The sequence below is a fragment of the Plasmodium yoelii genome, assembly GCF_900002385.2.
Source record: "Plasmodium yoelii strain 17X genome assembly, chromosome: 9".
NCBI lineage: Eukaryota > Apicomplexa > Aconoidasida > Haemosporida > Plasmodiidae > Plasmodium > Plasmodium yoelii.
Genome location: NC_036181.2, coordinates 1,149 through 107,029, shown reverse-complemented (window position 1 = coordinate 107,029; position 105,881 = coordinate 1,149). Strand labels below are relative to the sequence as shown.

At 20.8% G+C, this 105,881-nt stretch overlaps 27 protein-coding genes and 2 pseudogenes across 27 annotated transcripts, besides 2 other annotated features; 23 read left to right on the top strand and 6 right to left on the bottom strand.

Annotated features, from left to right (window-relative positions):
* Nucleotides 1-1,945: 1,945 nt before the first annotated feature.
* Nucleotides 1,946-3,099, top strand: PY17X_0900093 (uncharacterized protein; the record flags this gene model as incomplete). The annotated part of the gene is made up of 3 exons (XM_725335.1): nucleotides 1,946-1,960; nucleotides 2,098-2,925; nucleotides 3,013-3,099. The coding sequence occupies 3 exons, from the start codon at nucleotides 1,946-1,948 to the stop codon at nucleotides 3,097-3,099; spliced, it is 930 nt and encodes a 309-aa protein (XP_730428.1).
* Nucleotides 3,100-5,417: 2,318 nt separating this feature from the next.
* Nucleotides 5,418-6,522, top strand: PY17X_0900091 (PIR protein; the record flags this gene model as incomplete). The annotated part of the gene is made up of 3 exons (XM_034637531.1): nucleotides 5,418-5,432; nucleotides 5,572-6,333; nucleotides 6,424-6,522. The coding sequence occupies 3 exons, from the start codon at nucleotides 5,418-5,420 to the stop codon at nucleotides 6,520-6,522; spliced, it is 876 nt and encodes a 291-aa protein (XP_034493485.1).
* A 2,220-nt stretch (nucleotides 6,523-8,742) lies between these two features.
* On the top strand, nucleotides 8,743-9,809 carry PY17X_0900089 (PIR protein; the record flags this gene model as incomplete). Its single annotated transcript, XM_022956571.2, has 3 exons — nucleotides 8,743-8,757; nucleotides 8,886-9,632; nucleotides 9,723-9,809. 3 exons carry the CDS (start codon nucleotides 8,743-8,745, stop codon nucleotides 9,807-9,809), a joined length of 849 nt encoding a protein of 282 aa, XP_022811006.2.
* Nucleotides 9,810-12,464: 2,655 nt separating this feature from the next.
* On the top strand, nucleotides 12,465-13,558 carry PY17X_0900085 (PIR protein; the record flags this gene model as incomplete). Its single annotated transcript, XM_022955313.1, has 3 exons — nucleotides 12,465-12,479; nucleotides 12,588-13,367; nucleotides 13,472-13,558. The coding sequence occupies 3 exons, from the start codon at nucleotides 12,465-12,467 to the stop codon at nucleotides 13,556-13,558; spliced, it is 882 nt and encodes a 293-aa protein (XP_022810748.1).
* A 2,400-nt stretch (nucleotides 13,559-15,958) lies between these two features.
* On the top strand, nucleotides 15,959-17,086 carry PY17X_0900083 (PIR protein; the record flags this gene model as incomplete). The annotated part of the gene is made up of 3 exons (XM_022955304.1): nucleotides 15,959-15,973; nucleotides 16,111-16,923; nucleotides 17,009-17,086. 3 exons carry the CDS (start codon nucleotides 15,959-15,961, stop codon nucleotides 17,084-17,086), a joined length of 906 nt encoding a protein of 301 aa, XP_022810747.1.
* Nucleotides 17,087-19,244: 2,158 nt separating this feature from the next.
* PY17X_0900079 (PIR protein) lies at nucleotides 19,245-20,384 on the top strand (the record flags this gene model as incomplete). Its single annotated transcript, XM_022956835.1, has 3 exons — nucleotides 19,245-19,259; nucleotides 19,396-20,217; nucleotides 20,322-20,384. 3 exons carry the CDS (start codon nucleotides 19,245-19,247, stop codon nucleotides 20,382-20,384), a joined length of 900 nt encoding a protein of 299 aa, XP_022811033.1.
* A 2,408-nt stretch (nucleotides 20,385-22,792) lies between these two features.
* On the top strand, nucleotides 22,793-23,942 carry PY17X_0900075 (PIR protein; the record flags this gene model as incomplete). The annotated part of the gene is made up of 3 exons (XM_022956829.1): nucleotides 22,793-22,807; nucleotides 22,929-23,789; nucleotides 23,877-23,942. 3 exons carry the CDS (start codon nucleotides 22,793-22,795, stop codon nucleotides 23,940-23,942), a joined length of 942 nt encoding a protein of 313 aa, XP_022811032.1.
* A 2,390-nt stretch (nucleotides 23,943-26,332) lies between these two features.
* Nucleotides 26,333-27,468, top strand: PY17X_0900071 (PIR protein; the record flags this gene model as incomplete). Its single annotated transcript, XM_022956822.1, has 3 exons — nucleotides 26,333-26,350; nucleotides 26,476-27,312; nucleotides 27,403-27,468. The coding sequence occupies 3 exons, from the start codon at nucleotides 26,333-26,335 to the stop codon at nucleotides 27,466-27,468; spliced, it is 921 nt and encodes a 306-aa protein (XP_022811031.1).
* A 2,527-nt stretch (nucleotides 27,469-29,995) lies between these two features.
* Nucleotides 29,996-31,082, top strand: PY17X_0900067 (PIR protein; the record flags this gene model as incomplete). Its single annotated transcript, XM_022956819.1, has 3 exons — nucleotides 29,996-30,010; nucleotides 30,119-30,886; nucleotides 30,975-31,082. 3 exons carry the CDS (start codon nucleotides 29,996-29,998, stop codon nucleotides 31,080-31,082), a joined length of 891 nt encoding a protein of 296 aa, XP_022811030.1.
* A 2,783-nt stretch (nucleotides 31,083-33,865) lies between these two features.
* On the top strand, nucleotides 33,866-34,971 carry PY17X_0900065 (PIR protein; the record flags this gene model as incomplete). The annotated part of the gene is made up of 3 exons (XM_022956812.1): nucleotides 33,866-33,880; nucleotides 33,989-34,801; nucleotides 34,885-34,971. The coding sequence occupies 3 exons, from the start codon at nucleotides 33,866-33,868 to the stop codon at nucleotides 34,969-34,971; spliced, it is 915 nt and encodes a 304-aa protein (XP_022811029.1).
* A 2,350-nt stretch (nucleotides 34,972-37,321) lies between these two features.
* On the top strand, nucleotides 37,322-38,360 carry PY17X_0900063 (uncharacterized protein; the record flags this gene model as incomplete). Its single annotated transcript, XM_724901.2, has 3 exons — nucleotides 37,322-37,339; nucleotides 37,465-38,184; nucleotides 38,274-38,360. The coding sequence occupies 3 exons, from the start codon at nucleotides 37,322-37,324 to the stop codon at nucleotides 38,358-38,360; spliced, it is 825 nt and encodes a 274-aa protein (XP_729994.2).
* Nucleotides 38,361-40,754: 2,394 nt separating this feature from the next.
* On the top strand, nucleotides 40,755-41,780 carry PY17X_0900059 (PIR protein; the record flags this gene model as incomplete). The annotated part of the gene is made up of 3 exons (XM_022956799.1): nucleotides 40,755-40,769; nucleotides 40,890-41,627; nucleotides 41,715-41,780. 3 exons carry the CDS (start codon nucleotides 40,755-40,757, stop codon nucleotides 41,778-41,780), a joined length of 819 nt encoding a protein of 272 aa, XP_022811028.1.
* A 2,306-nt stretch (nucleotides 41,781-44,086) lies between these two features.
* PY17X_0900055 (PIR protein) lies at nucleotides 44,087-45,152 on the top strand (the record flags this gene model as incomplete). The annotated part of the gene is made up of 3 exons (XM_022956793.2): nucleotides 44,087-44,101; nucleotides 44,238-44,975; nucleotides 45,066-45,152. The coding sequence occupies 3 exons, from the start codon at nucleotides 44,087-44,089 to the stop codon at nucleotides 45,150-45,152; spliced, it is 840 nt and encodes a 279-aa protein (XP_022811027.2).
* Nucleotides 45,153-47,758: 2,606 nt separating this feature from the next.
* On the top strand, nucleotides 47,759-48,885 carry PY17X_0900051 (PIR protein; the record flags this gene model as incomplete). Its single annotated transcript, XM_034637530.1, has 3 exons — nucleotides 47,759-47,773; nucleotides 47,882-48,694; nucleotides 48,799-48,885. 3 exons carry the CDS (start codon nucleotides 47,759-47,761, stop codon nucleotides 48,883-48,885), a joined length of 915 nt encoding a protein of 304 aa, XP_034493484.1.
* Nucleotides 48,886-51,186: 2,301 nt separating this feature from the next.
* PY17X_0900047 (uncharacterized protein) lies at nucleotides 51,187-52,357 on the top strand (the record flags this gene model as incomplete). The annotated part of the gene is made up of 3 exons (XM_725698.1): nucleotides 51,187-51,201; nucleotides 51,339-52,181; nucleotides 52,271-52,357. The coding sequence occupies 3 exons, from the start codon at nucleotides 51,187-51,189 to the stop codon at nucleotides 52,355-52,357; spliced, it is 945 nt and encodes a 314-aa protein (XP_730791.1).
* Nucleotides 52,358-53,367: 1,010 nt separating this feature from the next.
* PY17X_0900045 (fam-a protein) lies at nucleotides 53,368-54,839 on the bottom strand (the record flags this gene model as incomplete). The annotated part of the gene is made up of 6 exons (XM_034637528.1): nucleotides 53,368-53,391; nucleotides 53,537-53,770; nucleotides 53,851-53,960; nucleotides 54,124-54,193; nucleotides 54,290-54,536; nucleotides 54,661-54,839. 6 exons carry the CDS (start codon nucleotides 54,837-54,839, stop codon nucleotides 53,368-53,370), a joined length of 864 nt encoding a protein of 287 aa, XP_034493483.1.
* A 3,136-nt stretch (nucleotides 54,840-57,975) lies between these two features.
* On the top strand, nucleotides 57,976-59,025 carry PY17X_0900043 (PIR protein; the record flags this gene model as incomplete). Its single annotated transcript, XM_022955572.1, has 3 exons — nucleotides 57,976-57,990; nucleotides 58,110-58,850; nucleotides 58,936-59,025. The coding sequence occupies 3 exons, from the start codon at nucleotides 57,976-57,978 to the stop codon at nucleotides 59,023-59,025; spliced, it is 846 nt and encodes a 281-aa protein (XP_022810879.1).
* Nucleotides 59,026-61,398: 2,373 nt separating this feature from the next.
* On the top strand, nucleotides 61,399-62,594 carry PY17X_0900039 (uncharacterized protein; the record flags this gene model as incomplete). The annotated part of the gene is made up of 3 exons (XM_723002.3): nucleotides 61,399-61,413; nucleotides 61,525-62,418; nucleotides 62,508-62,594. 3 exons carry the CDS (start codon nucleotides 61,399-61,401, stop codon nucleotides 62,592-62,594), a joined length of 996 nt encoding a protein of 331 aa, XP_728095.3.
* Nucleotides 62,595-63,623: 1,029 nt separating this feature from the next.
* On the bottom strand, nucleotides 63,624-65,066 carry PY17X_0900035 (fam-a protein; the record flags this gene model as incomplete). The annotated part of the gene is made up of 6 exons (XM_034637527.1): nucleotides 63,624-63,719; nucleotides 63,852-64,070; nucleotides 64,154-64,263; nucleotides 64,408-64,477; nucleotides 64,567-64,789; nucleotides 64,936-65,066. 6 exons carry the CDS (start codon nucleotides 65,064-65,066, stop codon nucleotides 63,624-63,626), a joined length of 849 nt encoding a protein of 282 aa, XP_034493482.1.
* Nucleotides 65,067-66,003: 937 nt separating this feature from the next.
* PY17X_0900031 (fam-a protein) lies at nucleotides 66,004-67,462 on the bottom strand (the record flags this gene model as incomplete). Its single annotated transcript, XM_034637526.1, has 6 exons — nucleotides 66,004-66,027; nucleotides 66,174-66,407; nucleotides 66,492-66,601; nucleotides 66,723-66,792; nucleotides 66,889-67,135; nucleotides 67,260-67,462. The coding sequence occupies 6 exons, from the start codon at nucleotides 67,460-67,462 to the stop codon at nucleotides 66,004-66,006; spliced, it is 888 nt and encodes a 295-aa protein (XP_034493481.1).
* A 3,039-nt stretch (nucleotides 67,463-70,501) lies between these two features.
* PY17X_0900027 (PIR protein) lies at nucleotides 70,502-71,620 on the top strand (the record flags this gene model as incomplete). The annotated part of the gene is made up of 3 exons (XM_022955594.1): nucleotides 70,502-70,516; nucleotides 70,648-71,439; nucleotides 71,528-71,620. 3 exons carry the CDS (start codon nucleotides 70,502-70,504, stop codon nucleotides 71,618-71,620), a joined length of 900 nt encoding a protein of 299 aa, XP_022810882.1.
* Nucleotides 71,621-74,908: 3,288 nt separating this feature from the next.
* On the top strand, nucleotides 74,909-76,755 carry PY17X_0900025 (PIR protein; the record flags this gene model as incomplete). The annotated part of the gene is made up of 3 exons (XM_022955602.2): nucleotides 74,909-74,923; nucleotides 75,045-76,199; nucleotides 76,288-76,755. 3 exons carry the CDS (start codon nucleotides 74,909-74,911, stop codon nucleotides 76,753-76,755), a joined length of 1,638 nt encoding a protein of 545 aa, XP_022810883.2.
* A 492-nt stretch (nucleotides 76,756-77,247) lies between these two features.
* Nucleotides 77,248-78,698, bottom strand: PY17X_0900023 (fam-a protein; the record flags this gene model as incomplete). Its single annotated transcript, XM_022955164.1, has 6 exons — nucleotides 77,248-77,289; nucleotides 77,447-77,677; nucleotides 77,758-77,861; nucleotides 78,031-78,100; nucleotides 78,190-78,427; nucleotides 78,568-78,698. The coding sequence occupies 6 exons, from the start codon at nucleotides 78,696-78,698 to the stop codon at nucleotides 77,248-77,250; spliced, it is 816 nt and encodes a 271-aa protein (XP_022810729.1).
* Nucleotides 78,699-81,645: 2,947 nt separating this feature from the next.
* On the top strand, nucleotides 81,646-84,522 carry PY17X_0900019 (PIR protein; the record flags this gene model as incomplete). Its single annotated transcript, XM_022955053.1, has 3 exons — nucleotides 81,646-81,663; nucleotides 81,803-84,298; nucleotides 84,409-84,522. The coding sequence occupies 3 exons, from the start codon at nucleotides 81,646-81,648 to the stop codon at nucleotides 84,520-84,522; spliced, it is 2,628 nt and encodes an 875-aa protein (XP_022810839.1).
* A 2,518-nt stretch (nucleotides 84,523-87,040) lies between these two features.
* PY17X_0900015 lies at nucleotides 87,041-87,948 on the top strand (annotated as a pseudogene).
* Nucleotides 87,041-87,948: a sequence feature (PIR protein, pseudogene;~YIR protein, pseudogene).
* Nucleotides 87,949-90,473: 2,525 nt separating this feature from the next.
* PY17X_0900011 (uncharacterized protein) lies at nucleotides 90,474-92,429 on the top strand (the record flags this gene model as incomplete). Its single annotated transcript, XM_721582.3, has 3 exons — nucleotides 90,474-90,488; nucleotides 90,596-91,837; nucleotides 91,926-92,429. The coding sequence occupies 3 exons, from the start codon at nucleotides 90,474-90,476 to the stop codon at nucleotides 92,427-92,429; spliced, it is 1,761 nt and encodes a 586-aa protein (XP_726675.3).
* A 5,050-nt stretch (nucleotides 92,430-97,479) lies between these two features.
* PY17X_0900007 (fam-b protein) lies at nucleotides 97,480-98,398 on the top strand (the record flags this gene model as incomplete). The annotated part of the gene is made up of 2 exons (XM_034637525.1): nucleotides 97,480-97,548; nucleotides 97,712-98,398. The coding sequence occupies 2 exons, from the start codon at nucleotides 97,480-97,482 to the stop codon at nucleotides 98,396-98,398; spliced, it is 756 nt and encodes a 251-aa protein (XP_034493480.1).
* A 1,167-nt stretch (nucleotides 98,399-99,565) lies between these two features.
* PY17X_0900005 lies at nucleotides 99,566-101,064 on the bottom strand (annotated as a pseudogene).
* Nucleotides 99,566-101,064: a sequence feature (fam-a protein, pseudogene).
* Nucleotides 101,065-102,493: 1,429 nt separating this feature from the next.
* PY17X_0900003 (fam-a protein) lies at nucleotides 102,494-103,749 on the bottom strand (the record flags this gene model as incomplete). The annotated part of the gene is made up of 5 exons (XM_034637524.1): nucleotides 102,494-102,775; nucleotides 102,856-102,965; nucleotides 103,086-103,155; nucleotides 103,246-103,492; nucleotides 103,613-103,749. 5 exons carry the CDS (start codon nucleotides 103,747-103,749, stop codon nucleotides 102,494-102,496), a joined length of 846 nt encoding a protein of 281 aa, XP_034493479.1.
* Between the last annotated feature and the right edge of the window lie 2,132 nt (nucleotides 103,750-105,881).

The window sequence follows — 105,881 nt, the reverse complement described above, 5'->3', positions numbered from 1 at the left end:
AGTATTAATAGAAGTTGCTTTATACGGTTTAATTTATTTATCATAAAAGTATAATAATAGATTAATCACTATTTATTTTTAATTTTATATTTTGAGGCATAAATAAGTTATATTTTAAAATAATTAAAATAAAATATTAGTATATAATAAATTTTAATGTTATAGTTTATTCTGATAATTATAAATAATATGATAGATTGAATAGAGTTATTATTCTAATATATATAATATATAATATTGTATCAATGACTAAAACCTGAAATATGTTAAAATTGGGGAATATATACAATTATATATTAACGAGAAATATATAGAAAAAGTATGTAATAATTAATTTAATCTGAATTGATAAGATTTTTATTAGGTTATTATATACATACAAATTCACAAATATATAAATTGAATATAATGTTTTTACGAGATGGTATATTTGTTCTAAAATAGTTGATTTAAAAACTATGAAGCAAGGAAATATTATACATTGATTTAAATTATTTTTATTAAAAGCATTAATTATTACGTTGTACTATATTGTGATATAACAGCAACAATAATAATAGTAATAACAATAGATAAACGTATTAAATACGAACAAATATATTATGTTAATTTGATACACTATATGGATATAAATTCATTATACATATTCTTAAACACTTGATAATATTATAATATACGTATAAAATATCATATGAACTATTATAACATTTATTTAAGTATGCATTAATGCGATAATATAGAATTAACACTATCAAGCAAAATAATATTAATAATTCTATAGTTTACTTAAAAATATTTTTTTTCATCATAAAACTAAATATAGTTTATTATAAAATATAAAAGCAAACTGTATATTTAGAAAATAATTATAAGTTATTTCTAATGAATAATTTTAATATATATACATAATTTAAAGCTTTAATGTCAAAGAAATACAGACATAATTAATTATATAGAATAGGCAAATCTTATATGGCTATATAATTGTCTTAAAAAAGCATACTTCCCTTATCTCTCCTATCTAAAATGCAAATATACCAACCTAATTATACTTTAAAATTTACATCAATAGTTATTTATATGTTAATAATTAATATCTACTAAGTATTATTTTAAAAACAATATGCATAAAAAGTCTTATTTAACCTTATAAATACGGGACCAGTGCTAATTGTCGTTTTAAACCGTGAGAAAGATGTGCAAAATATATTATAAAATTATCTAATAAGGTATATTTCTAAATTTAATTATATAGGAATAAAACTAAAGTTATTGAAAATGTTAAATATAATTGGAATTGATATATATTAAATAAAAATAATATTAAAATTATGTATATGCAATTAAAAAAGGGAACAATGCAACTTAATTCGAAAATAATATAATTTTAGAAAAAACAGTATTATATATTATAAGAAAAAATTACATAAAAATTTAATATATTTAAAAAAATTATTATTTATATACTTTTAAGGATTATAGCAATAATAGAACTTTTTATTTTTTAGTTATATACAGTATTTAAGTTTTAGAAGGGCAATCATTAAAACAGAAAATATAAATATATTCCTTTTTTATTTTCAAACATACTTTAAATTATTTATAAAAGTATATCCATTTTTATAATAAAGTTATACCATATGTTAGTAAGAATAAAATTTTTTGCATAAAATGCATCATATCTATATTTAATCAAAACTGTATTAAGCATCCCTCTTTTTAAGGTAATTTAGCTAATTGTCATAAAATAAGTATAATATGATTTTAGTAATACTAATGTATTATTATTTTATATTAATTTAGTTATTTAAAAACATATAATATATTTAACTACAGACAGTTGTTGTATATATGGTTAAAGTATTTGCGTCACATGGTGGGGCGAGTCTATATTAAACAGAATGATTATACTCAATTTAGAAATCAAAAATAAGATTCCATTATAATGAATAAGCAAGTGGTATATACATTTGTTAATAATAATAATTTCCTTTACATGTTTTGATATTGTATTATATTTAAATATCATTAAACTTTATTTTAATAAAATGTTCAATAATATACATTTCTAATAACTGTTTTTAAATGTTTTCTTAGTGTGAAAGTTTTCTGAGTGTATGGGATGCTTTCCCCGATAAATTGACCAAAACTAATGAATATCATGAATTTAATTATGGCAATTTTTTAAATAGTTATTGTTTTAACAATGAATGTAAAGGTGATCTCGAAAAAATTAATGCTGGATGTTTATTTTTGCTTAATAAATTCTTTGGGAGTTCTGGGCTTTCGAATAAGGCAAAAAATAATATAAATTTTGTTGATTACATTATGACATGGTTAATTTATATGTTAAGCCTAAAGAGCAATCCAGATAAAAACAGTCTAAAACATTTTTATACTACGTTTATAAAAAGTGATTTCAAGTATATAAGTACTGTAGACCATGTTAAAGGTTGTAGTAATTTTAAGGATATTATAGAAAATAGACATACTTTAACGAATGATGATATGGATAATAAGATTATATCTGAATTATATAATGCATTTAAATTATTATGTGAAATGTATACTGATTTTGATGAAAACACGTCAAATTGCAAAAAATGTTCGGAAAATGCCATAAAGTTTGCTGAAAAATATAATGAACTTAATGGAGATTCTAATAATACTAATGGTAGTTCATATAATAAAATATTATCTACTTTATCAACTGATTATGATAATTTTAAAATTTATTGTAGTAAAAAAGGTGGTACATGTAATAATTTCCCATCCCTTTCACCTATAAAAACAAAAGAAAATGATGCACTAAGTTCTGGACTATTTTCTGAAGATGCATCATCAAGTTCGTCAATAGGAAACAAATTGTTTACAGTTTTATCGATATTTGGTGCAATAGCATTTCTTTTAGGAATTTCTTATAAGGTAAATAATAAAGAAATTAAAAATTATTTTCATTATATGTATGCAAACGTTAACAAAAAAATAATGCGTTTATCTTTTTTATATTAGTATTCGTTATTTGGATTTCGGAAACGATTTCAAAAACAAAAATTAAGAGAAAAGCTAAAAAATATAAAGAAGAGAATAAATCATTAATATAAGATTCGACGAATAATGATTATTCCAGGAATAGTAATAATTATTGATATATTTTAAGAAACTGTCTATTGGGGAGTAATTTTTTTCCAATTTTTGCATAATTTTATATAGTTTTTATGTTAAGGGTCAGGGTTGTGTTTATGGAACCCATATTCGGGTTAGGGCTAAGTATTATATTGCATTCAACTTTTTATAATTTGAACACTAATTAAATACATGTACCATTTCCGTATGTTTAATCACAAGATGAAGTTCAAAAATCAAAATGTGCAAACAAAAGGAGAATAATCTAATATGAAAGGGGCCAATACCATATTTCTCATAAAGTATAATATATACAATTATGTGTTCATGCCGATTTAATATGATTAAAATAAAATGTCTATATTGCATATATTAATATAGATATTGATTATATATGAATTCATATTATATATATCATAATTACATATTATATAAGCCTTGATAACCCAGAGCTATATTGAATTATGCATATCATAATATGTTGCTTTATTTTATGAAAATTTTATTTAGTAGAACTTATGATTTGTATCATGTTTATTTTAATGTAAATCATGTTATCCAACTGAACTGTAATAATAGATATTCATAAAATATCGATCGAGAATCGAGAATACAACATTATCTATAAAAGGCATTTTATGCATCTAACATTTTTAATAATCAATAAAAATATGCATATTAATAAAAAATTAAACTATATATATATGTATACTATCCTTTAAAATAACAATTATGCATAGTATCATTTTATCCTAATGTTTTAAATTCAAATAATAGATATATTAATATATACATTAATTTATTTACTATAAAGGTATAACATTAGATTAATTTATATTAATTTTTAAGCTTTATAGTTTTTAAGTATAAATATATTACATTTAAAATTGTTAAAAAATAAAATATAAGTATATTAATAAAATATAATGTTATAGTTTGTACTAATAATTATAAATAATTAGATAGATAGAATAACGTTATTATTATACCCCTATAAATATAATATAATAAATTACTCTACTAGTAACTAATATTGAAATATTGTTTTTTTGTGAAAAATTAATATAATTAAACATTAATATTATCGAAAAGAAAAATAATAATGCATTATAAAGGTATCAATGTTATATATTTTGTTAAAGATCCAATTTGGGATTTGTAGTTTTATATTCTAAAAATATGGATTAATGGAGAAAGGGTTAAATACTTAATTAATATTAAATATCATTTTATTATTCAATATTAACGCGTATTATATTGTTATTGTTTTTTGTAGAATTAATAAAATATAGAATTTTTAATAAATTATTTGAATATATATACATTGATAACTATAACAATAAAATATATGAGATAAAAATGAACTATGTAAAACATTTAGCAAATATTAATTTAAATTTATATATTAAAATAGCAATATATCTTATCTCTCTTCTCTTAAAGGTAATATAACACCCTAATTAAACATAGTTTTCTATTATACTTTAAAATTTCCATCAATATTTATTTATATGTTAATATCTAATAAGTATTATTTTAAAAACAATCTACATTCAGAGATTTATTTAAGGTTATAAATACGGATTCAGTGCTAATTGTCGTTTTAAACCGTGGAAAATATGCGTAAAATATATTGTAAAATTACTCAATAAGGTATATTTATAAATTGAAGTATATAGAAATGAAAATATAGTTATCGGAATCATTAAAATGGATTATGAATTTATCTATATTCATTAAAAGCAATATAAATGTATATAATTTGCATAGAAAATAGAAAAATGGAACTTTGTAAATGTTATAATTTTAGAAAAAACTATATTATAAGAAACAATTATATAAATATATATTTATATACTTTTAAAAATTATACTAATAATAGATTTATTAAAGCATGAGAAAAAAAATTGTATTTTTCTATATTGAGACACAAATATAAGAGGGAATATTTTAAATTCATTACTAAACTACTTAAATTTTTATAATAAAATTATAATGGATGTTACTAATAATCATAAATTTAAGCATAAATTATATTATACATCTGACCAAAATGTATTAAATGTCTCCAATTTAAGGCAGATTATTAGTTATCAAAAACAGGAATAGACCGTTTCTTTAGTAATAATATTATTCTATATTAATTTAATTATTGGAAAACTTATAATATATTTAACTACAGACCGTTGTTATATATAGGGCTAAAGTATTTGCGTCGTATATTTGGTGCAGTTTATATAAAATAGCATGATTCTACTCAATTTATAAATCAAAAATAAAATTCCATTATAATGAATAAAGAAGTGGTACATACATTTTTTAATATTAATAATAATTATTATCTTTACATTTTTTGATATTGTATTATATATATCATTAAACTTTATTTTAATAAAATTTTCAATAATACACATTTTTATTAATTGTTTTTAAATGATTTCTTAGTGTGAAAAGTTCAAGACTGTAACGACGAATTTAGAATATGATTCGAATACTAAAAATTATAAATTTAAAGATAATACAGATTTCAAAGAGTACTGTACTGATGACAATTGTGATAATGATCTCGATAATATTAGTGCTGGATGTTTATTTTTGTTTAATGAAATCTTTGGGAATTCTACCTCGTTTAGTTTTATTGCAAAAGGAAACACCAATATTGTTGAATACATTATGATATGGTTAAGTTATATGTTAAACTTTAAGAAAATTGAAGAAAATGACACTATAAAGAATTTTTATGAAGCATATATAAATAGTGATAATAGGTATATTACGGATATAAATAATGTTAGTGGCTATAAGAACTATAAGGATCTTATAGATAAAAAAGAAGATTTGATGAGTATTTATGTTAAAGATATGTCTAAATTTTATTATGTATTTACATTATTATGTATGATGTATGTTGAATTTGATGAAGAAAGGCCAAATTGCTATAAATTTTCGGAAATAGCTAATGATTTTGCTAAAAAATATGATGAACTTAATGAAAATTATAATAATGGTAAAGATAGTCCCTATAATAAATTATTATCTACATTATCAAATGATTATAATAATTTTAAAAATAAATGTAATGATCCTGAATTTAGCAACTTTCCATCACTTCCAACATATTCACGAAGATTAGTAATAAAAAACACACTTATTTCAATTGGATTTATATTTATTGCCGTATCAATTTTCTTGGGAATTGGATATAAGGTAAATAATAAGTCAATTAAACAATATGTTCAGCACTGGTTAATTTGTGAATATAAATAAATTATACATTTTTTTAAATTTTTATATTAGTATTCGTTATTTGGATTTCGGAAACGATTTCAAAAGCAATGTTTAAGAGAAAGAATAAAAAATATAAAGAAGAAACTGATCATTAATAAATTATTCTGAATATGAAGATTGATGTATTTTAAGAAACTGTCTATTTGGAAATAATTTTTGTATAATTTTTATATAGTTTTTATGTTGTGGAGCCCATATTGGGGTTAGGGCTAAGTATTATATCTCATTTAATTTTTTATAATTTAAACACTAATTAAATATATGTATCATCCCGTATGTTTAATTTCGAGATGAAATTAAAAATATGTACTCCCAAAGGAGCATTACCATTAATATGAAAAAGGCTACATCACATTTGTTCATAAGTTATAATATATATAATTAAGTGTTAATATATATTTAATATGATTAAAATAAATTGTCTATATTGTATATATTAATTCATATTATGATATATCATAATTGCCTATATAAAAGTTAATATGTGGTTATATTGAATTATGCATATCATAATATGTTTCTTTATTTAATGAAAATTTTATTTAGTAAAACGTATTATTTGTGACATATTGATTTTAATTTAAATAATATTATCCAATTGAACTGTATAATAATTTTATATATTAGAGTATAATTATAATTCGATTAATTTGGAACAATTACCTACAATACAATATACCTTCATATTAATGATTATATTTTTAATGTTAATTAATCACATTACTAATGTATAATAGATAATCATAAAATATAGATTCATAAATATCGATCGAGAATCGACAATATAACATAGTCTATAAATTATTGTTATGCTTCTAACATTTTTTGAAGTTGTAATTGTATTAATAGAAGTTGCTTCATACGCTTTAATTTATTTATAATAAAGATTTAATAATAGATTATCACTATTAATTTTTAAATTTTGAGGTATAAATATATTATATTTTAAAATAGTTAAAAAATAAAACATAAGTATATAATAAAGTTTAATATTATAGATATGATGCATTATTATATGCCTATACATATAATCTAGAAATTACCAATAGTTAATATTAAAATATTGTTTTATTGTGAAACCTTCATATAATTAAATATTAATTTTATCGAAAAGACATAATAATACATTATATTTGTTAATGATTCAATTTGGAATTTGTAGTTTTATATTCTAAAAGTATGGATTAATGAAGAAAGGGTTAAATACTTAATTAATATTAAATATCATTTTATTATTCCATATTATATTATCATAGTTTTTTGTAGAATTAATAAAATATAGAATTATTAATAAATTATTTGAATGTATATACATTGATAACTATAGCAGTAGAATATGTAGGATAAAAATGAACTATGTAAAACATTTAGCAAATATTTATTTAAATTAATATATTAAAATAGCAATATATCTTATCTCTCTCCTCTTAAAGGTAATATAACAACCTAATTAAACATAGTTTTCTATTATACTTTAAAATATTATTAATATATATTTATATGTTAATATTTGCTAAGTATTATTTTAAAAACAATTTACATATAAAAACTTATTTAAGCTTATAAATACGGATTCAGTGCAAATTGTTTTAAAGAATGGGAAAAATGGCAAACTATATTATAAAATTATCCAATAAGGTATATTGGAATAAAACTAAAGTTATTGAGCACATTAAAATGAATTTTGAATTTATCTACATTCATTAAAAACAATATAAATTTATTTAATTTGCATAGAAAATGTAATATGTAACTTAATTCGAAAATACTATAGTTTTAATAAAACATGGTATATAGTATTAGAAACAAGTGTATAATTATTTAATATGTTTTAAGAAATGACTATTTATATATTTTAAGGATTATAGTAATAATTTAATTTTTTATTTTTTAGATTTATACAGTATTTAAATTTTTGAAGGACATTCATTAAAACATAAAATATAAATATATTTCTTTTCTATGTTCAAACATACTTTAAATTCATTATAAATGTATATTCATTTTTATAATATAGTTATACAAAATGTTAGTAAGAATGCATTTCTTGTATAAAATGCATCATATATATATTTAATCAAAAGTGTATTAAACAACCCTCTATTTAAGGTAATTTAGCTAATTATCATAAAAAATAATGTAACTTTTCGTTAGTGATAATATTATTATATTATTCTATATTAATTTAATTATTGAAAAACTTATAGTATATTTAACTACAGACAGTTATATATAGGGTTAAAGTATTTGCGTCTCATATTTGGTGCATCGTATATAAAATAGCATGATTCTACTCAATTTACAAATCAAAAATAAAATTCCATCACAATGAATAAAGAAACGGTATATGCATTTTTTAATAATTCCCTTTACTTTTTTATATTGTATTACATATAAATATCATTAAACTTTATTTTAATAAAACTTTTAATAATTCGCGTTTTATTAATTGTTTTTAACTGCTTTCTTAGTGTAAAACGTTCGCTCCTTTAAGGAACGTGATTTCCAATTCGGACAAGGGTGTAACCTATCAATTTACAACTGATGAAGATTACAAAAATTACTGTACTAATGAAAATTGTGATAATGATACTGATAAAATGAATGCTAGATGTTTACATATTTTTGATGCATTCTTTAAGGATAAGTCTACGTTTGAAAATGATGCAAAAGGAAACATCTATATTGTTCAATACATTTTGATATGGTTAAGTTATGTGTTAAGCCTGATCGAAAGTAATGAAGCTGGCAATAGAACGAGTTTTTATAATAAATATATAAATGGTGATGAGAAGTACAATAAGAATATAGATGATGTTACTGCTTATAAAAATTATAAGGATCTTATAGATAAAAATAATTATATTTTAAGTATGGATATGAGCATTATATCTAAATTTTATGATGCATTTATATTATTATGTGACATTTGTATTGGGGTTGATGAAGATAGGTCAAATTGCGATAATTATTTAGAAAAAGCTAAAGAATTTGCTAAAAAATATGATGAGCTTAATGAAGATTATAATAATGGTAAAGGCAGTCCCTATAATCAATTATTATCTACATTATCAAATGATTATAATAATTTAAAAAATGTATGTAATGATTTTCCATCACTTCCAACATATTCACGAAGATTAGTAATAAAAAACACACTAATTTCAATTGGATTTATATTTGTTGCCGTATCAATTTTCTTGGGAATTGCATATAAGGTAAATAACAAGTCAATTAAACAATATATTCAGCACTGATTAATTTGTGAATATAAATAAATTATACATTTTTAAAAATTTTTATATTAGTATTCATTATTTGGATTTCGGAAACGATTTCAAAAACAAAAATTAAGAGAAAAAATAAAAAATATAATGAAGAAAATGATTCATTAATATATGATTCGAAGATTAATAATGATTAATACATGTTAAGAAACTGTCTATTGGGAAATAAATAATTTTTGCATAATTTTTATATAGTTTTATGTTGTGGATCCCATATACGGGTTAGGGCTAAGTATTATATTACATTTAATTTTTTATAATTTGAACACTAATTAAATATATGACCATTCACATATGTTTAATCACGAGATGAAGTTTAAATATGCAACCAAAAAAAGGAGTACTGCCATCAATATGAAAAGAGTCACATAACATTTTTTCATAAATTATAATATATATAATTTAGTGTTCATATCGATTTAATATGATTAAAAAAAATGTCTATATTGCATATATTAATTCATATTATGATATATGATAATTATTTATTATATAAGACTTGTTAACCCAGAGATATATTGAATTATGCATGTCATAATATATTTCTGTATTTGATGAAACATTTTATTTAGTAAACTTATTATTTGTATCATATTTGTTTTAATTTAAATCTGATTTTGATAACCGAACTGTAATAATAGATATTCATAAAATATCGATCGAGTATCGACAATACAGCGTTATATATAAAAAGCATTTTATGCATCTAACATTTTTAATAATCATTAAAAATATGCATATTAATAAAAAATACATTATAGATATATGTATACTATCCTTTTAATTGTCGATTATATATTTTATAATTTTATGCTAAAGTTTTAAATTCAAATAATAGAGATAGTTCTATATACATTAATTTATTTACTATAAATGTATAATATTAGATTAATCACTATTTATTTTAAGCTTTATAATTTTGAAGTATATATAAATTAGAAATATATTATATTATTAGCTAATTAAAAATATATAATTATATTAATAGTATTTAATATCATATTTTGTTATAATAATTATAAATAATATGATAGATAGAATAGCGTTATTATTATATATCTATGCATATAATTTAATAAAATGCTCTACTAATAACTAATAATGAAATATTATTTTATTGTGAAACTTCATATAATTAAATACTAATATTAATTTTATCGAAAAAGCAAATACTAATTAATTTAATTTGAACTAATATTATTTTTATTAGGTTATCATATATAAATTAATAAATATGTATTATAAATATATCGTTTTACGAGGTAGTATATATGTTATAAAATGTTATACTTTAAACAATGAATCACGGACATATCATACATTGATTTAAAGTATTTATATTAAGGGCATTAATTATTCCGTTGTACTATACAGTGATCTAGCAGTAACAATAATAATAGTAATAACAATAAATAAAGTATTAAATACGAAAAATATATTATGTTAATTTGATAGATTACATGGATATAAATTCATTATATATATTATTAAAGGTATGATAAAATTAAAATTGTATGCACAAAACATCAAATTAATTATTATAACATTCATTTAAATATGCTTTAATTCGATAATATTAGAATTAACACTGTCAAGCAAAATAATATTAATAATTCCATAGTTTACTTAAAAATATAGTTTATTATAAATACAAAAGCAAACCATATATTTAGAAAATTAATAATTATAAGTTATTTTTAATGAATAATTTTAATATATACATACATGGGTTGAAAGATTTAATGGTATAAAATATAAAACATAATTAAACTATGCATAATAAGTAAATCTTATATGGTTACACCCGTGTCTTAAAAAATCATACTTCCCTTATCTCTCCTCTCAAAGTGCAATATACCAACATAATACACATAATTTTCTATTATACTTAAAAATGTTCATCAGTACGTATTTATGTGTTACATATTTAATATTTACTAAGTATTATTTTAAAAACAATATGCATTAAAATAGTTATATAAGCTTATAAATACGTGTCAGTGCTAATTCTCGTTTTAAACCGTGGGAAAGATGTGCAAAATATATTATAAAATTACTCAATAAGGTATATTTATAAATTGGAATATGTAGGAATAAAAATAAAGTTATTGAAAATGTTAAAATATAATTGGAATGTATATATATTAATTAAAACTAATATTAAAATTATGTAATTTGCATAGAAAATGGAGCATTAAACTTAATTTGTAAATGTTATAATTTTAATAAAATATTGGTATATATTATAAGAAACAAGTATATAAATATTTAATATATTTTAAAAAATTACTATTTATATACTTTTAAGGATTATAGTAATAATAAATTTCTTAACAGTTTCGATTTTTTCAGTATATTAGTTTTGGGGTACCATTTATTAAAACAAAAGAAATGACGTTTATTTTCTATATTAAAGCAAATGTATAAGAATATATATTTTAAACCCATTACAATGTTACTTTAATTTTTATAATAATGCTCATATAAGTGTTATTAAGGATAACAATTCATGCAGAATTGTATTATCTATACATATGGTAAAAAATGTATTAAACAATCCTAATTTATGGGAATTTAAGTTCCATAAAAGTATATATTGTTCTATATTATCTTTAAATTGAAATTAAGAATAATAAAAATATTTTTATTTACAGATAATTGCTATATATAGGGTTAAATAATTGTATTACCTATTTTAGTATATATATATATATATAATATGATACCCTTTAACCTAGAGATTATAAATTACATTCCATCATAATGAATAATACTCTAGTATGTACACTTTTTGATATTATAGTTCCTATAAACTTCATTAAGTTTTATTTTAATAACATTTTCTTAATACATATTTTTATCAATTTTTTTTAAATGTTTTTTTAGTGTGGAAAATTAGATCTTTTGAGGAAGCATTTACCCGATGAATTAAATGGAAAAGCAAATGTTGAACTAACAAAAATTAGTGATTTCAAAAATTACTGCCCTAAAGAAAACTGCAATTCTGAACTTGAAAAGATTACGATTGGATTTTTATGGTTACTTGGACAATATTTTACTATATCCCACGATAAAAGTTATGATAAAAATAATACTAATGCATTTTTTCTATATATTATTTCATGGCTTAGTAATCAATTAAATCAAAGCACAACGCATAGTACCACCAAAATAAACGATTTTTATACTAATCATGTAAAAAATAATAATAAATATGAAAAATTTATAAATGATTCCAGTAAATTTACAGAACTTAATGAAGTCTTAAATACAAAAAATGATTTGTTGAATACTAATATTGAAGATCTGTCTAAATTTTATGATGCATCCAAATTAATATGTAATATGTATGGTAATATTGAAACGAATTCAAATGACAAACTGTCAGATAATGCGAATGATTTTGTTAAAAAATATCAAGAACTTAATGGACATTATAATAATGCTGATGGCAATTCATATAAACAAATATTGTCTGCTTTATCAACTGATTATGCTAATATAAAAGATAAATGTAAAAATACTAAATCCCTTCCAGAGATAACATCAAACATTTCTGCACTAAGATCTGGAGATACATCATCAAGTTCGTCGATAGGAAGCAAGTTCTTTACAGTTTTATCGATATTTGGTGCAATAGCATTTTTTTTAGGAATTTCTTATAAGGTAAATAATAATGAGTTAAAAAATATAGCGTTTAAAAATATTATTTTCATTATATATATCCAAACGTTAACAAAAAAATAATATGTTTACCATTTTTATATTAGTATTCACTATTTGGATTTCGGAAACGATTTCAAAAACAAAAATTAAGAGAAAAGGTAAAAAATATAAAGAAGAGAATGAATCATTAGCATATGATTCGAAGAGAGTGGCAATTTAGGAATAATAATAATGATTAACATATTTTAAGAAACTGTCTATTGGGGAATAATTTTTGCATAATTTTTATATAGTTTTTATGTTGTGGACCCCACATTCGGGTTAGGGCTAAATATTATATCTTTATTTAATTTTTTATAATTTGAACACTAATTTAATATATGTATAATTCCGTATATTTAATCACATGATTAAATTCAAAAGTAAAATATGCCCCCCAAAAGGAACATATACATTAATATGAAATGTGTCACATAATATTTTTTCATATATTATAATACAATAAATTGAGTGTTCATGTCAATTTAATATGATTAAAATAAAATGTCTATATTGTATATATTAATATAGATATTGATTATATATGAATTCATATTATGCTATATCATAATTGTCTATTATATAAAATTTGTTAATCAGGGGCTATATTGAATTATGTATAAAATAAAATGTTTATTTGGTTATGAAACATTTTATTTAGTAAAACTTATAACTTTTGTCATATTTATTTTGATTTAAATCATGTTATCCAACTGAACTGTAATAATATAGATTCATAAAATATCGATATAGAATCGATAATACAGCGTTATCTATAAAAGGCATTTTATGCATCTAACATTTTTAATGATCAATAAAAATATCCATATTAATAATAAATTAAATTATAGATAGATGTATACTATCCTTTTAATTTTCGATCATATATAGTTTCATTTATCCTAGAGTTTAAAATTCAAATTATAGAAATAGTTATATATATTTTAATTTATTTACCATAAAGGTATAATATTAGATTAATCACTATTCATTTTTAAGCTTTATAGTTTTGAGGCATAAATAAATTACATTTCAAAAGATTTAAAAAATAAAATATAAGTATATTAATAAAATATAATGTTATAGTTTGTTATAATAATTGTAAATAATTTGATAGATATAATGTCATTATTATTATATACCTATACATATAAACTAATAACTAATATTGAAATATTGTTTTATTGTGAAACCTTCATATAATTAAATATTAATATTATCGAAAAGACAAATAATACTATATTATAAAGGTATCAATGTTATATATTTTGTTAAAGATCCAATTTGGAATTTTAAATTTTATATTTTAAAAAACTGTATAAATAAAGAAAAGGTTAAAAACTCAATTAACGTCAAAAGTCTTTTTATTATTTCATATTAACACGTATTATATTATCATTGTTTAATAAATAATCTTTAATTACAAATAGCATTGTTTTATCATAAAATTAATATAATATAGATCTTTTAATAAACTATTTGAATGTATATACATTGATAACTATAACAATAAAATATATAAGATAAAATTAACTATACAGAACATATAGCGAATATTTATCTAAATTTATATATTAAAAGAGCAAATATATCTATCTCTCTCCTCTCAAAGTGCAATATACCAACCTAATACATATAGTTTTCTATTATACTTTAAAATGTTCATCAATATTTATTTATATGCTAATATTTAATATTTACTAAGTATGATTTTTAAAACAATCTATATTCAAAGACTTATTTAAGCTTATAAATAGCATAAGTACGGATTCAGTACTAATTTGTATTTTAAACTATGGAAATGATACGCGGAATATATTCTATAATTATCTAATACGGAATATTTATAAATTGAAGTATATAGAAATAAAAATAATGTTATAAGACTCATTAAAATAAATTACTAATTTATTTATATTAAATAAAAAAAATATAAATTATGTAATTTGCAAAGAAAGTGGAGCATGTAATTTAATTTGAAAATAATATAATTTTAGAAAAAACTATATTATATATTATAAGAAACAGGTATATATAAATTTAATATATTTTAAAAAGCGACTATTTATATACTTTTAAGGATTATAGTAATAATAAGATTTTGCATTTTTTAGATTTATACTGTATTTAAGTTTTAGAATTGAAATCATTAAAATAGAAGATATAAATATATTCCTGTTCTACGTTCAAACATACTTTAAATTCATTATAAAAGTATATTCATTTTTATAATAAAGTTATACCAAATGTTAGTAAGAATAGGATTTTTTGTATAAAATCCATCATATCTATATTTAATCAAAAATGTATTAAGCAACCCTCTATTTAAGGTAATTTAAATAATTGTCACAAAAAGAAATAAAACGTTCCTTTAGTAATAATATTATTTTATTATTCTATATTAATTTAATTATTGAAAAACATATAATATACTTAACTACAGGCAATTTTTATATATAGGGTTAAAGTATTTGCGTCACATATTGGGGACAGTGTATATAAAGCAGGATTATTTTACTCAATTTACAAATCAAAAATATAATTCCATTATAATGAATAAGCAAATTGTATATGCATTTTTTAATAATAATAATTTCCTTTACATGTTTTGATATTGTATTATATTTAAATATCATTAAACTTTATTTTAATAAAATGTTCAATAATATACATTTCTAATAATTGTTTTAAAATGTTTTCTTAGTGTGAAAAGTTCGAGAATGTATGGGATAAATTTCCTGATGAATTGAATAATGGAGAATATGAATTTAAAGATAATAATTTCTTAGATAGTTATTGTAATGGTAATAAATGTGAAGGTAATCTCGATAAAATTAATGCTGTATTTTTTTATTTGATTAATCATTTCTTTGGGTCTTCTGGTTTGTTTAATAATAATGTAAAAAATAATATCAATGTTGTTGAATACATTATCATATGGTTAAGTCATATGTTAAACCTAAAGGATAAAAATGGAAACATTCTAACAACTTTTTATAATGTATATATTAATAATCAAGAAAAGTATAAAAATCCTATAAATGGTGTTGATGGTTGTAGTAATTATAATGAACTTATATATAAAAAAAATGAATTGATGAAAATTACTAATGATAAATTGGCTAAATTTTATGCCCCATTTAAATTATTATGTAACATGTATAATAAATTTAATGATAGCACGTCAGATTGCACAAAATGTTTGAATGATGCTAACGAATTTGCTAAAAAATATAAAGAACTTAATGATGATTCTAGTATTACTAATGATAGTTCCTATAATAAACTATTGTGTACTTTATCAAATGATTATGATAATTTTAAAAAGAAATGCAAAGACATTTCATCCTTTCCAGCGATAGACAAACCAAATATTACTCCAAAATGTCCTGAACAAAATTTAAGTTCTGCAGTAATTTCTGAAGATGTGGCATCAAGTTCGTCGATAGCAAACAAATTATTTACAGTTTTATCGATATTTGGTGCAATAGCATTTTTTTTAGGAATTTCTTATAAGGTAATAATAAGTAATTAAAAAAAAAATTATTATATATATTCAAACATTAACAAACAATCATACGCTTCTTAACATTTTATATTAGTATTCGTTATTTGGATTTCGTAAACGATTTCAAAAACAAAAATTAAGAGAAAAAATAAAAAAAATAAAGAAGAAATGAATCATTAATATGTAATTCGAAGAGTAGTGATAATCCCAGGAATAGTAATAATAGTTGATATATTTTAAGAAATTGTCTATTTGGAAATAAGTAATTTTTATAATAATTTTTGCATAATTTTTATATAGTTATTATGTTGTGGGACCCATATATGGTTTAGAGTTACATATTATATTGTAATTTAACTTTTTATAACTTGAACAGTAATTAAATATATGTACCATCCCGTATGTTTAATCAAGAGATGATGCTCAAATATGCATACCAAAATGTGGATAAGCTAATATGAATTGGGTTGTATAACATTTTTTCATAAGTTATAATATATATAATTAAATGATCATATCGATTTAATATAGTTAAATTAAAATAACTATATTACATATATTAATATAGATATTGACTATATATGAATTCATATTATATATATCATAATTGCCTATTATATAAGTCTTGATAGCCCATAGCTATATTGAATTACACATAACATCATATGTTTCTTTATTTCATGGAATATTTTATTTAGTAAAACTTATTATTTATATCATATTTATTTTAATTTAAATCATGTTATACAACTGAACTGTAATAATAAATGTTCATAAAATATCGATTTATAAATACCGATCGAGAATCGACAATGTAACATAGTCTATAAAAGATTGTTATGCTTCTAACATTTTTTGAAGTGTATATAAATTGGAAATATATTATTAGTTAATTGAAAAAATATAAGTATATTAATAAATTTTCATATCATATTTAAAATAGTTAAAAAATAAAATATAAGTATATAATAAAATTTAATGTTATAGTTTGTTATAATGCTTATAAACAATCTAGTACATAAAATTAATGTTATTATTATATCCCTATAAATATAATCTATAAAATACTCTGCTAATAACTAATATTTAAATAATATTTTATTGTGAAACCTTCATATAATTAAACATTAATATTATCGAAAAGATAAATAATAATACATTAAAAGGTATCAATATTATATATTTTGTTAAAAATTAAATTTGGGATTTGTAATTTTATATTCTAAAAAGTTGAATAAATAGAGAAAATGGTAAATGATCAATTAATGTTAAATGTCTTTTTATTATTCCGTATTAGCATATATTATATTATCGATGTTCTACCATAGAATTCATAAAATATAAAATTTTTAATAAATTATTTTAATGTATATCCATTGATAACAATAACAATAAAATATATAAGATAAAAATGAACAGTGCAGAACATTTATCGAATATTCAACTTAATTTAAATAATAAAAGAGCAAGGATATCTTATCTCTCTCCTCTTAAAGTGAAATATAATAACTTAATTAAACATAGTTTTCTATTATACTTTAAAATGTACATCAATAGTTATTTATATGTTAATATTTAGTATTTATTTAGTATTATTTTAAAAACAATCTACATATAAAAACGTATTTAAACTTACAAATAGCTTAATAAATACTGGTTCTGTGCTAATTGTTTTAAACCGTGAAAATTATGCGTAAAATATATTGTAAAATTACTCTATGGTATATTTATAAATTGAAGTATGTAGAAATCAAAATATAGTTATCGTAATCATTAAAAACAATATAAATTTATATAATTTCCATAGAAAATGGAACAATGTAACTTTGTAAATGTTATAATTTAAATAAAATATTGGTATATATTATAAGAAACAAGTATATAAATATATATTTATATACTTTTAAAAATTATACTAATAATAGATTTATTAAAGCATGAGAGAAAAAAATTGTATTTTTCTATATTGAGACACAAATATAAGAGGGAGTATTTTAAATTCATTACTAAACTACTTAAAATTTTATAATAAAATTATAATGGATGTTATTAATAATCATAAATTATATTATACATCTGACCAAAATGTATTAAATATCTCCAATTTAAGGCAGCTTAGTAGTTATCAAAAAAAGGAATAGACCGTTTCTTTAGTAATAATATTATTTTATTGTTCTTTATTAATTTAATCATTAAAAAAATTATAATATATTTAACTACATACAGTTGTTATATATAGGGTTAAAGTATTAGCGTCAGATATTTGGTGTAGTGTATATAACACATATGATTTTGCTCAATTTACAAATCAAAAATAAAATTCTATCACTATGGATAAGGACGTGGTATATGCATTTTTTAATAATAATGTTTTCCTTTACATTTTTTGATATTGTATTATATATAAATATCATTATACTTTATTTTATAAGAGCTTCATTAACGTATATTTTTATTATACTTTTTTAAATATTTTCTTAGTGTAGAAGCTTCAATAATGTATGGACGAATTTTCCCGATAAATTGATTGATGAAAAGTATCAATTTACAAATGATGAACATTTTAAAAAGTATTGTAATAACGGAAAATGTACTAGTTATATCGATAAAATTAATGCTGGATTTTTATATATGCTTGATGAATTCTTTAAGAATTCTTCTGTGTTTGAGTCTGTTGCAAAAAAGAACATCAATATTGTTGAATACATTATGATATGGTTAAGTTATATGTTTAACCTAAAGAAAGATAACAGCATTAGCACTCTAGATATGTTTTATAGTAATTATATAGATAATACTACGTATAAAAATTCTATAGACGATGTTGGTGCTTATAATAGTTATGATGATCTTATAAATAAAAAAAAATATTTTATGGAATTGAAAATTAAAGATATATCTAAATTTTATGATGCATTTAAATTATTATGTGAAATGTATACTGGATTTGATACAGACAACTCAAATTGCACAATATGTTCGGAAAAAGCTAGTCAATTTGTTGAAAAATATGAAAAACTTTACAATGATTATAATAGCAATGAAGAAAGTTCATATAAAGAAATATTGTGTACTTTATCAACCGATTATGATAATTTAAAAAAGAAATGTAATGATGTTAATTGTTCCAATTATTCGTCATTTCCAACGATAGGAAAAGAAAAAATTCCTGAAAAATGTTCTAAACAAATTTCTGGACATATTTCTAAAGTTACATCATCAAGTTCGTCGATAGCAAGCAAATTAATTCCAGTTTTATCGATAATAGTTGCAGTAGCAATTTTTTTAGGAATTTCTTATAAGGTAAATAATAAGGAATTAAAAAATATAATATTTATATATTTATTTTCATTATATATATGCAAACGTTAACAAAAAAAATAATTCGTTTACCGTTTTTATATTAGTATTCGCTATGTGGATTTCGGAAACGAGCTCAAAAACATTTGAGAGAAAAGCTAAAAAAATAAAGAAGAAAATGGATCATTCATATATGATTCGAAGATTAATAATGATTAATACATGTTAAGAAGCTGTCTATTGGGAAATAATTTTTGCATAATTTTTATATAGTTTTTATGGTGTGGAACCCATGTTGGGGGTAGGACTAAGTATTATATCTTTATTTAATTTTTTATAATTTGAACACTAATTAAATAAATATACTATATCCGTACGTTTAATATCGAGATGAAATCCAAATATGCGCCCCCAAGGGGTACTTCCATTAATATGAAAAGAACCAAATCATATTTTTTCATAAATTATAATACATATAATTGAGTCTTCATACCGATTTTATATGATTAAAATAAAATGTTTATATTGCATATATTAATTCATATTATGACATATAATAATTATTTATTATATAAGATTTGTTAACCCCAAGTTATATTGAATTATGCATATCATAATATATTTCTTTATTTGATGAAACATTTTATTTAGCAGAACTTATTATTTGTATCATTTGTTTTAATTTAAATCGTATTTTGATAACCAAATAGTATAATAATATTATATATCATAGTATAAATTATGATTAGATTCATTTTGAATATCCCTCTACATTATAATATACCTTCATATTAATATATGTTTTTAAGATTAATTAAACATATTACCAATATATAATTAGTAGTCATAAGATATCGATCGAGAATCGAGAATACAACGTTATCTATAAAAGGCATTTTATGCATCTAACATTTTTAATAATCAATAAAAATATGAATATTAATAAAAAAATAAATTATAGATATATGTATACTATCCTTTTAATTTTTGATTATATATAGTATCATTTTATGCTAAAGTTTTAAATTCAAATAATAGAAATAGTTTATATATTTTAATTTAGTTCCCATATTGGTATAAAATTAGATTAATCGCTATTCATTTTTAAATTTTATATTTTGAGGTATACATATATTACATTTAAAATAGTTAAAAAATAAAATATAAGTATATTAATAAAATTTCATATCATATTTTGTACTAATAATTATAAATAATTAGATAGATAGAATAACGTTATTATTATAACCCCATAAATATAATATAATATAATAAATTACTCTACTAGTAACTAATATTGAAATATTGTTTTTTTGTGGAAAATTATATAATTAAACATTAATATTATCGAAAATACACATACTAATACATTATAAAGGTATCAATGTTATATATTTGTTAAAGCTTCAATTTAGGATTTGTAGTTTTATATTATAAAAATTTGCACCAATGGAGAAAGGGTTAAAGACTCAATTCATGTTAAATAACATTTTATTATTGCATATTAACGCATATTATATTATCATTATTTTACCATAGAATTAATAAAATATAGAATTTTTAATAAATTATTTAATTGTATATACATTGATAAATATAACAATAAAATATATAAGATAATAATGAACAGTGCAAAACATTTAGCAAATATTTATTTAAATTTATATATTAAAATAGCAATATATCTTATTTCTCTCCTCTTAAAGGTAATATAACAACCTAATTAAACATCGTTTTCTATTATACTTTAAAATTTGCATCAATACTTATTTATTTGTTAATATTTACTAAGCATTATTTTAAAAATAATATGCATTCAAAGACTTATTTAAGCTTATAAGTACGGGTTCAGTGCTAAATGTTCTTTTAAAGAATGGAAAAGATGGGAAAATATATTATAAAATTACCCAATAAAGAATATTTATAAATTAGAATATGTAGGAATAAAAATAAAGTTATTGAAAATGTTAAAATATAATTAGAATGTATATATATTAATTAAAAGTAATATTAAAATTATGTAATTTGGATAGAAAATGAAGGATATAACTTAATTTGAAAATACTATAATTAAAAAAAAACTATATTATATATTATAAGAAACAAGTATATAAATATTTAATATATTTTAAAAAGTTATTATTTATATGGTTTTAAGGATTATAATAATAATAAAACTTTTTTATTTTTAAATTTATACAGTATTTAAGTTTTAGGGCGTTGTTTACGTTCTATATTAAAGCATATGTATAAGTATATATTTTTTAAATTCATTATAAAAGCATATTAATTTTTATAATAAAGTTATACCAAATGTTAGTAAGAATAGTATTTTTTGTATAAAATGTATTAAGCAACCCTCTATTTAAGGTAATTTAGCTAAATGTCATAAAATAAGTATAATATGATTTTAGTAATACTACTATATTATTATTTTATATGAAATTAAAATTAAGAATATATATAACGAAAGATAATTGGTATGTAAAGAGCTTAAGTAAATATAACATATATTATGCAATATATATAAATAGCATCATCCTACATAACCTCCAAATTAGAACGGAATTTCATTATAATGTCTATTAAGCTGGTATATATTCTTTTTCTTACATTATTTGGATGTTGCATTAACTATAAATTATATTAATTTTCATTTTAGTAACATTTATATTAATACATTCTTTTTTTTAATTCGTAAAATATATTCGTAGTGTGATGTAATTGACTTGATGGATCGTGGTCTTGTCCTCGATCAAAATTCTAAAAATTATACGTTTATTGGAAGTTTAACCGAAATGCATTGTCCTGATAATAATTGTGGTAATGATGATAACAAAAAAATTAGTTCTGCCTTTATAGCATTCCTAAATTACTTTAATAATACTGGTATTGATGAGAATTTAGAGAGTGATAAAATTGCTGAATCCGCTATTTTATGGTTAGGTCACAAACTGAATCAAAAAGCAGAAAATGGAACCACCACATTAAAGGATTTTTATAATAATCATATAGAAACAAATAGTCATTATAATAAGAAAATAACTACTAATAGTAGTAATAAGATTAATAAGGATGTTATAGAAAAAAAAATAAAATCGATGAATATTGGTATTAAAGATATATCTAATTTTTATGATACATTTAAATCATTATGTAATATGGATAGTGAACTTGATCCAAAAAAAAAACCCCAATGCAATAAATGTTTAAAAAATGCTGGAGAATTTTATGAAAAATATGAAAAACTTAAAAATGCTTTAGATATTAATAAAGGAAGTTCTTATTTACAACTATTGTCTAGTTTATCAAATGATTATAACAAATTTAAAGAGAAATATAAAAAGGATGTATGTAATGATATCGAATCCTTTGAATCTTGTTTACGAAGTTCATCGACAAAAAGTCCAGTGACAAATTGTCCAATGACAAATTGTCCAGCGACAGAATGTCCAGCGACAGAATGTCCAACGACAGAATGTCCAGTGAAAGAATGTCCAGTGACAAAAAGTACACTAATTACAATTGTAATTATATTTGTTGCATCATCAATTTTATTGGGAGTTTCTTATAAGGTAAATAATAAGGAATTAAAAAAAAATATTATATATATGCAAACGTTAACAAAAAAATCGTACATTTTTTTTAATTTTTTATATTAGTATTCGTTATTTGGATTTCGTAAACGATCTCAAAAACAGCATTTAAGAGAAAAGCTAAAAAAATAAAGAAGAAACTGATCATTAATATATTATTCGAATATTAATAATGATTAATATATGTTAAGAATCTGTCTATTTCGAAGTAATTTTTTATAATAGTTTTTATATTTTTTTTATGTTGTGGAACCCATATTCGGGTTAGGATTAAGTATTATATTGTATTAATTTTTTATAATTTTAACACTAATTAAATATATGTACCATCCCGTATGTTTAATCACGAGATGGAGTTCAAAAGTCCAAATATGCAACCAAAAAAGGATCACAACACTTTTTCATAAATTATAATATATATAATTTAGTGTTCATGCCTATTTAATATGATTAAAAGATGTCTATATTGTATATATTAATTCATATTATGATATGTCATAATTGCCTATTATATAAAACTTGTTAATCAGGGTGTATGCTAAATTGTGCGTAACACAATATAAAATATGTTTACTTGTTTTATGAAAACTTTATTTAGTAAAATTTATAACTTGGATCATATTTGTTTTAAATTAATTATATTATGCCAACTGAACTGTAATAATAACATTATATATGAGGCTGGATATTAATTATAAAATGACTCATTTGGAAAAATTGTCTACAATATAATATACCTCCAGGTTAATATGTATATGATTGATATTAATTAAATATTATACTAATATATAATTGGTAATCATAAAATATAGATATATAAGATATTGATCAGAATTCGACAATACAACATTATCTATAAAAGGGATTTTATGCATCTAACATTTTTAATAATACAATAAAAATATACATATTAATAAAAAATTACATTATAGATATATGAATACTATCCTTTTAATTTTCGATTATATATAGTTTCATTTATGCTAAAGTTTTAAATTCAAATTATAGAAATAGTTCTCTATACATTGATTTATTTCGCATAAAGGTATAACCTTAGATTAATCACTATTAATTTTTAAGCTTTATAGTTTTGAAGTATAAACGTATTACATTTAAAATTTTTAAAAAATAAAATGTAAGTATATTAATAAAATTGAATGTTATAATTTGTTCTAACAATTATAAATAATATGGTATATAAAATTAACGTTATCATTATATGCCTATAAATATAATATAATAAAATACCAATAATTAATATTGAAATATTATTTTATTGTGAAACCTTCATATAATTAAACATTAATATTATCGAAAAGACACATAATAATACATTATAAAGGCATAATTTTTATATATTTGTTAAAGATCCAATTTGGGATTTATAATTTTATATTATAAAATATGGATTAATGAAGGAATGGTTAAATACTTAATTAATATTAAATATCATTTTATTATTCCATATTATATTATCATTGTTTTACCATAGAACTAATAAAATATCGAATTTTTAATAAATTATTTGATTGTATATACATTGATAACTATACCAGTAGAATATATAAGATAAAAATGAATAATGTATAAAATTTAACGAATATTTATCAATTATATTTATTAAAAAAAAAATATATCTTATCTCTCTCCTCTTAAAGGGCAATATAACAACCTAATTAAACATAGTTTTCTATTATACTTTAAAATTTACATAATAGTTATTTATATGTTAATATTTAATTTCTACTAAGTATGATTTTAAAAACAATATGAACTTAAAGACTTATTTAAGCTTATAAATGGGGGTTCAGTGCTAATTGTTGTTTTAAAGAACGGAAAATATAACAAAATATATTATTAATTACCCAATAAGGTATATTTATAAATTGAAGTATATAGGAATACAAATAAGGTTATTTAATGCATTAAAATTATTTTTTAATTTATCTATATTAATTATAAATAATATAAACTTATGTAATTTGTGTAGAGATGTAAGCAACATAACTTATTTTGAAAATACTATAATTTTAATAAAAAGGGGCATACAATATTAGAAACAATTCTATAAGTATTTAATATATTTTAAAAAATGTACTAATAATAGATTTATTAATTTGTATACATTTACAGGTTCAAAGGAATAAATATATTTATTAAAGCATGAGAAACAAATTTATATTTCTCTATATTGAGACATAAGTATAAGGGAGTGTATTTTAAACTAATTACAAAATCCCTTAAGTTTTTATAATGGATATTATTAATAATTATTAATTTGTTCATAAATTATATTATACATATGACCAAAATAAATATTTCCATAAATTATATATAAACTTATTATGATGTTACTATTGTATTATTACTTTACATTAGTTTTATATTAATACTAAAAACAAAATGCGATTAACTACATATAATTTTTATATAAAGAATCCAAAAGTGCGTCCCCTATTCTTATGTAATATATGAAATTAATATGATGTACTTAATTTATAGTTCAAAATTAAAATTCCAATATGCTAAGTGATAGAGTGGTACATACAATTTCTTGAATAAAAATATTTGTTATTACACATTTTTGATATCGTTTTATCTATAAATTAATAATACGTTCATTTTAATAGACATTTATATTTGATTTTTTTAAATTGTTTCTTAGTGTGGAGAATTTGAAAGTATATGGAGGTTTTTTTCCGATGATTTAACTGAATCTAGAGAATATGATTTTAAGTCGTCAATGCTTAAGAATTACTGCCCTAAACCTGGAAACTGCAATAACGATATCGATAAGATTAATGCTGGGTGTTTATGGTTATTTAATAAATTTTATGGGAATAATAGTAATTTTTCGATTTATGCTAATGGAAATATGAATATTGTTGTATACTTTATGACTTGGTTAAGCTATAAGTTAAATCAAAAACCACAAAGTGGAGTCAACAAGTTTAACGACTTTTATAGTAAACATATGAAAAATGTCAAGGAGTATACGAATAATATAAATGATGTTACGGGGTATACAAGTTATATTGATCTTATAAATAAAAAAGAAAATTTGATGGATATTGATATTGAGCTTATGTCTAAATTTTATGATTTATTTAAAAATTTGTGTAAAATGTATAATGATTTTTCAAAGAAGAGCAATAATAGCAAAAAGTATATAGAATATGCCAATAAATTTGCTGATGAATATAAAAAACTTTTTAATGATAATGATAATAATATTAAAGGAAGTTCATATGATCAAATATTGACTACATTATCAAATGATTATAATTATTTTAAAAATTATTGTAACAAAATTAACGACGATTGTAGCGATATTCCACCTCTTCCAGAGATAAAAACAACACAAGATTATGTACAAGATTCTGGACAAACTCCTGTCCAAAATTCTGAAGCTACATCACCAAGTTCGCCGATAACAAACAAATTAATTCCAGTTTTATCGATAATTGTTGCAATACCAATATTCTTGGGAATTTTTTATAAGGTAAATAATAAGGAATTTATAAATAATTTACGCGATTACTTATATGCGATTATCAAAAAATATATGACATGTTTACCATTTTTATATTAGTATTCGTTATTCGGATTTCGGAAACGATCTCAAAAACAATATTTAAGAGAAAAAATCAAAAAATAGAGAAAAGGGATCATTAATTTATGACTCTGAAAATAGCGATCAATATACTTTAATATATTTTTATATTTGGAAATAACAAATTTATATCAAAAATTTTTCACAATTTTTATATAGTTTTTATGTTGTGAATTAGAGGTGATGTTATGTTTATGGAACCCATAATCGGGTTAGGGTTTAGTATATTGTATTTAATTTTGTATAATTTTATAATATTTATTGGTCTGTAAATGTTGATCGAATATATTTACCATTTCCGTATGGTTAATCTCGAGCTGAAGTCTAAACGTGCAACTAAAAAAGGGGTGTGACCATTAACATGAAAAGGATCACATAACCTTTTTTCATAAGTTATAATATAAATAATTGAGTGCTCATATCGATTTAATATTATTAAAAAAAATGTCTATATTGCATATATTAATATAGATATTTGATATATCATAATTCCTATTATATAAAATTTGTTAATATGTGGTTACATAGAATTATACATGACACAATATGTTTCTTTATTTGACTAAAATTTTATTTAGTGAAACTTATAATTTGTATCATATTTGTTTTAAATTAAATTATATTACGCCAACATAACTTTAATAATAACATTATATATGAAGTTGGGTATGAATTATAATAAAATTCATTTTGATTATTCATCTACATTATAATATATCTTCAGGTTAATTGGAATACTTTTATTGTTAATTAAACATATTACCAATATATAATAGGTAATCAAAATATAGATTCATAAAATGTCGATCGAGGTTCAACAACACAACGATATCTATAAAAGATGTTTTATGCATCTAACATTTTTAGTAATACAATAAAAATATACATATTAATAAAAAATTGCATTATAGATATAGGCATACTATCCTTTTAACTTTCAATTATATATAGTATCATTTTATGTTAAAGTTTTAATTAATATTGATAGAAATAGTTATATATACATTAATTTATTTACTATAAAGGTATAATATTAGATTAATCGCTATTCATTTTTAAATTTTATATTTTGAGGTATATAAAAATTGGAAATACATATTTAAAGTAGTTAAAAGACAAAATATAAGTATATTAATAAAATTTAATGTTATATTTTGTTCTAATAGTTATAAATAATATGACAAAATAATGTTATTATTATATGCCTATACATATAAAATAATAAAATACTATACCAATAATTAATATTAAAATATTATTTTATTGTGGAAACTTCATATAATTAAATATTAATTTTATCGAAAAGACACATAACAATACATTATAAAGGTATCAATGTTATATATATGTTAAAGATTTAATTTGGGATATGTAGTTATATATTTTAAAAAACTGGATAAATAGAGAAAATGATCAAGACTCAATTCATGTTAAATGGTATTTTATTATTCATATTAGTGTTTATTGAATAATCATTTTATAATCCAAAACAACATTACTGTATCATAGAATTAATAAAATATAGAATTTTTAATAAATTATTTGAATGATATACATTAACTATAACAGTAGAATATATAAGATAAAGTTATGTATAATATTTAGCAAATGTTTATATAAATATATATATTAAAGGCAATATATCTTATCTCTCTCCTATTAAAGGGTAATATATAAACCTAATACATATAGTTTTCTATTATACTTAAAAATTTCATCAATAATTATTTATGTGTTAATATTTAATATTTATTAAGTATGATTTTAAAAACAATCTACACCAAAAGATTTATTTAAGCTTATAAATACAGGCTCAGTGTTAATTGTCGTTTTAAACCTTGGAAATTATGCGTAAAATATATTATAAAATTATCCAATAAGGTATATTGGAATAAAAATAAAGTTATTTAACGCATTAAAATTATTTTTTAATTTATCTACATTCATTAAAAACAATATAAATTTATGTATTTTGCATAGAAAATGGAACAATACAACTTTGTAAATATTATAATTTTAGAAAAGAGTATATTATATATTATTAGAAACAAGTATATAGTATTTAATATATTTTTTAAAAAGACTATTTATATGCTTTTAAGGATTATAGTAATAATATAATTTATATTTTTTAAATTTATACAGTATTTAAATTTTAGAAGGGTAATCATTAAAAAATAGGATATAAATATATTCCTTTTCTATGTTCAAACATACTTTAAATTCATTATAAATGTATATTCATTTTTATAACATAGTTATACAAGATGTTAGTAAGAATGTATTTCTTATATAAAATGCATCACATATATATTTAATCAAAAGTGTATTAAACAACCCTCTATTTAAGGTAATTTAGCTAATTATCATAAAAAGGAATAAAACGTTTCTTTAGTGATAATATTATTATATTATTCTATATTAATTTAATTATTGAAAAATTTATAATATATTTAACTACAGACAGCTGTTATATATAGGGTTAAAGTATTTGCGTCACATATTTGGTATATCGTATATAAAATAGCATGATTCTACTCCATTCACAAATATAAAATGAAATTTCATCACAATGGATAAGGACGTGGTATATGCATTTTTGATATTGTATTACATATAAATATCATTAAACTTTATTTTAATAAATTTTTCAATAATATACGTTTTTATTAATTGTTTTTAAATGTTTTCTTAGTGTAAAAGGTTCAAGAATGTAAGGGAATGGGTTCCCGATCAATTGTCCAGCAACGGAGAGTATCAAATTAAACATGGTGAAGATTTCCAAAAGTATTGTACTAATGAATGTAATAGCTCTCTCGATAAAATTAGTGCTGGGTGTTTATATTTGCTTAATGAATTTTTTCGTGATTCTTCTACGTTTGAGTTGGTTGCAAAAGAAAACTTCTATATTGTTGAATACATTTTGATATGGTTAAGTTATATGTTAAACCTTATCAAAACTCAAGAAAACGTCAGTAAAGAGCATTTTTATAATACATATATAATGAATGGTAGTAAGTATACTACTAATATAAAATATATTGATGGTTATAATGATTATAAGGATCTTATAGATACAAATGAATATTTTTTAAATATGGATATGAGCATTATATCTAAATTATATGATGCATTTAATATATTATGTGATATATATAATGAGCTTGATACAAATGGCTCAAATTGCGAGAAATGTTCCCAAAAAGCTAATAAATTTGTTGAAACATATAAAAAAATTATCATAGATCATAACATTACTGACGGTAACTCCTATTTGCATGTAGTTTTTACTTTATTCATATATTATGATAATTTAAAAAAAAAATGTAAAGATTTCTCATCCATTCCAAATATAGAAAATATAATTTCTGAAGCTACATCAAGTTCGTCGATAGCAAGCAAATTAATTCCAATTTTATCGATATTAGTTGCAATAGCAATTTTTTTAGGAATTTCTTATAAGGTAAATAATAAGGAATTAAAAAAAAAAATTATTATATATATGCAAACATTAACAAAGAAAACGTATGCTTCTTAACATTTTATATTAGTATTCGTTATTTGGATTTCGGAAACGATTTCAAAAACAAAAATTAAGAGAAAAGCTAAAAAATATAAAGAAGAAAATGAATCGTTCATATATGATTCAAAGAGAGTGACTATTTCAGGAATAGTAATAATGATTTATATATTTTAAGAAACTGTCTATTTGGAAGTAATTTTTATCATAATTTTTATGTTGTGGGTCAGGGTTATGTATTATATTGCATTTAATTTTTTATAACTTGAACACTAATTAAATATATATACCATCCCGTATGTTTAATCACAAGATAAAGTTCGAAAGCCCAATTATGCAAACAAAAAGGGGCATAAGCTAACATGTAATAAATTGCGTAGCATATTTTATAAGTTATAATATATATAATTGAGTGTTCATGCCAATTTAATATGATTAAAATAAAATGTCTATATTACATATATTAATATAGATATTGATTATATATGAATTCATATTATATATATCATAATTGCCTATTAAATAAGCCTTGATAACCCAAAGCTATATTGAATTATGTGTACATAATATGTTTCTTTATTTTATGAAAATTTTATTTAGCAAAACTTATTATTTGTACCATATTTATTTTGATTCAAATCGTATTTTTATAAACGAACAGTATAATAATTTTATATATCGGAGTATAATTATAATTTGATTCATTTGGAACGGTTTCCTATATTATAATATACCTTCAGGTTAATGGGTATATTTATATTGTTAATTAAACATTTACCAATATATAATAGGTAGCCATAAAATATAGATGTATAAAATACCGATCGAGGTTCGACAACACAACGATATCTATAAAAAATTTTTTATGTATCTAACATTTTTAGTAATACAATAAAAATATACATATTAATAACTACATTATAGATATAGACATAATATTCTTTTAACTTTCGATTATATATAGTTTCATTTTATGCTAAAGCTTTAAATTCAAATTATAGAAATAGTTCTGTATACATTAATTTATTTACTATAAAGGTATAATATTATATTAATCACTATTAATTTTTAAACTTTATAGTTTTGAGGCACAAATAAATTATTTTTTAAATAGTTAAAAGAAAAAATATAAATATATTAATAAAATTTAATATTATATTTTATTCTAATAATTATAAATAATATCATAGATATAATTCGTTATTATTATATACTTATACATATAAACTAGTAAAATGCTATACCAATAAATAATACTGAAATATGTTAAATTTAGGAAGCATATACAATTATATATTAATGAAAAGTATATATAAAAAGTATGTAATAATTAATTTGAATTAATAGTATTTTTATTAGGTTATTATATATATACAAATTCACAAATATATAATTAAATATATTGCTATTACGAAGTAATATGTTCTAGAATGCTTGATTTAAAAACGATGAAACAAGGAATAATACTAATTGAATTAAAGTATCCCTCTTGAGTGAATTAATTATTTCGTTGTACTATACAGTGATATAGCAGTAACAATAATAATAGTAATAACAATAGATAAAGTATTAAATACGAACAAATCATTAAATTCATTTGATTTGAATACGTTGATATATATTAATTATACATATTATTAAAGGTATTATAAAATTAAAATTGTATGCACAAAACATCAAATGAAATAATACAATTCTAACAGTATTTTGTTAATGTGCTAATATTAGAATTAACAATACCAAGAAAAATAATATTAATAATTTTATAGTTTTTCATAATAAAACTAAATATAGTTTATTATAAAATATAAAAGCAAACTATACATTTAGAAAAGTAATAATTCTAAGTTATTTTTAATGTATACATGAACTGAAAGTTTAATGTTAAAGAAATACAAGACATAATTAGTTATACAGAATAGGTAAATCTTATATGGCTACATAATTGTCTTAAAAAAACATACTTCCCTTATCTCTCCTATCTAAAATGCAAATATACCAACCTAATTACACATATTTTTTTATTATACGTTAAAATTTGCATCAATAGTTATTTATATGTTAATAATTAATATCTACTAAGTATTATTTTAAAAACAATATACATTTAAAGACTTATTTAAGCTTATAAATACGGGACCAGTGCTAATTGTCGTTTTAAACCGTGAGAAAGATGTGCAAAATATATTATAAAATTATCTAATAAGGTATATTTCTAAATTTAATTATATAGGAATAAAAATAAAGTTATTGAAAACGTTAAATATAATTGGAATTGATATATATTAAATAAAAATAATATTAAAATTATGTATATGCAATTAAAAAAGGGAACAATGCAACTTATTTTGCAAATGTTATAATTTTATAAAAATAAAAACTATATAATATTAGAAACAATTATATAAGTATTTAATATATCTTTAAAAATCACTATTTATATACTTTTAAGGATTATAATAATAATATAATTTTTTATTTTTTAAATTTATACAGTATTTAAGTTTTAGAATTGAAATCATTAAAATATAAAATATAAATAGATACCTTTTCTATGTTCAAACATACTTTAAATTATTTATAAAAGTATATCTATTCTTATAATAAAGATATACCATATTTTATTAATAATAGTCATTTTTTGTATAAAATTCATTATATATATATTTAACTAAAATGTATTAAGCAACCCTCTATTTAAGGTAATTTAGCTAATTATGATAAATAGATATAGAACGTTTCTTTACTAATAATATTATTTTATTGTGTATAATAATTTAATTATTAAAAATTTATAATATATTTAATTACAGGCAGTTGTTATATATAGGGTTAAAGTATTTGCGTCACATACTGGGGGCAGTGTATATAAAACAGCATGATTTTATTAAATTTAAAAACCAAAAATAAGATTCCATTATAATGAATAAGAATTTGGTATATGCATTCTTGATATTGTATTATATTTAAATATCATTAAACATTATTTTAACAAAATTTTCAATAATACACGTTTTTATCAATTGTTTTTAAATGTTTTCTTAGTGTGAAAAGTTTATGAGTATATGGGAGTTTTTTCCCGATAAATTGACCGATGATAAACAGTATGATTTTAAAAAAGATAATTTCTTAGATAGTTATTGTGGTAGTTATAGTTGTGATGGTGATATCGAAAAAATTAATGCCGGATTTTTTTATTTGTTTAATCAATTCTTTGGGAGTTCTGAGTCATCGTATTATGCGCAAAATAATATAAATATTGTTGATTACATTATGCTATGGGTAAGTTATATGTTAAATCTAAAGGAAACAGAATTTAACAACGGTTTAAAATATTTTTATACTACAAATATAAATACTGGTAAGTATAAAAATTCTATAGCCAATTTTACAGAGCATAAAAGTTATAAGGATCTTATAGATCAAAGAAATTATTTTATGGGTATGGATAGAAATATTATATCTGATTTTTATGAAGCATTTAAATTATTATGTGAAATGTATACTATTGATGAAAGAAACTTACATTCCACAAAATGTTCAGAAAATGCTAATAAATTTGTTAGTAAATATAAAGAAATGAATAAAAATTCTAATATTACTAGTAATAGTTCCTGTAAACAACTATTGTCTACTTTATTAGATGATTATAATAAATTTAAAAATTATTGTAATAGTAAAGGTGGTAATTGTAAAAACTATCCAGAGCTTCCAACGATAGAAGAAATACAAGCTTCTGCACAAAAAACTGTACAAATTTCTGAAGATACATCATCAAGTTCGTCGATAACAACCAGATTATTTACAGTTTTATCGATATTTGGTGCAATAGCATTTTTTTTAGGAATTTCTTATAAGGTAAATAATAAGGAATTTAAAAATTATTTTCATTATATATATGCAAACATTAACAAATTATACGTTTTTTAAAATTTTATTAGTATTCGCTATTTGGATTTCGGAAACGATTTCAAAAACAAAAATTAAGAGAAAAAATAAAAAATATAAAGAAGAGAATGAATCAATAATATATGATTCGAAGAGAGTGACTATTTTAGGAATAATAATAATGATTTACATATTTTAAGAAACTGTCTATTTGGAAGTAATTTTTGGTCACAATTTTTGCATAATTTGTATATAGTTTTTATGTTGTGGGTCAGGGTTGAGATTATATTTGTAAGACCCACATTTGGGTTAGGGCTAAATATTATATTGTATAATTTTGTACAATTTAAACACTAATTAATTATATATATCATCCCGTATATTTAATCACTAGATGAAGTTAAAAATTTGTAACCTCAAAGGAGCATTGTCATTAATATGAAAAGGGCCATATCACATTTTTTCATTAGTTATAATATATATAATTGAGTGTTCATGCCGATTTAATATGATTAAAATAAAATGTCTATATTGCATATATTAATTCATATTATGCTATATCACAATTGGCTATTATATAAGTCTTGATAACCCAAAGCTATATTGAATTATCCACATCATAATATACAATGCATTCTTTTGTTTGATGAAACATTTTATTTAGTAAAACTTATAACTTGTATCATATTTATTTTTATTTAAACCGTGTTATCCAACTGAAATGTAATAATAGATGTTCATAAAATATCGATCGAGAATCGACAACACAACGATATCTATAAAAGGCATTTTATGCATCTAACATTTTTAATAATCAATAAAAATATGCATATTAATAAAAAATTAAATTATAGATATATGTTTACTATCCTTTTAATTCTTGATTATATATAGTTTCATTTTATTCTAAAGTTTTAATTAATATTGATACAAATAGTTATATATACATTAATTTATTTACTATAAAGGTATAATATTAGATTAATTAATATTAATTTTTAAGCTTTATAGTTTTTAAGTATAAATATATTACGTTTAAAATTTTAAAAAAATAAAATATAATTATATTAATAAATTTTTATATCATATTTTGTTCTAATAATTATAAATAATAAGATAGATAGAATAACGTTATTATTATACCCCTATAAAAATAATATAATAAAATACTCTACTAGTAACTAATATTGAAATATTGTTTTTTGTGGAAAATTAATATAATTAAACATTAATATTATCGAAAAGACACATAATAATACATTATAAAGGTATCAATGCTATATATTTGTTAAAGATTCAATTTAGGATTTGTAGTTTTATATTATAAAAATTTGGATCAATAGTGAAATGGTTAAAGACTCAATTAATATTAAATATCATTTTATTATTCCATATTAACGCGTATTATATTATCATTACTTTACCATAGAATTAATAAAATATAGAATATTAATAAATTTTTTGAATGTATATCCATTGATAACTATAAAAATAAAATATATAATATAAGAATGAACAGTGCAAAATATTTAGTGAATATTCAATTTAATTTATATATTAAAATAGCAATATATCTTATCTCTCTCCTCTTAAAGTGAAATATAATAACCTATTTACATATAGTTTTCTATTATACTTTAAAATTTGCATCAATACTTATTTATTTGTTAATATTTACTAAGCATTATTTTAAAAATAATATGCATTCAAAGACTTATTTAAGCTTATAAGTACGGATTCAGTGCTAATTGTTGTTTTAAAGAATGGAAAAGATGGGAAAATATATTATAAAATTATCCAATAAGGTATATTGGAATAATAATAAAGTTATTGAGCACATTAAAATTAATTTTGAATTTATCTACATTCATTAAAAACAATATAAATTTATTTAATTTGCATAGAAAATGTAGCATGTAACTTAATTTGAAAATACTATAATTTTAATAAAACAGTGGTATGTAGCATTTGAAACAAGTATTAAATATTTAAAATATATTAGAAAATATTTATTTATATACTTTTAAAAAATATATTAATAATAGATTTATTAATTTTTACATATTTACATGTTCATGGGTATAAATCTATTTTTAAAACATGAGAAACAAATTTGTATTTTTCTATATTGAGACATAATATAAGGAGATCCATTTTTAACCATTATAAAATTCCTTAAATTTTTATAATAAAATTAGAATGTATATTATTAATAATCATAAATTTAAGCATAATTTATGTTATACATATGACCAAAACAAATATCTCCAATTTAAGGCAATTTAGATAATTTCAATAATATATATAAACTTACTATAGTATTACTATTGTATTATTACTTTACATTAATTTTGAATTAATAGTAAAATAAATATGGTTAACTACAGATAATTTTTATATAGAGAATCCAATTTTATGTCCCATATTCTGATGCAATATATGAAATTAATATGATATACTTAATTTATAGTTTAAAAATAAATCTCCAATATGTTAACTAGTACAGTGGTACATACAATTTCTTGAATAAAAATATTTGTTATTATAAATTTTTGATATTGTACTATCTATAAATTAATAATACGTTCATTTTAATAGACATTTTTATTTGATTTTTTAAAATTGTTTCTTAGTGTAAAGAGTTTGATTCTTTGAGGGGGGATTTTTCCGATGAGTGGGATGATTCTGGAAGTTATATTTTTACAAGTGGAACCCTCAAGCAGTACTGCCCTGATAAAGAATGTAAAAATTATATCAATCTAGTTAAGGGTGGGTGCTTATGGTTATTAGATAGATTTTATGGTAGTAAAACAGTTTTTTACCATTATTCAAATAACAATATTGATATTGTTGTATATATTATGATGTGGTTAGGCTATAAATTAAATAAAATGGTAAACCCTCAATTTCCCAATATAAATGAATTTTACGATAAACATATGAAAACTATCCAAGACTGTAAAAAGAATATAGATAATGTTGATGGTTATAGTAGTTATAACGATCTTATAAATAAAAAAACATATTTGCTAACTATGAGTATTAAAGATATATCTAAATTTTATGATGCATTTAAATCATTATGTAAATTGTATACTGAATGTGATGACAGCGATTCAAATTACTATAGTTATTTAGAAAAGACTCAAGAATTTGTTAACAAATATGAACAACTTAAGGAAGATTTTGATGTTTCTGAAGGTAGTCCTCATCAACTATTTTCTATATTATCAAAGGATTATGATAATTTAAAAAATAAATGTTATTATTTTCCACCTCTTCTAACATATTCACTAATTTCAATTGCACTTATATTTGTTGCAATACCAATTTTTTTGGGAATTTCTTATAAGGTAAATAATATAATATTTAAAAATTATTTTCATTATATATATGTAAACGTTAACAAATAAATCGTACGTTTCTTAACATTTTATATTAGTATTCATTATTTGGATTTCGGAAACGATTTCAAAAACAAAAATTAAGAGTAAAAATAAAAAATATAATGAAGAAAATGATTCATTAATATATGATTCGAAGATTAATAATGATTAATATATGTTAAGAAGCTGTCTATTGGGAAATAAATAATTTTTGCATAATTTTTATATAGTTTTATGTTGTGGAACCCATATTCGGGTTAGGGATAAGTATTATATTGCATTTAATTTTTTATGATTTGAACACTAATTAATATATGTGCTATACCCTTATGTTTAATCTTGAGCTAAAGTCCAAATATGCACTCAAAAAAGGGGTACTTCCATTAATATGAAAAGAGCCACATAACAGTTTTTTCATAAATTATAATATATATAATTGAGTGCTCATCCCGACTTTATATGATTAAAATAAAATGTCTATGTTGCATATATCAATTCATATTATTCTATATCATAATTATTTAATATATAAAACTTGTTAATATGTGGTTATATTGAATTATGTATAACATAATATGTTTCTTCATTTGATTAAAATTTTATTTAATGAAACTTATAATTTGTGCTACAATTAATTTAAATTATACTATGCCAATTGAAATGTAATAATAGTATTATATATGAGGTTGGGTATTAGTTATAAGATGATTAATTTTGAATATTCATCTACATTATAATATATATTCATATTAATATGTGCGTTTTTAAGATTAATTATACATATTACCAATATTTAATAGGTATTCATAAATTACAGATTCATAAAATGTAGATCGAGGTTCGATAATACAACGATATCTATAAAAGATGTTTTATGCATCTAACATTTTTAGTAATACATAAAAATTACATTATAGATATAGGCATACTATCCTTTTAACTTTCGATTATATATAATATAATTTTATGCTAAAGTTTTAATTAATATTGATAGAAATCGTTCTATATACATTAATTTATTTACTATAAAGGTATAATATTATATTAATCGTTATTCGTTTTTAAATTTTATATTTTGAAGTATAAATATATTACATTTAAAATAGTTAAGACAAAATATAAGTATATTAATAAAATTTCATGTTTTGTTCTAATAATTATAAATAATATGACAAAATAATGTTATTATTATATGCCTATATATATAAAATAACAAAATACTCTACGAATAACTTATATTAAACATTATTTTATTGTGGAAACTTCATATAATTAAATGTTAATTTTATCGAAAAGACACATAACAATACATTATAAAGGTATCAATGCTATATATATGTTAAAGATTCAATTTGGGATATGTAGTTATATATTTTAAAAAACTGGATAAATAGAGAAAATGATCAAGACTCAATTCATGTTAAATGGTATTTTATTATTCACATTAGTATTTAGTGAATAATCATTTTATAATCCAAAACAACATTACTGTATAATAGAATTAATAAAATATAGAATTTTTAATAAATTATTTGAATGATATACATTAACTATAACAGTAGAATATATAAGATAAAATTATGTATAATATTTAGCGAATATTTATATAAATATATATATTAAAGAGCTAATATATCTTATCTCTCTCCTATTAAAGGGTAAAATAATGACATAATCAAACATAGTTTTCTATTATACTTTAAAATTTACATAATAGTTATTATGTGCTAATATTTAATATCTACTAAGTATTATTTTAAAAACAATATGAACTTAAAGACTTATTTAAGCTTATAAATACGGGTTCAGTGCTAATTTTCGGTTTAAACCGTGGAAATTATGCGTAAAATATATTGTAAAATTATCCAATAAGATATATGGGAATAAAAATAAAGTTATTTAACGCATTAAAATTATTTTTTAATTTATCTACATTCATTAAAAACAATATAAATTTATGTATTTTGCATAGAAAATGGAACAATACAACTTTGTAAATACTATAATTTTAGAAAAGACTATATTATATATTATTAGAAACAAGTATATAAGTATTTAGTCTACCTTATTAAATAATTATTTATATACTTTAAGGATTCTAATAATAATAACTTTCTTAAATTTATATGTTTGTGCATTATTTAAGTTTTAGGACGTTGTTTGTGTTTTATATTAAAGCATATGTATATATTTTTTAAATTCATTATAAAAATATATTAATTTTTATAATAAAGTTATACCAAATGTTAGTAAGAATACTATTTTTTGTATAAAATGCATCATATATACATATGGCAAAATGTGTAAGTAACCCTCTATTTAAGATAGTTTAGCTAAATGTCATAAAATAAGTATAATATAATTTTAGTAATACTAATGTATTATTATTTTATATGAAGTTAAAATTAAGAATAATATGTCTAACGAAAGATAAGTGCTACGTAAAGAGATTAAGTAAATATACAATATATGTTATAGAATATATATAAATAACATCACCCCGCATAATCTCCAAATTATAACAGAATTTCATTATAATGGATTCTAAAGTGGTATATATCCTTTTTCTTATATTATTCGTATGTTGTATTACTATAAATTATATTAATTTTAATTATAGTACCATTTATGTTAATACATTTTTTTGTTTAATTCGGAAAATATATTCGTAGTGTGGTATAATTAATGAGATTGATAATTATTTTGTTGATGATCCGAATAACCGGGGACAAAATAATCTTAGGAATTTATTAAATACGTTTTTCACTGATAGTGAATGTTGTAATGATGAAGAAAATATTATCTATGGTTTTATATTGTTACTAAAAATGTTTGATGGTGAAAATTTAGAAAGTGATCAAATTGTTGAATACGCCAGTTTATGGTTAAGTCATAAACTAAATCAAAAAACACAAAATTTAACCACCAAATTATACGATTTTTATACTGAAAATATAATAACAAATAGTTGTTATAAGGGGAATATATCCACTGATAGTGATGAGGATATTAATATGGATGTTATAGATTCAAAAATAAGATCGATGGATATTGATATTAATGATATATCTAATTTTTATGATGCATTTAAATCATTATGTAACATGTATAGTGAAATTAATGTAGATGACTATCAATGCAAAACATGTTTAGAAAATGCTGGAGAATTTTTTGAAAAATGTGAAAAAGTTAAAAATGTTTTTGATATTACTAAAGGAAATTTTTATTTACAACTATGGTCTAGTTTATCAAATGATTATAAATTTTTTGAAAATAATTATAAAAATTTTTGGTGTAAAAATGCCCCATCAGTTGTAGCTTGTCCACGAAGTTCAGTAACAACAAATATACTAATTACAATTGCAATTATATTTGTTACAGCATCAATTTTATTGGGAGTTTCTTATAAGGTAAATAATAAGGAATTTAAAAATTATTTTGATTATATATGCAAATTTTAATAAATAAATCATTTACTTCTTAACATTTTATATTAGTATTCGTTATTTGGATTTCGGAAACGATCTCAAAAACACCATTTAAGAGAAAAGCTAAAAAAATAAAGAAGAAACTGATCATTAATATATTATTCGAAGAGTAGTGATAATCCCAGGAATAGTAATAATGATTAATATATTTTAATAAACTGTCTATTTCGAAGCAATTTTTGCATAATTTTTATAAAGTTTTTATGTTGTGGTACCCATATTCGGGTTAGGGCTAAGTATTACATTGCATTTAATTTTTTATAATTTAAATACTAATTTAATATATGTATCATCCCGTATGTTTAATCACATATAAAGTCTAAATATGCAACCAAAAAGTGGATATAACCATTAATGTGGAATGGGTTACATAACATATTTTATAAGTTATAATATATATAATTGAATGTTAATATATATTTAATATGATTAAAGTAAAATAACTATATTACATATATTAATTCATATTATGATATATCGTAATTATTTATTATATAAAGTTTGTTAATCATAATTATAATGAATTATGATATCATAATATGTTTCTTTATTATATGAAAATTTTATTTAGTAAAACTTATAACTTGTATCATATTTATTTTGATTGAAATCGTATTTTGATAACCGAACAGTATAATATTATTATATATGAGGTATATATTATAATTCGATTAGTTTTGAATATTCATCTACATTACAATATACCTTCATATTAATGATTATATTTTTAATGTTAATTAATCACACTGCTAATATAAAATAATAGATAATCATAAAATATGGATTCATGAATATCGATCGAGAATCGACAATATAACATGATCTATAAATTATTGTTATGCTTCTAACATTTTTTGAAGTTGTAATTGTATTAATAAAAGTTGATTTGTACGCTTAAACTTATCATAAAGGTAGAACATTATATTAATTACTATTAATTTTTAAACTTTATATTTTGAGGTATAAATATATTATATTTTAAAATAGTTAAAAAATAAAATATAAATATATTAATAAAGTTTAATATTATAGATATGATGCATTATTATATGCCTATACATATAATCTAGAAATTACAAATAGTTAATATTAAAATATTGTTTTATTGTAAAACCTTCATATAATTAAATATTAATTTTATCGAAAAGACATAATAATACATTATATATTTGTTAATTATTCAATTTGGAAGTTGTAGTTTTATATTCTAAAAATATGGATTAATGGAGAAATTGTTAAATACTTAATATTAAATATCATTTTATTATTCAATATTATATTATTATTGTTTTTTGTAGAATTAATAAAATATAGAATTTTTAACAAATTATTTGAATGCATATACATTGATAACTATAGCAGTAGAATATATATGATAAAAATGAACTATGTAAAACATTTAGCAAATATTTATTTAAATTTATATATTAAAATAGCAATATATCTTATCTCTCTCCTCTTAAAGGTAATATAACAACCTAATTAAACATAGTTTTCTATTATACTCAAAAAATTGCACCAATACTTATTTATTTGTTAATATTTACTAAGCATTATTTTAAAAATAATATGTATTGAAAGACTTATTTAAGCTTATAAGTATGGGTTCAGTGCAAATTGTTTTAAAGAATGGAAAATATGGCAAAATATATTATAAAATTGCCCAATAAGATATACTTCTAAATTGAAGTATATAGGAATAAAAAAAAAGTTATTGGACTAATTAAAATGGATTATGAATTTATCTACATTCATTAAAAACAATATAAATTTATTTAATTTTCATAGAAAATGTAGCATGTAACTTAATTCAAAAATACTTTAATTTTAATAAAGCATTGTATATAGTATTAGAAGAAAATATATAAAAGTTTAATATATTTAAAAAAATGACTATTTATATACTTTAAGGATTATAGTAATAATATAATTTTTATTTTTTAGATTTATACAGTATTTAAATTTTTGAAGGACATTCATTAAAACATAAGATATAAATATATTCCTTTTCTATGTCCAAACATACTTTAAATTCTTTATAGAAGGATATTCATTTTTATAATAAAGTTATACAAAATGTTAGTAAGAATGCATTTCTTGTATAAAATGCATCATATATATATTTAATCAAAAGTGTATTAAACAACCCTCTATTTAAGGTAATTTAGCTAATTATCATAAAAAATAATGTAACTTTTCGTTAGTGATAATATTATTATATTATTCTATATTAATTTAATTATTGAAAAACTTATAGTATATTTAACTACAGGCAGCTGTTATATATAGGGTTAAAGTATTTGCGTCACATATATGGTGCATCGTATATAAAATAGCATGATTCTACTCAATTTACAAATCAAAAATAAAATTCCATCATAATGGATAAAGAAGCGGTATATGCATTTTTTAATAATAATAATTTCTTTTACATTTTTTGATATTGACAATATATAAATATCATTAAACTTTATTTTAATAAAACTTTTAATAATTCGCGTTTTTATTAATTGTTTTTAACTGCTTTCTTAGTGTAAAACGTTCACTCCTTTAAGGAACGTGATTACCAATTCGGAGAATGTTGTAAGCTATCAACTTACAAATGATAATGATTACTGTAATGATGTAGAATGTAATGATGATACCGATAAAATTAATGCTAGATGTTTATATATTTTTAATACATTCTTTAAGGATAAGTCTGTGTTTGAAACGGAGGCAAAGGGAAACATCTATATTGTTCAATACATTTTGATATGGTTAAGTTATGTGTTAAGCCTGATCGAAAGTGATGAAACTGACAACAGAACGAGCTTTTATAATAAATATATAAATGGTGGTGACAAGTATAATAAGAATATAGATGATGTTACTGCTTATAAAAATTATAAGGATCTTATAGATAAAAATAATTATATTTTAAGTATGGATATGAGCATTATATCTAAATTATATGATGCATTTAGTACATTATGTGACATTTGTATTGGGGTTAATGGAGAAAGCTCAAATTGCGATAATTATTTAGAAAAAGTTAAAAAGTTTGTTGAAATATATGATGAGTTTAATGAAGATTATAATAATGGTAAAGACAGCCCCTATAATCAATTATTATCTACATTATCAAATGATTATAATAATTTAAAAAATGTATGTAATGGTTTTCCATCACTTCCAACATATCCACGAAGATTAATAATAAAAAACACACTTATTTCAATTGGATTTATATTTGTTGCCGTATCAATTTTCTTGGGAATTGCATATAAGGTAAATAACAAGTCAATTAAACAATATATTCAGCACTGATTAATTTGTGAATATAAATAAATTATACATTTTTAAAAATTTTTATATTAGTATTCATTATTTGGATTTCGGAAACGATTTCAAAAACAAAAATTAAGAGAAAAAATAAAAAATATAATGAAGAAAATGATTCATTAATATATGATTCGAAGATTAATAATGATTAATATATGTTAAGAAGCTGTCTATTGGGAAATAAATAATTTTTGCATAATTTTTATATAGTTTTATGTTGTAGAATCCGTATTCGGGTTAGGGATAAGTATTATATTGCATTTAGTTTTTTATAATTTGAACACTAATTAAATATATGACCATTCACATATGTTTAATCACGCGGTAAAGCCTAAATATGCAACCAAAAAAGGGGTACTACCATTAATATGAAAAGAGTCACATAAAATTTTTTCATAAATTATAATATATATAATTTAGTGTTCATATCGATTTAATATGATTAAAAAAATGTCTATATTGCATATATTAATTCATATTATGATATATCATAATTATTTATTATATAAGCTTATTAATCATAACTATATTGAATTATGCATAACACAATATGTTTCTTTATTGATAAAACATTTTATTTAGTAAAACGTATTATTTGTATCATATTTGTTTTAATTTAAATCGTATTTTTATAATCGAACAGTATAATAATTTTATATATCAGAGTATAATTATAATTTGATTCATTTGGAACGGTTTCCTACATTATAATATACCTTCAGGTTAATGGGTATATTTATATTGTTAATTAAACATTTACCAATATATAATAGATAGTCATAAAATATCGATCGAGGTTCGACAATACAACGTTATCTACAAAAGGGATTTTATGCATCTAACATTTTTAATAATCAATAAAAATATGCATATTAATAAAAAAATAAATATAGATATATGTATATTATCTTAACTTTCGATTATATATAGTTTCATTTTATGCTAATGTTTTAAATTCAAATTATAGAAATCGTTCTATATACATTAATTTATTTACTATAAAGGTATAATATTAGATTAATCACTATTAATTTTTAAACTTTATAGTTTTGAGGCACAAATAAATTATTTTTTAAATACTTAAAAGAAAAAATATAAATATATTAATAAAATTTAATATTATAGTTTGTTATACTTATAAACAATTTGGTATATAAAATTATTCTAAAATTTATATATACAAATTCACAAATATATAATTAAATATATTGCTATTACGAAGTAATATGTTCTAGAATGCTTGATTTAAAAACGATGAAACAAGGAATAATACTAATTGAATTAAAGTATCCCTCTTGAGTGAATTAATTATTTCGTTGTACTATACAGTGATATAGCAGTAACAATAATAATAGTAATAACAATAGATAAAGTATTAAATACGAACAAATCATTAAATTCATTTGATTTGAATACGTTGATATATATTAATTATATATATTATTAAAGGTATGATAAAATTAAAATTGTATGCACAAAATATCAAATGAAATAATACAATTCCGACTTAGTATTTTGTTAATGTGCTAATATTAGAATTAACAATACCAAGAAAAATAATATTAATAATTTTATAGTTTTTCATAATAAAACTAAATATAGTTTATTATAAAATATAAAAGCAAACTATACATTTAGAAAAGTAATAATTCTATGTTATTTTTAATGTATACATGAACTGAAAGTTTAATGTTGAAGAAATACAAGACATAATTAGTTATATAGAATAGGTAAATCATATATGACTACATAATTGTCTTAAAAAAGCATACTTCCCTTATCTCTCCTATCTAAAATGTAAATATACCAATCTAAATACACATAGTTTTTTATTATACTTTAAAATTTGCATCAATAGTTATTTATATGTTAATAATTAATATCTACTAAGTATTATTTTAAAAATAATATGCATTAAAATATCTATTTAAGCTTATAAATACGGTTTCAGTGCTAATTGTCGTTTTAAACCGTGAGAAAGATGTGCAAAATATATTATAAAATTATATAATAAGATATATTTATAAATTTAATTATATAAGAATAAAAATAAAGTTATTGGACTCGTTAACATAGATTGTAAAGTTATCTATATTAAATAAAATAATATTAAAATTATTTATATGCAATTAAAAAAGGGAACAATGCAACTTAATTCGAAAATAATATAATTTTAATTAAACATGGTATATAGTATTAGAAATAACTATATAAATATTTAGTATATTTTAAAAAATTACTATTTATATACTTTTAAGGATTATAATAATAATATAATTTTTTATTTTTAAAATTTATACAGTATTTAAGTTTTAGAATTGAAATCATTAAAACATAAAATATAAATATATTCTTTTCCTATGTTTAAAGATACTTTAAATTATTTATAAAAGTATATATATTTATATAACAGAGTTTTACCATATGTTAGTAAGAATAGCATTTTTTTTATAAAATGCATCGTATTTATATTTAACTAAAATGTATTAAGCAACCCTCTATTTAAGGTAATTTAAATAATTGTCACAAAAAGAAATAAAACGTTCCTTTAGTAATAATATTATATTATTATTCTATATTAATTTAATTATTGAAAAACTTATAATATATTTAACTACAGACAGTTGTTATATATAGGGCCAAAGTATTTGCGTCACATATTGGGGGGAGTGTATATAAAACAGCATTATTTTACTCAATTTACAAATCAAAAATAAAATTCCATTATAATGAATAAAGAAGTGGTATATGCATTTTTGATATTGTATTACATATAAATATCATTAAACTTTATTTTAATCAAATGTTCAATAATATACATTTCTAATATTTGTTTTTAAATGTTTTCTTAGTGTGAAAAGTTTATGAGTATATGGGACTTTTTCCCCGATACATTGGAAAAAGGAGAATATAAATTTAATGAAAAAAATTTTTTAGATGGTTATTGTGATAGTAATATTTGTGATACTGATCTCGCAAAAATTAATGGTGGATGTTTATATCTTTTTAATAAATTCTTTGGGACTTCTCAATTGTTTAAGTCTGTTGCAAATAGTAACATCAATATTGTTGAGTACATTATGATATGGTTAACTTATATGTTAAACCTAAAGAATCAAGTAGGAAATAAGACCAATCCAAAATTTTTTTATGAAACAACTATAGATAATGATAAGTATAAAAATTATATACCTGATGTTACAGAGTATAAAAATTATAAGGAGCTTATAGATAAAAAAACATATTTTTTGGATATGGATAGAAATATTATATCTAAATTTTATGAAGCATTTAAATTATTATGTGAAATGTATGCTGAATTTGATGATAATACACAATATTGCGCAAACTGTTCGAAAAATGCTAATAATTTTGTTAATAAATATAGAGAAATGAATGAAAATTCTGATATTACTAATAATAGTTCCTATAAACAACTATTGTCTACTTTATCAAAAGATTATAATAATTTTATGAATAAATATAATAATAATCAATATTTAAAATCCTCACCTCTTCCAACGATAGAAAAAACAGAAAATTCTGCACATAAAATTGTACAAAGTTCTGAAGATACATCATCAAGTTCATCGGTAACAAACAAATTATTTACAGTTTTATCGATATTTGGTGCAATAGCATTTTTTTTAGGAATTTCTTATAAGGTAAATAATATGGAATTAAAAAATATTACATTTAAATATTATTTTAATTATACATATGTAAACGTTAACAAAAAAATCGTATGTTTTTTACCATTTTATATTAGTATTCATTATTTGGATTTCGGAAACGATTTAAAAAACAACAAATAAGAGAAAAAATAAAAAATATAAAGAAGAAAATGAATAATTAATATATGATACGAAGAGAATGACTATTTCAGGAATAGTAATAATGGTTGATATACGATAAGAAACTGTCTATTGAGAAGTAATTTTTATATAGTTTTTATGTTGTGGGTCAGGATTGTGTTTATGGAACCCATATTCGGGTTAGGGTCAAATATTACATCTTTATTTAATTTTTTATAATTTAAACACTAATTTAATATACGTATCATTCCGTATGTTTAATCAGAAGATGAAGTTAAAAAATCAAAATATGCAACCAAAAGGGGAATAATCTAACATGAAAGGGATCAATACCAATTTCCCCATAAAGTATAATATATACAATTGTGTGTTTATGCCGATTTAATATGATTAAAATAAAATGTCTATATTGCATATATTAATATAGATATTGATTATATATGAATTCATATTATGGTATATCATAATTTCCTATTATATAAGTCGTGATAACCCAGAGATACATTGAATTATGCGTATCATAATATGTTTCTTTATTTAATGAAAATTTTATTTAGTAAAACTTATGATTTGTATCATATTTATTTTAATTTAAATCATGTTATACAACTGAACTGTAATAATAGATAAACATAAAATATAGATTCATAAATATCGATCGAGAATCGACAACGTAACATAGTCTATAAAAGATTGTTATGGTTCTAACATTTTTTGTAATACATAAAAATATGCATATTAATAAAAAATTAAATTATAGATATATGTATACTATCCTTTAAAATAACAATTATGTATAGTATCATTTTATGCTAATGTTTTAAATTCAAACAATAGAGATACTTATATATACATTAATTTATTTACCATAAAGGTATAATATTATATTAGTCACTTTAATTTTTAATCTTTATAGTTTTTAAGTATAAATATATTACATTTAGAATTGTTAAAAAATAAAATATAAGTATATTAATAAATTTTTTATCATATTTTGTTTTAATAATTATAAATAATATGATAAATAGAATAACGTAATATTATATACCTATACATATAAACTGGTAAAATATTATTCAATAACTAATATTGAAATATTGTTATATTGTGAAACCTTCTTATAATTAATACTGATATTAATTTTATAGAGAAGGCAAATAATAATACATTATAAGGGTATTAATGTTATGTTTTTGTTAAAGGTTCAATTTTGAATATGTGGTTTTATATTCAAAAAAAATAGATAAATAAAGAAACTGTTAAAGACTCAATTATGTTAAATATCATTTTATTATTCCATATTAACGCATATTATATTGTCGTTGTTTTACCATAGAATTCATAAAATATAGAATTTTTAATAAATTATTTGAACGATATACATTAACTATAACAGTAGAATATATAAGATAAAATTATGTATAATATTTAGCGAAATATATATATTAAAGAGCTAATATATCTTATCTCTCTCCTATTAAAGTGCAATATAAGAACCTAATTAAACATAGTTTTATATTATACTTTAAAATATCATCAGTAGGTATATATATTTAATATTTACTAAGTATTATTTTAAAAACAATCTACATATAAAAACTTATTTAAGCTTATAAATATAGGTTCAGTGCTAATATTTGTTTTAAGGAAAGGATGACAAAATATATTATAAAATTACCCAATAAAGTATATTTCTAAAACGGAATGTGTAAGAATAAAAATAAGTTATTGGAAATGTTAACTATAATTGGAATGGATATATATTAAATAAAAACAATATAAATTTAAGTATATGCAATTAAAAAAGGGAAAAATGTAATTTATTTTAAAAATACAATAATTTGAATAAAACATGGTATATACGTATTTAATATATTTAAAAAAATAATTATTTATATACTTTAAGGATTATAGTAATAATGGATTTTTTAATTGTTTCGATTTTTTCAGTATATTAAAACAAAAGATATGACGTTGGTTATTTTCCATATTAAAGCATGTGTAAAGAGATGTATTTTTAACTCGTTACATTGTTGATTTAATTTTTATAATAATGCTCATATGAGTGTTATTAAGGATAACAATTTATGTAAAATTGTATCTATACGCATATGGTAAAACATGTATTAAACATCCTCAAACCACGATAATTTATCTAACTACCGTAAAGTTATTATATTGTTCCATATTATCTTTAAATTAATATTAAAAATTATAATAACATGATCAATTACAGATAGTTTTATATTATAGTTCAATCATTTTGTCATTTATTAAACGTAAAAAATATAAAATAATATGATGTTACATAATCTACATATTATAAACAAAATAAAATTACAATGGATTATGACCTGGTATCTGCATTTTTTAATAAAATTTGCTTTTCATTGTATTTGTCGATATTATATAATCTATAAATTTCATTAAATTTTATTTTATAAGAATTTCATTAAGATATATTTTTATTATACTTTTTTAAATGTTTTCTTAGTGTGAACAGTTTGATACATTGAGAAAATATTTACCCGATGACTCAAGCAATTCTACAACTAATGATATTAATAATTTAGGGAACATTAAGTATTACTGCTCTAATGTAGCATCAGAGAAAGCAGAATGTAAGACAGATATCGATAAAATTAAGGCTGGATGTTTATGGTTGTTTGAGCAATTGTTTTTGGAAAAAAAAAAAAAAAATATCAATACAGTTGAATACATTATCATATGGTTAAGTTATAAACTAAATCAAAATACATATGGCGGAATCAACAATCTAAATGATTTTTACAATAAACATATAGAAAATAATACGCATTATACTAGTTGTAAACAAGGTGGTGTAGATTGTAGTAGCCAATTAAATGGTAATACGGGATATACAAATTATAAGGAAATCATAGGTAAAAGAACGGGATTGTTGAGTACTAATATTGGAAATATGTCTAAAATTTATGATGCATTTAAATTATTATGTAACATATATACTGAAATTAATGCAAAAGACACACAAAATAAGAAATATTTAGAAAATGCTAGTAAATTTGTTGAAAAATATAATGAACTTAACGATCCTAATAATACTAAAGATGAAGGCTATTATCAAGTATTGTCTACATTATTAAATGATTATAATAATTTAACAATTTTTTGTGATAGTAATGGCGTTGATTGTAACGATATTCCATCCCTTACATCGTCAGAAACAGAAGAAAGTGGTATGCAAAGTTCTGAAAAAATTTGTAATGATACACCAAGCTTCTCGATAGTAAAAAAATTAATTCTAGCTTTATTAATATTCAGTACAATATCAATCTTTTTGGGAATTTTTTTTAAGGTAAATAATAAGAAATTTAAAAATTATTTTCATTAAATATATGCAAACGTTAACAAAAAAATCGTACACTTCTTAACATTTTATATTAGTGTTCGTTATTTGTATTACGGAAAAGAGCTCAAAAAGAATATTTAAGAGAAAAACTAAAAAATATAAAGAAGAGAATGAATCATTAATATATTATTCGAAGAGTATTGACTATTTCAGGAATAGTAACAATGATTGATATATTTAAGAAACTGGCTATTTGGAAGTAATTTTTGACCATAATTTTGGGGTTTATAAGAATAATTGAATAATATAACCAATTAAATATAAAGTTATATATGTATATTTATTAAATTTTTGTATGCCTTTGCACAATTTTTATATAGTTTTTATGTTGTGAATTAGGGTTAAGTATTATATTGTATTTAATTTGAATAATTTTATAATATTTATTAGTTTAAGGAATTGTTTTAAAGGTTTAGGGTTATATTGAATTATATATATCATAAAATGGTCATGTTATGAATATTTTTATTTAACGAAACTGCTTATTTTCATTCTACGTTTATGTTATATTTTATTTTTTCTATGAATGTATATGAATTTTTTTTAAAGGAAAGAATGTTTTAGTTGGTTTATTATAATGTTCACATATATGTGTATAAAATATATTGGTATTTTATGGTTTAAATAACAATATAAAAAAATATTACACATAATTTAACATTTGTATTGAATCATCTGATCACTTCATTAATTTCATTACTATAAATAATATTAAAATCAAATATCACTTACAAATAAAGAATAAGTGATGATAGTATTTGGAATACAGAATCGTTTAAATATATGGGATATCCCCCCAAATTTTAGCCTATAGATGATGTCCATGTTTGTAAACAAAAAAGGGTGATAAGTATTAAATGAAAGATCTTCATAAGTTATAACAGTTTTATTTGTATTATTCAAAAAATTAATACATATAGATGCATTATAATATTAAAAGACATAAACAAATAACAGACAAGAACAAAACAATCATAAAACAAAAAAATATGTTATGATGGTAATTTAAATAAATACCATTCATGAAAATAAATCGTTTTATTAACAAAAATTCTCTAATATACGTTGGTGAAAAATATGTTTATTTATGAGGGAAAAAGTAATCTAAAGGTTTTCCAATAATACATTTTTGTTAAATGGAACCATGTTCATCATTCTAAGAAAAAAAACACAAATGGATAATTATATAAAATTTTAAAATTTGTTTCAAATTATAAATATGTACAATTATTTAAAACCATATTTTTTTTAACAATTGTTGAAATAAATTATTATATTATTAAAATATGTATACCGTTTACAGAGTCGACACATGTGATATAAGTATGTTTGTTTCTTTTTTCAATAATGTATCCACTTAAGTTAACAAACATTTTTTTTAATTTTCCATTTCTAATATCATCTTCAGAATCAATTTCAGCTTGAAATAAATTTGCACTTTCTACTATTTTATTTTCAAAATATTTTTTATTTTTACGGTTGTGATCAATTATATTTGCTGAAGCCATGACAATCATAGTTTTGTTTTGTGATATCTACAAAATTAATAAAAGTGTATTTGAATAATACGAAAAATATGATTTATAACGAAATAGAAGAAGAAAGCTTTGCTTACTTTATATTTTGCAGCTATAGCATAAAAATATTTCTCACGAGACCATGGCCATTTTTTCCAACGTTGTTGTATCATTACTAAATTTGGAGTGTACATACGGACAATTTTTTCTAAAAAACATATTATAAAATTTCATAGATATAATTAAAATATGATGAGTTTGAAGATGTTGGAAAGGATAAATAGTATAATATATCAATAATAAATCATAAAATTTCGAATAAATAGTAACAATAATATGTTAATTTGGGTAATTATTTATGTTTTGTATACTTTTAACAGAGAATTTATTTAATAATAAGTTACTATCTGGATCCCATAACTGGTTTACTAGTTCATTATACTAATGGAAGTAAAGAGAAATATATGTATATAAATTATAATAATTTTTTAATTTCAATTTGGTTTATAACTTTTGATGTTGTTCGTTAATTGATACCTGATTCGGATCATAAATTGTATAATGAATTTTTTCAACAATTGTATGACCTCGATGCTTTTTTTTATAAAAAATTATATTTCGATAAGGATTTGCACAACACCTTTTATAACCATCTTTACTTGTAGCATGATGTTCTAATTGTTTTAAAGCGTCATTCATAAATCTGCACGCATTTCTAGTTTCTTCGGGATCGGTATATAATAGGTGCTTGTTTTTTTGATATATTTCTTCTGTATTATCATTGCTAAAAATGAACATATTTTTAATGTGTACAAAAGTTATTGTATTTGTAACATTGTTGCAAAGACGTACACATTTAATATTTTCATAATGAAATATATATTATATATATTGTTGTATTTTCTTACACAGGATAATATTTTTTTGAATTGAATATTGTAAATTTTTTTGATTTGAATATTGTAAATTTTTTTGATTTGTATTTTGTATATGTTTTTGGAGAAAGCTCCGTTGCAAGGGTTTTATTATTTACACATAGGGAGATGGTTAAAAGAAAAAAAAAAATTTGAATATAAAACTTATTCATTTTGGAACTTTACAAACAAAATATTAAAATATATACTAGTATTTTTTTAATTAAAAATTAACAACTCGTAAATATGTACAAGTATAATTAAAATTGAAGCTAATCATTTTTTCCAATAAAGCATAAAAAACAAATATTTATTTTAAAAAATACAAATTATTATTTAAACAACAAATTTGGGTACTTTTATCAGATTGATAAGTTTAATATATGTTTTATTTAAATAATTCAACCACAAAACAACATTAATAACAGAATCTTTCATAAATAATGAATATCAGAAATGTAATGATTCACAATATCATAATATCTAAAAATAAATAACTTTAATTATATAAGTGATATTTTTAATATATAGCATTATTAATAAACAAATTTTATAATTGATTAAACTCAATTTAAAATTTATAGAACAGTTCATTACGTATGGAAATACATATACTTACATTAATAAATAAAAGATCATAGTACTATAAATATTATATTAAACAATTAATTTAATATGAAAAATCCCGTTAATTCTATATATTACTAATACTACTATAACAACATTTTTCACCTCATCATAATAGTAGTATGATAAAATTTATATTATGAGAATCAAACAATCTGTGATTTTTTTATCAATTTGAATACAAATTTTACTTAACATTTTTCTAGCAAAATTGTTAATTTTATAAAAATTATTTATTGGTAGCAATATTGATGGCTATATTTTTTGTAAATGAATACAAATTATAATTTTCCTTTTAATAACAAAGCATAGTATTATAAAGTTAAAAAAGATACAAATAAAATATGAAGTAAAATATGAAATAAAACATGAAATAAAATATGAAATAAAATATTGAAGCATAAAGTTGCAAAGTCAAGAATATATAATGTAATTAATTTGTTTTTTAATTATAATATTCTTAATGGGTGGGTGTTAATTTTTTATGGGGAAAATTATGTTTATGGATCAAGGTTATGCTTATGATTGATGGTTGATTGTTTATGGTTCTGGGATAATGTAATTACATTTTTTATAATTAAATATATTTATGATTAAATTTTTATAATTAAATATATTTATGATTAAATTTTTAAATTAAATATATTTATGATTGTGTATGTTTAATCTGGAGATGATGTGTAAATATAGAAGGAAAAAGGGGGTAGTGTGATTAATATGAAATCGGTGATAATATTTTTTTGATAAAGTATAATATATAGATTTAAAATGATTAAAATTATTAAAATTGTATATTAGATATATAAATATTGGTTATATATGAAGTGATATTATGGTATATGATAATTGTCTATTATATGAAACTTGTTAATCAGGGGCTATATTGAATTATCCACATTATAATATACAGTGCATTTCTTTGTTTGGTGAACAGATTTATTTAGTAAAAGTTATAATTTTGAATATTCCCGTGCATTATATGAGCATATTGTTAGTGTTAATTAATGACATTATGGACATATAATAGATATTGATAAAATATAGGTTGATATATATCGGTAATATAACGTTGTCTATAGATATTAGTATGCTTCTAACATTTTTGAAGTTTTAATTGTAGTTACTATTCTCTTCTTGTATTAATAGAAGTTTATTTGTACGCTTTAATTTATTTTCATAAAGGTATAATAGTAGATTAATCACTATTAATTTGTAAGTTTTAATGATATGGTGTATATATAAATTGGAAATATATTATAAATGGTAAATTGAAAAAATATAAGTATATTAATAAAATTTAATGTTATAGTTCTAGTAATTATAAATAATATGATAGACAAAATGCATTATTATTATATGCTTATACATATAAATTAATATTGAAATGTTATTTCATTGTGAAACCTTCATATAATTAAGCATTAATATTATCGAAAAGACATAATAATGCATTATAAAGGTATCAATGTTATATATTTTGTTAAAGATCCACTTTGGGATATATGGTTTTATATTATAAAAATATGGGCAATGGAGAAAAGGTTAAAGACTAATTAACGTTAAATGTGATTTTGTCAATGTTTAATGAATCGTATTTAATTACAAACAACATTACTGTATCATCGAATTAATAAAATATACAATTTTTAATAAATTATTTGAATGTATATGCATTAATAACTATAAAAATATAATATATAAGATAAAAATGGACAATCCATAAAATGTACGAATATTTACATAAATTTATATATTAAGAGCTAATATATCTTATCTCTCTCCTACTAAAGGGTAATATAAAAACCTAATATATATAGTTTTCTATTATACTTTAAAATTTCATCAGTAGGTATTTATATGTTATATATTTAATATTTACTATGTATTATTTTAAAATAAATCTACATTCAAAGGCTTATTTAGGCTTATAAATACGGGTTCAGTGCTGATTGTTGTTTTAAAGAATGGAAAAGATGGGAAAATATATAATAAAATTACCCAACAGAGAATACATCTAAATTGGGATATGTAGAAATAAAAATCAAGTTATTTAACGCATTAAAATTATTTTTTAATTTATCTATATTAAATACAAATAATATAAATTTATATAATATGCATAGAAAACGGTGCATGTAACTAAATTTGAGAATGCTATAATTTTAGAAAAAAGCATATTATATATTATAAGAAACAATCATGTAAATATTTAATATATTTTAAAAAATGACTATTTATATACTTTAAGGATTCTAATAATAGCTTTCTTAATTTTTTATATGTGTGCAGTATCTATGTTTTAGGACGTTGTTTATGTTCTGTATTAAAGCATATGTATAAGTATACATTTTTTAGATTCATTATAAAAGTATATCCATTTTTATAATAAATGTATACCAAATGTTAGTAATAATAGTATTTTTTGTATAAAATGCATCATATATATGGCAAAAGTGTATAAGCAACCTTCTATTTAAGGTTATTTAGCTAAGTGCCATAAAATGAGTATAATATTTTAGTAATATTAATATATTATTATTTTACATGAAGTTAAAAATAATAATATGTTCAACGAAAGATAATTGATATGTAAATATCTTGAGTAAATATACCATATATTCTATGCAATATATATAAACAACATCACCCCGCATAATCTCCAAATTATAACAGAATTTCATTATGTCTTATAGAGTGGTATATATATTTTTTCTTATATTATTCGTATGTTGCATTCCTATAAATTATATTAATTTTAATTTTGGTAACATTTATATTAATACATTTTTTGTTTAATTCGTAAAATATATTCGTAGTGTGATATAATTAGTGCGATTGATAATTATGTTGATGATCCGAAGAACTCGAAAGGATATAATTCTATTAGTCATTTTGATTATTATTGCCCTGATAGTAACTGTGATACTGATGAAAAAAGAGTTTGTTCTGGTTTTTTAGCATTACTAAAATTGTTTGAGGGTATTGATAATAATGAAAAAATAGAGAGTGATAAACTTGCTGAATATGCTATTTTATGGTTAAGTTATAAACTAAATCAAAAAACAGAAAATGGAACCACCAAATTATACGATTTTTATAATGAAAATATAAAAAAAAATAGTTATTATGATAAGCATATAACTGCTGGTGATAAGATTAATAAGGATGTTATAGAAAAAAAAATAAAATCGATGAATATGAATATTAAAGATATATCTAATTTTTATGATCCATTTAAATCATTATGTAAAATGTATAGAGAACATTATGAAAACAATAAACCATGCATGCCATGTTTAGAAAATGCTGGAGAATTTTTTGAAAAATGTGAAAAAGTTAAAAATACTTTGGATATTACTAAAGGAAGTTCTTATTCACAACTATGGTATAGTTTATCAAATGATTATGATAAATTTAAAGAGAAATATAATAGTGATAAGTGTGGTTATGTTCCATCACTTGTAGCTTGTCCACGAAGCTCAGTAACAAAAAATACACTAATTAAAATTGCAATTATATTTGTTGCATTATCAATTTTATTGGGAGTTTCTTATAAGGTAAATAATAAGGAAATAAAAAAAAACATTATATATATGCAAACATTAACAAAAAAATCATTTACTTCTTAACATTTTATATTAGTATTCGTTATTTGGATTTCGGAAAAAAGTTAAAAAACGTTTAAGAAGAAAGCTAAAATCATTAAGAAGAAAATGGTTAATTGATATATGATTCGAAGAGTAATGACTATTTCAGGAATAGTAATAATGATTGATATATGCTAAGAAGCTGTTTATTTGGAAATAATTTTGCATAATTGTTATATAGTTTTTATGTTGTGGAACCCATGTTTAGGGTTAAGTGTTATATTGCACTTAATTTTTTATAATTTGAATACTAATTAAATATATGTTTCATTCTGTATGTTTAATAATGAGAAGTCCAAATATGCAACCGCAAAGGGTACTTCCATTAATATGAAAAGGGTCCCATTACATTTTTTCATAAAGTATAATAAGTGTTCATTCTGATTTAATATAATTAAAAAAAATGTCTATATTGTATATATTAATATAGATATTGATTATATGTGAATTCATATTATGCTATATCATATTTGTCTATTATATAAATTTGTTTAATCTATGGTTATATCAAATTATGTATAATACAACATGTTTTTTATTTGTTAAAACTTATTATTTGTATCATATTTATTTGTATCATATTTATTTGAATTTAAATTATATTTTAATAACCGAACAGTATAATAATTTTATATATCAGAGTATAATTCTATTCATTTGGAACAATTGTCTACATTATAATATACCTTCATGTTAATTAAACACACTACTAATATATAACAGATAATCATAAAATATAGACGTATGGTATATTGATCGAGGTTCAACAATATAACATTGTCTATAAAATATTATTATGCTCTTAACATTTTTTGAAGTTTTAATTGTAGCTACCATTCTTTTGTATTAATAGAAGTTGCATTATATACGTTAATTTATTTATCATAAGGTATAGTAATAGATTAATTACTATTAATTTTAAACATTATAGTTTTGAGGTATAAATAAATTATATTTTAAAATAGTTAAAAGAAAAAACATAAGCATATTAATAAAATATAATGTTATAGTTTGATAGATAGAATAGCATTATTATTATATGACTATACATCTAATAAAATACTCTACCAATAACTAATATTGAAATATTGTTATATTGTAAAATCTTTATATAATTATATATGAATCTTATCGAAAAGACACAGAATAATACATTATAAACGTATCAATGTTATATATTTTGTTAAAGATCCAATTTGGGATTTGTAGTTTTATATTTTAAAAATATGGGCAATGGAGAAAATGTTAAAGACTAATTAATCTCAAATGCCATTTTAATAACACATATTATATTATCATTGTTTAATGAATCACCATTTTTTAATCTTAAATAGTATTATTTTACCATATAATTAATAAAATATATAAAATTTAACGAATTATTTTAATGTATATACATTGATAACTATAACAATAAATATATAATATAAGAATGAGCTATGAAAACATTTAACACATATTTATCTAAATATATATATTAAAAGAGCAAATATATCTTATCTCTCTCCTCTTAAAGGGCAATATAAGAATCTAATACACATAGTTTTCTATTATACTTTAAAATTTACATCAATACTTATTTGTGTTATATATATTTAATATTAATAGAAAGGCATAATAAATGTTTAACATTTACTATGTATTATTTTAAAAATAATATAGATTCAAAGACTTATTTAAGCTTATAAATACGGGTTCGGTCCTAATTGTTGTTTTAAAGAATGGAAAAGATGGGAAAATATATAATAAAATTACCCAACAGAGAATACATCTAAATTGGGATATGTAGGAATAAAAATAAAGTTATTTAAAGCATTAAAATTACTTTTTAATTTATCTATATTAAATACAAATAATATGAATTTATGTAATTTGCATAGAAAATGGAACATGTAACTTAATTTGAAGATACTATAATTTTAGAAAAAACTATATTATATATTATAAGAAACAATCATGTAAATATTTAATATATTTTAAAAAATTACTATTTATATACTTTTAAACATTATAGTAATAATGGATTTCTTAATTGTTTCGATTTTTTCAGTATATTAACTTTGAGACACCATTTATTAAAACAAAAGATATGATGTTGTTTATTTTATATATTAAAGCATGTGTATAAGATGATATATTTTTAATTCGTTACAAAGTCGCTTTAATTTTTATAATAATGCCCATATGAGGGTTATTAAGGATAGTAATTTTATGTGTAAACTTATATACATATAACCTATAATGCAGAAAATAACCTTAATTTATGGGAATTTAAGTTCCATAAAACTATTATATTGTTCCAAATTACCTTTAAATTAATATTAAAAATGATAGGAATTAATTTAAACACAAACGATTTTATATTAGACTTCAGTTATTTTGTCATTTATTAAGCGTAAAATATATAAAACAATATTATGTTACATAATTTACATATTACAAACAAAATAAAATCACAATGGATTACCCCCTGGTATATCCATTTTTTAATAAAGTTTACCTTTCCTTGTATTTTTCGATATTATATAATCTATAAATTTCATTAACATATATTTTTATTATACTTTTTTAAATGTTTTTTTAGTGTGAAAAGTTTGATGAGTTAAAAAAAAGCTTACCCGATGAATTAAAAAGACATGCATCAGTCGATTTTAATAAAAATGAGAATATTAAGTATTACTGCCCTAATGGGAATTCAGGACACAACGAATGCATTACTGAGCTCGATAAAATAAATGCTGCATGCTTATGGTTGCTCAATGAAAATATTACTAAAGGGATTGATGATTTAAGGAATGAACAGGTTGAAGCGTTTATTATATATATTATGATATGGTTAAATTATATGTTAAACCTAAAGAAAGATGGCAAAATCACCGCATTAAAAGATTTTTATACTAATCATATAGAAAATAATACGCATTATACTAATTGTACAAATGGTGATAATGGTTGTAGTAATAAATTAAAAGGAAAAATGAGATATAATAATTTTAAGGAAATCATATTTAAAAATATGGATTTTTCGAATATTGATATTAAAGATATATCTAAATTTTATGAAGCATTTAAATTATTATGTAAAATGCATGATGAACTTAATGATGGCAAACTAGAATGCACGAACTATTTGGAATATGCAAATAAAATTGTTGGCAAATTTAAAGAACTTAATGAAAATTCTAGTGCTACTAGAAACACTTCATATAGTCAAGTATGGTCTACTTTATCAACAGATTATGATAATTTTAAAGATGAATATGATGATATTAATTGCGTGGATATTCCATCGCTTCCATCGATAAAAACAACACAACATCACATACAAAGTTCTGAAGACCATTCTGAACATGGTTCTGTACATGGTTCTGTACAAAATTCTGATGTTACATCATCAAGCTTGTCGATGGTAAAAAAATTAATTCTAGCTTTATCAATATTTAGTGCAATAACAATCATTTTGGGAATTTTTTATAAGGTAAATAATAAGAAATTTAAAAATTATTTTCATTAAATATATGCAAACGTTAACAAAAAAATCGTACACTTCTTAACATTTTATATTAGGGTTCGTTATTTGTATTACGGAAAAGAGCTCAAAAACAACATGTAAGAGAAAAGCTAAAAAATATAAAGAAGAGAATGAATCATTAATATATTATTCGAAGAGTAGTGACTATTTCAGGAATAGTAATAATGATTTATATATTTTAGGAAATTGTCTATTAGGAAGTAATTTTTGCACAATTTTTATATAGTTTTTATGTTGTGGGTCAGGGTTAAGTATTGTATTTAATTTTGAATGATTTTATAATATTTATTAGTTTAAGGAATTGTTTTAAATATATATAGAAAATAAGTTATTAAAAATATGTATAGGATAAGTTGGAGTTTTTAAGATTTAAATTAAGTCTAAATATGTAAGAAAAAATAGGGATGAAAGGAAACGAATAAAGAAATATATTTTGATAAATTATAAGAATTGAATTTCATGTTAATATAACTTAATGTTAAATATGTTGAACTATGGACTTTTTATATTTGATTGTTAAATTCGTGGTAAATATATTTAAGTGGTCTTATTAACTGTATCATAATTTATTATTATATAATAAGTGTTAATCGGATTATATGGTTCGATTGGTGTATACATACCACAATATAAAGACATTTGATTTATTTGATGGGAGAGTTATTTGAATTTAATATATGATTCGTACCTTAAATAGAATATGTCTTATATGTGAAGGTATAACATTATAATAAAATGTGTTTTAATAGATTGTTTACATTATAATTAAAAATGGATAAAAAAAATATGGATACATATTTAAGTTATATTCATATTATATTGATTATTTGAGTGGATAAAAGTAAATGATAAGTATATTGATATACAATTATTAAAAAGTTTTATGATAATAATAAAAGTACGGAACACTAATTTTTAACGTAAAAAAAATGATCGAACTAATATAAAGGACAATCATAGAGGAAATGTAATTGAATTATAGCATTGATTTCATCACAAAATTGAATACATTGAATATATTTGAATTCAAACGGAAGGAGAAATTACATACTAAACAATAATTTTTAAATCGGTCAAAATTTTGCGATGGTAATTTAAATAGGTATTATATGTAAAGATAAATTAATTTGATTAAAATATCGATTACAATATCAAATGCGTTGTGGTAAGCTTAGGATATTTGTATATGCAAGTTCTCTTTCTCTTTTATCGTTGTCAAAGTCGGTAGAATTTCCAGCATCATAAATCTACGAAAAAAATGGATAAATAAAATATGTCAATATTTTGTGTGTGAATATCATAAAATATATGAGTTATAAAGTAGATTGTCGATAAATGTTAAAATGCGAAAAAAATGAATATTTGTTGAGATCGCTTACAGCATTGATATAAGTAACTTGAACGTTATCTTCCCCTTTTTTAACTACAAATCCGGCTACGTTAGCACTTAATTTGGTTAATGCTTCCTCAGGATCAATGTCAGTTTGGATTGATTGTGTATTTTCTAATATTTCATTCATATTAGGTTCACCATCATTTTGACCGAGATAATTTAGAGGTCTTGAAGGACAAAGAATTACAGTTGTGTCATTTGAATGCTACAAAATTAACGAATAAAAAAATATATGTATTGTGTAAATTAATGTATAATAACATGAATAATGGAAAAAAATGCCCTTACTTTAACTCTTGCGGCTAAAGCATATTTTTTTGTGAGGGGTGTATAATTAGGATCTATGCTAAGTTTTTCAAGCACGATTAAATAATTGCAGTATACACGAGCAAGCTTTCCTAAAAAAATGATTATTTTGGATATATAAATGAAATATTATGAATATAAGAAAATGTTAATAAAAATGGTAAAGAACAGTAAACTTGAAAGATGCGTAAATAGTGAGAAGCAGATATTAAATTGATTGATTATTTTTTATGTACCATTAATAAACCTTTCATCGGGTTTTTTGTTATGATTGAAATCCCAGAGTTTCCTTAATACGTTAGAGTACTAATGAAAAAAAAATGTGGATATGTATAATAATGATTATTTAATCTGAAGTTATTTTTATATGTTAAGTGTTGTTTGGTATTTGATACGTTAGAGGCAGATGGGATCGTAAGATGAAGTCTTCCAATATCCATATTTCCAATTTTCTTAGAATATATAATTTTATCTCCATTTTTTGTAGAATGGGTCGAATAATCGTCTATACCTGTCTCAGAAAGTTTTATTAAAAATTCTGAAGCATCGTTTGCGTGATCCAATGCTACTAAAGCTTCATCAAGGTCTTCACATGTCAATTCTGGGAACTCTTCAAATCTTGGATTCGAAATATTATTGGTGAAAGTGAGATTATTTTTAATGGGTAAAAAAAAGAAAGAAATGAATTTATAAAATGGGATTTATAATATTTAATGATTATGGATATTTATATTATATGTATATATTTTTCGATATTTTCATACAATGGTTTTTGGCGTGAGGGGTTGGCGTTAATAGTAACATCTGAAGGGTGCCCAGTTGCAAATGTTACATTTTGTGTGTATCCTGCGAGACTTAGAAGTGGCAAAGCGATCTTAATATAGCCTTTATTCATTTTTGGATTTGATAAGTAAAATGTTTTAAAAAGTGTAAAAAAAGGTTATATAAGTAGATTTGAAATGGAAGGAAAAGAATGTGCACGGAATTTATAAAAAATTAATACTTAATCAAAAATAAAAAGTAAATTTATATAATTATTTAAATGAACTCATTGCAAGGTGAGAAGAATAGCGCACACAAAACATTATGATTTTAAGGGTTCATGGTTTAGGAATCAGGGCTCAAGGTTATATTGAATTATATATATCATAATACGTTCATTTTATGAATATTTTTATTTAACGAAACTGCTTATTTTTATTCTCCATTTATGTTATATTTTATTTTTTCTATGAATGTATATGAATTTTTTTTAAAGGAAAGAATGTTTTAGTTAGTTTATTATAATGTTCACATATATGTGTATAAAATATACTGGTATTATATGGTTTAAATAACAATATAAAAAATGATTACATCAACGTAACATTTATATTGAATCATTCTGACCATCTTATTAATTTCATTACTATAAATAATATTAAAATCAAATATCACTTACAAATAAAGAATCGTTTAAATATATGGGATATCCTCCCAAATTTTAGCATATAGATGATGTCCATGTTTGTAAACAAAAAAGGGTGATAGGTATTAAATGAAAGGAATATGACAAATAAAAGATCTTCATAAGTTATAACAGTTTTATTTGTATTATTCAAAAAATTAATACATATAGATGCATTATATTATTAAAAGACATAACAAATAACAGACAAGAACAAAGCAATCATAAAACAAAAAAATATGTTATGATGGTAATTTAAATAAATACCATTCATGAAAATAAATCGTTTTATTAACAAAAATTCTCTAATATTACGGTGGTGAAAAATATATGATTATTTATAAGGGAAAATGTAGTATAAAGCTTTTCCAATAATATTTTTTTGTTAAATGGAACCATGTTCATCATTCTAAGAAAAAAAAGATAAATGGATGATTATATAAAATGTTTAATTTTTTCCAAATTATAGTATACATTATAAATATGTACACTTATTTAAAACCATATTTTTTAACAATTGTTGAAATAAATTATTAAAATATGTATACCGTTTACAGAGTCGACATAGGTGATATAAATATGGTTCTTTCTTTTTTCAAAAATGTATCCACTTAAGTTAACAAACATTTTTTTTAATTCTCCATTTCTAATATCATCTTCAGAATCAATTTCAGCTTGGAATATATTTGCACTTTCTACTATTTCATTTTCAAAATATTTGTTATTTTTACGGTTGTGATCAATTATATTTGCTGAAGCCATGACAAATATAGTTTTGTTTTCTGATATCTACAAAATTAATAAAAGTATATTGCATAAATTATTGTGAATAATATGATTTATAACGAAATAGAAGAGGAAAGGTTTGCTTACTTTATATTTTGCAGCTATAGCATAAAAATATTTTTCACGAGACCACGACCATTGTTTGCAACGTTGCTGTATCATTACTAAATTTCGATTGTATACTCGGACAATTTTTCCTAAAAAAGATATTATAAAATTGCATAGATATAATTAAAATATGATGAGTTTGAATATGTGGGAAAGAATATATAGTAACAATATTATGTTAATTTGGGTAATTATTTATGTTTTGTATACTTTTAACCGAGCCTGCATAAAAATAATTGTCACTATTTGGATCCCATACCTCGTTTATTATTTCATTATACTAATGGGAGAAAAAAGAAATATATGTATATAAATTATAATAATTTTTTAATTTCAATTTAGTTTATAACTTTTGATGTTGTTCGTTAATTGATACCTGATTCGGATCATCAATTATATATTCAACTTTTTGAATTTTTGTATGACCTCGAAAATTTTTTTTGTAAAAAAGCATATGATAATCATAATTTCTACAAAATAATTTATAATAAGCTCTACTATTAGCATGATATTCTAATTGTACTAAAGCATCTCTCATAAAATTGCGCGCATTTATATGTTCCATGATATCGGGATGTAATAGGTGCTTGTTTTTTTCATATATTTCTTCTGTATTGTCGTTGCTAAAAATGAACATATTTTTAATGTGTACAAAAATAAAGTTATTGTATTTATAACATTTTTGAAAAGACGTACAAATTTAATATTTTCATAATGAAATATATATATATTTTAGTATTTTCTTACGCAGGATACGATTTTTTTGATTTGGGTTTTTCATGTTTTTTTGATTTGGGTTTTGTATATCTTATCGATTTGGGTTTTGTATATCTTATTGATTTGGGTTTTGCACCTGTTTTTGGAGCAACTTCAGTTGCAAGAGCTTTATTATTCCCATATAGGGATATGCTTAAAAGAAAAAAAAAAATTTGAATATAAAATTTATTCATTTTTGAAGTTTACAAACAAAATATTAAAATATATATTAGTATTTTTTTTAATTAAAAATTCGATAAATAGAACAAATATAATTAAAATTGAAGCAAACAATTTTCTCCAATAAAGTATAAAAAACAAATTATTATTTAAACGACAAATTTTGATACTTTTATCAGATTCATAAGTTTAATATATTTTTTATTTAATTAATTCAGCACAAAACAACATCAATAATAGATTTTTTCATAAAATGAATATCAAAAATGTTATGATTCACAATATCATAATATTTAAAAATAAATAAATTTAATTATATCATATAAATGATATTTTTAAGATATAGAATTATGAATACATATATTTTATATTTTTATAATAGACTAAAATTAAAATATACAAAACATCTCGTTACGTATGGAATTGCATATTACTTATATGTATATATAATAGAAAAGAACTGTTGTTTTTACCTACTAGCGAACCAATCATTTAAAATAAAAATATAAAAGTAGGAAAATAATATAAAAATATATATTTGTTTTAATATAAAACATGTATTATATTTTTAAATATTAAAATAATTAATTTAATCTGAGGAATGCGATTAATTTTATATACTACTAATACTACTATAATAACAATATTTATTACCTCATCATAATAGTAGTATTATAAAATTTATATTATGAGAATCAAACAATCTGTGATTTTTTTATCACTTTTAGTACAAATTTTACTAAACAATTTTCTAGCAAAATTGTTAATTTTATAAAAATTATTTTAAGTAGTAATATTGTCGCTCATTTTTTTTTTATAAATGAATACAAATTATATTTTTCCTTTTAATGATAAAACAAAGTATAAAGTTAAAAAAGATACAAATAAAATATGAAATAAAATAATGAAACATAAAGTTGTAAAATCAAGAAATATATAATGTAATTAATTTGTTTTTTAATTATAATATTCTTAATGTGTGGGTGTTCATTTTTTATGGGTCAAGATTATGTTTATGATTGATGGTTGATTGTTTATGGTTCTGGGATATTGTAATTAAATTTTTATAATTAAATATATTTATGATTGTGTATGTTTAATCTGGAGATGATGTGTAAATATAGAAGGAAAAAAGGGGTAGTGTGATTAATATGAAATAGGTGATAATATATAGATTCAAAATGATTAAAATAATATATTAGATATATAAATATTGGTTATATATGACAATTGTCTATTATATAAAACTTGTTAATCAGGGTTATATTGAATTATGGAGATTATAATATACAATGGATTTGTTTGTTTGATGAAAGGTTTTATTTAGTAAAAGTTATTATTTTGAATATTGGTGTGCATTATATGGATATATTGTTAATTAAGGACATTAGGAACATATAATAGATAGTGATAAAGTATAGGTTGATATATATCGACAATATAGCATTATCTATATATATTATTATGCTTCTAAGATTTTTTGAAGTTTTAATTGTAGCTACTATTCTTTTGTATTTTACATTTGTATTAATAGAAATTGATTTATACGCCATAATTTATTTATCATAAAGGTATAACATTCGATTAATTATTATTAATTTTTAAGCTTTATAGTTTTGAGGTATATATAAATTGGGAATATATTATAAGTAGTTATTTGAAAAAGCATAAGTATATTAATAAAATTTAATGTTATAGATAAAATGTGTTATTATTATATGGTTATACATATAATCTAATAAAATACCAATAATTAATATTGAAATGTTGTTTTATTGTGGGAACTTTATACAATTAAATATTCATTTTATCAAAAAGACACATAATACATTATAAAGGTATCATTTTTATACATTTGTTAAAGGTCCAATTTGGGATATGTGGCTTTATATTATAAAAAACTGGATAAATAAAGAAAATGCTAAAGACTCAATTCATGTTAAATTCCATATTAACGCGTTTTATATTATCATTATTTTACCATATAATTAATAAAATATAGAATTTATAACAAATTATTTGAATGCGTATACACTGATAACTATAGTAGTAGAATATATAAGATAAAAATGGACAATCCATAAAATTTAGCGAATATTTACATAAATTTATATATTAAAAGAGAAAATATATCTTTCTCCTCTTAAAGGGCAACATAACAACCTATTTACAAATATTTTTTTATTATACTTTAAAATTCCATCAATAGTTATTTATTTGTTAATATTTACTAAGCATTATTTTAAAAATAATATGCATTCAAAGACTTATTTAAGCTTATAAGTACGGATTCAGTGCTAATTGTTTTAAATAATGGAAATTATGCGTAAAATAAAATATAAATTTCCCAATAAGGTATACATATAAGTTGAAGTATATACGAATAAAAAAAATTTATTTAATGCATTCAATTTTTTTTTTAATTTATTTATATTCATTAAAAATAATATAAATTTATATAATTTGGATAGAAAACATAATTTGAAAATACTATAATTTTTGAGAAAATATATTATATTTTATAAGAAACAAGTATATAAAAATTTAATCAATCTTATTAAATAATATTTATATGCTTTTAAGGATTATAGCAATAATATATTTCTCAATTATTCCGATTTGCGCAGTATATTAGTTTTAGGGTGCCATTTATTAAAACAAAAGATATGATATTGTTTATTTTCTTTATTAAGGCATATGTATAAGAAAATATATTTTAAACTCATTACAATGCCACTATAAGTTTGTGATAGAATTATACCGAAAGGTACTAAGAATAATAATTTTATGTATAAATTTATATACATATTATAAAAAATGTATTAAACAACCCTGTATTTAAGGTGAATTAGCTAATTATCATAAACCAGGAATGCAGCATTTCTTTAGTATTAATATTATTTTATATTAATTATTGAAAAACTTTTAATACATTTAACTACAGACAGTTGTTATATATAGGGTTAAAGTATTTATGTCACATATTTGATGCAGTGTATATAAAACATCATGCTTTTACTCAATTTATAAATCAAAAATAAAATCTCATCACAATGGATAGGTATATGGTATATGGATTTTTTAATAATAATGTTTTCCTTTACATTTTTTGATATTGTATTATATATAAATATCATTAAACTTTAATAAAAATTTCAATAATGCACATTTATAATAATGTTTTAAAATTTTTTCTTAGTGTCAAATGCTCTATACTGTAGGGACCTCGATTTCCGATCATTTGGGCACAGAAGGAAACCATTATTTTAATAGTGGAAACAATTTCGATAAGTATTGTACTAATAATAGTTGTGATAGTAATCTCGGAAAAATTAATGCTGGATGTTTATTTTTGTTTGATGAATTCTTTAAGGATTCTGATAATTTTAAATCTAATGCAAAAAGTAACATCAATATTGTTGAATACATTATGATATGGTTAAGTTATACGTTAAACAAAACCATAAATGGAGAAAAAAGTATAAATGAATTTTATAATAAATATATAAACAGTGACGAGAGCTATAAAAAGGGTATAGAAGGTGTTACTGCTTATAAAAATTATAAGGATCTTATAGATAGAAATGATTATTTTTTAAGTATGGATAAGAGCATTATATCTAAATTATATGATGCATTAACATCATTATGTAATATGCATGTTACCGATGCTGGACACGTCCCAAATTGCGAGCAATGTGAGAAAGCTGCAAATGAGTTTGTTACAAACTATGAAGGAGTTATCAGTGATTCTAATATTACTAAAAATGGTTTATATCGTAAAATATTATCTATTTTATATACTTTATCAAATGATTATGATAATTTAAAAAAGAAAAATAACAATAGTTCATCCTTGCCATCGATAAAAACAAAGATTTATATGCCAATATATGGATTTTCATCATTAATTTTCTTGATAGAAAACAATTTTTATATACTTTTATTGATTTTTGGTATAATAATAGTTTTTATAGGAATTTATTATAAGGTAATAATAAGAAATTAAAAAAATATTTTCATTATATATATAGAAACACTAATAAACAAATCATACGTTTCTTAACATTTTATATTAGTATTCGTTATCTGGATTTCGGAATCGATTTAAAAAACTATATTTAAGGAAAAAACTAAAAAAAATGAAGAAGGAATGGACCATTAATATATGATTCGAAGAGCAGTGATTATTCCATGAATAGTAATAATGGTTGATATATTTTAAGAATTTGTCTATTTCGAAGTAATTTTTGCATAATTTTGACCATAATTTTGTGGTTTATAAGAATAATTAAATAATATAACCAATTAAATATAATGTTATATGTTTGTACAGTTTTTGCATAATTTTTATATAGTTTTTATGTTGTGGAACCCATATTGGGATTAGGATTTTGTATTTTACTTAATTTTTTATAGTTTGATAATATTTATTAGTTTAAAGATTTGTTTTAAATATATATATAGTAAAAAAATTATTAAAAATATGTATAAAATAAGTTGGACTTTTTAATATTTATATTAAGTCTAAATATGTAAGAAAAAATGAGTATGAAAAGGAACGAGTAAAGTAATATATTTTGACAAACTATAAGAATTGGATTTCGTGTTAATATAACTTAATGGTAAATGTGTTGAACTATATTATGCATTTTTGTATTTTATTGTTAATTTTGTGTTAATGGTTTATGGGTCAATCGGTCGAATATTGAAATAGATATAGAAAGATTATTCCAAAGTATCGATTTGATCCTAAAAGAAAACGTTGATTTAAATATTAACAATGCATAATATAAGAAACTGGGGGAGATGGAATGGAATTGGAAGGAAATCATAATAAATAATTTCCTTCCTCAGTAACACCTGAACCGAATGATAAATGGAGTTATGGAAGAATGAATTTGAATGGAATAATTTAAACGCACTTATTAATAAAATTATAAGCTATGCTGAGGTTTAGAGTTGCATTTTGGAGAACTCATATTTTGGGTCAGGGTTCTGTATTATAAGTTATAGTTTTGTTCTATGAAATCTATGCTTTGGGTTAGGGTTATATTTTTATTAATCTGTTTATAATGTGATCATTTATTTATCTATAAATGGTGATTAAATATATATACTATACTTGTATGTTTAATATCAAAATATGCCCCAATATGCAGCACCCAAAGGAGCATAGTTATTAATGTGAAAGAGGTTGTGTAACATTTTTTTCATGAGTTATAACATATATAATTGAGTGTTTATAGAGATATAATATGGGTAAAGTAAAATATTTATATTGTATATATTAATATAGATATTGAATATATATGAATTCATATTATCCTATATCATAATTGCTTATTATATAAGACTTGTTAATCAAGAGTTATATTGAATTGTGGACATCATAATATATAATGCATTTCTATATTTTGTGAAAATATTTATTTAGTAAAACTTATTATTTGTGTCATTATTATTTTGATTTAAATTGTGTTTTAACAACCGAACTGTAGTAATATATATTCATAAAATGTCGATCGAGAATCGACAATATAACATTATCTACAAAAGGGATTTTATGCATCTAACATTTTTAATAATCAATAAAAATATGCATATTAATAAAAAAATAAATATAGATATATGTATATTATCTTAATTTTTTATTATATATAGTTTCATTTTATGCTAAAGTTTTAAATTTAAATTATAGAAATAGTTTTCTACCCATTAATTTATTTACTATAAAGGTATACTATTATATTAGTCGCCATTACATTTTAAACTCCATAGTTTTAAGGATATATGAATTATGAAATGTATAAAATATATTATATTTAAAATAGTTAATATCATATTTTGTTCTAATAATTATAAATAATATGATAGATAGAATACCGTTGTTATTATATGACATACATATAAAATAATAAAATATTTTACAATAACTAATATTGAAATATTGTTATATTGTGAAAAATTCATATAATTAAATATTAATATAAAATATATCGAAAAAATAGATAGTAATTATTTTTTTTGAACTAATAATATTTATATTAGATTATTATATATACAGAAACTTATAAATATATATTTTAAATATAATGTTTTTACGAGATAATACATATTTTTTAAAATGTTATATTTTAAAACACTGAAACAATGAAAATTATTAATTGGTTTAAATTATTCCTCTTGAGTGCATTAATTATTTCATTGTAGTAAACAGTGATATATCATTAGTAACAACAATACTAATATTAGATTAATGTATTATGTTTATTTAATTCTATCACATGGATATACAGTAGTCATATATATTATTATACGGGAGATAAGATTAAAATTGTATGCACAAAATATCAAATGAATATTATAGCCTTTAATTAAGTATTTGTTTAATGCGATAATATTAGAATTAACAACATCAAAAAAATAATATGAATTTCATTAATGATTCTATAGTTTTCTTAAAAACATAGTTTTTCTATATTGAACTAAATGGTTTATTATAAAATATGTAGTATATAATATGTTTATATTATAAGTAGAAATGTGCACTACAATGGGAAATTCACTTATATTATTTATAAAAGTTTATTATCACCACTAAGTAAAAAGCAATTGTTAAAATTATAAACTTATAAAATTTAAGTAAAATACATTAAAAAAATTTCATATAGATTCTTTTATAAATTAAAATTAGTTTTATATTATCCAAGTTTTAAAAAGATACATCTAAAATTATTTAATAAAGCACATTTTAGTATAAATAAAGTTATTATATATTATAAATACGAACTACATATAATATATTTAGAAAAGTAGTAGTATTAATCTATTCTATAAATATTGTATTTAAATAATTAATTTGTTTTATATTATTAGATATGATATTAAAAAATGTAACATCCAATATAGAATATCATATATAAATATTTGACATTCAAATAATAAAATAAAATAAATTTTTAACAGTTATAGTAATAATATACTTCTAATTCTTTATATATTATAGTAACATAAGTTTTGAAACACATTTATTAAAAAAATAGTGAATATATATTTATTTTCATGTGCAAATTTATAATATAAATATATTATTATATGAAACAAATTTAATCTATTTTTTTATGACATTCCATGAACTTGTGCAATATAGTTATTCAAGATATTATTTAAAAAAGTTGTATTACGTATAAAATGTATTATATATAGATGATAAAAATGTTAAACAAATAACATCTTAAGGAAATTTAGTGATTGTCATAAATAAAAATTAAATACCTTTTTAATACTAATATGATTGCATGCTAATTTAGTATTAAACTAATAGAACCTCTTTAAATATATACATTAATTATATAGAAGACCATTAATCAGATATCATATTTTATTACAATACATTCCTTATGTACACAATAATATTATGACAATTTTTTTACAGATTAAAAATAAAATCCAGCATAATGACCCTCAATGTGGTATACACATTTTTTAATAAAATGAATTATATTTTATTGTTTTTCATTGTTTATAAATTAACTTAAACTTCATAATATTTTATTAATACATATTTTATTAATTTTTATAATATTTTCTTAGTGTAAAGCATTTATATTATTTGAGGATTTTTTACCTGATAATTTTTCTTTCGAGAACAATAATGTCAAATATAAATTATACGAGGCTTATTGCCCTATTGACAAGGAAACACAAAGTAGAAAATGTAGAACTGGCAATCAAGCAGTTAGCGGTGCTACTGTATTTTTATTTAATTATTTGTTCGCCGACGATCAATATATAGAAAATGATGATAAAAATAACGAATATATCATGTATATTATGCTATGGTTAAGTAATAAAATGAAACTACTTAAACACGGGACCTACGGAGCTGTGTCAGAATTTTATGTCACGTTTATGAAAGATAATGAACATTATCAAAAATATCTTAGTAGAATCAATAAAAGCAAACAAATAATGAATATAAAAATTGGTGAAATGCGTATACTTTATGGGTTACTTAATGAGCTGTGTAATGCAATTATTAATTATTCCAATGATTCTTCAAATTGTCCCGATTTTTTAAAATTTGTTAATAATTGGGAAAAGCAATACAATCAACTTATTAATAGAAAAAAAAAGTTTTTTGAAGATGAGTATTATTGTGAAGTGTTGTTGACTTTAAAAAGTGCTTATCAGAAATTTAAACAAGATAATAACATCCCAAAAAATTTTCCAGAAATTAAAGAGGGAGATATAAATTATTGTAAGAAAATACGTAGTGAAACTAACACCTCATGGAAAGTTATAGATGTGAAATCCATAGAAAAAGTGAAGAAAGAAAAGGGTTTAGAGAAAGGGAAAGATAGTTTTGGATATATAGATGTTTTTAAAAAGACATTTGAAACGTATAGTTCAAATTTTATTATTACGTTTAGTAGTATTAGAAATAGCTTATATAAAAAGGCGGTGCCACCGCTAACAAATTTTTACGGTAAAATTATGAATTATGTGAGTGAGTATTTTAATAATATAGTAGAAACTTATACATCATATAATGGTATGCCTGAATCACAACCTGTAAGATATGAACCATCATCATCTAATGACTCATCATCACCTCAAGATTATGGAATCAAAGTATCAGAAAATGGAACAACAGAAATAGGTGATAATCCCCTCATCGTATACAAGAAAATGGGATTTTCAATTCTAATTATTTTAATACCCATTGCTTTAGCTATTATGTACAAGGTAAATAAAAAGAAAATTGCGAAGTATACAATTTTTAAAATATTTCCCCACTATAAAATATTATATATTTTTCATAATTTTATGTTAGTATTTGCCATTTGGATGGAGAAAGAAATCGAAGAAAAAAAAAAAGATGAAAAAGGCTATAAATATGTTTGATACAAATGAAACAACAGAAGAAGTTATAAACCCGACTGATCGAAAAAAACAAATGCAAATAATTATAAATTTATCTAGTCAAAACAAACAGGGTAAAAAGCTTACCAATTCGTCTATTCAAAAAAAACAGGATAAAAAGCTTACAAATTCATCTACTCAAAAAAAACAGGATAACAAGTTTATAAACTCAAATAATAGAAAGAAAAAAGTGAAAATAATTATAAATTCATCTACTCAAAAAAAACAGACTAAGCATTTTATAAATTCCATTTATTGGGAAAAATATCCATTATTAAATATATATAAACTTATGAAGGCCGATCCTGTACCATTTATAATTTTATTTTTGTTGTTTATTTTTTATGTTTATAAAAGAAAAGGTGATTCTTTAGAATAATAAATATAGTTAATAGTTTTTTTTTGGGTTCAGATTCTTTGAATCTGACTTTAAAATTCAATATAAGTATTAAAAATAATAAAACTGCATATTAATATAAGTAATTTGGCTTATATAAACAATTAAAAAATGTATTTTGTGTAATATTATAATATAATATATATATTTTTTATTAATCTATATAAAACAGTGTCGTATGACTGATTCATTTGATTTCAATTATAACTTCCTTTTCTATAACTCTAAAAATGTATTAGTTTATAAAATTATTTAGTAACGAAAAAATCATAGGTTTCTTGACATTTTATATTAGTATTCATTATTTGAAAATAACTATTTTTTAATTTAAATTTTGAGTTTTATAAGAAAAATGAAAGCAGTAGAAACAATAAATAAATGTCATCCATGAAAATACATCGTTTTATTAACATAATTTTTTTAATATTACGGTTCTGAAAATATATATGAAATATATGTTTATATATAAAGCTTTTAAAAAAATGCATTTAGGAAACTGTAACTATGTCTTTCAATCTAAGAAAAAAAACATAAATGGATGAATATATAAAATGTTTAATTTTTTGAAAATTAATAGTATACATTATAAATATGCACATTTATTTAAAACAATATTTTTTTTAACAATTGTTGAAATAAATTATTATATTATTAAAATTTGTATATCGCTTACAGAGCCAACATAGATGATATGAATATATCTGTCTCTTTTTTCAATGAGGTATCCAATTAAGTTAGCAAACGTTTTTTTTAATTTTCCTTTTCTAATGTCTTCTTCAGAATCAATGTCAGTTTTGAATAAATTTGCGCTTGTTACAATTTCGTTTTTATATTCTTTATTGGAAGGGTTGTGATCATTTATATTTGCTGAACTCATGACTACTATAGTTTTGTTTTCTGATATCTACAAAATTAATAAAAGTGTATTTGAATAATGTGAGAATTACGATTTATAACGAAATAGAAAAGGAAATTTTTCCTTACTTCAACCTTTGTAGCTAAAGCATAAAAATATCTCTGACGACGTCCAAATTTTTTTTTGTAACGTTGTTGTATCATTACTAAATTTGGATTGTACACACGGGTAACTTTAAAAAAAATAATAATTTGGCATTATGTAAATTAAAATATTATAAATTTGAAGACATGGGAAACAATAAATAGTATCATATAACAATGGCAATAATAAATCACGAAATATAGAATAAATAGTAACAATAATATGTTGATTTGACTAATTATTTATGTTTTGTATACTTTTAACAAAGTCAGTATTGAAAAAAATGGCATAATCGGGATCCCATAACATGTTTATTACTTCATTATACTAATGGAAACAAAGAGAAATATATGTATATAAATTATAATAATTATTTAATTTGGTATATAACTTTAATATTGTTTGTTAATTTATACATCATCGGGATCATCAACTTTAAAATGAATTTTTTCAATATTTATATAGTCTTGATGTTTTTTGTTATAAAAAGGCATACTACTATTAGGATTTTTATTAAAAAATTCATAACCATCCATACTTATAGCATGATATTTTAAAAGTTCCACAGCTTCGTTCATAACTTCACCTGCTTGTATAATTTCTTCTGAATTGGTACATAATAAGTGCTTGTTTTTTTCATATATTTCTTCTGGACTATCATTGATCAAAATGGACATATTTTTTATGCGTACAAAAACAAAGTTATTGTATTTATAACATTGTTGCATAGGCATATATTTAATATTTTCATAATTAAATATGTAATATATATATATATTGTTGTATTGTCTTACGTAAGATAATGATATGTTGATTCGGATATTGCATCTTCTCCTGGATCATCTTCAGTTGCAAGGGTTTTATTATTCATATATATGGAGATGCTTAAAAGAAATAAAACAATTTGAATATAAAACTTATTCATTTTGGGACTTTACAAACAAAATATTAAAATATATATCAGCATTTTTTTAGTTAAAAGTTAACAACTTGAAAATCTGGACAAGTATAATTAAAATTGAAGCTAATGATTTTCTCCAATAAAGTATAAAAAACTATTATTTAAACGGCAAGATGTATGTTTTTATCAGATTTATAGGTTTAATACATTTTTTATTTAAATAATTCAACCACAAGACGGTGTCAATAACAGAAGATTTCATAAATAATGAATATCAAAAATATCATTAATATTATGTCTAAAAATAAATAATTTTAGTTATACTATATATATGATATTTTTAATATATAGCATTATGAATACGCTAGTTTTATATTTTTATAATTGACTAAACTCAATTTAAAATTTATAAAACATCTCATTATGTATGGAATTACATATATACTTACATTTATATATAATAGAAAAAAAATTGTTGTTTTTACCTAATAGAAAATCAATCATTTAAAATAAAAATATAAAAGTAAGAAAATAATATAAAATTATATACTTGCATTAATAATTATATTAAAATAATTGTTTTTATATATTTTCCCATTTGTTTTACAAAATTTCTTTGATAATGGATAATTTTTTAAATAAAACATGTCTATTATATTTTAAAATATTAAAATAATTAATTTAATATGAGAATTGCAGTTAATTTTATAAAAATTATTTATTGGTAGTAATATTGACGCCCATGTTTTTTTATAAATGAATACAAATTATAATTATATTCATTTGAAACAATTGTCTACATTATAATATACCTTCATGTTAATGGGTATATTTTTATTGCTAATTAAACATCTTATCAATATATAATAGATAGTCATAAAATATAGATTCATATAATATAGACAGAGAATCGATATCACAATGTTATTTATAAAAGATGTTTTATGCATCTAACATTTTTAGTAATACATAAAAACTACATTATAAATATATGTATACTATCCTTTTAATTTTCGATTATATATAGTACCATTTTATCCTAATGTTTTAAATTCAAATTATAAAAATAGTTCTATATACATTAATTTATTTATTATAAAGGTATAATAATAGATTAATCACTATTAATTTTTAAATTTTATAGTTTTGAGGTATAAATAAATTATATTTTAAAATTATTAAAAGAAAAAATATAAGTATATTAATAAATTTCATATCATATTTTGTTCTAATATTTTGTTATAATAATTTGTTCTATTAATTGTAAATAACATGATATATAGAATGACGTTATTGTTCTAATATGTATATAATATTGTACCCATGACTAAGCACTGAAATATGTTAAATTTGGGAAGTATATACAATTATATATAAATGCAAAATATACAGAAAAAGTATGTAATAATTAATTTGAACTAATAATATTTTTATTAGGTTATTGTATATATAAGAACTCTAAATTTATAATTTAAATATATTGTTATTGCGAAGTAATATATATTATAAAATATTTTATTTAAAAACTATGAAACTATGAAATATTGTACATTGATTTAAAGGATTTTTATTGAGTGCACTAATTGTTTCGTTGTACTATACAGTGATATACAAACAACATCATAATAGTAATAACAGTAGATAAAGTATTAAATACGAAAAAATCATTAAATTAATTTGATTCAAATACATTGATATATATTATTAAACTTATGATAAGATTAAAATTATGTCACAAAATATCAAATGAAATGTTATAATTTTGGCTTGGTGTTTTTTTAATGTTGCAATATTAGAATTAACGCTACCAAGCAAAATAATATTAATAATTCTATAGTTTTTCATCATAGAACTAAATATAGTTTATTATAAAATATAAAAGCAAATTATATATTTAGAAAAGTAATAATTATAAGTTATTTTTAATGTATACATAAATTGGAAGCTTTAATGGTAAAAAATATAAAACATAATTAAACTATGTAGAATAGGTAAATCTTTATGACAACAGTTTTATCTTAAAAAACATGCTTATCTTATCTCTCTTATTTAAAATGTAAATATAACAATCTAATTATGCATAGTTTTCTATTATACTTTAAAATTATCATCAATAGTTATTTATATCTTATATATTTAATATTTACTAATTATTATTTTAAAACTATTTACGTTCAAAGGCTTATTTAAACTTATAAATAGTTTAATAAAACGGGTTCAGTGGTAATTGTTGTTTTGACAGTGGATATGATACGCAAAATTGGTTGTAAAATTATCCAATAAAGTATAATTCTAAATTGAAGTATATAGTAATAAAAATAAAGTTGTCGGACTCATTAAAATGGATTATGGATTTATCTATATTAAATAAAAATCTATTAAAATTATGTAATTTGGATAGAACATGTAGCAACTTAATTTGAAAATACTATAATTTTAATAAAACAGTGATATATAATATTAGAAACAAGTATATAAAAATTTAATATATTTTAAAAAATGAAAATTTATATATTTTTAAGGATTTTAATAACAACTTTCTTAATTTTTTGATTTATACAGTATTTAAGTTTTAGGACGTTGTTTATGTTCTATATTAAAGCATATGTTTATGTATATATTTTTTTAATTCATTATAAAATTCCTTAATATTTTATAATAAAGTTGATTATGTATAATATTATTAGTAATATTGATTTTATGCATAAATTGTATTATATATACATATGGTTAAATATGTATTAAATCAACCATAATTTAAGACAATTTAGTAAATGCTAATAAAAGTAAATATAACATTGTTCTATTAATATTATTGTATTACTATTCCACATTAATTTTAAATTATTATTAAAATTTTAAATGGGTTTAATACTATAAATGTGATATAGGAGGCCCATTTACAGAATATATATTTTATATAAAAACAATATGATGCCAATCTACATATAAAGAACAAAATTTTATTACAATGGAGGACGATTTAGCGGTAAATAATTTTATTTTAAAATAAAACATGCCTATCCTTTATTTTGTTGTGTTTGATTTGTCTAGAAATCACATTAAATTTTATTCAATAAATTTTGTATTAATACATATTTTTATCAATTTATATATAATTTTCTTAGTGTGAGTTATTTCTTGAAGCTGATAAGCTTTTGAATGGTAGTATTTACTTACAGAAGGCAATTAACAAATCCCAAGAATACCGTGAATATTGCCCCAATAATAAACAATGCTCAACTAGGGCTGAGAGTATTGGTGCATTGAGCGTGTATTTATTTACGAATTTTTACAATAAAGAAAGCGGTTATTATGAACATTTTATTATGTGGTTAGCTCATACTTTATTTAAGATAGCCAAAAAAAGAAACAATGAAAATGCCCATAATATTACTTTAAGTTCGGCTTATGACAAATATTTAGATAAATCTATGGGTCATCTTAGACAATGGGATATTTTAAATGATGTAAGGGGTGTGAAAGATCCTAATCTTAGGTATATGAGCGAATTGTATACGTTACTTAATCATATATGTAATACAATTGCATATTATAAAAAAAATCATGAAAGACCTGTGAAACTTCGTCAGCATTCTGTAAAATGTTTTAATCAATATAGAAACCTTTATGAGGTTTTTTCTGGAAATGATTCATATCTATCTCTATTGGAAAAATTAAAAAAAATATATGACGACTTTAGAACCGCTGCTATTAAGAATGATATTGGTAAAAAAAATAATATAGAAAGTCGTCTTCTAGAACTTACAGAAATTAAAAAAAAAGAATCACATTCTACGAACAATTTTAAAATATTAGACTCCAATGGTCCAGAGGATCAATTGGAAGATGAGAAGGACCCCGAAATTCCAAAGGAAAAGAGCACTCAAGAGGAGCAAACATATCATAAAGCCGAAGGGAAGAATATTGTAGAACCCACCAAATTACAAAATACAGTGGATCAAAGATCAATCCAAAGAGAGGAACCATCAGTTTCAGGAGGTACATTAAAAACTTCAGGAAATGAATCAGAAAATAGTGGAAAATCCCAAGGAGTGTCTATAGAAGAATCAACAAAAGAAAATTTAATACCGAAAGATCAAACACTACAACAAGAACTACATCCAATACAACCAAAACTACAGCTAGAATCACACAATAAAGAGAATGAGACACTACAGAAAGCACTATCTGAAATAAAACCACAACCACCACCAACAACAGTACCATCACAACAGCCACAGCCACCACATCATCACCAATCACCACAACAACCACAAATACATCAAGCGATACAAGAATCACTACAACCACAACATACACCGAAAAATGGAATCGATTCACATTTTGTATTAAAAAATGACGAATTTAACTCCAATGATTCAAAGGATCAATTGGAACATGAGAACCAACCCGAAATTCCAAAGGAAAACAGCACTCAAGAGGTAGAAAAATATCATAAAATCGAAGGGAATAATATTGTGCAACCCATCAAACTCCAAAATACAGTGGATCAAATACCAAACCCAAGAGATAAACCATCAGTTTCAGAAGGTGCATCAAAAATTTCAAGAAATGAACAAGAAAGTAATGGAAAATTCCAAGGAATGTTTATAGAACCAACAAAAGAAAATTTATCACCTAAATCGAAAGATCAAACACTACCTCAAGAACTACCTTCAATAATACCACAGCCAGAACAAAAACCAGATTCACAACCGGGACCAGAACCACAACCAGAACCACAGCCAGAGCCAGAATCACAACATATAGACAATGTGGCCCAACCTGCATCTACACAAGAAAAATCATTGACGAGCTATGAAACGATAAAAAAAATCACAGAAACGGAATTTTTATATGATTTCTATAAACTACATTTTTCATCTTTTTATAAAAACCTTACTAAGTATGGAAATCGTTTATATGAAAGTACATCGACTAGCTTAACAAAAGGTTATTCCGCATTTAATAATTTTGCTAATGATTTAATTACTCAACCAAATAAAATGAATGTTACATTTCAATCAGTTGATAATAGAATTCAAACAAAAGATTCGGGAAGTGATTATTCTCCCTCTGATGATACATCAGAAACGCCCTTGCATTCATCGACACAATCTATTGACAAAAAAATTGAAGGTGAAAAACAAGAAAATATATCTGAAGGTCAAGGTCAAATAAATGAAGCTGAAAGTAGAGGGAAAATAAGTGAAACTGAAGGTGGAACCCAAGAAGCAAATCCCGAAGATGGAATCCACGAAATAAATTCTGAAGATGGAAACCAAGAAACAAATCTTGAAGGTGAACCCCAAGAAAAGGAACTTGAAAATAAAGACCAAATAAGTAAAGATGAAGGTAAAGAGGAAATAAGTGAAGCTGAAGAATCAATACCAATTTCAACTCCTAACGAGCCATCAGGCGATTCAATCAATATAACACTTTATCGAGAAATTGAACAACTTCCTTCTGAAATCAAGGTAAAAAGAGACATATCTGAAATAAAGGTACAAAATGGCATATTTGAAAAAGGATTTCCAGGAAATTTATTTAAAGAAAGCAAATTTATTTTATATCCATTTATAGTTATTGCAATACTCGTTATGTTAGCAGTTATATATAAGGTAAATAGATAAAAAATTATTAAATAGAAAATTAAAAAATATGTATTACTACATATTTTATGTATACATAAAAGACAAATAATTATATATTTTTACTATTTTTATGTTAGTGTTTAGGATTTGGGCGGAGAAAAAAGGAGAAAAAAAAAAAAAAAATGAAAAAGGTCAGAAAATTGTGTGATGAAAATAATACCGAAAAGTTGAAATGCATTCATCGAAAATAACCAATGGGATAATTATAAATTGAGGTGATAAGAAAATGATAGTATTAAGTATATAGAAGCATATAGAGGAAGATTACATGGGATGGTCCTGTGGTATATTTTTATTTAATTTTTTATAATTTGATAATATTTATTTGTCTATGAAAGTTTTCTAAATTCAATTATAATAGAAAACACAATTTAAATATATATAGTAATAAATTATAAAAAATAAAAAAATATACATGTCATATTCCAAAATTTGAAGCATCTATATGAAGAATATTTTAACACAAACAGAAAATGAATATTAATATTATAGATTCCCATAAAGGAAAGATATTTCATAAAATATAATACTCATATTTGATTTGTCTTTGCAATTTAAATATGATTAAAACACAACATGAATATTTTATGCAAATGATATTACTAATGTGGGATTTGTTATTATACTTAATACATGTATTCATATCAAAAATACATTATAGTGTATGTATAATAACTTTTTTAAAATTTAATATAAATAATGCTTATTTTTTTGTATTTAAATATTTTATGCTTCTTTTAAATTTTAATTTACATGAATATAAGTTGTTTTATATTATTTGTTTATTTGGCATAAAATTTTAATATTATATAACACATCAACATTTAAGGTTTGTTGTTATATATATAACTATGAAATATATCATATTTTAAATTAAATAAAATGAAGTATATAAGTACATTAATAAAATTTCCTAATGTATTTTGTTTTTAATAATTTTTATAAAAATTAAAAAATTATGTATAGAGAATTAGGGTTATTATTCGAATATATGCACATATAAAATATTGTATTATTGATTAATCATGAAAGTATTATTTACTTCAGGAAAATAATATAATTATATATTAATGCAAATACTATAGAAAAAATATGTTCCAATTAATATGTTTAAATATTATATTTTTTCTATTATACATACACGAATCATGAAAATATTCTGCATTTATTTAAATTAATTATATTGAGTGCATTAATTATGCCACAGTAGTATACAATGCTATAACCAAAACAACAACAATATTAGATGAATATATTATTAAATACGGACAAATGCATTATGTTTATTTGATATACCTATATGGGTGTAAATCCATTATATATATTATTAAACGGGTGGCAAAATCAAAATTGTGTGCATAAATATCACATGAAATATTGCAACATTTATTTAAGTAAGCTTTAATGTGATGATATTAGTATTAACACTATCAAACCATGTATTATTAATTCTATTAGCAATTATATAGTTTTCCTTAAAATGAACATTTTTCTATTATTAAATATAATTTTGTTATAAAATATCCAATATATAATATTTTCTTAGGTCAAAATCATAATTTTACACAAGAAAAAGTAAAATCATGCTATATTACTTTCCAAATGAATTGATTATTAAACTAATGTATGAATAAATTCTAAAATTAAGAAATAATTGGTTTAAGAAAAATATATGAAAACAACTTCATTTTATAGACTATAATAAGTTTTCTTATTTGTTAATGGTTAACATAATGGAAAGTATAATATACAAACTATTATTACAAATCGAAATTATATACTGTGGTTTATTAAGTTTATAATCACCTCGATTAATCTAACTATATTATTTGTTTTTTAAAATTCTGTAAAGATACATAAAATACCCCACTCGAAATTATTCATTAAATGTATTTGTGTATAAAGGAATATTAGGGTGAAAACAAACTTATTGCACATTATGAAAAATGCTTTTAATTAATATAGATAAATTAAACAGATATAAAAACCATGTGTAATATATTTAGAAAAATAAATAACACTAAGTTAATATTTAAGTATTATAATTTAAATAAAATGTATGCTATATTTACTAGAGATAATACTAAAAGATATAACATTCCTTACAAAATAATAACGAATATCAATAAATTATATTGGATAATGAGATATAATACATTTTTATTTTTTTATATATTTACAGTTATATAAGGTTGGAATCACTTTATTAAAACTAATATATAATACATCTTGTTCCCATATATAAACCTACAAATAAAATGATCTATATTATTATATAAAATGAATGTCATTTATTATTATTTCGATATTCCATAGATTTATGTAATGATGTTATGAGCGTGATCAAAGCTTTTCAAAGAAATTAAAAATTTAGAAGGTTTATCTAAATTATCATAAAAATAAATATGTTATTCCCCATACACTACTATATTATATACTAATTTAAGATTAATAATATGATTATCTACAGACAATTTTATATAGAAAGACACGTAATTGTATAACTTATTTTGGTATAGTATATAGGTTTTATATAAAAATGATACGATGTCATTTAATATCCAGATTAAAAACAAAATTTCATTACAATGTCTAAGTGATAAATACATTATTTTTAAATAAAAACGATCACCTTAAATTTTATATGATATATTTCCTATATATTATTATTAAATTTTATAAAAATTTTCTTACTGTATGATATTTCAAAATGTTGATCATCTTTTTAATAAAGACAAATTTTATTTGGATACAATACGTTCGAAAAATGGACCTTACATTTGGTATTGCCTTTTTGATAGAGAATCAAGAAAATATGAATGTAAGAACATTTTTTATGGAGTAAACGCTCTGTGTATGCATTTACTTAGTGAATTATACAAAAGTCCTGGAAACATAGTGAATTTTAAAAATAACAATAAGCAATGTTGGATACATTATGATGTGGCTAGGCTATATGTTAAGACTAAAGAATAATGCTGGAACCAACAATCTAACATATTTTTATAGTACATTTATAAATAGTGATAACAAGTATAATAAGGCTATAAAAGATGCTACTGATTATAAGAGTTATAAGGATCTTATAGATAAAAAACAAAATTTGATGAATATGAATATGAGAATTATATTTAAATTTTATGATGCATTTAAAATATTATGTAATATGTATAATGAGTATAAAAAAGAAAATACAAATTGCAAAAATTATTTAAAAAAAGATAAAGAATTTGTTGAAAAATATGAGGAACTTAACAAAGATCCTAAATTACTGAAGACAGTCCTTGTTATCAAGTATTGTCTACTTTATCAACTGATTATAATAATTTAAAAAAAGATGCAGTGGTGTTAATTGTTCCAATTTTTCATCCTTCCCATCGATAGAAAAAGCACAAATTTCCGAAGTTATATCAAGTTCGTCGATAACAAACAAATTATTTATAGTTTTATCGATATTTGGTGCAATAGCAATTTTTTTAGGAATTTCATATAAAGTAAATAATAAGTCAATTAAAAAATATATTCAGCACTGAATGATTCGTGAATATAGATAAGTTATCCATTTATTTGATTTTTTATATTAGTATTCGTTATTTAGGTCTCGGAAACGAGATTAAAAACAATTAAGAGAAAAACTAAAAAAATAAAGAAGAAAATGACAAATAATATATGATTCGAATATTAATAATGATTAATATATGTTAAGAATCTGTCTATTGGTAAGTAATTTTTGCATAATTTTTATATCGTTTTTATGTTGTGGAACCCGCATTCAGGTTAGGGCTAAATATTATATTGCATTAATTTTTTATAATTTGAACACTAATTAAATATATGTACCATCCCGTATGTTTAATCACGAGATGAAATTCAAAAGTACAAATATTCAACAAAAAAGGGTCATAAGTTAATATGAAAGGAGTGAATATCATATTTTCCATAAAACACAATGTATATAATTGATTGTTAATATAAATTTAATATGGTTAAAATAAAATGTCTATATTGTATAAATTAATATAGATATTGACTATATATGAAGTTGAATTATGCAATATCATAATTGCCTATTATATAAGCCTTGATAACCCAGAGCTATATTGAATTATGCATATCATAATATGTTGCTTTATTTTATGAAAATTTTATTTAGTAGAACTTATGATTTGTATGATATTTATTTTAATGTAAATCATGTTATCCAACTGAACTGTAATAATAGATATTCATAAAATATAGATTTATAAAATATTGATCGAGAATCGACAACATAACATTATCTATAAAAGCCATTTTATGCATCTAACATTTTTAATAATCAATAAAAATATGCATATTAATAAAAAAATAAATTATAGATATATGTATACTATCCTTTTAACTTTCTATTATATATAGTTTCATTTTATGCTAAAGTTTTAAATTCAAATAATAGATATATATACATTAATTTATTTACTATAAAGCTATAACATTATATTAATCAATATTCATTTTTAAATTTTATATTTTGAAGTATAAATATATTATATTATAACTAGTTAATTGAAAAAATATAAGTATATTAATAAAATTTAATGTTATAGTTTGTTCTGATAATTATAAATAATATTAAAGATAGAATAGCGTTATTATAATACGCCTATGCATATAATAAAATACTCTACCAATAATTAATATTGCTATGTTATGTAACCTTCATATAATTAAATATTAATATAAATTATATAGAAAAAATATATAATAATTAATTTTCTTTGAACTAATAATATTTATATTAGATTATTATATATATACAAACTTATAAATATATAATTTAATTATAATTTTTTTACGAAATAATATATATTTTTTAAAATGTTATATACTTTAAAACATTGAAACAAGGAAAATTATTAATTGATTTTAATTATTCCTCTTGAGTGCATTAATTATTTCATTGTAGTAAACAGTGATATATCATTAGTAACAACAATAATAATATTAGATTAATATATTATGTATATTTAATTCTATCACATGGATATACAGTAGTCATATATATTATTAAACGGGAGATAAGATTAAAATTGTATGCATGCAAGATCAAAAGGAATATTAGAACACTTATTTAAGGTTTAATGCGATAATATTAGAATTAACAACATCTAAAAAATAATATAAATTTTCTTAATAATTCTATGGTTTTCTTAAAAATATAGTTTTTCTATATTGAATTAAATGTTTTATTATAAAATATGTAGTATATAATATGTTTAGGTTATAAGTAGAAATGTGCACTATAATGGGAAAATCAGTTATATTGTTTCTAAAAGTTTATTATCACCACTAAGTAAAAAGAAAATGCTAAAATTATAAACCTATAAAATTTAAGTAAAATACATTAAAAGAATTTCATATAGCTTCTTTTATAAATTAAAATTAGTTTTATATTATCCAAGTTTTAAAACGATACATCTAAAATTATTTAATAAAGCACATTTTAGTATAAATAAAGTTATTATATATTATAAATACGAACTACATATAATATATTTAGAAAAGTAGTAGTGTTAACCTATTCTATAAATATTGTAATCTAAATAAGTAATTTGTTTTATATTATTAGATATGATATTAAAAAATGCAACATCCAATATAGAATAATAACATATATAAATATTTGACATTCAAATAATAAAATAAATTAAAATAACTTTTGAAACTTCCTTATTAAAAAAGTAGCGAATATATATTTATTTTCATGTGTAAACCTATAATATAAATATATTATTATATGAAACAAATTTAATCTATTTTTTTTACGAGATTCCATGAATTTGTGGAATATAGTTATTCAAGATATTATTTAAAAAAGTTGTATTACGTATAAAATGTATTATATATAGATATGATAAAAATGTTAAACAAATAACCTCTTAAGGAAATTTAGTGATTGTCATAAATAAAAATTAAATACCTTTTTAATACTATTATTATAGCATGTTAATTTAGTATTAAAACTAATAGAACCTCTTTAAATATATATATTAATTATATAGAAGACCATTAACCGGATAACATATTTTATTATAATACATTCCTTATGTACACAATAATATTATGACAATTTTTTTACAGATTAAAAATAAAATCCAGCATAATGAGTTCCCATGTGGTATATACATTTTTTAATAAAATGAATTTTATTTTGTTGTTTTTGCATTGTTTATAAATTAACTTAAATTTCATAATATTTCATTAATTTTTATAATATTTTCTTAGTGTGAAGCATTTAAATTTGTTGATCAAATTTTGCCTGATGGTTTTGATTTCGAGAAGGATCATAAAACTTCTAATAAATACAATTATTATTGTCGAACTAACAAGAAACCATGGAAAAGAGAATGTAATACTATCGGTGAAGTAGTTAACGCTGTTACTATAATGTTACTTCATAAATTATCCGTTTTGAATAAAAATATAGAATATGAAAATAAAAATAACGAATACATCACGTATGCTATGCTATGGTTAAGTAATAAAATGAAACTAATTAAAATAGGGAGCTACGGAAGCGTGGCAGATTTTCATGTCACGTTTATACGAAATAGTAAAAAGTATCAACTATATCATGATAAAATCAATAAAAACCGCAAACTAATGAATCTTGAAATTCATAGAATGCGTAAACTTTATGGGTTACTTAATGAGTTGTGTAATGCAATTACTAAACATACCACCGATCCTTCAAATTGCTCCAATTTTTCAAAATTTGTTAATGATTGGATAAAATTATACATACAACTTGTTTTAAAAAAAAAAAAATTTTTTGAAGATGAATATTATTGTAATGTATTGGTGACTTTAAAAAATGCTTATGAGAAATTTAAAAAAGATAATGATACCAAAAAAAATTTTCCAGAAATTATAGAGATAGAAAAAATAAAAACTTGTGAGGAATTAGGTAAAGAAGCAACAAGTTCATCGAAAGTTCTAAAAGTGGAGTTCAATGAAGTGAAGACACAAAATGATTTAGAGAAAGGCAAAGATACCTCGAGATATATAGATTTTAAAAATATATTTGAATTTTATGGTTCATTTTTTAGTAGTATGTTTACTAATATTAAAGATAGCTTATATGAAAATGTGTTGCCAACGTTAACAGATTTTTACGGTAAATTTAAAAATTTTGCTGGTAACACGATTAATCATGTGAATAAAGAACTTAAAAAAGCAATAGAAACTTATGCACCAAATAATTGTATATCTGAGGAAAAAGACCAAGGGAGTAATCCACCATCATCTCAAGAAAGTCTATCTGAAAAAGGAGATTCTGATCAAAAGGGTTGCGAAGCATCTCAAATATCATTGACACGTCCAGTGATGAAACCAGAAACTCCAATATCCGACGTAGAAAGAGATGGAAGAACAGGAATAGGTGATAATCCATTCAACGTATACAAGAACATGGGAATTTCAATTTTAATTATTTTAATACCCATTGCTTTAGCTATTATGTACAAGGTAAATAAAAAGAAAATTGTGAAGTATACAATTTTTAAAATATTTCCTCACTATAAAATATTATATATTTTTCATAATTTTATGTTAGTATTTGCCATTTGGATGGAGAAAAAAATCAAAGAAAAAAAAAAAGATGAAAAAGGCTATAAATATGTTTGATACAAATGAAACAACAGAAGAAGTTATAAACCCAACTGATCGAAAAAAACAAATGAAAATAACTATAAATTTATCTAATCAAAACAAACAGGATAAAAAGCTTACCAATTCATCTACTCCAAAAAAACAGGATAAACAATTTATAAATTCATCTACTCCCAAAAAACAGGATAAACAATTTATAAATTCATCTACTCCCAAAAAACAGGATAAACAGTTTATAAACTCAAATGATCGAAAGAAAAAAGTGGAAATAATTATAAATTCATCTAAAAAAAAACAGACTAAGGATTTTATAAATTCCACTTATTGGGGAAAATATCCATTATTAAATATATATAAACTTATGAAGGCCGATCCTGTACCGTTTATAATTTTATTTTTGTTGTTTATTTTTTATCTTTATAAAAGAAAAGGCGATTCTTTAGAATAATAAATATAATTATAGTTTTTGTTTTGGGTTCAGATTCTTTGAATCTGACTTTAAAATTCAATATAAGTATTAAAAATAATAATTAAACTGCATATTAATATAAGTAATTTGGCTTATATAGACAATTAAAAAATGTATTTTTTGTAATATTATAATATAAATATATGTATTTTATTAATCTATATAAAACAGTGTTGTATGACTGATTTATTTGATTTCAATTATAACTTCCTTTTTTATAACTCTAAAAATATATTAGTATTCATCATTTGGAATTCGAAAGAGTTCCAAAGATAAAATTTAAGAAAGATAAAATAAATCATTAATAGATGAGTTAGAGGATTTTGATTGATATAGTTAATAATTTATAAGGTTGATAATAACGATGGGGTGTTGTATAAAAATAATGAAAATAAGAGAAATAGTACAGAAACAAAGTATATTAAAAAATGTGGTTATGGCAATAATTTAAATAGACAGGATATATGAAAGGATATTTATTTTATTAATAATGTATTACAACATTAAGATGATAAAAAACATTATGATAAATGTACATTTATTCCATGGAAAATATGATGCATAATCTCATAATATTTTGTATTTGTGGTGAGTGAATTATTTCAGTTAATAAATTTCCAATAATAGGGGTATTAATAGTAATCTGTGAACAAAAAACAATAATGTATAAATATATAAAAGAAAATATTATAGTTTTGTGTGGATGAATAGCATATATTGGAAATATTTACATTTATATAAATGTAAAATAGGATAAAGAAATAACAAAACAAAATGTGGAATAAAATTTTAAGTTATTAAAATATGTATACCGGTTACATAGTCGATATAAACATATTTGTTTATTTTTTCAACAATGTATCCACTTAAGTTAACAAAGATTTTTTTTAATTTTCCACTTTTAATATCATCTTCAGAATCAATTTCAGATTGGAATAAAGGTTTAGGGATCAGGGCTCATGGTTATATTGAATTATATATATCATAATATGTTCATTTTATGAATATTTTTATTTAAAGAAATTGCTTATTTTCATTCTACATTTATGTTATATTTTATTTTTTCTATGAATGTATATAATTTTTTTTTAAAGCAAAAATGTTTTAGTTGGTTTATTATAATGTGTATATATATGCATAAAATACATTGGTATTATATGTTTTAAATAACAATATAAAAAATGATTACATATAATGTAACATTTGTATTGAATCATTCTGATCACTTCATTAATTCCATTACAATAATGGTATTAAGATCAAACATCACTTACAAATAAAAATATGTCATGATACTATTTGGAATAAACAATAAGTCGTGATGCTACTGGGAGTAAAGAATAAGTCGTGATGCTACTGGGAATAAACAATAAGTCGTGATGCTACTGGGAATAATGAATAAATCGCGGTTTATTTTTACTATAAATGACACAAGTAACAGGACATATAAGTATTATATGAGGAATATGTTTTTTATGGTAACAAATGGGGGAATATCGGAAAACAAAAAGGTTTTTCAATGGTGTATCGGAATTAAATCATTATAAAGGAAGGATGGGGATATATATAAGTTTTGAATTGCAATATAAAATATTGACACATTTTAATAAATCCAATATATGATTACATATATATATGGGATATACAAATTAAAATAAAATGTTACAAAAAAGGGAGATTTATAATATAAAGATACTTAAATGTCTCGAATTATTGACATTTGTTTAACTATATCAATTATATCAATTAATTTTTACAGAGTGTGTGATATACTTGAATTTTTGGTTTATTCTCAAATATGTCATGAAAATATATAATATGAATCAGTAACTACAATGTGATATTGGTGGATACTATGTTATTGTATAATTATATGGTGATGGTTTGGTATCACTTTTTATTGTTGATGATATACTTTTATTATCTGATATTGTGTTTGTGTTTTCGCGTGGAACAGTTAAGGGTTTTGTTTCACTGTTGGATATTATTTATTAGTAATTTCATTCTTTTGATAATGGATTACACCAAACATAGTACCAAATATTAATGCTAATGTTGCAATAAAGTAGATATAACTGCAGCTTTGTTATTTTTAATAAACGACTTAGCATTTTTTTATTTTGTTTATAATTTCTGGGTTTGCTTCAACATAATTATTGGATCCTGGGGTTAATACATTTATTGCCAACAAAAAGGCAACAATATAATGGTTTTGTTAATTTGATTTTTGCATAATTAAGTAAAAATATTATAATATAATAAATGTATAAAGCGAATTAATGTAATTATAAGAGTTTATTATAACAATAAAATACAAAATAAAATCCAATAAATAATATTAAGATAGGAATATTTAATTTTTTTGGTAATTAAAAAATGTCCAGGGTCCCGGTTTAATGTTGCAGGTGTATGGGTTTGAATTTAAAAGAGTATACACATTTTAAATAAGTCAGATATATTTCGTTCATTATTATAAATACAGTGATGTAATATTTATAAAGAAAATTATAATATAATTATAATTAAAAATTCTATATATTTTGATTAAAAAAGGAAGGAATTAATCAATATATTTGGTATATGATGGAATTTTGTATTTAAATTTTTGTTGTATTTTTTACTCTGATTGAGATATGTAAAAATAAAGGTAATATAGTGTTTAAATGTTATAGGTGTGATAATATATGTGAAATGAGAAAAATAAAAAGTCAATAATTAAATTTTGATCATTTTGTAGATATATATTTTTCTATTTTTGATTTAAAATGGTGGTAAGTGTGTAAAATAATATTATAAAAATGTATGTAATGGTTATTGAAGTTTTATTTTTATTATAATAGTGGTAAATAAATTATATATAGATTAATAAGTATTATAAAATCACATAAATTAAAACAAAATTAAGCAAAATCATGAAAGAAATTGAAATTGAAATGTATTTTGGGGGATATATAGTGTTATCTTATTTGAATAAGGATATTAATTAATAATGGGGAAGTAAACAAGCAAAAAATTAGGATCATTGAAATGAAATAGGAAAGTAACTATGTTATTGTATCATTAAATAGTGGAAGAAATGAATAAATGTTGGAAAATTGGATACATCTTCGTTGTTTATGATTAATTTCTTAGATTTTGAATAAAGTTCATATAAATGTACATTAATATTGTTATGGTGAATGGAAATTTTTGTTTGTAAAGGGGTAAAATAAAGGAGTGATGTTCATATAATGGTGAAAATAAAGGAGTGATGTTCATATAATGGTGAAAATAAAGAAGTGATGTTCATATAATGGTGAAAATAAAGAAGTGATGTTCATATAATGGTGAAAATGAAGATGTGATGTTCATATAATGGTGAAAATAAAGAAATGATGGATATACTTTTTGTTTAAATTTTTGTTTAACTTTTTGCAATGATGCATTATATTTAAAATTAAATGAATATCCAGATGGTGTTTGTATATTATCACCTAATTGATTAAACTGGTCATAATTAACACCTTGTGGATTTATTTGGGGAGAAAATTGATACAATGGATTTTTATCATTAATTTTCGAAAATACGTTATAATAAACTTCTTTAAAATCTTTATTTGTATAAACTGGTTACATATTTTAAGTCAGTATAAAATTATTTTCTTTTAATAATTGAATTTCTTCGGGATATATTGATAGGTATCATATTATGAGTATGGTTTGTAATTAAAATGTTTTCGGCGAATTCGGAATAGGGATTTATGTTTTTTTGAATTTATTGGATATTGTATGATGTTGGATATCGAATCATATGTATGGTGTTTATCTAATAATGTTGTAAACGGAAATGATTGTGTTTCATCTGGTTTTATTTTAAGGGATTTGGGAATTATATTAAAATTTTGTGCTTTTTTCGTATTTGATTAAACGGTGAAAGAAAATAAATGGCATCATTTGATATGAAGGATTTCCCTTCAACTATAATGGGGTTTTGTAATGAAAGTGTGTATTAATTTTTAACCAAGCTGAAAATGGAGAGAAAGAGCGATACAATAATTATAAAATCAGTTGATGTGAAAAAAATGAAAACCCCTGTTATAAACCCCATTCACGGGGGAAAAATCACTATTAAATATACGGAAAGTTATGGAGGCCGACCCTGTATCATTTATTAATTTTTTTTTTTTTTTGATTTTTTTTGTTTATAAAAGAAAACTAAATTATCCAAAGTGATAATTTTAATTATGTTATATTTTAAATAGTAAATTTGTCTATAATATATATATGGTACATGTCAAGAGTTTGTTTCATATTTCATAATAAAAAATAATTTTTCTATATGATGGAATTATAATATTTGTTTGTATTTCATTATTAATTATAAAAGTCACAATATTGTTTAAATGAGAAAAGTGTCTAAGAATCTGTTAAATAAATATGATTAAGTATGTTTCATTTTTCGATTTGGGGTAAAAATAAACTGGTTCCATGTGTATTATTTTTGTTATTTGATGATGTATATTATGAGATATATTTATAAACAGAATGATTATATAGGAATCTATGAAAAAAAATATTTTTACAAAAAAGTGGTAGTAAAATGGAGAATATTATTAAGTAATATTTAAAATTGGAGGAATGCAACAATAAAATATAATAAATTAGAAACCATTTAAATGTAAATAGCAACGATGGTTAATGTTTTCATTATATGTTTGTATGTATTAATATATAAAATATATATGTATCTAATATTTTATTATTTGAATTGATATTTATTAGTTTTCATATGTAAGGAATAATGGAAATATAAAAGTTCACAATATATTAGAGCCGTATCACTAAATGTACTAATGCATTATAAATTATATTAAAAATTGTGTATCTTTTATAGAAAGGTTAATATTTATATCAATGAATGGTTTTAATGAATATAACGAAATTGATTATAACAATTATAAATTTTATAGAAAGTGGAAAAAGTTAATAAATGAAATATATTCCATGTTTTTTATAGATATATTCATTTATTTAATAAATAAAGCTAAAAATGAGAGTCAGTATTTTAAAATTTGTTTTTTTTTCAATTATTATTTGTTTTTTTGAATATGTTAAAAATGTAAGTTACACACTATCTTCTTTATTATTAATAATATTTCATTATAATTATCGTATTTATTGTTTTGCATTAACCTTATATTATTGTTTGATGTATTGGTAAAACATTTAAGTTAATTAAAATTAATTACACACATGTTAATAAATATTTCATTTCTTTTCAGGAATTATATTATATAAATGAGAGAAACATATATCATGAAAGGAATATAACAAATTTTAGAAATAATAGGATATTAGGGGATACAGATAACCGATTCGATTTAAATTATTTTTATGAATCAACTTTGAGTCTTGCAAATCAACTTAATGAGTACAATGATGATGATGATGAAGAAATAAAATATCTTCGAAATATTATAGATTCACATGTAAAGAAGCATAAAGAAAATAATACATTACCCGATTTAAATAGTTTAGATAAAAGAACTAAAAAGTTAATTGATGAACTTCACAAAGAAATAGAAGAAACAAAAAAAGAGCTTGATAATATAAAGAATAATAAATTAGCAATAGAACTGATACAAAATAATCCTGTATCAGAAGAAGACTTTAAACAATTGAAAAATGAAAGAAATATCGTGGGGACTGAGCATTATGGGGTCGATTCAAATATCGAAAATGAATCAAAAACTAAGCGAAAGTTAACAAAATTGACCAAAAAATTAATGGTGAGGGGGGTGTTGTTGACGCTGCTTGTTTTGTCGTTATTGGTACCCGGATTGATTTATTTTGTATTTGTTATTATGAATGTAGTTCTTTCAATTGAAATAATTATTGAATGTTGTAAATATGTTAAATTCTTTTTTAAAGAATATAAATCATACAAAAAAAAAAAAAAATCAAGATAGGGACTCTTTATTATTATGTTTTGTTATACTTTTTCAAATGAATAAAAATAACATATTTAATATTTGATGTTACATATTGATATATATATTATATAAAGTGATTATATATTTATCTATGGAGAGCATATATTATTTGGATTTGATAAACGAATTCAACGACGATATTTAAGAGAACAAGTAAAGAAAATGAACCATTATATATGGTTCGAATAGTAGTGGTTATTCCAGGAATAGTAATAATGATTGATATAAGAAAGTTTTTATTTTTGACCATAATTTTTGAAGATAATCATAATATATAATGTTATATATGTATAGTTATAATATTTTTTTACTGTTTTTGCATAATTTTTATGTAGTTTTTATGTCGTGGGTCAGGGTTGAGTTTGTGTTTATAGGACCCATATTCGGGTTAAGTGATATATTGCATTTAATTTGAATAATTTTATAATATTTATTAGTTTAAGGAATTGTTTTAAAGGTTTAGGGTTATATTGAATTATATATATATTCATAAAATGGTCATGTTATGAATATTTTTATTCTCCATTTATGTTTTATTTAATAGGATAATTTCCCAATGTGGTGTTACAATGGCAAGAAAATAAATAAACTATTATCTTATATTGTTTATATTTATGTTATATTTTATTTTTTATATGAATGTATATGAATTTTTTTTAAAGCAAACAATGTTTTAGTTGGTTTATTATAATGTTCATATATATGTGTATAAAATATATTGGCAATATGCTTTAAATAGCAATACAAAAAGTTATTACATATAACGTAAGATTTGTATTGAATCATTCTGATCACCTCATTAATTCAATTACAATAAATGGTATTAAGATCAAATATCACTTACAAATAAAGAATCGTTTAAATATATGGGATATTCCCCCAAATTTTAGCATATAGATGATGTCCATGTTTGTAAACAAAAAAAGGTGAAATTATTAAATGAAAGATCTTCATAAGTTATAACATTTTTATTTGTAGTATTCAAAAAATGAATACATATAGATGCATTATAATATTAAAAGAGATAAACAAATAACAGACAAGAAAAAAACAATCAAAAGCAAAAAAACATTTTATGATGGTAATTTAAAGCAATCATTATGTATGGAAATAAATCATTTTATTAACATAAATCTTCTAATATCATGGTGGTGAAAAATATATGTTTATTTGTGAAATGCCAAATAATCTAAAGGTTTTCCAATAATCATTTTTGTTAAATGGAACCATGTTCATCATTCTAAGAAAAAAACATAAATGGATGATTATATAAAATGTTTAAATTTGTTGCAAATTATAAATATGTACACTTATTTAAAACCATATTTTTTTAACAATTGTTGAAATAAATTATTATATTATTAAAATCTGTATACCGTTCATAGAGTCGATATAGATAAATAAATATGGTTCTTTCTTTTTTCAACAATGTATCCACTTAAAGTTAACAAACTTTTTTTTATTTTCTCCATTTCTAATCTCATCTTCAGAATCAACTTCAGCTTGGAATAAATTTGCACTTTTTACTATTTGTTTTCAAAATATTTTTTATTTTTACGGTTGTTATCAATTATATTTGCTGAAGACATGACAATTATAGTTTTGTTTTTTGATATCTACAAAATTAATAAAAGTTTATTTGAATAATATGAAAATTTTATTTATAACGAAATAGAAGAAGAAAGTTTGCTTACTTTATATTTTGCAGCTATAGCATAAAAATATTTCTCACGAGTCCACGGATGTTTTTTCCAACGTTGTTGTATCATTATTAAATTTGGAGTATACACACGGGCAATTTTTTCTAAAAACATATTATAAAATTGCATAAATATAATTAAAATATTATGAGTTTGAATATATGGAAAAAATAAATAGTATCATATAAAATATATCACGAATAAATAAATCAATAATAAATCACGAAATTTCGAATAAATAGTAACAATAATATGTTAATTCGACTAATTATTTATGTTTTGTATACTTTTACCCGGGCTTATACATAAATTGCTACAATCAGGATCCCAAAACTTGTTTATTAGTTCATTATACTAATGGAAGCAAAGAAAAATAAATATTATAATTATTTTTTAATTTCAATTTGGTTTATAACTTTTAATGTTGTTCGTTAATTGATACCTGATTCGGATCATAAACTATATATTCAGCTTTTATAATTTTTGTATGCTTTTTATGTTTTTTTTTATATAAAACTATATTCTAGAAGGAATTCCACCACAACTTGTATAACCTTTACTTGTAGCATGATGTTTTAACTGTTTTAAAGCGTCATTCATAAATTTGTACGCATTTATAGTTTCTTTGGGATCGGTATATAATAGGTGTTTGTTTTTTTGATATATTTCTTTTGTATTATCATAGCTAAAAATGAACATATTTTTAATGTGTACAAAAATAAAGTTATTGTATTTATAACATTTTTGCAAAGAATACATTTAATATTTTCATAATGAAATATATATATATATATATATTGTTGTATTTTCTTACGTATAACGTTTTTTTGATTTCTGTTTTGTATTTTTTTTTGGAACAAGCTCAGTTGCAAGGGTTTTATTATTCACATATAGGGGGATGATTAAAAGAAAAAAAACAATTTGAATATAAAATTTATTCATTTTTGAACTTTAAAACAAAATATTAAAATATATATTATATTTTTTTTAATTAAAAATTCTCAAAATAGCACAAATACATTAAAATTGAAGCAAATGATTTTCTCAAATAAAGTATAAAAAACAAATATTTATTTTAAAAAATGCAAATTATTATTTAAACAACAAATTTGAATACTTTTATCAGATTGATAAGTTTAATATATTTTTTATTTAATTAATTCAATCACAAAACAACGTTAACAACAGAATTTTTCATAAATAATAAATATCAAAAATATTATGATCCATAATTTCCTTATATTATAATATCTAAAAATAAATAATTTTAATTATATAAATGATATTTTTAATATATAGGATTATGAATACGCAAGTTTTATATTTTTATAATTGAATAAACTCAGTCTAAAATTTATAAATCATCACGTTATGCATTTAATTTTATATATTACTAATGCTACTATAATAACAACATTTTTTACCTCATCATAATAGTAGTATGATAAAATTTATATTATGAGAATCAAACAATCTGTGATTTTTTTTATCACTTTTAGTACAAATTTTACTAAATAACAATTTTCTAGCAAAATTATTAATTTTATAAAAATTATTTATTGGTAGCAATATTGACGGCTATGTTTTTTATAAATTAATGCAAATTATAATTTTCCTTTTAATAACAAAATATAGTATTATAAAGTTAAAAAAAATACAAATAAAATATGAAGTAAATATGAAATAAAATATGAAATAAAATAATGAAACATAAAGTTGCAAATTCAAGAATATATAATGTAATTAATTTGTTTTTTAATTATAATATTCTTAATGGGTGGATGTTAATTTTTTATGGGGGAAAATTATGTTTATGATTGATTGTTGATTGTTTATGGTTCTGGGATATTGTAATTACATTTTTTATAATTTGAACACTAATTAATTATATGTTTCATTCCGTATGTTTAATAATGAGATGATGTCCATGTTTGTAAACAAAAAAGGGTGAAATTATTAAATGAAAGGAATATGACAAATAAAAGATCTTCATAAGTTATAGCAGTTCTATTTGTAGTATTCAAAAAATTAATACATATAGATACATTCTAATATTAAAAGAGATAAACAAATAACAGACAAGAAAAAAACAATCATAAAACAAAAAAATATGTTATGATGGTAATTTAAATAAATACCATTCATGAAAATAAATCGTTTTATTATCAAAAATTCTCTAATATTACGGTGGTGAAAAATATATGATTATTTATAAGGGAAAAAGTAGTATAAAGGTTTTCCAATAATATTTTTTTGTTAAATGGAACCATGTTCACCAACCTAAGAAAAAAAACATAAATGGGTGAATATATAAAATGTTTAAATTTGTTGCAAATTATAAATATTTACACTTATTTAAAACGATATTTTTTTAACAATTGTTGAAATAAATTATTATTAAAATCTGTATACCGCTTATAGATTCGAAATAGGTGACATAAATACGGTCCGTTTTTTTTTCAATAATGTGTCCACTTAAGTTAACAAAAATTTTTTTTAATTTTCCATTTCTAATATCATCTTCAGAATCAATGTTAGCTTCGAATAAATTTGCATTTTTTACTATTATGTTTTCAAAATTTCTTTTATTTTTACAGTTGTTATCATTTATATTTGCTGAGCTCATGACAATTATAATTTTGTTTTCTGATATCTACAAAATTAATAAAAGTGTATTTGAATAATATGAGAATTTCGATTTACAACGAAATAGAAGAGGAAAGCTTTCCTTACTTTAAATTTTGCAGCTATAGCATAAAAATATTTCTCACGAGACCATGGCCATGTTTTGGAACGTTGTTGTATTATTACTAAATTTGGATTGTATACACGGACAATTTTTCCTAAAAGTATATTATAAAATTGCATAGATATAATTAAAATATGATGAGTTTGAATATGTGGGAAAGAATAAATAGTAACAATAATATGTTAATTTGGGTAATTATTTATGTTTTGTATACTTTTAACATTATCATCATTGAACAAATTGGCATGATCGGGATTCCAATACTTGTTTATTATTTTATTATACTAATGGAAATAAAGAGAAATATATATATTATAATCATTTTTTAATTTCAATTTGGTTTATAAATTTTAATGTTGTTCGTTAATTGATACCTTATTCGGATTATCAACTATATATTGTTTTTTTTCAACATTTGTATTATATTGATATTTTATATCATCAAAAAGCATATAGTCAGTATAATATATATTATATAATCCATAATCAACTGTATTTGTAACATGATATTCTAATTGTCTTAAAGCTTCTTTCATAACTTTGCATGCATTTTTAGTTTCTTTGATATCGGTATATAATAGGTGCTTGTTTTTTTCATATATTTCTTGTGTATTATCATAGCTAAAAAAGAACATATTTTTAATGCGTCCAAAAATAAAGGTATTGTATTTTTGCAAAGACGTACACATTTAATATTTTCATAATGAAATATGTAATATATATATTGTAGTATTTTCTTACGTATAACGTTTTTTATTTTTTTTTGATTTGTGTTTTGTATCTTTTTTTGGAGAAAGCTCGGTTGCAAGGGTTTTATTATTCATATATAGGGGTATGATTAAAAGAAAGAAAACAATTTGAATATAAAACTTATTCATTTGGGAACTTTACAAACAAACTATTAAAATATATATTAGTATTTTTTTAATTAAAAATTAACTCAAAACAGAACAAATATAATTAAAATTGAAGGAAATAATTTTCTCAAATAAAGCATAAAAAACAAATATTTATTTTAAAAAATACAAATTATTATTTAAAAGTCAAATTTGTATGCTTTTATCAGATTTATAAGTCTAATATATTTTTTATTTAAATAATTCAACCACAAAACGACATCAATAAAAGAATCTTTCATAAATAATGAATATGAAAAATAAATAACTTTAATTATATAATTGATATTTTTAAATATAGCATTGTGAATACACATATTTTATGATTGATCAAACTGAATTTAAAATTACAAAACAGCTCATTACGTATGGAATCACATATTGCTTACACTAATAAATAAAAAAGCATAGTAATATTAATATTATATTAAAATAATTAATTTAATCTGAGGAATGCAGTTAATTTTATATATTACTAATGCTACTATAATAACATTTTTTACCTCATCATAATAATAGTGTGATAATTATACATTTGTGATTTTGTATCACTTTTAGTACAAGTTTTACTAAACATTTTTCTAGCAAAATTGTTAATTTTATAAAAATTATTTATTGGTAGCAATATTGACGGCTATGTTTTTTATAAATTAATGCAAATTATAATTTTCCTTTTAATAACAAAATATAGTATTATAAAGTTAAAAAAAATACAAATAAAATATGAAGTAAAATATGAAATAAAACGTGAAATAAAATATGAAAAAAAATAATGAAACATAAGGTTGTAAAGTCAAGAAATATATAATGTAATTAATTTGTTTTTTAATTATAATATTCTTAATGTCGAGGTGTTCATGTATTATGGGTCAAGGTTATGTTTATGATTGATGGTTGATTGTTTATGGTTCTGGGATATTGTAATCACATTTTTTATAATTATTTTGTTTATAATTAAATTTTTTATAATTAATTTTTTTATAATTAATTTTTTATAATTAAATATATGTATGATTGTGTATGTTTAATCTGGAGATGATGTGTAAATATTGAAGGAAAACAGGGGTAGTGTGATTAATATGAAATAGGTGGTTAATATGAAATAGGTGATTAATATGAAATAGGTGATTAATATGAAATAGATGGTTAATATGAAATAGGTAATTAATATGAAATAGGTGATTAATATGAAATAGGTGATTAATATGAAATAGGTAATTAATATGAAATAGATGGTTAATATGAAATAGGTGGTTAATATGAAATAGGTGATTAATATGAAATAGGTGATTAATATGAAATAGGTGATAATATTTGTTTGATAAAGTATAATATATAGATTTAAAATGATTAAAATGATTAAAATGATTAAAATGATTAAAATAATATATTAGATATATAAATATTGGTTATATATGACAATTGTCTATTATATAAAACTTGTTAATCAGGGGTTATGTTGGATTATGAAGATTATAATATGCAATGCATTTGTTTGTTTGATGAAAAATTTTATTTAGTAAAAGTTATTATTTGTGTCACTATTATTTTGATTTAAATTATATTACGGGAATATATGTTGTAATAATAGGATTATATGTGAGGGTGGGTATGAATTATAAGATGATTCATTTGTAACAATTGTCTACAATATAATATACCTTCATATTAATATGTGTGTTTTTAAGATTAATTAAACAGATCACTAATATATAATAGGTAGTGATAAAATATCGACCGAAGTCCAACAACACAACGATATCTATAAAAGACGTTTTATGCATCTAACATTTTTAATAATAAAATAAAAATCGAACTATATATACAATATTTTTTAAGTTTTAATCGTAGCTACTATTCTTTTGTATTAATAGAAATTGCATTATATACGTTAATTTATTTATCATAAGGTATAATAATAGATTAATCACTATTAATTTTTAAGCTTTATAGTTTTGAGGTATATATAAATTATATTTTAAAATAGTTAAAAGAAAAAACATAAGTATATTAAATATATTGTTATAGTTCTAATAATTATAAATAATATGATATATAGAATATCGCTGTTGTTCTAATATAGTAAAATATTATACCAATTACTAATATTGAAA